The sequence below is a fragment of the Tachyglossus aculeatus genome, chromosome 26, assembly GCF_015852505.1.
Source record: "Tachyglossus aculeatus isolate mTacAcu1 chromosome 26, mTacAcu1.pri, whole genome shotgun sequence".
Lineage (NCBI taxonomy): Eukaryota > Metazoa > Chordata > Mammalia > Monotremata > Tachyglossidae > Tachyglossus > Tachyglossus aculeatus.
This window is the reverse complement of record NC_052091.1, coordinates 3,124,312-3,266,014: the sequence shown is the minus strand read 5'-3', so window position 1 is coordinate 3,266,014 and position 141,703 is coordinate 3,124,312. Positions and strand designations below refer to the sequence as shown.

The window sequence follows — 141,703 nt, the reverse complement described above, 5'->3', positions numbered from 1 at the left end:
AACAAGTCAATATATTCTATACTTTCCAAGTGCTTAATATAATGCATTCACCCTGGAGGAACTCAAATGCTACTACTGGTATCGTCTCTATATGTTGCCATCTTGAACTTCCCAAGCGCTTAGTACAGTGCTCTGCACACAGTAAGCGCTCAATAAATACGATTGAATGAATGAATGAATGAGGTCTCCTTATAATAATAATAATAATAAATATGGTATTTGTTAAGCGTTTACTATGTGCCAGGCACTGTACTAAGCGCTAGGGTGAATACAAGCAAATCGGGCGGGACACAGTTCCTGTACCCCCTGGGACTCACAGCCTTAATCCCCATTTTACAGATAAGGTAACTGAGGCACAGGAAAGTGAAGCGACGTGTCCAAGGTCACACAGCGGACAAGGGTGGCTCAGTGGAAAGAGCCCGGGCTTTGGAGTCAGAGGTCATGGGTTCAAATCCCGGCTCCGCCAATTGTCAGCTGTGTAACTTCGGGCAAGTCACTTAATAATAATAATAACTCTGTGCCTCGGTTCCCTTATCTGTAAAATGGGGATGAAGGCTGTGAGCCCCACATGGGACAACCTGATCACCTTGTATCCCCCCACCAGTGCTTAGAACAGTGCTTTGCACATAGTAAGCGCCTAACAAATACCATCATTATTATTATTATTAAGTGGCAGAGTCAGAATTAGAACCCAGGACCTTCTGACTCCCACTAGGCCACGCTCCTCTCTCCCAACCCCACCCCACGGCCTTCCCTTCCTACCTCTGAACCTGGAGCTCCTGGCCACTGCCTCCGGGAAGCCCCCCCATGCTCTCGTTATCACGCTAGAGAAGCAGCGTGGATCAGTGGAAAGAGCCCGGGCTTTGGAGTCAGAGGTCAAGGGTTCAAATTCCGGCTCCGCCACTTGTCAGCTGGGTGATTTTGGGGAAGTCACTTCACTTCTCTGGGCCTCAGTTACCTCATCTGTAAAATGGGGATGAAGACTGTGAGCCCCCTGTGGGACAACCTGATCTACTTGCAATTTCCCTAGCGCTTAGAACAGTGCTTTGCACATAATAAGCGCTTAATAAATGCCATTATTATTATTATTATTATTATGCTTTTCCGCCCTTTCGGGGGGTGTCTATGGGAAGGTCCCGGGGGCTCGGGTCGCCCGGACCCGCGGGGAAGGAGTTTGACCACGCGGGGGCGCCAGAGCAGCACACATCGCCATCCTTTGGCTCCACTGGGCTCAGGGCATAATAATAATAATAATAATAATAATAATAATAATAATAATAATAATAATTGTGGTATTTGTTAATAATAATAATAATGATGGCATTGTTAAGCGCTTACTATGTGCAAAGCACTGTTCAAAGCGCTGGGGGGGATACAAGGTGATCAGGTTGTCCCTCATGGGGCTCACAGTCTTCACCCCCATTTTCCAGATGAGGTCACTGAGGCCCAGAGAAGTAAAGTAATGATAATAATAATAGTAGTATTTGTTAAGCGCTTACTATGTGCAAAACACTGTTCAAAGCGCTGGGGGGGGATACAAGGTCATCAGGTTGTCCCTCATGGGGCTCATAGTCTTCACCCCCATTTTCCAGATGAGGTCACTGAGGCCCAGAGAAGTGAAGTAATGATAACAATAATAGTAGTATTTGTTAAGTGCTTACTATGTGCAAAATACTGTTCAAAGCGCTGGGGGGGATACAAGGTGATCAGGTTGTCCCTCATGGGGCTCACAGTCTTCACCCCCATTTTCCAGATGAGGTCACTGAGGCCCAGAGAAGTGAAGTAATGATAATAATAATAGTAGTATTTGTTAAGCACTTACTATGTGCAAAACACTGTTCAAAGCGCTGCGGGGGGATACAAGGTCATCAGGTTGTCCCACGTGGGGCTCACAGTCTTCACCCCCATTTTCCAGATGAGGTCACTGAGGCCCAGAGAAGTGAAGTAATGATAATAATAATAGTAGTATTTGTTAAGTGCTTACTATGTGCAAAACACTGTTCAAAGCGCTGGGGGGATACAAGGTGATCAGGTTGTCCCACGTGGGGCTCACAGTCCTCACCCCCGTTTTCCAGATGAGGTCACTGAGGCCCAGAGAAGTGAAGTAATGATAATAATAATAGTAGTATTTGTTAAGTGCTTACTATGTGCAAAGCACTGTTCAAAGCGCTGGGGGGGGATACAAGGTGATCAGGTTGTCCCACGTGGGGCTCACAGTTCTTACCCCCATTTTCCAGATGAGGTCACTGAGGCCCAGTGAAGTAGTAATAACAATAATAATGATAGTACTATTTGTTAAGCGCTTACTATGTGCAAAACACTGTTCAAAGCGCTGGGGGGGATACTAGGTGATCAGGTTGTCCCACGTGGGGCTCACAGTCTTCACCCCCATTTTCCAGATGAGGTCACTGAGGCCCAGAGAAGTGAAGTAATGATAATAATAATAGTAATAATAATAACAATAATAATAGCATTTATTAAGCACTATGTGCAAAGCACTGTTCTAAGCACTGGAGAGGTTACAAGGTGATCAGGTTGTCCCACGTGGGGCTCACAGTCTTGATCCCCATTTTACAGATGTGGTAACTGAGGCCCAGAGAAGTGAAGTGACTTGCCCAAAGTCCCACAACTGGCAATTGGCAGAGCCGGGATTGAAACCCATGACCTCTGACTCCAAAGCCCGGGCTCTTTCCACTGAGCCACGCTGCTTCTCGATAGTATTTGTTAAGCGCTTACTATGTGCAAAACACTGTTTAAGCTCTGGGGGGGGATACAAGGTGATCAGGTTGTCCCTCGTGGGGCTCACAGTCGTAACCCCCATTTTCCAGATGAGGTCACTGAGGCTCAGAGAAGTTAAGCGACTTCCCTAAGGTCACCCAGCAGACATGTGGCGGAGCTGGGATTAGAACCCGTGACCTTCCGACTCCCACTAGGCCACGCTCCTCTCTCCCAACCTCATCCCACGACCTTCCCATCCTACCTCTGAACCTGGAGCTGCAGGCCACTGCCGGCCTCCCAAGCCCGGGCTCTTTCCACTGAGCCACACTGCTTCTCTGAGCGCTTACTATGCACTAAGCACTGGGGCGGATACAAGCAAATCGGTTTGGACACAGTCCATATTCCACGTGGGGCTCACAGTCTCAATCAAACTCCAGAAGGCCTTCCCAGACTGAGCCCCCTTTTTCCTCTCCTCCTCCTCATCGCCCCCCCCTTCTGCCCTACTTCCTTCCCTGTCGTCATCATCATCATCATCAATCATATGTATTGAGCGCTTACTGTGTGCAGAACACTGTACTAAGCGCTTGGGAAGTACAAGTTGGCAACATATAGAGACAGTCCCTACCCAAAAGTGGGCTCACAGTCTAGAAGGGGGAGACAGAGAACAAAACCAAACATACTTACAAAATAAAATAAATAGAATAGATATGTACAAGTAAAATAAATAGAGTAATAAATATGTACAAGCATATATACATATATACAGGCTGTCCCACAGCACTTGTATATATTTGTACAGATTTATTACTTTATTTTACTTGTACATATTTACTACTCTATTTTATTAATGATGTGCATCTATAATAATAATAGTGATGGCATTTATTAAGCGCTTACTATGTGCAAAGCACTGTTCTAAGCGCTGGGGAGGTTACAAGGTGCTCAGGTGATGCTGCTTCTCTTTATTTATTTATTTATTTATAGAGAAGCAGCGTGGCTCAGTGGAAAGAGCACAGGCTTTGGAGTCAGAGGTCCTGGGTTTGAATCTCGGCTCCACCACATGTCTGCTGTGTGACCTTGGGCAAGTCACTTAACTTCTCTGAGCCTCAGTTACCTCATCTGTAAAATGGGGATTAAGACTGTGAGCCCCATGCAGGACAACTTGATCCCATTGTATTCCCCCCCCACCCCACACGGCTTAGAACAGTGCTTTGCACATAGTAAGTGCTTAACAAATGCCATTATTATTATAATTATTATCATTATTTATTTATAAAGCTTTATTCTAGGTTTATTTCTGTTTAGTCTGATGACACCAGTCTACATGTTTTGTTTTGTTGTCTGTCTCCCCCCTTCTAACCTGTGAGCCCGTTGCTGGATAGGGACCATCTCTATCTGTTGCCGACTTGTACTTCCCAAGAGCTTAGTCCAGTGCTCTGCACACGGTAAGCGCTCAATAAATACGATTGAATGAATGAATGAATCCCCATTTTACAGAGGAGGTAATTGAGAAGTGAAGTGATTTGCCCAAGGTCACACAGCAGACAAGTGGCAGAGCTAGGATTAGAACCCATGACCTTCTGACTCCAGGCCCGTGCTCTTTCCACTGAGTCACGTTGCTTCTCATTCATTCATTCAATAGTATTTATTGAACGCCTACAGTGTGCAGAGCACTGTACTAAGCACTTGTGAGAGTACAATACAACAATATAACTGACACATTCCCTGCCCACAACAAGCCTCCTCCAGCCTCCTCCTCCTCCTTGGAGAAGTAGCGTGGCTCAGTGGAAAAAGCCTGGGCTTTGGAGTCAGAAATCATGGGTTCAAATCCCGGCTCTGCCAACTGTCAGCTGTGTGACTTTGGACAAGTCACTTCACTTCTCTGTGCCTCAGTTACCTCATCCGTGAAATGGGGATTAAAACTGTGAGCCCCCTGTGGGACAACATGATCACCTTGTAACCTCCCCCAGCGCTTAGAACAGTGTTTTGCACATAGTAAGCGCTTAACAAATGCCATCATCATCAGTCAGTCAATCATATTTATTGAGCGCTTACTGTGTGCAGAGTACTGTACTAAGCACTTGGGAAGTCCAAGTTGGCAACATATAGAGACGGTACCTACCCAACAGTGGGCTCACAGTCTATCAATCAATCAATCAATCGTATTTATTGAGCGCTTACTATGTGCAGAGCACTGTACTAAGCGCTTGGGAAGTACAAATTGGCATCACATAGAGACAGTCCCTACCCAACAGTGGGCTCACAGTCTAAAAGTCTAGATGGGGGAGACCACCTCCTCATCCTCCCTCTTCTCTTCTTCCTCCTCCCTCCTCTCTTCTTCCTCCTCATCCCCCCTCTTCCCCCTGGCCCAGGGTCTCAAGCAGCAAGTCCTGAAGATACCCCAGGGAAAGGGGTCCAAGCCCCCGGCCCCCAGCCCCCAATGGCAGAGGGAGAACCGAGGCACTTCTCACCCAGGACCCCAACATCCCCAAGGGTCCCCGCCACCTTCTCCACCATGTGAGTCTCTTTGACGCCATCTCACCCACCAGCCCAAGCCTCGGATAAGGCTGGAAATCTGCGGGGCGAGGAGGGGAGGGGGTGGTCGGCAGGTTGGTGGGGGCTCAAGACAAGCCTTCTGCCCCCCACCCTGCTCCCTCATCTCGGGGCACCTACCCTCGACCCCCGTTCCTGACCCCTCTACCCATCCGCCAAGCTAGCTCTCTTCCTCCCTTCAAGGCCCTGCTGAGAGCCCACCTCCTCCAGGAGGCCTTCCCAGACTGAGCCCCTTCCCTCCTCTCCCCCTCGTCCCCCTCTCCATCCCCCCATCTTACCTCCTTCCCTTCCCCACAGCACCTGTATACATGTATATATGGTTGTACATATTTATTACTCTATTTATTTATTTATTTATTTATTTTACTTGTACATTTCTATCCTATTTATTTTATTTTGTTGCTATGTTTGGTTCTGTTCTCTGTCTCCCCCTTTTAGACTGTGAGCCCACTGTTGGGTAGGGACTGTCTCTATGTGTTGCCAATTTGTACTTCCCAAGCGCTTAGTACAGTGCTCTGCACATAGTAAGCGCTCAATAAATACGATTGATTGATTGATTGATTGATTGATTGACCCCCAGCCTCCAGAGAGGTTAACCATGGAGAAACAGGCCTAACTCAAGGGTATGGGTGTGTTGGGGTGGAGGGACTCTTGAGTCTGCCTTCAGCCCTGTTGCCTGGGGATGAACTCCAACATAGTGGCCCCCTCCCCACTCCAATTGAAATCAGATCGGAGGAGCCCCCAGCCCCCGGCCTACTCTCCCGATTCCAGCGTCCACTGATCTGTTCTCCCCCCACCCGCCAGTCCCCTCCTGCGTGCCTGCATTCGTGGGAGGGGGCAGGCAGCTCCTTTGTAACGGGGGATTAGTTCTGGGGGGAAGGGGGGCGCTCCCTAGGCTCCCCGCCAGCTCCTCGTCATTGTCCCGGTTCTGACAGGTGGATAATTGCATGATTAATGGGGCTGCTTTAGCCTTCGATTGAACCAGCAGCCTGGGCCCCCCGCCCATCTGTTTGGGGAACCCAGTGCCCAGCAGCCGGAGGTTGGGGAGGGGGTGGCGCCTGAGGGGCCCAGACACAGAACGCCCAAATTGCCCCCAGCCTCCCCCCTAAAGATGGCCAACGTGGCCAACAGGTCAAACTGGCCATCCCCCTGCCTTTCCCTTTCCCTTCCCTGACCCCTGCAATCTCCCCCTATATTCAATCGTATTTATTGAGCGCTTACCGTGTGCAAAGCACTGTACTAAGCACTTGGGAGAGGACACTACAACCACAGACACATTCCCTGCCCACAGTGAGCCAACAGTCTAGAGGACTGTATTACAACCTTACCCCAAGGGACAGTTCTGCTACCTAACCTACCTGAGTCCCCTCCTTCCTCTCCCCCTCGCCCCCCTCCCCATCCCCCCGCCTTACCTCCTTCCCCTCTCCACAGCACCTGTATATATGTATATATGTTTGTATGTATTTATTACTCTATTTTATTTGTACATATTTATTCTATTTATTTTATTTTGTTAATATGTTTTGTTTTGTTCTCTGTCTCCCCCTTCTAGACTGTGAGCCCACTGCTGGGTAGGGACCATCTCTATATGTTGCCAACTTGGACTTCCCAAGCGCTTAGTCCAGCTCTCTGCACCCAGTAAGCGCTCAATAAATACAATCGAATGAATGAATGAATGAATAATCCAAGTCTTCCCTTCTTCGGGACCTCAAGTCCATCCCAGGCTCCAGTCTCATCCCCCTGCCCCCGCTCCACTTCCCTGGTCCTCACCCGGCCCCCGCAGGTGGAGGGGAGGCTGAGGATGCTGTGGGGACCTTTGACCCCTCTTGGCCACCCAGCCCGGTCCCTATTTGTCTCAAGTTGGCCTTGAGAGAGAAAGGTTGGGAGTGAGGCCTAAGAGAGGGGATGGAGGAGATCCCAGGGGAAGGGAGGGAGAGGGAGAGTGCACACGGGCACACAAGAGACTAAACCAGACCCCGGATCGCCCCTCAGCACAGGCCATGATGGGCAGCTGTCAGTGGATGATAGATTAATTTTCTAAGGGACCATCCCACCGCCCCACCCCCAGTCCTCCCCACTCTCCTTCCGCCTCCCCCCAGCCTTCCGGGCCCCCAATCCTACCCAGCTTGGGGCCAGGCTGGGTTCATCCATCACTGTGGTGACAGGGACCGCCCAAGGGCAGTGTGCCCGCCCGGACCCCAAAATAGATCTCTATGGGCCATCCTGCAGTTCCTCACTCCTACAGTCAGCCCCAAGCTCCCACGCTCCCCTCCGTACTCTTACATTCACCCCAACATTCCCACACTCCCCCCCATACTCTGACATTCAGCCCTGCACTCATCCTCCTCCTACTCCCACCCCTCAAGCATCCCACCCTCCTCTTTCCCCTGAGAGGTAGGAGGGAAGAGGTCCGTCCCATCCGTCCCACCCCCTGCCCTCTCGGTGCAAGACTGGCTTGGTTCCCTTGTTTCCCGCCAGTCTGGCAGGGTGAGACTGGACTGGATCCAGGATGCCTGGGTCTCCCTCCACGAGGCTTATATCTCCCAAAGACCGCGGGTTGGGGGTGAGGGATGTAGGGGAAGGGGGAGCTAGGAGGGAAGGCGGGGCTTGGAGGACGTACAGAATAATAATTATTATTATTATGGCATTTATTAAGCGCTTACTATGTGCAAAGCACTGTTCTAAGTGCTGGGGAGGTTCCAAGGTGATCAGGTTGTCCCACGTGGGGTTCACAGTCTTCATCCCCATTTTACAGAGGAGGTCACTGAGGCCCAGAGAAGTTAAGTGACTTGCCCAAAGTCACACAGATGACAATTGGCAGAGCCGGGGTTTGAACCCATGACCTCTGACTCCAAAGCCCGGGCTCTTTCCACGGAGTCACGCTACTTCTCATACACCCGACACGTCAACCACGTCCCTTTCACCCCATGTTCCCCCACAAAAGCAGCAGCAAGGAAGGGGCAGGGCTGGGCCGTTCAGGGCCTTTGATCCCAGCCCTTAGAACAGTGCTTGGCACATAGTAAGTGCTTAATAAATACCATTACTATCTCCAACACAGGAGCACGTTGGGAGTTCAGGGGGTGGGGAAAGGGGTCTGGAGAGTTCTGGAGCACAACCAGGTTTGGGGGTCATGACGCCCCCCGCCCCCCAGCCCAAAAACAAAGAAGCATGAAGAAACAACATGGCCTAATGGTTAGAGCACGGGTTTGGGAGTTAGAGGACCTGCCTGGATTCTAATCCCTGCTCTGCCGCTTGTCTGCTGTGTGATCCTGGACAAGTCACTTCACTTCTCTGTGCCTCAGTTACCTCATCTGTAAACTGGGAATTAAGACCGTGTGCCCCATGTAGGACCGGGACTGTGTCCCACCTGATTACTTTGTAGCTACCCTAGCGCTTAGAACACACAGTACGCACTTAACGAATACCATAATTATTTTTATTATTATTCTGAGACACGGCTCCTCTCTTCGGGGGTGGGGGCAAGGTGGACCCACCAGCTGGAAAAGATCCTTCTTTGGCAAAGTGCGGGTCACAGCTCCTGCAGTTCCCCACCCCCGGCAGACCCCTCCATCCTGGCCCCTCCTCCCGCCCTGCAATCAAGACCAGCTGGGGAAAGGAGCCTGCGTGGGACAGGGCCCCATAGAAAGTCAAAATCCAGCCCCAGGACTGCTTCCCCTGGGAAGCCTTCTCAGATCTGCCAGGAGGCCCTGCCAGGGTCTCTGCTGGGGGCATCACTGAGGTCTCTGCAAGGGGCATTGCTGGGGGCTCTGCCAGGGATCTCTGCCAGGGGCACTCAGGCTAGATCCCAGCTCAGATCTGGCCCTGCCAGAGGAAAGACTTAAGTATTTAGTATAACGCCCTCCGCAGAGTAAGCACTCTGTTGTGTGACCTTGTGCAAATCACTTCACTTCTCTGGGCCTCAGCTGCCTCATCTGTAAAATGGGGATTAAGACTGTGAGCCCAGTGAGAGACAGGGATTGTGTCCAACCCGATAATCTTCTATCTATCTACCCCAGTGCTTGAAACAGTGCCTGGCACACATTAAGTGCTTAACAAATCCCATTAATATAAATACCACAGGTGACCCAAGATGAGCGAATTTGCAGGGTATCCTTTTATCCTCTTCCCCATTTCTCTCCTCTGCACCCCCACCTGAGCCTTCGAAGGACCTGGAGTCTGTAAGCCACGCCTATTCCCATAGGGAAGGATATCAAATGTTACGTGGAAGGTTATGTGCAAATAAGCATTATCCTTGACTGTTCCCTTGATTTCAACCCCTATAATCCAGTCAGTCACCAACTCCTGATGGTTCTTCCTCCTCTAAGGTGGACCACTTTCTCTCCATCCAAACTACCACCAGCCTAGTCCAAGCACTTCTCCTAGCCTGCCTTGATTACTGCATCAGTCTCTTAGCTGACCTCCCCACCTCCTGTCTCTCCCCTCTCCAGTCCAAACTTCCCTCCGCTGCCCGGATCACTTTTCTAAAACATCATTTTGCACATGTCTCTCCCTCCGTGCCTTAAAAACCTCCAATGAAGTTCCTTCTGACTCCCATTCCCCTCTGCATCAACCAGAATTCATTCAATTGTATTTATTGAGCGCTTACTGTGTGCAGAGCCTACAGTAAACACTCAAACACGATTGACTGATTGATTGACACTCAATCAGCTCCTTCCTCCCCCTTCAATTCCTTTTGTTCCTCTTTCCTTTATACATTTGTTAAGTGCTCACTTTGTGCCGGGCACTGTACTAAGCACTGAGGTAGATACAAGATAATCATGTTGGTCACAGTCCATGTCCCACGTGGGCCTCCCAGTCTTAATCCCCAATTTGCAGATGAGGTAACTGAGGCACAGAGAAGTTAAGTACTTGACCGAGGTCACACAGCAGACCACTAGCAGAGACGGGAATAGAACACAGGTCCTTCTGACTCCGAGGCCCGTGCTCTAACCACTACATCATGTTGCTTCTCCCACTCCACCTTATTTTGCACGCTTTGCCCTTCTCAAGCCAACCGACTCACTGTACCTCATTCTTGTCTCTTGCTGCCAACCTCTTTCTAATGCCCTTCCTCCTGCCTGGAATTCCTTCCCCCCACACATCCGGCAGATCACTGCTCTCCCCATCTTCAAAGTCCTTCTGAAATCATCCCCGATTCATTTCTCAACTGCCCACTCTCCCCCCTTACTGTCACCTCAAAACATCCCCACCTCAACCCCTACTTAATAATAATAATAGTGGTATTTTTTTCTATACATCTGTTAAGCGCTTACTTTGTGCCAGGCACCGTACTAAGCGCTGGGGTAGATACAAGCAAGTAAGGTTGGGCACAGTCCATCCCACATGGGGTTTACGGTCTCAACCCCCATTTTACAGATCAGGGAACTGAGGCCCGGAGAAGCGACTTGCCCGAGGTCACAAAGCAGACATGTGGCAGATCTGGGATTAGAATCCATGACCTTCTTACTCCCAGGGCCATGCTCTATCCATTACTCCATGCTGCTTTTGTACACGTCTTTCAGCTTTATGAGAGTCAGCGTGGCTCAGTGGAAAGAGCATGGGCTTTGGAGTCAGAGGTTATGGGTTCAAATCCCAGCTCCGCCAACTGTCAGCTGTGTGACTTTGGGCAAGTCACTTAACTTCTCTGTGCCTCAGTTCCCTCATCTGTAAAATGGGGATTAAGACTGTGAGCCCCCCATGGGACAACCTGATCACCTTGTAACCTCCCCAGTGCTTAGAAGTGTTTTGCACATAGTAAGCGCTTAATAAATGCCATCATTACTTCAACTCAATTGCTTCCCTGTAACTGTAATGTATCTTAATGTCTGTCTCCCCTGCTAAGATTATAAACTCTTTAAGGGCAGCGATCAAGTCTATTAACTCTGCCATACTCTCTGAAAGCATTTAGTACAGTGCTCTCCACGCAGTGGGTGCTCAACAGATACTACTGATTGATTAAAATAAATGTCGACCTCCCCCCACTTTGTATTCCTGAATGCAGCCCTTTGCGTAGACACACACAATAACGTACAGACACACACGGCGTCTGACACAGCCAAATACACGCAGTCGGAATCAAACATTACCTATAAAATGCACACAAACACACACAGTCTGACCAACCATCCACACAGTCAGAAACATCCATCACCCATACAACTCCCACGGGTACAGTTTCACACCCACACACACACAATCAGATGCAGACAGTGAGACGCAAACTTATGTACACACACACTTCTCTGAGTCTTTTCGCGAACCTTGCAATCGGAAAATCGACCTCCTCTAAATGATCACCGGGTGGGTGTTTTGAGGTTTTTTTTATCATAAAAATCGAGACTGACCGAAACGAGCCCCAGAAAAGAGCAAAGAAATCGCCCCCTCCTCCAGCCAGCCACCGTCTCTCCAGTCCCTTTCCGACCCCCCTGCCCACCCGGGGCGGAGACCGGGGCTCGGCCAGCTCATCTGTCCTGCGTGTCCCTCTGTCCTTCCAAGTAGCCGCTGCCTGGGCCTGGGCAGGGGCAGCTCTGTCCGGAGGCTGGGGAATGGCCGGGATGACCCCCAGGGCCTGATCGCTGAGCCGCGTTTCTCTCCGAGGGTGGGCCCGCCTGCCCAGCCACTCTCTCTCCTTAGTGATCGTGAGACCGTGGGAGTCTTTCTCGCCCCGCCGGGCGTTCCCGCCCGGCCCCGGCCCCCAAAGATTTCTCCTCCAAGGTTTCCGGCCGTCTGAACGAGGCTGGGGGGCCAGTGAGTGGCAGGGGTCACAGGTCGCAGCTCAGTGCTCTGGGGTCAGCCGAGGAGGTAGGCGAGGAAGGTGGGGGGTCCACGGGACAGCGGATGAGGCCGGCCGGGGGAGCGGACCCTAGTTGGGGGAAGGAGGGGGGTCCCGGACCGTCGTCCCCATGGTTCCTGGAGCCTGCTGAGAGCCTGCACTATAGGAGGAAGGAGGGAGAGACACAATTAGAGCTCCCCCTCCACCCAGGGCGCACTGTCCCCACTGGACAGAGGGGACAGCCCCTCCCCAGAGGTAGCAGCAGCGCACGGATGGGCCAAAGAAAGAGAGAGAGAGGGAGGTCAGGCCAGGACAGAAGGTCTATGGGCCCCTGGGAGATAATAATAATAATGATGGTGGCTGTTAAGTGCTTACTATGTGCAAAGCACTGTTCTAAGTGCCGGGGAGGATACAAGGTAATCAGGTTGTCCCACATGGGGCTCACAGTCTTAATCCCCATTTTCCAGATGAGGGAACTGAGGCCCAGAGAAGTGAAGTGACTTGCCCAAAGTCACACAGCTGACAGTTGGCGGAGCCGGAATTTGAACCCATGACCTCTGACTCCAAAGCCCATGCTCTTTCCACTGAGCCATGCTGCTTCTGGAATTTATCATCATTCATTTATTTACTTATTTCTATTAATGTCCGTCTCCCCCTCTAGACTGGAAGCAGAGTGGCTCCGTGGACGGAGCACGAGCTTTGGAGTCAGAGGTCGTGGGCTCGAATCCCGGCTTCGCCACATGTCTGCTGTGTGACCTTGGACAAGTCACTTAATTTCTCGGAGTCTCGGTTCCCTCATCTGTAAAATGGGGATGATGACTGTGAGCCCCACGCGGGACAACCTGATCACCTTGTATCCCCCCAGTGCTTAGAACAGTGTTTTGCACATAGTAAGCGCTTAACAAATGCCATTATTATTATTATTATTATTATTCTCTCTCTCCCCCTTTTAGACTGTGAGCCCACTGTTGGGTAGGGACTGTCTCTATATGTCGCCAATTTGTACTTCCCAAGCGCTTAGTACAGTGCTCTGCACATAGTAAGCGCTCAATAAATACGATTGATGATGATGATGATGATGATGATTATTATTTTTAAGCTCACTGTGGGCAGGGAACGTGTCATCATTTAGTGTTCTCCCCCCAAGCGCTTAGCACACGGTGCTTTGCACACACGATTGAATGAATGAATGAATGAAACGTCCTCGGCCCACTCCAACCCTATAGGCCACAGAGAGACAGAGATGGAGAGAGGGGGATGAGCCAGCGGGGACGTCGGGGAGAGAAATAGGGTGGAGAGTGGGGGGGATGTAAGCGAAAATTGTGTTGCCAATTTGTACTTCCCAAGCGCTTAGTACAGTGCTCTGCACATAGTAAGCGCTCAATAAATACGATTGATGATGATGAAAGGAGAAGCGGCAAATGGGGCCGAGGGGAGGGGGGATTGGAGGATCCGGTGGGCTGGGGGGAGAAGGGGGAGAGGGCTCGGGGGGCTCCCCTCCCGACAGCCCTGGATGCTCTAACCCCAGGCCGGGCCGGGGTCTGAACAGTCACAGCGATTGGCCACGGCGCCGCTGAGTGGCCCCCTCCCCTGCCTCCCATTCACCGCCGGATTTTCTCCCTCTTCACGGTCCTTAGCACGGCTCCAGGGAACGAAGAGGGAGGGAAGGAAGCCCGGCCCCCGGCCTCCAGCTCCTCCCTCACCCCTCTCCCCCACCCCAGGTTACTCCGAGGGCGGGCAGAGAGCGACATTTTAAGGGCCGACATCTAAGCCATCCTGCTGCCCCGTCTCCCATCCATCTCCCCTCCCGTGCAGCTGCTTCTGGGGAGGGGCGAGCCGGCCTTTCCTGGGCCCAGGCCTTCCCACCCTCCCAGCACTTACCGTCCCCAACGTCAAGGTGCCGGCTACATGTAATGCCACTGTCCTTCCATGCCCATGCCACCCATCGCTCCTAGAAGGGACAGAGACAGTAAGGCCCATCCGCTAGCCCGATTCCCCCCCCCCCCCCCCCCCAGAATCTTAACCTCTAAAGCCCCACTGGGCCTTTAAGGGGTGAGTCCACCCTCGGGGGCCACGACATCCAACCCAAAGCCCCTCGTTGCGGGGGCCCGGTGTGGGACCATCCCTCTGCTAACAGGGGTTGGGAAATAGTCCCCGGGCACGGTTGGGTCTGGGGTCCGAGGGCTGGCACCAGTGAGGGGATGTGCAGGATGCATTTCCTCTCTAATGATGCCCACGGTGGTCGCGGGCCCCTCATCGGGTACTACACACACACACACACACACACACACACCCACTCACAAACACACACACCGGCAGGGGACTGACCTGGCGGGCGGGTGGCCATGTGTTGTTGGGTGTCCATAACGTACCCCGCCATTGGGGGACCCTCGGGGCTGTACACACCTCCTTGTCCTGTTCGGCGGGGAGGGGGGCAGCGGATTGAGGCTGGCTCTACCCTCCGGACTCCACCTCCACCCCCACCCCGCTCCAGCCTGGCACATAGTCAGCGCTTAAATAACAATAATAATAACAATAATGATTGTATTTATTAAGCGCTTACTGCAAGGCACCGCTCTAAGCGCCGGGGAGGTTACAAGGTGATCAGGCTGTCCCACGGGGGGCTCACAGTCTTCATCCCCATTTTGCAGATGAGGTCACTGAGGCCCAGAGAAGTGAAGTGACTTGCCCAAAGTCACACAGCTGACAATTGGCGGAGTCGGGATTTGAACCCATGACCTCTGACTCCAAAGGCCGGGCTCTTTCCACTGAGCCACGCTGCTTCTCTATAATGATTATTATTCTTTGTTAAGCGCTAAGTGCCAGGCACTTGAACGCGCTGGGGTGGATACGAGCTAATCGGGTTGAACGCAGTCCCTGTCCCACTTGGGGCTCACGGTCTCGAGCCCCATTTTACAGATGAGGCCGCTGAGGCCTAGAGAAGTGAAGTGATCTGCCCGAGGTCACGCAGCAGACGAGTGTCAGAGTCGGGATTCGAACCCATGACCTTCTCACTCCCAGGCCGGGGCATACACCGTGCAATCGCTATTATTTGAGACTGTGAGCCCCACATGGGGCAGGGACTGTGTCCAACCCGATTTGCTGGTATCCACCCCAGGGCTTAGTACAGTGCCTGGCACATAGGAAGAGTTTAACAAATGCCACCACCATTATCATCATCATTATTATTATTATTATTATTATCGTTACTATTATTACCTGTGCGGTTCGACTGGTCGATCATGGGCTGCACGATCCGACGCCGGGCGTTAATGAACCTGCAGGAGCCGGAGCGGCTGTGACCTACTGAGAGCTCACCTCCTCCAAGAGGCCTTCCCAGACTGAGCCCCCTTTTTCCTCTCCTCCTCCCCATCCTCCCCCCGCCCTACCTCCTTCCCCTCCCCACAGCACCTGTATATATGTTTGTACAGATTTATCACTCTATTTTACTTGTACACCTTTACCATTCTATTGACTTAATGATGTGCATCTAGCTTTAATTCTATTTGTTCTGACGACTTGACACCTGTCCACCTGTTTTGTTTTGCTGTCCGTCTCCCCCTTCTAGACTGGGAGCCCGTCGTTGGGTAGGGATGGACTTCCCAAGCGCTTAGTCCAGTGCTCTGCACACAGTAAGCGCTCAATAAATACGAGTGAATGAATGAATGACCCCCCAGGGCAGCGGAGGTTGGGGGGCTGGGGGGGGGGAGAGGGAGGACGAGGCCGGGGGGTGCAGCTGAGGAGAGAGACAGAGACAGGGGGACGAGATTCAGGGCCTCCCTTCTCTGCCCGCTGCCCACCCAGTTTCTTACCAATTGTTGACTTGGAGGATGGTGAGGCCCGTGTCCTGAGCCAGCTGCTTCTTCTGCTCCTCTGAGGGGTACGGGTGCTGAGTGCGAAAGGCGCGGGCATCACCTGCCATAGCCTCCATCCTGGGAGATGCCAGAAGGCTCCCCACCCCCCCTGCAGTTCCCCGCCCCCACCTTGGTCCACGCTGACCCCCAAGGGACATCGCCCCCCTCCAGTATTGCCCCCGGCCCCCCGCCTCGGGCCACAGCCCCCTCCCCCCATCCTGAGCCCTAGCAGATGGCGAAAGAACACACAGCCCCTTGTTTCTCCAGGCCGGGGGGGGGGGGGGGAGAGGGGAGGGGGGCTGGAGGCAGGGCAGCCCAGTGATAAAAGGCCTGCGAGGGCTCTCCGGCCCCCGCCACGCTGTTCATCCTCCCTCCTCGGAACCCCACCCGCCCCCGGGCCGCGGAGCTTGACAGGCCCCATGATGGATGAGCTGAGACCCTTCTCCCGCCCCCTCCCCTCCCCTGGCTCCCTCCATCAAACGAGGAGGGGCGGGGGGGGAGGGGCGCCCCCAGCTGCTGCCATGGCAACGGGATCCGCCATTCAGGCCGGGCCTCGACCAGAGGTCACAGGGGTCATAGGATCGGGATCAGAGGTGGGGGTGGGCAAGCCGGGCACTGCCAGCTTTGGGCCCCAGGCTGCATGGGGGTGGGCAGGGTGGGGGATGGCAGAGACGCCTCCAGGGCGGGAGATTTGGGAAACTGGACTATCACCTCTCCACCCTCAAGGATGTTGACATTTCCATGCTGTCCCCTCACCCTCCAGCCCCAGACACCCCCCCACCCCCGGCCCCAACGTCCCCCCAACTACAGGATTCTGCCCAAAGGTAGCCACCTGCATCAGGGTGCCAAGACACCTAGTCTGGGGCTCAGGGTGAGCCCGTCGGCCTACATGGGCCTCTGTTGCTGTGTACGTGGGTCTCTGGGCTTTGTACGTGTGGCTCTGTCTCCGTGTCTGCCTGTGTGTCCGTCTCCGGATGGAATTGTAATTCGGCTTGTGTCTATAGCTGAGCCCGTTGTTGGGTAGGGACCGTCTCTATATGCTGCCAACTTGTACTTCCCAAGCGCTTAGTACAGTGCTCTGCACACAGTAAGCACTCAATAAATACGATTGAATGAATGAATGTAAAGGATCGGTGTGTTCATGTCTGTACATTTTTCCTTGTCTCTCTGATTGAGGTGGGGTGGCGGTGTTTGTGGGATGTGTGTATGCCTGTCTTTTGGACCACAAGTTTTTCCTTGTCTCTTAGGGGGGGAAAGGATTCTGTGTACACGTGTGTGTGTGTGTACCACTCTGTGTTCAGTCTCTCCTGCCCCTGTCTGTATGAATTGTTGTGCCTGGGTGTGCATTTGGGTGTCTCTGTGCCTCGTGTGTTTCACTCCCTGTGTCAGTGCCTGGCACCGAGTAAGTGCTCCACAAATACCATTTTTCTTTTTAAAAAGTAATTTAATCTCTCTGGGGCCTGTTTCCCTGATAATTAAGGGGTGTAAAAATCTGTTCCCCTTCCTATTTGTCCTCTCCCAAGCGCTAAGTACAGTGCTCTGCACACAGCAAGCACTCCATAAATACCAGCGTGGCTCAGTGGAAAAAAAGAGCCCGGGCTTTGGAGTCAGAGGTCGTGGGTTCAAATCACGGCTCTGGCACTTGCCAGCTGTGTGCAAGTCACTTCACTTCTCTGTGCTTCAGTTCCCTCATCTGTAAAATGGGGATGAAGACTGTGAGCCCCCCCGTAGGACAACCGGATCACCTTGTAACCTCCTCAGCGCTTAGAACAGTGCTTTGCACATAGTAAGCGCTTAATAAATGCCATTATTATTATTATTATTATTATTATTATTATTGAATACCAGTGATGGATGGATTGTGAGCGTGCCCGTGTGTCTTGTCAGTCTGTGGGTAGGACTCCCTGTGTCTGTGTGAGTGTGGGTCTCCATGTCAGTGGGCTTGTGGCTCCGTATGTTAGCACGAGTGTCTGTGTGTGTCAGCACGTGTCTCTGTGTGTGTGTGTGTGTGTGTGTGTGTGTGTGTATGGGGGGGGGCGCTGGGGCGGGTGTCGCTGGCAGTGACTGTGCGGTTAGTCAAGCCGGGGCGTCTGGGTTCAGGGTAATTGCCTCGGATGGATTACCCTCGCCAGCCCTTAATAGGTTTATAGCTCCTTCAATTAGTCCCTAATTGGTCAGCGTTCATTAACTCGGCTTTGTGTAACTAACCGGGGAGCGGGCGGGCGGTGGCGGCCAAGGCCTCCAGCCCGTCAGGCCCGGGACTCGAACCCGTAGCTCGGCTCGGCGCGGGGGTCTCCCCCCGGCCCCCCACCTCTGCCTCTTCAGACCCTTCAAGTAATAATAAAAACGTTGGTATTTGTTAAGCGCTTACTACGTGCCAAGCACTGTCCTAAGCGCTGGGGTGGGTACAAGGTAATCAGGTTATCCCACGTGGGACTCACAGTCTTCACCCCCATTTTACAGATGAGGGAACTGAGGCCCAGAGAAGAGAAGCAGTGTGGTTCAGTGGAAAGAGCACGGGCTGGGGAGTCAGAGGACATGGGTTCTAATCCCCACTCCACCACTTGTCAGCTGTGTGACTTCGGGCAAGTCACTTAACTTCTCTGTGCCTCAGTTCAATCATCTGCAAAATGGGGATTAAGACTGTGAGCCCCACGTGGGGCAACCTTGATTACCTTGCATCTCCTCCAGCACTTAGACCAGCGCTTGGCACATAGTAAGCGCTTAACAAATACCAACATTATTATTAAGTGACTCGTCCAAGGTCACACAGATGACAGGTGGCAGAACCGAGGTTAGGACCCACGACCCCTGGCTCCCCAGTCCGGGTTCTTAACACTGAGCCACGCTAATAATAATGGCATTTGTTAAGCGCTTACTATGTGCAAAGCACTGTTCTAAACGCTGGACTGCTTCTCTACCTCTGCCTGCCTGTCTGTCGGAGATCCCCCCACGCCCTCTTCCTCTCCGTGGGGTTGGGGGGCTTGGGGGGCTGCGACCCCTCACCGAGAGATGCTGGAAGAGCCAGGCCCGCATGATGTTGGTGGCCACCTTGGGGAAGATGCCGCGCTTCTTGTTCCGCTTGCGGTCCCGGTCTAGTTCATCATCCTCCCCGGTGCTGGGCGAGGCCACGCTGGGCTCCAGGCAGTCACCTGGGGGAGGGCCGGAGGGGGAAGGGGTCGTCACCGGGAGCCCCCCGAGAGCCTCCGGGTGAACTGGGGAGCGGGGGGGGGGGGGAGGGGCAAGACCGGCGTCAGTCCGCTGGACCACCCCAGCCCTCCAGCCCCTGACCAGAATTCGCCCCCAAATAATCATCATCATCATCAATCGTATTTATTGAGCGCTTACTGTGTGCAGAGCACTGGACTAAGCGCTTGGGAAGTACAAGTTGGTAACATATAGAGACAGTCCCTACGCAGCAGTGGGCTCACAGCCTAAAAGGGGGAGACAGAGAACAAAACCAAACATACTAACAAAATAAAATAACCCCGGTGGGGTGGGTAGGGACCGTCTCTATATGTTGCCAACTTGTACTTCCCAAGCGCTTAGTCCAGTGCTCTGCACACATTAAGCGCTCAATAAATACGATCGAATGAATGAATGAATGGTCGAGCGGAATCCTTTCATCACCCGACCTGCTCTGGCTTTTAAAGAAAAGTTCCGTCTTACTTAAAAATAGAGAGTAACTTTCCTGCTCGCGTGAAGGGGGGCGGGCGGGGGGCTCCCCCGACTCTCCCTCCCCTCCTCCCTAGGGACTGTCTCTATATGTTGCCAACTTGTACTTCCCAAGCGCTTAGTACAGTGCTCTGCACACAGCAAGCGCTCAATAAATACGATTGATTGATTGGGGTCTGGTTGTGACTTGGGGAGATGGGGAAGGGGAGGCCAATTAACAACTGAGCCCGGGGAGACGAGGGAAGGGACAGAGACCGTCAGAGACGGAGTGCCGCCCAGAGACAGACAGAAAGGGCCCGGAAGGAGAGAGAAGGGCAGGGACCGGAGAGACACCCGGAAAGAGAGGCAGGGGCTCCCGCTGGGCCGGGGCCAAAGACTGGAACGAGACATTCATTCCTTCAATCGTATTTATTGAGTGCTTACTGTGTGCAGAGCACTGGACTAAGCGCTTGGGAAGTCCAAGTTGGCAACATATAGAGACGGTCCCTATCCAACAACGGGCTCACAGCCGGGAGCAGTAGGGCCGCACCCCGGGAGGCCATGCCCACCAGCCCCAACGGCCTAATAATAATAATAATAATAATGGTATTTGTTAAGCGCTTACTATGTGCAAAGCACTGTTCTAAGCGCTGTAACCTCCCCTGCGCCTAGAACAGTGCATTGCACATAGTAAAATGTGCAAATGTGCATAGAGGCAGAGGATGGGATGGGGGCTGGGGCAGATAGATGAAGCCTGGGGGCGGTTGGATGGGGACTGGGTGAGGCAGGAGGCGCCGGGTTGAGGGGTCTCGGGAAGGAGGGATGGTGAGGGGGGCGAGGAGGAGGAATGGGTTCCGTTGGCGCCAGGGGCGCCTCCCACCCGAGCCTCGTCCCCTGGGCCGTGGTCTCCGCGTCCGGCCGGGAACTCCCTGCCCCGGCCCGGCGGAGGGGCCGGGGGTCCGGGACACAAAGCCGCTGTGTTCCTGGTTGCCCGGGGAAGGGCGGGGGGGCGCGACCCTTGACCCAGACGAACGGCAATTAGCTGGAGCCAGGAGCTGGGAGGAGGGGGAAGTGGGGCGGGGGGGGGGGAAGAGGGGTCAGGCCGGGCCCGTTATTGGGTAGGGACCGTCTCTATGCGTTACCGACTTGCACTTCCCTAACGCTTAGTACAGTGCTCTGCCCACAGTAAGGGCTCCATAAATACGACTGAATGAACGAATGGACTCCAGGGAAGGGTAGCAGCCAGGTGTTTACTACTAACCCTGCCACCGCCAAGCGACCGGGAGCGACCATCTGCCCTGACGGACCCCTACGGGATCCCAGGGGGCGAGGGCCTCCAGAGGTCATCGCGTCCATCCCCCTGCCTCCCCCTCCCACCGGTCCCAGCCGGGGGAAGCTGGCCCGGGGAGGCAGAAGCCAGATGCGGGGGGACTCCAGGGTCCTCCCGGGGCCTAACGCTCCTCCTCCCCGGTGGGATATTCTACCGCAGGGTCATTGCCCCCACCCCCTGCCCCTTCCAGCTCCGGCCACCTCCCCCATCCCTTTCCCAGCCGCTTCCCCCATCCCTTTCCCAGCCGCTTCCCCCGACCTTGCTCGCTGGAGTTATCCCCGCTCTGGGAGACGAAGCCGCCGCTGGAAGGCCCCGGGGTCGCCGAGAGAGAGAGCGCGGAGCAGGCCTCGTCCTGCTCGGGCATCCACGAACTAGACTGGGGACGGGGCAGGGGGAGATAATAACAATGATAATAATAATAATGACATTTATTCATCATCATCAATCGTATTTATTGAGCGCTTACTTGGTGCAGAGCACTGTACTAAGCGCTTGGGAAGTACAAATTGGCAACATAGAGAGACAGTCCCTACCCAACAGTGGGCTCACAGTCTAAAAGGGGGAGACAGGGAACAAAACCAAACATACTAACAAAATAAAATAAATAGAATAGATAGGTACAAATAAAATAAATAGAGTAATAAATATGTACAAACATATATACATATATACAGGTGCTGTGGGGAAGGGAAGGAGGTAAGATGGGGAGATGGAGAGGGGGACGAGGGGGAGAGGAAGGAAGGGGCTCAGTCTGAGCGCTTGAGCGCATACTCTGTGCAAAACACTGTTCTAAGCGCTGGAGAGGTTACAAGGTTACAAGGTGATGAGGCTGTCCCACGGGGGGCTCACGGTCTACAGATGAGGTCACAGAGAAGTGAAGTGACTCGCTCAAAGGCACACGGCTGACAGTTGGCGGAGCCTTGGATTTGAACCCACGACTCCCGACTCCCAAGCCCGTGTTCTTTCCACTAAGCCACGCTGCTTCCGACTGAGATGGTCAGTCTTGGCCGGTCCCAGGACGGGGCAGGGGGAGATGGCCGGTTTTGGCCGGTCCCAGCCCGGGGGGAGGCTCCGGCGGAGGCCGCAGCAGGCCGGAGACCTGGGTTCGAATCCCTTCGCAGGGATGATCCCAGGGCTCCGGCCCGGCCTGACCGCTCCGAATGTCCCTGGGGTTTCGCGGGAAAGGATCAAAGCCGAAAGAGCCGGCTCTTGGCCTCCCGCCTCATCCTGGGGGGGCCCCAGGCTCTTTCCCCTTCCCCGACCCCCCGAAATCCCAGTTCAAAGGCGGCCCGGCTCCTGGGAACAATTAAGCCGCAGGGGCTGCGGCTCGGATTGCTCTCCCGCCGCAGCCCCGCGACCCCCACCCCCCGGGTCTCCGAGGGCCGCCCCCCGGCCCCTCTGATTAACCCAGAGGCACAGCCCCCTCCCCACCCCCAACCCCGCAGCCCGGGGTGGAAGGGGTTAGGAAGGTGGAGCGGGGGTGAAAGAGAAAGGGGAGGGGGTGAAAGAGAAAGGGGAGAGGGTCGGCATTTGCCCCCATTCGTGCAGGAATGGGTTAAAAGGACTGGGCGGGTGAGAGGCCCCTTTGGGGGAGGCTGGGAGGCAGCCCGGCGCCTGGCTTCTAGGCCCCTTCCCCAAGCAGCAGGGGATCCGGGGGTGAAGAGAGGGGCCTCGCTGGGGGCCTTTTTAAAAAAGGTGGGGGCCGGCATAGAGAAGCAGCGTGGCTCAGTGGAAAGAGCACGGGCTTTGGAGTCAGGGGTCATGGGTTCGAATCCCGGCTCTGCCCACTGTCAGCTGTGTGACTTTGGGCAGGCCACCTCATTTCTTTGGGCCTCAGCTCCCTCATCTGTAAAATGGGGATGAAGACTGGGAGCCCCCCGTGGGACAACCTGACCTACCTGCAATCTCCCTAGCGCTTAGAACAGTGATTTGCGCTTAGTAAATGCCATTATTATTATTATTCAAACCAGCAAGGTTTGGGGGTGGCCAGGAGAGGTAAAGCTCCGCTCTCCCCCCAAAAGGGGACCATCTCTATATGTTGCCGATTTGTACTTCCCAAGCGCTTAGTACAGTGCTCTGCACACAGTAAGCGCTCAGTAAAGATGATTGACACACACACACACGCTTACAACTTCACTCATACAAAAAGGTGGAGGTGGAATGTGCTTCTATCATTGACACACACACACAAACTTACAACTTCACTCACACAAAAAGGTGGAGGTGGAATGTGGGTGCTTCTATCATTGGGTGCCAGAGTGTGTACATGTGGGTGTGGGCCTTTCGTCTGAAACTGTGTCTTCGGTCAGGACGCACGTGTACTGGTGTGTCTGTGAGGGTTGATGTGTGTTTATCTGCTTATCAATAAATACGATTGATGATGATACAGGTATGTATATATACATGTATATATACAGGGTCGCGGGGTTAAGCCTTTTCCTTCTTTCATTCATTCAGTCGTATTTATTTATTTATTTGTTTATTATTTATTTATTTTACTTGTACATATCTATTCTGTTTATTTTATTTTGTTAGCATGTTTGGTTTTGTTCTCCGTCTCCCCCTTTTAGACTGTGAGCCCCCTGTTGGGTGGGGACTGTCTCTAGATGTTGCCGATTTGTGCTTCCCAAGCACTTAGCACCGTGCTCTGCACACAGTAAGCGCTCAATAAATACGATTGATGATGATGATCTGTCTGTTTGTGTGCTTGTCTGCGTCGTTTAAGGGTGTCTGTGTGTATCTGGGCTTGTCTGCGTGGGTGTTTATAGGTGTGTGTGGGTGTGTATATGGGGGCCTGACTGTATTGGCATATGTATGTATCTGTGTGCCCAAGGCCGCGCTCTCTCCTGCCCACTGCCTCCTGCCCACTCCCCGCTCTGCCCCCCTCGGTAAGGGTCTCCCTCCCCCCGCCCCCTGCACCCCCGCCCGCCGCACCTGGTCTGCCAGGCTGGGACAGGATCCCGGGAAATCCTCCAGGTCCGACTTGGCGACACCGTCGCGGTCGTCAATCACCAGGTCGATGGGCATTTTCCCTTTGAGGCAGGTGATGTAGCGGTGGCAGAAGTTGTCGCAGAGGTCGTGCACCTGTGGGCACCGCCAGGGGGCGCCGTGGCCGGAGAGCCGCCAGGGGGCGCCGCCAGGGGGCGCCGGCGGGAGGGGGTGGGCACTGCCATCATCATCAATCGTATTTATTGAGCGCTTACTACGTGCAGAGCACTGTACTAAGCGCCAGGCGGCAGGGGTCCCGAGGACCAGGGAAAGGGGCCCGTGGCACCGTCCAATAGTGCAGGGGCAGAGGGAGACCCGAGGCCTACAGCTGGAGGGGGTGGAAGAGGGGATGGAAGAGGGGCAGTTGTTCTTCCAAGGCTTTGGAGAGGAGATCCTGGTGGGGCAGGAGGCGGGGGAGAGCAGAGGAGACACACTGGCGAGAGCAGAAGGGGGAGGCAGGGTGAAGGACAGGGGACACTCACCTTTTCCAGCTCCAACAGATGAAACCGCAGCACCTGGATGGCCTGGATCATCTGGGGGGGTGGGGGGGGCGACACAGCCGGAGAGAGGCCCGGCAACGTCAGAGACCCCACCCACTTTCTACAAACGCGTTCAGTCCAGATTTCCCACTCCTCAAGACCCTCCAGTGGTTGCCCATCCACCTCCCTGACAAACAGAAACTCCTCACCATGGACTTTAAAGCAGTCACTCACTTTGCTCCCTCCTACCTCACCTCGCTACTCTTCTACTCCAATCCAACCCGCACACTTCGCTCCTCTAATGCCAATCTTCTCACTGGACCTCCATCTCTCTATCTCGCCCCTGACCTCTTGCCCAATTCCAGTCTCTGGCCTGGAACGACCTCCCTCGTCTAACCGACAATAAATCTCCCCCCATTCATCATCATCATCATCATCATCAATCATATTTATTGAGCGCTTACTGTGTGCAGAGCACTGTACTAAGTGCTTGGGAAATACAAGTTGGCAACATATAGAGACAGTCCCTACCCAACAGTGGGCTCACAGTCTAAAATTCCAAGTCTCACCGAAGGCCCACCTCCTCCAAGAAGCCTTCCCTGACTAAGCCCTCCTTTCCTCTTCTCCCACTCCCTTCTGCTTCACCCTGACTTACTCTCTTTGCTCTTCCCTTCTCCCAGCCACCCACCACTTATGTCCATATCTGTCATTTATTTATTTCTATTCATGGCCATCTCCCCCACCTCCCGACTGTAAACTCGCTGTGGGCAGGGAATGCGTCTGTTTATTGTTGTATTGTCTTCTCCCAAGCTCCCAAGCGCTTAGGACAGTGCTCTGCACCCAGTAAGAGCTCATTAAATACGACTGACTGACTGACTGGCCCGACGCAGCCAGAGAGCTGGCATTCATTCATTCATTCATTCATTCAATCGTATTTATTGAGCGCTTACTGTGTGCAGAGCACTGTACTAAACACTTGGGAAGTACAAGTTGGCAACATATAGAGACAGTCCCTACCCAACAGTGGGCTCACAGTCTAGAAGGGGGAGACAGACAGAGGCCCCGCACTGCCAGGGATCCAGCAGCATAAGAGATCCCAGTAGTCGTGGGTTCTAATCCCGCCTCCACCACTTGTCTGCTGGGTGACTTTCATTCATTCATTCATTTCAATTCAATCGTATTTATTGAGCGCTTACTGTGTGCAGAGCACTGTTACCTCATCTGTAAAAACGGGGATTAAGACTGTGAGCCCTCCGTGGGACGACAACCTGATCACCTTGTAACCTCCCCAGTGCTTCGAACACTGTTTTGCACATAGTAAGCGCTTAATAAATGCTATCATTATTTATTATTATTACTAAGCGCTTGGGAAGTCCAAGTTGGCAACACATAGAGACGGTCCTTACCCAACAACGGGCTCACCGTCTAGAAGGGGGAGACAGACAACAAAACAAAGCATGGGGACAGGTGTCAAGTCGTCAGAACAAATCGAATTAAAGCTAAAAGCACATCATTAACAAAATCAGTGCAAGTCACTTAAGTCCTCTGTGCCTCAGTTCCCTCATCTGTAAAATGAGGGTGAAGACTGTGAGCCCCACGTGGGGCCACCTGATGACCTTGTATCCCCCGCAGCGTTTGGGACGGTGCTCGGCACATAGTGAGCGCTTAACAGATACCATCATCATCATCATCACCAGAGACCGGGCAGCGACAGAGACCCGGCAGTCGCAGAAACAGCGAGAAAGAGGGCGACCCTCCGTGAGGAGTCCCTCTGAGCCCACTCTTTTAGACTGTGAGCCCACTGTTGGGTAGGGACTGTCTCTATGTGTTGCCAACTTGGACTTCCCAAGCGCTTAGTCCAGTGCTCTGCACACAGTAAGCGCTCAATAAATACGATTGAGGATGATGCTGGCCCCCGACCCGTTCAGTCCCCCTCCCCTAATCCCCACCCCCCGGGGCCCAAATCCTCACCAAGTTATCCAGCTCCGGGTTGGAGGAAAAAAGGGGCTTCTCCGTGCGAACCTGGGCGCGGGAGAGGACAGAGAGACCCCGATTACCGTCTAGGGCCCCCCACCCCCAGGGCTCCCAAGGCCTGGACCCCCAGAGACCCTTAGTGTGCTCCCCCGCACGTCTGGGGGAGCGGGAATGCGCGTGGAGGGTCCCGGGGGGTCAATCAATTGCATTTATTGAGCGCTTACTGTGTGCAGAGCACTGTACTAAGCGCTTACTAAGGCCGCGGCGGTTCACCTGCTTGGAGAAGACGGCGATGTCCTCGTTGAAGGAGTCCGAGGAGCAGACGTCGCCGCCGGGGTAGGCCCCGGAGCCGTCTCGGGGGGAGCAGGTGGCTAGTTCGCACTTCTCGAAGACCAAGGCCAGCAGTGGAAACAGCGGGTGCCTGGGGGGGGGGGGGGGGGAGGGGGCCGGGGGGCAGCCGGGGTCAGGCCCGGGCCTGTCCCGGGGGTCGGCGTCCTCCCCTCCCACCCCCCATCCCACCTGGGCTGAAGGCGACTAAGGATTCGTGGCCCAAGGAGAGCCGCACTCACAGGTAATGCTAATGATGGTATTCGTTAAGCGCTTACTGCGTGCCAAACACTGTTCTAAACGCCGGGGTAATAATAATAATAATAATAATAATAATAATGGCATTTGTTAAGCGCTTACTGCGTGCCAAGCACTGTTCTAAGCGCCGGGGTAATAATCATAATAATAATAATAATGGCATTTGTTAAGCGCTTACTGCGTGCCACGCACTGTTCTAAGCGCCGGGGTAATAATAATAATAATAATAATGGCATTTGTTAAGCGCTTACTGCGTGCCACGCACTGTTCTAAGCGCCGGGGTAATGATAATAATAATAATAATGGCATTTGTTAAGTGCTTACTGCGTGCCACGCACTGTTCTAAGCGCCGGGGTAATAATAATAATAATAATGGGGTTTGTTAAGCGCTTACCGTGTGCCAAGCACTGTTCTAAACGCCGGGGTAATAATAATAATAATAATAATAATAATAATGGCATTTGTTAAGCGCTTACTGCGTGCCAAGCACTGTTCTAAGCGCCGGGGTAATAATAATAATAATAATGGCATTTGTTAAGTCCTTACTGCCTGCCAAGCACTGATCTAAGCGCCGGGGTAATAATAATAATAATAATAATAATAATAATAATGGCGTTTGTTAAGCGCTTACTGCGTACTGCCAAGCACTGTTCTAAGCGCCGGGGTAATAATAATAATAATGGTATTTGTTAAGCGCTTACTGCGTGCCAAGCACCGCTTTAAGCGCCGGGGTAATAATAATGATAATAAGGCATTTGTTAAGCGCTTATTATGTGCAACGCACTGTTCTAAGCAGCGCTGGGGGGGATACAAGGTGATCAGGTTGTCTCACGTGGGGCTCACAGTCTTCATCCCCATTTTACAGATGAGGCCCAGAAAATAATAATAATGATGGCATTTATTAAGCGCTTGCTATGTGCAAAGCACTGTTCTAAGCGCTGGGGAGGGTACAAGGTGATCGGGTTGTCCCACGTGGGGCTCACAGTCTTCATCCCCATTTTACAGGTGAGGCCCAGAGAATAATAGTAATGATGGCATTTATTAAGCGCTTACTATGTGCAAAGCACTGTTCTAAGCTCTGGGGAGGATACAAGGTGATCAGGTTGTCTCACGCGGGGCTTACAGTCTTCATCCCCATTTTACAGATGGGGGAACTGAGGCCCAGAGAATAATAATAATGATGGCATTTATTAAGCGCTTACTATGTGCAAAGCACCGTTCTAAGCGCTGGGGAGGGTACAAGGTGATCAGGTTGTCTCACGTGGGGCTCACAGTCTTCATCCCCATTTTACAGATGAGGGAACTGAGGCCCAGAGAAGTGAAGTGACTTGCCCAAAGTCACACAGCTGACAAGCGGCAGAGCCGGGCTAGGAACCCGTGACTTCCGACTCCCAAGCCCGGGCTCTTTCCACCGAGCCACGCTGCTTCTCATACAAGGTCATCGCTTTGTCCCACTTGGGGCTCGCAATCTTAATCCCCGTTTTACAGATGAGGGAACTGAGGCCCAGAGAAGTGAAGCGATTTGCCCAAGGTCACACAGCAGACAAGTGGCGGAGCCGGGATTTGAACCCACGGGTAGAGACACACCCGTGTCCGCGCGTACATGTACAGCCCACTGTTGGGTAGGGACTGTCTCTATATGTTGCCAATTTGTACTTCCCAAGCGCTTAGTACAGTGCTCTGCACATAGTAAGCGCTCAATAAATACGATTGATGATGATGATGATGAGGTAATGGGGTCTGATTTGACCAAGGGGGCCCCGCTCCACCCCATCCCCTGGAAAGGTAGCAGTGTGGCCTAGTGGCTAAAGCCCGGGCCTGGAGTCTGAAGGATCTGAGTTCAAATCCTGGGCTCGGTTTCCTCGTCTGTTGCGTGACTATGGGCTTCTCTTGTGTTTCGGTTCCCTCATCTGTAATATGGGGATCAGGTGAACCCCAAGTGGGATAGAGACTGTGTCCAACCTGAATAGCCTGTATCTACCGCAGCGCTTAGTATAGTGTCTACAACAAAGTCAGCTTTTAAAAAATAATAATAATAGTATTTGTTAAGAGCTGGCTATGTGCCAGGCACTGTACTAAGCGCTGATAATTACGGTTCTTGGTAAGCGCTTACTATGTGCCAGGCACCATACTAAGCGCTGATAATTATGGTATTTGGTAAGCGCTTACTTTGTGCCAGGCACTGTCCTAAATGCTAATAATTATGAGTAATTGTTAAGCGCTTATTATGGGCCAAGTACTGTTCTAGACTGTTTTAGACTGTGAGCCCACTGTTGGGTAGGGACTGTCTCTATATGTTGCCAACTTGTACTTCCCAAGAGCTTAGTACAGTGCTCTGCACACAGTAAGCGCTCAATAAATACGATTGATTGATTGATTCTAAGCGCTGAGGTAGATACAAGTTAATCAGGTTGGACGCGGTGCCTGTCCCACATAGGGGCTCGCAGTCTTCACCCCCATTTTCCAGACGAGGGAACTGACGCCCAGAGAGGTGAAGTGACTTGCCCAAAGTCACACAGCTGACAAGCGGCAGAGCCGAGATATGAACCCGTGACTTCTGACCCAGAAGGTCCAGGCCCAGAGAGGTGAAGTGATTTCCCCAAGGTCCCACAGCAGACATGCGGCGGAGCCGGGATATAATAATAATAATAATAATAATGACATTTGTTAAGTGCTTACTATGTGCAGAGCACTGTTCTAAGCGCTGGGGGGTGGATACAAGGTGATCAAGTTGTCCCACGTGGGGCTAACAGTCTTAATCCCCATTTTACAGATGAGGGAATTGAGGCTCAGAGAAGTTAAGTGACCTGCCCCAGGCCACACAGCAGACATGTAGCAGTCGGGATTCGAACCCATGACCTCTGACTCCAAAGCCCGTGCTCTTTCCACTGGGCCACGCTGCTTCCCAACCCATGACTTCTGACCCAGAAGGTCCAGGCCCAGAGAGGTGAAGTGAATTCCCCAAGGTCCCACAGCAGACATGCGGTGGAGCCGGGATATGAACCCGTGACTTCTGACCCAAAAGGTCCAGGCCCAGAGAGGTGAAGTGACTTCCCCAAGGTCCCACAGCAGACATGCGGTGGAGCCGGGATATGAACCCATGACTTTTGACCCAGAAGGTCCAGGCCCAGAGAGGTGAAGTGACTTCCCCAAGGTCCCACAGCAGACATGCGACAGATTAGAGAAGCAGCGTGACTCAGTGGAAAGAGCACGGGCTTTGGAGTCAGAGGTCAAGGGTTCGAATCCCGGCTCCACCACAAGTCTGCTGTGTGACCTTGGGCAAGTCACTTAACTTCTCTGAGCCTCAGTTCCCTCATCTGTAAAAATGGGGATTAAGACTGTGAGCCCTACGTGGGACAACTTGATCACACTGCATCACCCCAGCGCTTAGAACAGTGCTTGGCACATAGTAAGCGCTTAACAAATGCCATCATCATTATTATTATTAGAACCCACGACTCCCAGATGGGACGAATCGGGCTGCTTTAAGGGGGCCTCGATGTCTTTAGCAAAATGACTGTTGCCTGGTGTTTCCCGAGCCGAGGGTTTGGCGTGGGAAAACGTTTCGCACATAACGGCGTCTCCTAAGTGAATCCTGCTTCCAGAGAGACACACCGTACTTCCGAAAAGACCTTCTAGACTGTGAGCCCGTCGTTGGCTAGGGACCGTCCCTATATGTTCCCAACTTGGACTTCCCAAGCGCTTAGTCCAGTGCTCTGCACACAGTAAGCGCTCAATAAATGCGATTGAATGAATCAGCGAGGTCGTTGTTGCCAACTTGTACTCCCCAAGCGCTTAGTCCAGTGTCCTGCACCCAGTAAGCGCTCAATAAATACGATTTTAGACTGTGAACCCACTGTTGGGTAGGGACTGTCTCTATATGTTGCCAATTTGTACTTCCCAAGGGCTTAGTACGGTGCTCTGCACATAGTAAGCCCTCAATGAATACGATTGAATGAATCAGCGAGGTCGTTGTTGCCAACTTGTACTCCCCAGGCGCTTAGTCCAGTGCCCTGCACACAGCAAGCACTCAATAAGTACGATTTTAGACTGTGAGCCCACTGTTGGGTAGGGACTGTCTCTATATGTTGCCGATTTGTACTTCCCAAGGGCTTAATACAGTGCTCTGCACATAGTAAGCGCTCAATAAATAATCAATCAATCAATCAATCGTATTTATTGAGCGCTTACTATGTGCAGAGCACTGTACTAAGCGCTTGGGAAGTACAAATTGGCAATACATAGAGACAGTCCCTACCCAACAGTGGGCTCACAGTCTAAAAGGGGGAGACAGAGAACAAAACCAAACATACCAACAAAATAAAATAAATAGGATAGAAATGTACAAGCAAAATAAATAGAGTAATAAATATGTACAACCATATATACATATATACAGGTGCTGTGGGGAAGGGAAGGAGGTAAGATGGGGGGATGGAGAGGGGGACGAGGAGGAGAGGAAGGAAGGGGCTCAGTCTGGGAAGGCCTCCTGGAGGAGGTGAGCGCTCAGTAGGGCCTTGAAGGGAGGAAGAGATGATGATGATGATTGAATGAATGAATGACTAGCATTTCCAAAAAGGCTAAAAAAAACCAAAAGGATCCGACCTCCCCTCCTCCCCCCGGAGCCCCTCACCCATATATGTCGTCCTTGTCTCTCTTCAGGGCGTCGCCGCCCCCCAGGCCCGGGGGCAGAGCCGAGCGCTGCGGGGTCCCGGGGGCTCCGTAGGATGATGGGGCGGGGGCTGGGGGGCGCTCCCCAAAACCGGCCCGGGCCACACCGTCCAGGCCCGGGTAGTACACCAACTCATCGTACTGTCGAGGGACAGGGCCCGGAGGGACACGGTCAGCGGCCTCCGGACCAGAAGGAGGAAGAAGAAGAGGAGGAGAGGGAGGAGGAGCAGCAGCAGCAGCCGCCCCGGCTCCCCCGACCCCATTAATCTATTTATTTATTCATTTTACTTGTCCGTATCTATTCTATTTATTTTATTTTGTTAGTATGTTTGGTTTTGTCTCCCCCTTTTAGACTGTGAGCCCGCTGTTGGGTAGGGACTGTCTCTATATGTTGCCAACTTGGACTTTCCAGGCGCTTAGTACAGTGCTCTGCACACAGTAAGCGCTCAATAAATACGATTGATGATGATGATCCCGCGACCCCCGGCCGTCCGGGGGCCGCTCCACGATTTTCCCCCGGGAAGAAGCTGGAAGTTTCCCGGTTATTTGGTTTGCCCATTATCTTAGACTGTGAGCCCACTCACTGTTGGGTAGGGACCGTCTCTGTATGTTGCCAACTTGGACTTCCCAAGCGCTTAGCACAGCGCTGTGCACACAGTAAGCGCTCAATAAATACGATTGATTGATTGATTGATTGATTGGTCTTAGACTGTGAGCCCACTCACTGTTGGGTAGGGACCGTCTCTATATGTTGCCAACTTGGACTTCCCAAGAGCTTAGTACAGTGCTCCGCACACAGTAAGTGCTCAATAAATACGATTGATTGATTGATTGATCTTAGACTGTGAACCCACTCACTGTTGGGTAGGGACCGTCTCTATATGTTGCCAACTTGGACTTCCCAAGTGCTAGTACAGCGCTCTGCACACAGTAAGCGCTCAATAAATACGATTGATTGATTGATTGAACAGTATTTGGCACATAATTATGTTGTCTGTCTCCCCCTTCTAGACTGTGAGCCCGCTGTCGGGTAGGGACCGTCTCTATATGTTGCCGACTTGTTCTTCCCAAGCGCTTAGTCCAGTGCTCCGCATATAGTAAGCGCTCAATAAATATGATTGAATGAATGAATTTGTTAGGCGCTTACTATGTGCCAAGCACTGTAAGCGCCTAACAAATGCCAGCATTATTATCATTGCCCTTCTCCCGCCCTGAGCCGGCCGGCCGAGCCAAGACGAGTTTCTTTAAACTCCTGAGCACTTCTCTCCCCTCCGCAGACACACACAAACACACACGCGCTCCCACACGCACAACTCTCTCTGCCTCAGTCTCTCCGTCTTTCTCCCCCTCGGGACTCCGGCCCCGTCTGTACATATTTATTACTCTATTTATTTATTTATTTTAATTGTACATATCTATTCTATTTATTTTATTTTGTTAGTAGGTTTGGTTTTGTTCTCTGTCTCCCCCTTTTAGACTGTGAGCCCACTGTTGGGTAGGGACTGTCTCTATATGTTGCCAACTTGTACTTCCCAAGCGCTTAGTACAGTGCTCTGCACACAGTAAGCGCTCAATAAATACGATTGATTGATTGATTGATTGATTGATTGGCCTCGGCATCTTGGATCCGGGCCTTGTCCGCGAGGAAGAGGAGGGAGTTGGCGTGTGGGAGGGGAAAGGTCCTGACACGGGAATTGGAGCGGGAGAAATGGAAATGTGCTTCGCTGGAAAGGTTTCCACTTCTTGGTCAGAGGTTATTTTCGAACATGAGAGTGGGTGGGGGGTATTCGGTCATTCATTCAATCGTATTGATTGAGCGCCTACTGTGTGCAGAGCACCGAACTAAGCGCTTGGAAAGTACAATTCGGCAACAGATAGAAGCAATCCCTACCCAACAACGGGCTGTGTGTCTGTGTGTGTCTGTGTGTGTAAGGGGTTGCGGCTTTGCTGGTCTATTTACTGTCCCCTTCCGCCTACCCCATTGTAGCGCGGAAGGGAGAAAACCACAGATCCGCGTTATAGTGGGAGGGGGGAATCTTCCCAGGCCCGACCAGGGGAGAAAGCGAGGCTGAGACCGGAGGCCCGGGAGGAAGCCCCCTTCCCCTCCCCACAGCTCTTGTATATATTTGTACAGATTTATTACTCCATTTATTTTACTTGTACATATTTACCACTCTATTTTGTTAATGATGCGCATCGAGCTATAATTCCATTAATTCTGACGGTTCTGACACCTGTCTACATGTTTTGTTTTGTTGTCTGTCTCCCCCTTCTAGACTGTGAGCCCAGTGTTGGGTAGGGACCATCTCTATATGTTGCCGACTTGGACTTCCCAAGCGCTTAGTCCAGCGCTTTGCACACAATAAGCGCTCAATGAATACGATTGAATGAATGAAGCCCTGGCCCTCGCCCCCCGCCCCGGGGTCTACTCCCCGGTTTCAGGCATTTATCCATCTTCACCCCCAAACTGCGACCGACCCTCCGCCCTCCCGCCCGTTCATCATCATTCATCCTTCGATCTTCCCGGCCAGGCCGGGCTGCTCCTCCGCAGGAGTCGTGGAGGGGGAAAGGGAGGGAGGGAGAGAGACCGGGACGATGCGGGGGATGCGGGATTCCCGCTCGATCCGGAAAAAAAATAATAATGATGGTATTTGTTAAGCGCTTACTACGTGCAAGGCTCTGCTCTAAGCGCTGGGGGTAGATACAAGGCGATCAGGTTGTCCCACGTGGGGCTCACAATCTGAATCCCCATTTTACAGACGAGGGAACTGAGGCCCAGAGAAGCGAAGTGACTTGCCCAAAGTCACACAGCCGGTAAGTGGCGGAGCCGGGATTAATTTGCTATTATTAAATAATAAACCCGAGGAGCGGTTCCGATTCTGAAACTCGGAGGCCAGCTCTGGAGGATGCGGTGGACCCGTCACACACCACAAACACACATACGCACTCCCAGGGGCACCCCGACACACGCTTGAACACACGTAGGTACACCCAGTCACACATACACCCCTGACATACGGACACATGTGTGCAGACGCACAGGTCCAACCGGGGACACCGAATCCAGAGACCCATCTGAGAAGCCCCCCACATCCAACCGTGAGACCCGGGCTGTCTCTCCTCCGACACACACACAACACACACACACACACACACACACACACACACACACACATACACACACACACACACACAAAGGGCAGCCGGGTGGAGCAGGATAAACGAGGGAGTCGGGGAGTGTGAAGCGACACCAATCAATCAATCAATCGTATTTATTGAGCGCTTCCTGTGTGCAGAGCACAGTACTAAGCGCTTGGGAAGTCCAAGTTGGCAACCTATAGAGACAGTCCCTACCCAGCAGTGGGCTCACAGTGTAAAAAAGTGGGCTCACAGTCTAAAAGACACCAGGGGAGGGAACACACCCAGGAGGCCGAACTGAGTGGGTTGTGCCGGTTTCTGGGGTTCGCACGTGGGTTGGCGTGGGCGTGTACCACAGGGACAGCAGAGACCTGTACAGTCGGTGTGCCCGGGTGTGTGCTCGAACATCGGAAGGGGTGTCACATACGCACCCCTCTCCGCAGACCCACATCTCGGCCCACCAGCATCAGCCTGCTTCCCCCCACACCAACCCACTGTCGTTCGCTCCCACCCAAACCCACTCCTGCACGCACACGATGTCCCGCACACCCTTGCACACGGACTCCCACCAACGCACGCGGGGTCCCACACTCTTGCACACACCCTTGCACCCTCCCCCGTCCTCTCCCAATCCCCCCGCGTTGGTCAAGCGCTTAATACAGTGCTTGGTACATCAATCAATCAATCGATCGTATTTATTGAGCGCTTACTGTGTGCAGAGCGCTGGACTAAGCGCTTGGGAAGTCCAAGTTGGCAACATCTAGAGACAGTCCCTACCCAACGGTGGGCTCACAGTCTAAAAGGGGGAGACAGAGAACAAAACCAAACATACTAACAAAATAAAATGAATAGAATAGATATGTACAAGTAAAATAAATAGAGTAACAAATATGTACAAACATATATACATATATACAGGTGCTGTGGGGAAGGGAAGGAGGTAAGATGGGGGGATGGAGATGGGGACGGGGGGGGAGAGGAAGGAAGGGGCTCAGTCTGGGAATCAGACAATCAGTCTCAGTCAATCAATCAATCAATCGTATTTATTGAGCGCTTACTGCGTGCAGAGCACTGGACTAAGCGCTTGGGAAGTCCAAGTTGGCAACATCTAGAGACAGTCCCTACCCAACAGTGGGCTCACAGTCTAAAAGGGGGAGACAGAGAACAAAACCAAACATACTAACAAAATAAAATGAATAGAATAGATATATGTACAAGTAAAATAGAGTAATAAATATGTACAAACATCTGTACATATATACAGGTGCTGTGAGGAAGGGAAGGAGGTAAGATGGGGGGGATGGAGAGGGGGACGAGGGGGAGAGCAAGCGCTTAACAAATACCGCAAGTATCCTTTGCAAACTTGGGGCCTGAGCTTCTGGCCGTGCCGCCCCCCATCCTCTCTCCCATCTCGGCCCCCCGGGAAAGGGAGGGAGGGGCATCCCTGAGCCCCCCCCCGCCCCTCCGCCGCCGCCGGGAGATGGAAAGCCAACCGGAGGGTGAGGGATCTTTTGCGACCCCTCTAAATAAACAGATAATTTATCTATTATCTATTTATAATAGATAAATATTTATCTGTTTATTTTACTTGTCCATACCTATTCTATTTTGTGAGTATGTTTGGTTTTGTTCTCTGTCTCCCCCTTCTAGACTGTGAGCCCACCGTTGGGTAGGGCCCGTCTCTAGATGTTGCCAACTTGGACTTCCCAAGCGCTTAGCCCAGTGCTCCGCACACAGTAAGCGCTCAATAAATAGGATCGACGAGGAGGATGATCCGCCGTCCCCACGGGGCCGGGTTGGCGCGGGTCAAACCGCCTCCCTTCCCTGCCGGCCTCTCCGGCGGTGGGGCCGGAGGGCGGAGAGGGGCCCGCCAAAGGGGGCCGGGGGGCCGGGGGGCCGGGGAGGGGGAGGGCCAACTCACCCGCTGGGCCATGGGCCGCCTGGAGCTCGTCTCGGCCCGGCCGGGGTGGGCAGGCTCCCCCCGGGCTCCGGGGTGCGGCGGGGGGCGTGGGGAGGGGAGCGGCCTGGCCCCCGGACCCTCGCCCCCTCGGCCCTCAGCGGCTGGGACCGGCCGGGCCGGGGGGGCATCAGCTGGCAGCCCCCCGGAGAGCCCATCCACGGAGCCGGCGGGGGCGGGGAGGGGAAGGGGTGGGAAGGAAGGGGGGAGGGGGGAGAGGGAGGAGAGGGGGCAGAGGGGGGAGAGGGAGGAATCCCCCCCACCCCCACCCCCCGGTCCCCGGCCGCCCCTCCGGCTCCGGCTCCCGGCCCGGCTCCGGGTCACCAGGCCGGCATGTCCGCGGGGCAGCCGCCCCCGGGCCCGGTCCGGCCCGGAAGGGAGCAGGAAAGAGAGAAGGCGAGAGCCCCGCGGGGGGCAGGAGGGGCTCCGGCCCCCGCTGGGAGGGGGCTGGGGGAGGGTCCGGCCCAGCCCCGGGGCCCGCCCCCGCCCCCCCGCCCCCCGTGCGTCTCGGCAGCCCGGGGGAGAGCGGCTGGCCCTCCGGGGGGCCGGCCCGGCCTGCGCCTCCGTCCGGCTGCCTGTGCCCCGGTGTGGGCGCGGGGGTCCTCCGGGCCCGGCCGTGCCCCCGTCCCCAGCAATGAGCACATCCGGAAGTGGCAGCCTCTTCCCTCGTTAACCCGCTGTCCGCCGGCCAGGGCCGGGCCGGGCCGGGCCGGGCCGGGGGGTTCCGGCCCGTGAGCCCCCTCCCCCGACACGGACCCCGGGCCCCGGCTCCCCGGGCCCCGGGCCCCAGACCCCCGCCCCTCCTCTCTCTCCCTCCTCCCTCCCCCGCTGGGGCCTGCTGGGTCCCCCTCCCCTCCCCCGGCCCCCCACCGCCCTGCATCTTTCCCTTCTCCCCCCCTCCCTCCTCTCCTTCTCCCCCCTCCTCCCCCCTCCCTCTTCTCCTTCTCCCCCTCCTCGCCTCCTTCCCTCCCTCCTCTCCTTCTCCCCCTCCTCACCCCCTCCCTCTCCTCCTTCTCCGCCTCCTCGCCTCCTTCCCTCCCTTCGCTCCTTCTTCCCCTCCTCGCCCCCTCCCTCTTCTTCTTCTCCCCCTCCTCACGACCCCTCCTCGCCCTCCTCCCTCCTGTCCTTTTCCCCCTCCTCGCCTCCTTCCCTCCTCTCCTTCTCCCCCTCCTCGCCCCCTCCTCGCCCCTCCCTCCTCTCCTGTACCTCCTCGCCTCCTTCCCTCCCTCGTCTCCTTCTCCCCCTCCTCTTCTTCTCCCCCTCCTCGCCTCCTTCCCTCCCTCGTCTCCTTCTCCCCCTCCTCACTCCTTCCCTCCCTCCTCTTCTTCTCCCCCTCCTCGTCTCCTTCCCTCCCTCCTCTTCTCCCCCTCCTCGTCTCCTTCCCTCCCTCCTCTTCTTCTCCCCCTCCTCGCCTCCTTCCCTCCCTCCTCTCCTTCTCCCCCTCCTCACTCCTTCCCTCCCTCCTCAGCCCTTCCCTCCCTCCTTTCCTTCTCCCCCTCCTCGTCCCCTCCCTCCTTGTCCCCACCCTCCTCTCCTCCCCCTCTTCGCCTCCTTCCCTCCCTCCCCTCCTTCTCCCCCTCCTCGCCTCCTTCTCTCTCTCTTCTCCTTCTCCCCCTCCTCGCCCCCTTCCCTCCCTCCCCCCATCCTCGCCGGGGCCCCTGGGTGGCCGCAGAGACGGGATCGGAGCACAGAAGGCTGGGGAAAAGAGAAAGGGAGGGAGGGAAGGAGCCCACAGATTCCCTCCTGGGGTCCAGCCTGGAATGAGGGGAGAGACCTCCGGAGGAAGTTGAGAGAGAGACAGAGAGAGAGAGAGACCTTAGGAGAGAAAGAGACAGAGAGACTCAGACCCCGAGGCAGAGAGATGCTTAGAGACACAGAGACACTTGAAGAGGGACAGGGAGAGAGACCCAGAGTTACAGAGGCAGAAGGAAGAACTCAGAGACAGAGAGACAGAGACCAAGAGTCCTGCGGCCTGGCGTCTGGGGAAGGTAGGGAGAGAGGGCTGAAAGGGAGAGAAATCGGGGAGCAGAAAGAGGCTGAAAGTGAGGAGGAGGCTGAGGGGAGAGATAAGGCTTGGCCGAGGTGGGAGGCGAAGAGAGAAGGAGGGAGCCGGAAGGGGTGGGATGGGAGGAGGGAGACGATGGACCGAGAAACAGAGACTAGGGACGGAGGTCATCTGAGAAAGGAACAGAGATTAGGGACAGAAACGGACTGCGAGACAGAGATTAAGGACAGAGACAGTCAGAGAGAGACGAGGGGCAGAATCAGTCTGAGAGACCATCAGCCGATCAATTAATCGATGGCATTCATTGAGAGTTTATTGGGTGCTGAGCGCCGTACTGAGAGTTTGGGCGAGAACAGGACAAAAGAGTTGGTAGACACAATCCCTGCCCTCCAAGGAGTTGACAGACCACAGGGGGAAATCAAACATTAACATACATTCTACCTAGGGACAATTGAAGAGTATAAGGGTATGTGCTAAGCGTTGTGGGTGCTGAGGGTGTGGTGAGAATTAAAACGTGGGGACTAAAGACCGAGTCAGAGACAGAGAATCTCTGAGAGAGAGACAAAGACAGTTTGATAAACAGAATCTCTGAGAGAATCAGAGACTAGGAATAGAGACAGTCTGAGACAGGATGAGAGGGAGAGATAGAGGTTCTGAGCGAGAAAAAGAGGATGAGGGAGACAGACTTTTATCTGGTTTTTCTCTGTTCTCTGGGTCTCGAGACCTCTCTCCCAGCCTGTACTCCCTTCCCCCAGCCCTCCTGCACCCGCAAACTCACACATAGCTATACACATATACAAACTCATTCATACATAGACACACATACACACAAACACACATCACAAACACATGAACCCTCCCATACACATAACACACAAAAACACACAAACACCTGCAGACACACACACACACACACTCACAAACCCATACAGACACATAAACCTACATGCGCGTGCAAACACACACAAACACACAAAGACATACACACACCCTCCTTTTTCCTGCAAACTCACCTCCCACTTGTCTGGGGCCATCAGCCCCTCTTATTCATTAAATCGTATTTATTGAGCGCTTACTGTGTGCAGAGCACTGTACTAGGCGCTTTGGAAGTACAAGTTGGCAACACATAGAGACGGTCCCTACCCAACAATGGGCTCGCAGTCTAGAAGACTTACCCCAGAGGCTCCATCTTGGGGCGATTTCCCCCTTCCCCCAGCCCCGCCAGACCCTCTAGACTGTAAACTTGCAAACTCGGTTCCCTCCTGTTGTGTAACTGGGGGCTTAGAGAGTGGTGGGGAGCCCAGTCTGGGTTCTTGCCCCCCCCACACACTTTCTCTTCCACAGGCTGAGTCCCCGACCCTGACTCTTTCAACTCTCACCCTCCTTAGTTCTCTCTTTGGTTCACAGTCCCCAACACCTGGCAAGAAGAAGATGGTGAATGATGGTTTTTTGAAGCATTTACTATGTGCCAAGCACTCTGCTTAACACACACACACAAGGTAGTCCCGTCGGACGATGGTCTCTGTTCCACACGGACTCGCAGTCTAAAAAGGAGGGGGAACAGGGATTGAATCCCAATTTCTCAGGTGAGGACACTGAGGCAGGGAGAAAGTGAAGTGACTCACCCAAGGGCCGAGAGTAGCAGGGAAGTGACAGAGCCGGGATTAGAATTTTGGAGCACTTTGGAGCACTTCAGAGTGCTTTGGAGCACTTGATCACCTTGTCCCCTCCTACCTCACCTCACTACTCTCCTACTCCAACCCTGCCCACACAGTTCGTTCCTCTAACATCAACCTTCTTACTGGACCTCCATCTTGCCTGTCTCGCCATCAACCTTTCGCCCATGTCCTGCCTCTGATGTGAAACGCCCTCCCTCCTCATATCTGACAATGACTCTCTCCTCCTTCAAAGCCTTATTGAAGGCCCATCTCCTCCAAGAGGCCTTCCCAGACTAAGTCTTCTTTTCCTCTTCTCCCACTCCCTTCTGCATCGCCCTGACTTTCTCCCTTTATTCTTCCCCCCGCCTAGCCCCACAACACTGAGGCACAAAGTTATCATTTATTTATTTGTACTGATGTCTGTCTCTTCCCCGCCCCCCAAGACTGTAAACTCGATGTGGGCAGGGAAAGTGTCTGTTTCTAATAATAATAATAATAATAATGATGGTATTTGTTAAGCGCTTACTATGTGCAAAGCACTGTTCTAAGCGCTGGGGGGGATACAAGGTGATCAGGTTGTCCCATGCGGGGCTCACAATCTTAATCCCCATTTTACAGGTGAGGTAACTGAGGCCCAGAGAAGTGAAGTGACTTGCCCAAAGTCACACAGCTGACAATTGGTGGAGTTGGGATTTGAACTCATGAACTCTGACTCCAAAGCCCGGGCCCTTTCCTCTGAGCCTGTTTATTGTTGTATTGTACTCTCCCACGCACTTAATCCAGTGCTCTGCACACAGTAAGTGCTCAATAAATACAACTGATGAACTGGCTGACCGAATAAGCTCTTAGTACAGTGCTCTGCACACAGTGAGCGCTCAATAAATATGATTGAATAAATTGAATGAATTGACTGAATCATCCACACTACTTCTCTTCCGGGCACTTGGCCACAGCCCGAGGAGACCCTTACTCCTTCATAGGCAGTTGTGTTGGGGGGCAAGGGGGGTCAGGGAGGAGGGGGAGAGAAGAGAAGAGGGAAAAGTCCAGGGCTCTGCACATAGAAAGTGCTCGATAAAGACCACTGATTGATTGAGGGTGTAGGAGGGGCTCTGGAGGGTGGACCAGAGGGAGAACGAGGCGGGCACTGCAGCAGGAGAGAAGGAGGGGAGACTCCAGGAGGACTGGAGCAAGGGAAACCTGAGGTCACCTCTTCCCTGAGGTGAGCGGCTGGGAATCAATCTTGTTTATTATTAATTTTATAAATAATAATCATTGTGGTGTTTGGAAAGCGCTTCCTATGTGCCAAGCACAACAGAAGCGTGGCAGGGCCGAGAGTTGAGTGACAGGGAGGAGTCGAGGGTGACACCAAGGTTACAGTTTCTGGGGCAGGGAGGACTGTGTTGGTATTGCCAGAGATGGGAAAGTTCGGACGAAGCGGGGAACGCGGTTGGGTAGGTTTGAGCGGGGAGGGCAGACTCCAGGGGTTTGAGTTGGGGCGAGTCGAGAGCGAGGTTAGGTCAGGAGGTGAGTTTGGCAGGAGCAAGGAGTGCGAGCTAGGGAGCAGTGGGAGAGAGAGCAGAGAGGGAAGAGGGTGAGAGCTAGCGCAGAGTCTCGAACAACAATAATAATAATGGCATTTGTTAAGCACTTACTGCCCTTCTGATTCCCAGGCCCCTGCTCTATCGACTAAGCCACGCTGCTGTTTGTGCGGAGAAGCTGAGGGCGGTGTGAATAAAGGGTGCAAATCTAAGTGAGAGGTCAACACGGAAGGGGAAATAATAGGAGAAATGAGGGCTTAGTTGGGGAAGGCCTCTTGGAGGAGATGAGATTTTAAAAAGGTTTTCAAGAAGGTTTTCTGTCATATATGAACCCTCCCTCCCCACATCCGCCAAGCTAGCTCTCTTCCTCCCTTCAAGGCCCTACTGAGAGTTCACCTCCTCCAGGAGGCCTTCCCAGACTGAGCCCCCTCCTTCCTCTCCCCCTCCTCCCCCTCTCCATCCCCCCTGCCTTACCTCCTTCCCTTCCCCACAGCACCTGTATATATGTATATATGTTTGTACGGATTTATTACTCTATTTTTTTATTTATCTTACTTGTACATATCTATTCTATTTATTTTATTTTGTTAAGATGTTTGGTTTTGTTCTCTGTCTCCCCCTTCTAGACTGTGAGCCCACTGTTGGGTAGGGACCATCTCTATATGTTGCCAACTTGTACTTCCCAAGTGCTTAGTACAGTGCTCTGCACACAGTAAGCGCTCAATAAATACGATTGATTGATTGATTGATTGTGGGGAGGGAAGACATCTGCTAATTCTGATCTGTTGTACTGTTCGTTCAGTGGTATTTATGGAGCATTTACTGTGTGCGGAGCACTGTACTTAGCACTTGGGAGAGTACAATATAACAATAAGCAGACAATCCCTTCCCACAACGAGCCCAGTGCTCTGCACATAGTAAGCGTTCAAAAAATACCATTGATTGGAGAAGGGGAAGATAATTCCTGGTCAGAGGGAGGAGGTAGGGGAGAGGTCGGCTGTGAGATAGACGAATTCGAGCCCCAGTGGGTTGGTTCGCATTAGAGGAGCCAAGCGAATGTGTGTGCGTTGTAGTGGGAAATCAGGGAGATGGGGTCCCCTTGATGGTTTCGAGGTACCCTACCCAGGGAGCAGGGAGGGAATTGGGCAGGAAGACTTTAAGCCCGTTGCTACAGAAGCAGTGCGGCCTAGTGGATAGAGCCCAAGCCTGGGACTCAGAAGGACCTGGTTCTAATCCCAGATCCTCCACTTGTCTGCTGTGGGACCTTGGGCAAGTTATTTCACTTCTCTGGGCCTCAGTTACCTCATCTGTAAAATGGGGATTAAGACGGTGAGCCCCATGTGGGACAGGGACAGTGTCCAATAATAATAATAATAATAATAATAATGGCATTTATTAAGCGCTTACTATATGCAAAGCACTGTCCAATCTGACTTGTATCTACCTCAGTGCTTAGAATAGTGCTTGGCACATAATAAGCGCTCAATAAGTACCGTAAGAATACTGAAGTTGTGGTCAGGGAATGTGTCTGTTGTATATAGTTCTATTGTACTTTCCCAAGCACTTAGTACAGTGCTCTGCACACAGTAAGTGTTCAATAAATACCACTGAAAGAATACATTCAGAACTTTTCCTGTTCCTTCTAGTGGAAAGTTCCACCCCAGCCCATCATTACTCAGGCAGGCGGCCTCCCTGCTCCCTGATCTAGCACTAATAATAATAATAACGTTATTTGTTAAGCGCTCAATAAGTACTAGGATACTGTACTAAGGGCTGGGGAGAATCAGCCCGGCATAAAGGATAGAGCATGGGAGTCAGAAGGTCATGGGTTCTAATTCCAGATCCACCACTTGTGTGCTGTGTGTCCTTGGACAAGTCATATCACTTCTCTGGGCCTCAGTTCCCTCATCTGTAAAATGGGTATTGAGACTGTGAGCCCCACATGGGATAGGGACTGTGTCCAACCTGATTTGCTTGTATCCACCCTAGCGCTCAGTACAGTGCCTGGCACATAGTAAGCACTTAACAGATACCATAATTACTATTATCATTATCATTATTATACAAGCAAATTGGGTTGGACACAATCCCTGTCCCAAATGGGGCTCACAGTCTCGATCCCCATTTTACAGATAAGGGAACAATAATAATAAATTGTGGTTTTTGTTAAGCACTTACTATGTGCCAGGCACTGTACTGAGCGCTAGGGTGGATACAAGCAAGTCAGGTTGGACACAGTCCCTATCCCTTGTGGGGCTCACAGTCTCAATCCCCATTTTACAGATGAGGTAACTGAGGCACAGAGAAGTGAAATGACCTGCCCGAGGCCACACAGAAGACAAGTGGCAGAGCCGGGATTAGAACCCAGGTCCTTCTGACTCCCCAGGCCCAGGCTGTAGCCACTAGACCACGTTGCTTCCCAAATAGTCCAATTATCGCCCTTGAGTGGAGTCTTAAATCCCTCCAAACCCTTTCTCTCCTCCCTCATTCATTCATTCATCATTCAATCGTATTTATTAAGTACTGTGTCCAGAGCACTGTGCTAACCACTTGGGAAATCAATCAATCAATCAATCAATCAATCGCATTTATTGAGCACTTACTGCGTGTAGAGCACTGTTACTAAGCGCTTGGGAAGTACAAGTTGGCAACATATAGAGACGGTCCCTACCCAACAGCGGGCTCACAGTCTAGAAGGGGGAGACAGACCACAAGACAAAACACATTAACAAAATAAAATAAATAGAATAGATAGGTACAAGTAAAAGAAATAAATAAATAGAGTAATGAAAGTACACTACCACAATAAAGAGTGATAATCCCGGCCCGCAGCGAGCTCACAGTCTAGAGGAGACTTCAGAGAAATGGGAAGTGGTAAAAACCCCGGCTGGTTTCCGAGGGGCTGTGGATATGTTGCTGATTTGCAAACGTAAATACAGATGCATGTACACAGACGTATATCCAGAGACATATGCAGCTTGCAAGCACGCATCCACACAAGCTCAGCCAGCTAGACAAGCACAAAGAGGCATGAAGGTAGGCAGGAGGGCTCTGTTAAGAATATGTCGTTGGCCTTCAGCCTTCAGACAGGCTTCTGCAGGTAGAGAGGCCCAGGACACAAGTCCCCCGATACCTGGGGACCCATCCTATTTATTTATTTATCTTACTTGTACATTTCTATCCTATTTATTTTATTTTGTTGGTATGTTTGGTTCTGTTCTCTGTCTCCCCCTTTTAGACTGTGAGCCCACTGTTGGGTAGGGACTGTCTCTATGTGTTGCCAATTTGTACTTCCCAAGCGCTTAGTACAGTGCTCTGCACATAGTAAGCACTCAATAAATACGATTGATTGATTGATTGATTGATTGATCCTACCTGCATTCATCCCAACATATTTATTACCCTATTTATTTTACTTGTACATATCTATCCTATTTATTTTATTTTGTTAGTATGTTTGGTTTTGTTCTCTGTCTCCCCCTTTTAGACTGTGAGCCCACTGTTGGGTAGGGACTGTCTCTATATGTTGCCAGTTTGTACTTCCCAAGCGCTTAGTCCAGTGCTCTGCACATAGTAAGCGCTCAATAAATACGATTGATGATGATGATGATTCATCCCCAGAACACACACACAACACACACACCCCACTGTCCTCTCCCTTCACCTTGCCACAGGAATATTCACTACATATAATAATAATAATGATGGCATTTGTTAAGTGCTTACTATGTGCAAAGCACTGTTCTAAGCGCTGGGGGGATACAAGGTGATCAGGTTGTCCCACGGGGGGCTCACAGTCTTCATCCCCATTTTACGGATGAGGGAACTGAGGCTCTGAGAAGTTAAGTGACTTGCCCCAGGTCACACAGCAGACATGTGGTGGAGCCGGGATTCGAACCCATGACCTCTGACTCCAAAGCCCGGGCTCTTTCCACTGAGCCAAGCTGCTTCCTACAATAATAATGATGGCATTTGTTAAGCGCTTACTATGTGCAAAGCACTGTTCTAAGCGCTGGGGGGGATACAATGGGATCAAGTTGTCCCACGTGGGGCTCACAGTCTTAATCCTCATTTTACAGATAAGGTAACTGAGGCTCAGAGAATCAATCAATCAATCGTATTTATTGAGCGCTTACTGTGTGCAGAGCACTGTACTAAGCACTTGGGAAGTACAAGTTGGCAACATATAGAGACAGTCCCTACCCAACAGTGGGCTCACAGTCTAAAAGGACTGAGGACTAAGAGAAGTTAAGTGACTTGCCCAAGGTCACACAGCAGACATGTGGCGGAGCCGTGATTCGAACCCATGACCTCTGACTCCAAAGCCCGGGCTCTTTCCACTGAGCCACGCTGCTTCTCTACATTTGTAGTGAATCAAGTGAGAGTGTTTTGTTTTGTTGTCTGTCTCCCCCTTCTAGACTGCGAGCCCGTTGTTGGGTAGGGACCGTCTCTATATGTTGCCTACCTGTACTTCCCAAGCGCTTAGTCCAGTGCTCTGCACACAGTAAGCACTCAATAAATACGAGTGAATGAATGAATGATTTGTACTTCCCAAGTGCTTAGTCCAGTGCCCTGCACACAGTAAGCACTCAATAAATACGATTGAATGAATGAATGAAAACCTTGTGGGGGAAAGGCAGAGGGAAAAGTGGGTTCGAGTTGGGGTGCTCTCTCCTCTCTCCTCTCAGGGCCCCCCTCCCCACCATTTCAACTCCGGGGGGCAGAGAAATCTCCTACCTCCCCAGACCTGGAGGGCCTTTGAGAGATCATCCCATCCATCCCCCTACCTCCACCCCATCGAGTTGGACACAGTCCCTTCCCACATGGGACTCACAGTCTCAGTCCCCATTTTACAGATGAGGTAACTGAGAAGTGAAGTGACTTGCTCCAGGTCCACAGCAGACAAGTGGCGGAGCAGGGATTTCCTCCCTTCAAAGCCCTACTGAGAGCTCACCTCCTCCAGGAGGCCTTCCCAGGCTGAGCCCTCTCTTTCCTCTCCCCCTCCCCATCCCCCCCTCCTTACCTCCTTCCCCTCCCCACAGCACCTGTATATATGTTTGTACAGATTTATTACTCTATTTATTTTACTTGTACATATTTACTATTCTATTTATTTTATTTTGTTAATATGTTTTGTTTTGTTGTCTGTCTCCCCCTTCTAGACTGTGAGCCCACTGTTGGGTAGGGACCGTCTCTATATTTTGCCAACTTGGACTTCCCAAGCGCTTAGTACAGTGCTCTGCACACAGTAAGTGCTCAATAAATACGATTGAATGAATGAATGAATGAACCCATGACCTTCTGACTCCTAGGCCCGTGTTCAATCCACTACGCGTTCATTCATCCAATCGTATTTATTGAGCGCTTACTGTGTGCAGAGCACTGGACTAAACGCTCGGGAAGGAGGCGGGCTTGGCCCATACCCGGGCCCGGAGAGGGAATACCCTCCCTCCAAATATCTGCCAAACTAGCTCTCTTCCTCCCTTCAAAGCCCTACCGAGAGCTCACCTCCTCCAGGAAGCCTTCCCAGACTGAGCCCCCTTTTTCCCCTCCTCCTCCCCATCCCCCCTGCCCTACCTCCTTCCCCTCCCCACAGCACTTGTATATATTTGTACAGATTTATTACTCTATTTTACTTGTACATATTTACTATTCTATTAATTTTGTTAATGACGTGCATTTTATTTTGTTAATATGTTTTGTTTTGTTGTCTGTCTCCCCCTTCTAGCCTGTGAGCCCGTTGTTGGGTAGGGACCGTCTCTATATGTTGCCGACTTGTACTTCCCAAGCGCTTAGTCCAGTGCTCTGCACACAGTAAGCGTTCAATAAATACGATTGAATGAATGAATGAATGAATCTAGCTTTATTTCTATTTATTCTGATTACTTGACACCAGTCCACATGTTTTGTTTCGTCATCTGTCTTCCGCCTTCTAGACAGTGAGCCTGTTGTTGGGATGGACCGTCTCTATATGTTGCCAACTTGTACTTCCCAAGCGCTTAGTCCAGTGCTCTGCACACAGTAAGCGCTCAATAAATACGATTGAATGAATGAATGAATGACTCTACCTTTATTTCTATTTATTCTGATTAATTGACACCTGTCCACATGTTTTGTTTTGTCATCCATCTCCCCCTTCTAGACTGTGAGCCCGTTGTTGGGTAGGGACCGTCTCTATATGTCGCCAACTTGTACTTCCCAAGCGCTTAGTCCAGTGCTCTGCATACAGTAAGCGCTCAGTAAATACGATTGAATGAATGAATGAATGAATCTAGCTTTATTTCTATTTATCCTGATTACTTGACACCTGTCCACACGTTTTGTTTTGTCGTCCGTCTCCCCCTTCTAGACTGTGAGCCCGTTGTTGGGATGGACCGTCTCTAGATGTTGCCAACTTGGACTTCCCAAGCGCTTAGTACAGTGCTGTGCACACTGTAAGCGCTCAATAAATACGATTGAATGAATGAATGAATGACTTGATCAGCCAAGGGACGGTCACCTTTGCGGGGGCAGCAGCCTGGACGCCCGGAAGAACTCCAAGGGGACGGGCGTTAAATCGGGGTGTGAAGCCGGGAGACCAAAAAGAGACCCAAAAGAGACAGAGAAAGCAGCCGGGATTGAGAGGATGGGAGAGAAAGTGAGGAGGGAAGGGGCGGGGCGGGAGAAAATGAGCGGCAATCAATTAATCTATCAATCGTATTTATTGAGCGCTTACTGTGTGCAGAGCACTGGACTAAGCGCTTGTAAGCTCTACTAAGCAATGAGCCCGGGTTTGCGAGTCAGAAGTCGTGGGTTCTAATCCCGGCTCCGCCACTTGTCTGCTGTGTGACTTGGGGCAAGTCACTTCCATCAATCAATCAATCAATCGTATTTATTGAGCGCTTACTGTGTGCAGAGCACTGGACTAAGCGCTTGGGAAGTCCAAGTTGGCAACATATAGAGACAGTCCCTACCAACAGTGGGCTCACAGTGTAGCAGGGGGAGACAGAGAACAAAACCAAACATACTAACAAAATAAAATAAATAGAATAGATATGTACAAATAAAATAAATAAATAGAGTAATAAATATGTACAAACATATATACATATATACAGGTGCTGTGGGGAAGGGAAGGAGGTAAGACGGGGGGGGGGATGGAGATGGGGACGAGGGGGAGAGGAAGGAGGGGGCTTATCTGGGCCTCAGTTCCCTCATCTGGAAAATGGGGATGAAGACTGTGAGCCCCACGTGGGACAACCTCGTTACCTTGCATCTACCCCAGCGTTTAGAACAGTGCTGGGCACATAGCAAGCGCTTAATAATAATAATAATGGCATTTGTTAAGCGCTTACTATGGGCAAAGCACTGTTCTAAGCGCTTAACAAACACCAGCATTATTTTCCAGGGCTTAGAACAGTGCTTGGCACATAGTAAGCGTTTAACAAATATCATCATCATCGTCATTGGCGTCCCGCGCCGGTGATCGGGGGCAGGGGGTTAGGAAACGTTTGAATTTCGGAGATCCCAGCTCTGCACACAGTAAGCGCTCAATAAATACGATTGATTGATTGATTGATTGAAAAGGAGAGGCGCGTGGGGATGGAGGGGGAGTTGAGGGGGGTCTACTGCGCCAGAGGGGGGGGAATCCCCTCCCCCGCTCCCCCGACTCCGGTTATTTATCTCCCGAGTGAGAAGGGCGAGTGGCGAGGCCATGAATCATCATCATCATCATCATCATCATCAATCGTATTTATTGAGCGCTTACTGTGTGCAGAGCACTGTCCTAAGCGCTTGGGAAGTCCAAGTTGGCAACATATAGAGACGGTCCCTACCCAAAAACGGACTCACAGTCTAGAAGGGGGAGACAAACGACAAAACAAAACATGTGGACAGGTGTCAAGTAATCAGAATAAATAGAAATAAAGCTAGATTCATTCATTCATTCATTCAATCGTATTTATTGAGCGCTTACTGTGTGCAGAGCACTGTCCTAAGCGCTTGGGAAGTCCAAGTTGGCAACATCTAGAGACAGTCCCTACCCAACAGTGGGCTCCCAGTCTAAAAGGGGGAGACAGAGAACGAAACCAAACGTACTAACAAAATAAAATAAACAGAATAGATATGTACAAGTAAAATAAATAAATAAATAAATAAATAGAGTAATAAATATGTACATACATATATACAGGTGCTGTGGGGATGGGAAGGAGGTAAGATGGGGGGGGGGGGGGGGAATCTCCAGAAGGTTGACAGGTCATTTAGTGTCTCTCCGACTAGGCCCGTCCCGGCCGGCTGGGCAGTGCAGAAACCTTTATCTTGCCCCCCACCCACCCACCCGCGACCCTCCCCCCGGCTCCGGGTTTACCACCTCTGATCCATCACCGCCTCTCTCTCCGCAGCCCCCGAGCCCTCGTCCCAGCTCCAAATAATCCGATTTTTATTCCCGGATCATCCGCTTGCTCTCCGCCTTCCGGGGACGGGGGATCCAGCGCTCCCCCCATTCATTCATTCATCCAATCGTATTTATTGAGCGCTTACTGTGTGCAGAGCACTGTACTGAGCGCTTGGGAAGTCCAAGTTGGCAACATAGAGAGACGGTCCCTACCCAACAGCGGGCTCGGGTGGGGGTCGCTTTTTAGCCCCCCCCATGGATTAGAACTCATGATCTTGGGGGAGGGTGGTCAGAGCCTACTGGAGGGGAGGGGTGGAGAAGCAGCGTGGTTCAGTGGAAAGAGCCCGGGCTTGTGAGTCAGAGGTCATGGGTTCTAATCCCGGCTCCGCCAACTGTCAGCTGTGTGACTTTGGGCCAGTCTCAGTTCCCTCATCTGTAAAATGGGGATTAAGACTGTGAGCCCCACGTGGGACAATCTGATCACCTTGTATCCCCCCAGCGCTTAGAACAGTGCTTTGCACATAGCAAGCGCTTAACAAATGTCATTATTATTATTATTATTATTTTCTAGACTGTGAGCCCACTGTTGGGTAGTGACCGTCTCTATATGTTGCCAAGTTGTACTTCCCAAGCTCTTAGTACAGTGCTCTGCACACAGTAAGCGCTCAATAAATACGATTGATTGATTGATTGATTGTACTTCCCAAGCGCTCAGTACAGTGCTCTGCACACAGTAAGGGCTCAATAAATACGATTGATTGATTGATTGATTGTACTTCCCAAGCGCTTAGTACAGTGCTCTGCACACAGTAAGCGCTCAATAAATACGATTGATTGATTGATTGATCCTCTCTCCAAAGGGGGAGAGGGAGAGATCCAGAGAGAGGAAGAGACCTTAGTTGCGGAGAGACACCTACAGAGAGACAGAGAGCTAGAGAGACAGAGGGGGGGAGAGACAGAAGGACGAGCGGGGAGACGCAGAGAAACGAAGCGGAGAGACACCTACAGAGAGACAGAGAGCTAGAGAGACAGAGGGGGGAGAGACAGAAGGACGAGTGGGGAGACGTAGAGAAAGGAAGAGGAGAGACACCTACAGAGAGACAGAGAGCTAGAGAGACAGAGGGGGGGAGAGACAGAAGGACGAGCGGGGAGACGCAGAGAAAGGAAGCGGAGAGACACCTACAGAGAGACAGAGAGCTAGAGAGACGGGGGGGGAGAGACAGAAGGACGAGCGGGGAGACGCAGAGAAACGAAGCGGAGAGACACCTACAGAGAGACAGAGAGCTAGAGAGACAGGGGGGGGGAGAGACAGAAGGACGAGCGGGGAGACGCAGAGAAAGGAAGCGGAGAGACACAGGCGAGCCAAAGAGATGAGCGGAAAGGAGAGAGGGATGAGGTGGAGGGACCCAGAGAGACAAGGGGAGAGACGCGAGAGACTTAGAGAGACGGGCGTTGTCCGAGCTGAGGAATTGTCCCCTCCGAGTCAGGGCAGGTCAGACTTTCCCCCGACCTAAGCGGCCCCCTCCCAACCAGGCCTTGAGGAAAGTCCACCGTCCACTCCGCCCCACCTCCCTCCCCCTGTCTGCTGTCCACCCCGCCCCCTGGTCACCATCCACCCCACCCACAGTCCAGCCCTCTGGCCACCGTCCAACCTTGTCCCCCCTCCATCCACCAGCCGCCGTCCATCCCGTCCCACCCCCTGACCACCATCCACTCTGTCCCTTGTCCACTTCACCGGGCACTGCCCACCCCCATTCCCACTCCCTTCCACCCTCCGCTTCGACGACCCCGATTTGCTTGTATCCACCCCAACGCTTAGTACAGTGCCTGGCACATAGTAACCCCACACTCTCCCCTCCTCGGGTTGGAGTCCACCTTGCAGGGATGAGGGTGTCATCACCCATTCCTTCCCCCGCCTCCGTTTCCTAGCTCTTTTCTCTGAGGGATTTAGATTGCGCCCCCCTAATAATAATAATGATAGCATTTGCTAAGCGCTTACTATGTGCAAAGCATTATTCTAAGCGCTGGGGGGATACAAGATGATCAGGTTGCCCCACGTGGCGCTCACGGTCTTCACCCCATTTTACAGATGAGGTAACTGAGGCACAGAGAAGTTAAGTGATTGACCCAAGGTCACCCAGCAGACATGTGGGGGAGGTTACAAGGTGATCTGGTTGCCCCACGTGGCGCTCACAGTCTTCACCCCATTTTACAGATGAGGTAGCTGAGGCACAGAGAAGTTAAGTGACTTACCCAAGGTCACACAGCAGACATGTGGCGGAGCGGGATTAGAACCCACGACCTCTGACTGCCAAGCCCGGGCTCTTTCCACTGAGCCACGCTGCTCCTCTGCGCTTCCCAAGCGCTTAGTACAGTGCTTTGCACACAGTAGGCGCTCAATAAATACGATTGAACGAATGAATTAGATCTCCCAGGGAAGAGTCGTGGCTTAGTGGATAGAGCACGGGCCTGAGAGTCAGAAGGTCATGGGTTCTAGTCCCAGCTCTGCCGACTGCCCTCTGTGTGGCCTTGGGCAAGTCACTTAGAGAAGCAGCGTGGCTCAGTGGAAAGAGCAGGGGCTTTGGAGTCAGAGGTCGTGAGTTCAAATCCCGACTCCGCCAGTTGTCAACCGTGTGACTTTGGGCAAGTCACTTAACTTCTCTGTGCCTCAGTTACCTCATCTGTAAAATGGGGATGAAGACTGTGAGCCCCCCGTGGGACCACCTGATCACCTTGCAACCTCCCCAGCACTTAGAACAGCGCTTTGCACATAGTAAGCGCTTAATAAATGCCATCGTTATTATTATTTATTACTTTATTTATTTATTTATTTTACTTGTACATTTCTATCCTATTTATTTTATTTTGTTGGTATGTTTGGTTCTGTTCTCTGTCTCCCCCTTTTAGACTGTGAGCCCACTGTTGGGTAGGGACTGTCTCTATGTGTTGCCAATTTCTACTTCCCAAGCGCTTAGTACAGTGCTCTGCACATAGTAAGCGCTCAATAAATACGATTGATTGATTGATTATTATTACTTTTCTTCTCTGGGCCTCAGTTACCTCATCTGTAAAATGGGGATTGAGACAGTGAGCCCCACGTGGGACAGGGACTGTGTCCTACCCGATTTGCTTGTACCTACCCCAATGCTTAGTACAGTGCCTGGCACATAGTAAGCGCCTAAAAACCCACATTTATTCATTATTATTATTATTATTATTATTAAGCGGTATTCTCCACCGCCCGCCGGAAGACCTTCCTGAAACTTCCCCGACCCTCGTCTTTCCGCAGTGGAGACGAGCCCCGAGAGGGGCCGGGGATTTGGGGCGGGGGCTCGGGGGCTGAGGGGGGGGGGGCGACTCTGAGCTCTGGCCGGTTACATATCTATTCTATTTATTTTATTTTGTTAGGATGTTTGGTTTTATTCTCCGTCTCCCCCTATTAGACTGTGAGCCCACTGTTGGGTAGGGACTGTCTCTATATGTTGCCAACTTTGACTTCCCAAGCGCTTAGTACAGTGCTCTGCACACAGTAAGCGCTCAATAAATACGATTGATTGATTGATAATAGGGGGCCCTACCTCCTTCCCCTCCCCACTGCACGTGTATATATTTGTACAGATTCATTACTCTATTTATTTTACTCTTACATATTTACTATTCTATTTACTCTTTTAATGATGCGCATATAGCTTTAATTCTATTTGTTCTGACGATTTTGACACCTGTCTCCATGTTTTGTTTCGTTGTCCCTCTCCCCCTTCTAGACTCCGAGCCCGTTGTTGGGTAGGGACCGTCTCCAAACGTCGCCGACTTGGACTTCCCAAGCGCTTAGTCCAGTGCTCTGCACGCAGTCAGCGCTCAAGAAATACGATTGAATGAATGAATGAATAGTAGGGGCATTGGCTGGGGAGCGGAGGGGCCGGCGCCTTTCCCAGGTTCACTCATTCAATTGTACTTTTTGAGTGCTTGATAATAATAATAATGATGGCATTTGTCAAGCGCTTACCATGTGCAAAGCACTGTTCTAAGCCCTGGGGAGGATACAAGGTGATCAGGTTGTCTCACAGTCTGCACATAGTAAGCGCTTAATAAATGCCATTATTATTATTATTATTATTAATCCCCATTTGACAGATGAGGGAACTGAGGCACAGAGAAGTGAAGTGACTTGCCCAAAGTCACACAGCTGACAATTGGCACAGCCGGGATTCCCCTTCAGCCCCTCCGGGGGCCTACTCGCTGCCTCGCCCAGCCCTCCACCCTACAGCTTCTTCAACTCCTCCAGGTTATCACAATCCTCTTGGCTCCCCGGGTCCCTTGCGCCCCCGCCCCCCCCCCCCCCCACTCCGGCCGAGCTTCTCAGATGGTAGGGGGGCTGTAATTCTGTAATTCTATTTATAGTGATGCCTGTTTATTAGTATTGATGTCTGCCTCTCCCACCCCCCACCTCTTTTGACTGTGAGCTCGTTATGGGCAGGGATTGTCTCTCTTTACTGCTGTATTGCATTTTTCCAAGCGCTTAGTCCAGTGCTCCGCACACAGGAAGCGCTCAATAAATACGACTGACTGACTGAATTCTGCCTCCGTCTCAGGCTGAGCCCCTCGGCAGCCCCACCGTCTTGTCTTTGGGTGGGAGAGGCCGTTGGGGGGAAGGCCGGCCCTCTGTACTGGCCCCACCTATTCCGCCCACCTCCCCAGGGATGTCTCAGGGCCCTACATCACTGAGACCCCCTCCCCACGCCCACCCCCCGCGCCCCCCCATTCATTCATTCATTCAATCGTATTTATCGAGCGCTTACTGGGTGCAGAGCACTGGACTAAGCGCTTGGGAAGTACAAGTTGGCACTTGGCACGTGTTGACTTCCAAAGGTTTATGGCAACTTTTACAGGAATCACATTTCAAGAGACAGAGAGCTCCCTGCTGGGGCGGCCGGGGTTTCGGGTGCGGGGGGAGACCGGAGCACATCACGACAAGAGGGAGACTAAAAGAGCCACGGGAGGCGGGGATGGGTGTCTTAGAGACCCGACCGCCCACCCACTCGAGCAGTACCCCCCCTCCCCCCCCAATCCCCCCCTCCCCGGACTCGACACCCCAGGCCCAGGGCGGAAGCCCGTTTAGAAAACTCCGGGGCTGCCTCTGAGATTAAAAACGCGAGACCCCCCACCCCTTCCTTGATGCGGAGCCGGGGAAGGTTGCTGGCTTGAAGTTGGTCCTTGTATGTTGGGGGGCCGCGGGCCCCTCCCCTCCTGGTCCCCCCCATGCTGGCTCCCGGGGATGGGGGTAGCCGGGTGGGTCATTCTCTGCCACCCCTCCCCCACTTCCCCAGCCTTCGGGGGTCGCTGGGCCAGCTAGGGGGGAAATTCAAAGTTAGGGTTTGACCCTCAACCCGCCCCTCCTCCCCTTTCCCCCCCTCCCAAAACATGCACCCCCGCAAACGCTGTGCCCCTTCCCCTGTTTGACACACACACACACACACATACACACTTGCACGCACACTCAGGCACGCACTCCCCCCCGCCCCCCCGCCCCGTCCCCCCTTTTCCCTCGCGGCCCCTTCCCCTGCCAGGTGGCACTTTCTCCCCGAGGTAGTGATACGGGCCCTGGGAGGCTGGCAGGTAGCAGGGCGGCTGGAATGTCAGAAGTTGCAGATACAAACGAGTCGTCTCTCCGCCCCGCCCCGGTGGGCCGGGGGTGGGTCCTGGATTTGGGGTCTACTCTTCGAGATCCCCCCGCTTCCTCCTCTGACCTTTCCCCAGAGAGCCAAACGCCCCCTCTCCCCCTCCTTGGGCTCTCCCCCTCTTATAGGACCCCCCTAACCTTCCCCCACCGGCGCCCTTCATCCCACCCCCAAGCCTCCGACAGACCCCCACCCCAGTGAGGTTGAGTGAGGAGGGGGCAGAAACTCACAACTCCCGGCCTCTTCCCATTTTTCCCTACCTCCCCACCCTGGGGCTCCCCAGCTGGGGGCCAGAAGCCAATGACCCGCATCCCGGGGTCTTCCCGGGCTGGGCTGCGGCTCCCTGAGGTGGGGGGAGAGAAGTAAAAGAAGGGTCAGGGGTCTTAGGGCCGGCCAGGACCATCTCCCTGGGGCAGGGGGAGGCTGGGGGGAGGGGCGGAGGGGGGGCGAGAGAGTGGGCCTCAAAACCCCTTGATGTGGCAGTAAGCTTCCAGGCTGGCGAAGAGGATGTAGAGAAACCAGAGGCCCAGGAAGAGGCCGGTGGTGAGGAGCTTGGGGCCCCGGGGCCCGCCCAACTCCCCGCCGATGTGCGGCTGGCGCCGGTACATGAGAACGCTGATGCCCACGAAGGCGAAGATGGTGAACAGGGTGACGGAGAAGGCCAGGGTGCCCGTCTGCACTTCGAAGTCCTTGCCCTGCACGGCCCAGTAGATGGCCGCCACAGACCAGGCCACCCCGATGCCCAGGAACACGTTGACCGCGTTGCTGCCCGTCACGTTGCCGATGGAGGCGTCGGCGCACTGGTCTTGGAGGGCGGCCACCTTGCTGGCGAAGGTGTCTGACCCGGGGCCGGAGGGAGAGAGAAGGGGCGTCCTCACCATTGGCTTTAAAGTAGCCCACCACCTTGCCCCCTCCTACCTCACCTCACTTCTCTCCTGCTATACGGCAGCCCGCGCACTCCGCTCCTCTAGTACCGACCTTCTCACTGGGCCTCCATCTCCTCTACCTCCCTCACATCCTGCCTCTGGCCTGGAACCTCCTTCCTTCCTCAAATCCCACAGAGGATGACCTCTCCCCCACTTCAGAGCCTTCTCTCCTCCAAGAGGCCTTCCCAGACTAAGCCCCACCTTTCCTCATCTCCCCCCCCACTTCTGCGTCGCCCTGATTTGTTCCCTTCGCTCTTCCCCCTCCCAGGTCCACAGCACTTGTGTCCACATCTGCCATTTTATTTATTTGTACTCATGTCTGTCTCCCCACCTCTAGACTGTAAGCTCATCGTGGGCATGGAATGCGTCTCTTTATTGTTGTATTGTACTCACCCAAGCACATAGTACAGCGCTCTGCAGGCAGTAAGCGCTCGATAAATACGATTGCATGAATGAATGACAGGGAGGAAGCTCTTTGGCCTCCCACTTCGGCTCTGACCTTGCTCGGCTCAACATCCCACCCCTCAACTCCAGGTGGGCGGTCTTACTCCCACAGCCCGCATTCCCCTCTCTTCCCCTTCACCACTCTCCAACCGATGGTGAGTTCCTGGCTCTGCCTCTATTCCTCCCGTCCTTTTCCAGGACCAATTTGTTCAATCACCCACCTATTCACCTTCAGTCCACCCGCCCACCCATCCATCCAACCACCCGCCTATTCATCCATCCACCCAACCACCGATCCTTCCATCCACCCACTCATTCTTCCATCCATCTCACCACGCATCCATCCATCCCTCCACCCTTGTCCTGTCCCTGTCTTTCACTTCACTTTCCTATTTGCTGGGATTATCCCTCCCCTTCCACTCTTTGCCACAATTCCCCATCCTCCCACCCCCCGCCACCATCCCAGGTCCCTCCCCAAGCTCTGCCCTTTGACTCTCTCCTCCCACCCCCGTCTCTCCCAGCCTCTGCCCGGGGGGGACCCCTCTCTCCCGTACCTGGGATGGAGGTGCCCAGGGCCACGAAGACCACGGCGTTGACCGAGTCCTTGAGCCCCACGGTGCAGCCGAAGTGGGAGGCGAGGTCGCCGATGAGGGCCGTCAGGAGCCCGATGACTAGGATGGAGACGCTGAAACAGGCCCAGCCGTTACAGTACTCGGTGGGGGGCACGCAGGCGAACAGAACCTTCCAGAACACCGTCAGGAAATGCATCACGTAGTCGAAGCAGGACGGCAGCTTGTCCTCCCGCCCATCCTCATCTTCTTCGTCATCGCCTGGGCCCCCGGACAAGAGGGAGGCCGAGAGGGGGACGAGGACAATCAATTCTGTCATTTTATTTATTTGAATCGATGTCTGTCTCCCCTCCTCTGATAATAATAATAATGTCTGTCTCCCCTCCTCTAAGAATAGTAATAATAATAATGGCATTTATTAAGCGCTTACTATGTGCAAAGCACTCTTCTAAGCGCTGGGGAGGTTACAAGGTGATCAGGTTGCCCCACGGTGGGCTCAGAGTTTTAATCCCCATTTGACAGATGAGGTCACTGAGGCTCAGAGAAGTGAAGTGGTTTGCCCAAAGTCACACAACTGACAATTGGCAGAGCCAGGATTTGAACCCATGACCTCTGACTCCAAAGCCCGGGCTCTTGCCACTGAGCCGCGCCGCCTCTAGACCGTGAGCTCCTTGTGGGCTGGGAATGCCACTGCTTACCGTTGTATCGTACTTCAGTGCTTTGCACATAGTAAGCGCTTAATAAATACCATCATTATTATTTCCCAGGCGCTTAGTCCAGTGCTCTGCCCACAGTGAGCGCTTAATAAATATGATTGAATGAATGAATGAAAAGGAGGGCAGTCCAGACTTGCAGAGAGCTCCTAGCCCACTCGCCAGGGAGCTGTCTCAGCTCCACACACACCATCCCCCCGACACCCCTCCCACTCAACCCCTTCCTCCACTGAACCCACGGTCCCGGGGAACCCTCCTCTGAGAGGAGCCACTTTTAGGTGGACAGTCGTCTGATTTCTTGTAGATACTGCTGCCTGGTTTCTTTTCGGTCTCGTCTGTATAATAATGATGGCATTGATTAAGCGCTTACTATGTGCAAAGCACTGTTCTAAGCGCCCAACAGTGGCGGGGGCGGGGGAGAGAAAGGAAAGGATCGTGGGGAGATAGACTACAGACTCGGTAGAAACCCAAATGCATCGGTTTGTACTCGTACTTACGATTTGTACTTCCCAGGCGCTCAGTACAGTGCTCTGCACACCGTAAGCGCTCAATAAATACGACTGAGTGAATGAATCGGTTTTCCCCGGCCTCAGGGGGGCTGTGCCCGCTGTCGTTCGAGGCTGGGAGACCAGGAAGCCTGCGGTCATCATCATCATCATCATCAATCGTATTTATTGAGCGCTTACTATGTGCAGAGCACTGTACTAAGCGCTTGGGAAGTACAAACTGGCAACACATAGAGACACCTAGCAACAGTCTCCCAGGAGATGGGATGCTTCTCCAGGGGGGCTAAGCAGTAGGTGGAGGGAAGCGGGGGGCACCAGAGAAGAGGTTTTGGCCGGGACGAGGAGGCCATCAAAGTCCCAGGGGTCTCTCAGCAGCTCGGCCCCGGCTCCGACTGTCCTGGGAGGGGTCGGGTGAGGAGGGAGGGGTCCCTCCTGTTGAAAAAGTCCCCCTTTTTCAGGCTGCCCACCCCGGCCCACCTGAGCTGCATTTGCAGCAGGAGGGATGGGAGGTAGATCTGAAGCGGGACTTCCCAATCTTCGAGGCCAAGGGGAAGAATTCTATTTATTTTATTTTGTCGGTATGTTCGCTTTTGTCCTCTGTCTCCCCCTTCCAGACTGTGAGCCCGCTGTTGGGTAGGGACTGTCTCTATGTGTTGCCGACTTGTACTTCCCAAGCGCTTAGTACAGTGCTCTGCACACAGTAAGCGCTCAATAAATACGATCGATTGATTGATTGGGATTGATTGAAGAGCCGGTCCTAACCCTCTAAACTGTCAGCTCGTTGTGGCCAGGGAATGTGTCCGTTGTTTTGTTATACAGTCCCCTCCCAAGCGCTTAGTACAGTCCCCAGTAAGCGCTCAATGGAATACGATGGACTGACAGGCTCTCCCGAGTCCTGGGAGGCAGGGACTTTTAGACTGTGAGCCCACTGTTGGGTAGGGACTGTCTCTATGTGTTGCCAACTTGTACTTCCCAAGCGCTTAGTCCAGTGCTCTGCACACAGTAAGCGCTCAATAAATACGATTGATATTGATTGATTGATTGAATCCGGAGATGGGGGCGCGGAGGGAGGCTTTGGCGTCAAGCCCGGCGCTTACCCGCGCTGACCGTGATGGCTTCCAGGAATTGTTCGCGCCACGAGTGGGTGCCAATCACCAGGGCCAGGTTGGTCTTCTTGATGAGCTTGTCCACTGTGTTCTGCCCGGGATGGGGCAGGGCAAGGGGGACACGAGGGAAGAAGGTGGCTGTTACCCCTTAGGGAGTCCCGGGACCCACAAACCAGGCCGGAGTCGGGGGGCAGATCAAAGCTGTTTTGATGTCTATCTCCCCCCTTCTAGACTGTGAGCCCATTGTGGGCAGGGACTGTCTTTGTCGTTGAATTGCGCCTCCTCCCCCTCGTCCCCCTCCCCATCCCCCCCATCTTACCTCCTTCCCTTCCCCACAGCACCTGTATATATGTATATATGTTTGTACAGATTTATTACTCTATTTATTTATTTATTTTACTTGTACATATCTATTCTATTTATTTTATTTTGTTAGTATGTTTGGTTTTTTTTTTTTTCTCTGTCTCCCCCTTTTAGACTGTGAGCCCAATGTTGGGTAGGGACTGTCTCTATATGTTGCCAATTTGTACTTCCCAAGCGCTTAGTACAGTGCTCTGCACATAGTAAGCGCTCAATAAATATGATTGATTGATTGATTGATTGATAGTACAGTGCTCTGCACACAATAAGCGCTCAATAAATACGATTGAATGAATGAAATCACGGAATGATTAAAAGCTCACCTCCTCCAGGAGGCCTTCCCAGACTGATCCTCCCTTGTCCTCTGCTCCTCCTTCCCTCCCCATTGCCCCCACTCCCTCCCTCTGCTCTTTGTGCATTTTTGTACATATTTATTATTTATTACTCTATTTATTTTATTAATTATGTGCATAATTAATACGCATAATACAAGGCCCTACTGAGAGCTCACCTCCTCCAGGAGGCCTTCCCAGACTGAGCCCCTTCCTTCCTCTCCCCCTCGTCCCCCTCTCCATCCCCCCATCTTACCTCCTTCCTTTCCCCACAGCACCTGTATATATGTATATATGTTTGTACAGATTTATTACTCTATTTACTTATTTATTTATTTATTTTGCGTGTACATATCTATTCTATTTATTTTAGTTTGTTAGTATGTTTGGTTTTTTCTCTGTCTCCCCCTTTTAGACTGTGAGCCCACTGTTGGGTAGGGACTGTCTCTATATGTTGCCAACTTGTACTTCCCAAGCGCTTAGTACAGTGCTCTGCACACAGTAAGTGCTCAATAAATACGATTGATTGATTGATTGATTGTATATATCTATAATTCCATTGATTTACATTGATGCTACTGATGCCAGTCCACTTGTTCTGCTTAGTTGTGTTGTCTGCTCCCCTCTTCTAGACTGTGAGCCCGTTGGGTCGGGATTGTCTCTATCTGTTGCTGCATTGTACTTTCCAAGCGCTTAGTACAGTGTTCTGCATATAGTAAGCGCTCAATAAATACGATCGATTGAATGAATGAATGAATGAGTCCTAATTTCCCACCTATCCGTCCTGGTGCCGGGAGAGCCGGGCGGAGGCCCCCCTCTAGATTGTGAACCTGTTGTGAATGTTTCTTATTGTTCTATTTTACTCTCCCAAGCGCCTAGTACAGTGCTCTGCACACAGTAAGCGCTCAGTAAATATGAATGAATGGATGGAAGCAGGGAGGAGGGGAGTGACCGTGAGCTGTCCAGGGTGGTGAACGGAGCGCCCTGGGACTGGGGTCAGGGGTCAGAGGGGTCAAAGGTTGGGGCCGGACAGAAGGGTCAAGAGGAGAGGCCTGGGCCCGGCGTCCGTCCAAAGCCAAGTGTGCCGGACTGTGGATTCAGCAGGGGCCCGTCCCCCCTTATATGTATATATATTTGTTATATGTATATATGTTTGTACATATTTATTACTCTGCTTATTTATTTTACTTGTACATATTTATTCTATTTATTTTATTTGGTTTATATGTTTAGTTTTGTTGTCTGTCTCCCCCTTCTAGACTGTGAGCCCGCTGTTGGGTAGGGACCATCTCTAGATGTTGCCAACTAGTACTTCCCAAGCGCTTAGCACAGTGCTCTGCACACAGTAAGCGCTCAATAAATACAATTGATTGATTGTACATATTTATCACTCTATTTATTTTACTTGTACATATTTATTCTATTTATTTTATTTGGTTTATATGTTTAGTTTGGTTGTCTGTCTCCCCCTTCTAGACTGTGAGCCCGCTGTTGGGTAGGGACCATCTCTAGATGTTGCCAACTAGTACTTCCCAAGCGCTTAGTACAGTGCTCTGCACACAGTAAGCGCTCAATAAATATGATTGATTGATTGACTGATTGTACATATTTATTACTCTATTTATTTTACTTGTACACATTTATTCTATTTATTTTATTTGGTTTATATGTTTGGTTGTCTGTCACCCCCTTCTAGACTGGGAGCCCGCTGTTGGGTAGGGACCGTCTCTAGATGTTGCCAACTTGTACTTCCCAAGCGCTTAGTCCAGTGCTCTGCATTCATTCATTCATTCGTTCAATCGTATTTATTGAGCGCTTACTGTGTGCAGAGCACTGGACTAAGCGCTTAGGAAGTACAAGTTGGCAACATATAGAGACGGTCCCTACCCAACAGGGGGCTCACAGCACACAGTAAGCGCTCAATAAATACGATTGAATGAATGAATGAATGAGTGAATTGGGGTCCCCTCTGCTTGGGAGTGGGGGTGGGGGGGTCAAAGGCCCAGACATGGCCCCGCTCCACCCACTCCTGCACTGATGACACCAGGAGGAGACTCCCAGGTGGGTGAGGGGGCAGGACAGGGGGGGCTTCTGGTGCCCAGGCCAACTGGAGCCCCAAGCCCTGAGCCAAGGGGGGGCCGGGGTGGGTCAGGCCCGGTGGGGGGGCTCACTTTAAAGTCGTAGGACTCCTCAATGATAACTTCCAGGCGGCGGTTCTCCCCCAGCACCGGCTTGCCCATCTCCGCTATCCTCCGGGCCTCCTCCTCCTCTGCGGTCAGCTTCCGATCCCCGTCGGCTGGACAAAGGAGGGGCGGGAAGAAGGGGTAAGTGGGGGTGCCGAGGCTCCTTCCAGACCCAAAAGGGACGGGAAGAGAACGGCTTTCTTGTCTGCAGTAAGAGAGATGGCTGTTAGACTTCTCCCCCTTCTAGACTGTGAGCCCGCTGTTGGGTAGAGACCGTCTCTATATGTCACCGACTTGGACTTCCCAAGCGCTTAGTACAGTGCTCTGCACACAGTAAGCGCTCAATAAATACGATTGAATGAATGAATGGAAGGGAGGACTTTCGGACATCAAGGGACGGGGGAGACTGGACTTTGCCTTCCTGGTGGCCTGCTTCACAAGGGGGATTCCCAAAACCCCCTTGGCCCTGCGACCCTAGAATGTGGTCTGAATCCTCTCCACTCTCAGCTCGCTGTGGGCAGGGAATGTGTCTGTTCTGTTGTACTCTCCCAAGCGCTTGGTACAGTGCTCTGCACACAGCAAGCATTCAGTAAATAGGACTGACTGACCCGGCTCGGGTCAGGGGGCATTGGGATGGGTGGAATGACCACTGTACCTCTTTCTCGCCTGTCCCACCGTCGACCCCCGGCCCACGTCCTCCCCCTGGCCCGGAATGCCCTCCCTCCACACATCCGCCAAGCTAGCTCTCCTCCTCCCTTCAAAGCCCTACTGAGAGCTCACCTCCTCCAGGAGGCCTTCCCACACTCAGCCCCCTTTTTCCTCTCCTCCTCCCCATCCCCCCCGCCCTACGTCCTTCCCCTCCCCACAGCACCTGTATGTATCTCTGTACAGATTTATTACTCCATTTTACTTGTACATATTTACTATTCTATTTATTTTGTTAATGATGTGCATCTAGCTTTCATTCTATTTGTTCTGACGACTTGACACCTGTCCACGTGTTTTGTTGCTTGTCTCCCCCTTCTAGACGGTAAGCCTGCTGTTGGGTAGGGACCGTCTCTATATGTTGCCAACTTGGACTTCCCAAACGCTTAGTACAGTGCTCTGCACACAGTAAGCGCTCAATAAATACGATTGAACGGATGAATGAACGAATGATGGGAGTCGCCCATGGCCTGGAACCCAGCTCCTCTTCGGGGCTGCGTCACCACCAGGGTTTGACCCTCGGCGGGGAACAGCCCCTGCCCTCAATCCTCTCACCCATCAGGGGTCTGCCCGGGATCTGGGCCGGCTTATATTGGAGAGCACGTGCGGGGGTGGGGCGAGATTGGAGTTGGGGGGGCCGGGGTCCTAGGCCAAGGGCAGGGAAACTTGGTATTTGGGCTCCCGAGGGGGTGGGTGGAGAGAATAGAAAGGGTTAGGTTAGGCCTGCAGCAGGAGGGATAAGGATTAGATTAAAGGAAGGACTCTGACTGGAGGGCCTGGGAGAGTGAGGGAAAAAAATCTCCTGCGGAAAATGGGATGGAAGGCCGGCAAGTCTGCTCTCAGCCCTGGTCATGCCCTCAGGACCCTCACTGGGAGGAGGGCAGAGGGGAGACTGGTGAGTCTGAGAGGGCAGAACGAGGGAACTGGGGAGAGGAAGGAGAGGAGGAGAGAGCGGAGATCTGAGCAACTAAAAGAAGAGAAGGAAATAGAGCTGGGACAGAGGTCGGAAGCGGGGCCGGATTAATCACAGGCAGAGACCCCATGGGTGGAAAAAAACCCCAGTGTCCAATTTGGGTCTCCCTCTGCCCGCCCTAGCAGCAGAGGTAGAATGAACAATAGAGAAGGACAGTGACAGAGAAACAGAGTGTGACAGCGAGAAACGGAGACGGGGAGAGACACAGAAAGGCAGGGGCTCAGAGAGAATGACAAAGAAACAGCCTGGCTGGATCAAGGTGGGATAGGAGGAGCCTGGAGGCAGAGGGATGGATTATATAACCTCCAGAAGACCAAGTGGCCGAGAGGAATATATATATATATATATATATTCAGAGAGAGAGAAAGAAGCAGCAAGGCCTGATGAATAGAGGACGAGCTGGGGAGTCAGAAGGTCCTGGGTTTTAATCCCCACTCTGCCACTCGTCTGCTGTGTGACCTGGGGCAAGTCACTTCGCTTTTCTGTGCCTCAATTACCTGATCAGTAAAATGGACATCATTAAAGATCGTGAGCCCTAAGTGGGACAGGGCCTGTGTCCAACCTGATTGGTTTGTCTCTACCCCAGCGGGTCTGGGTCATATGTTCATAGCTACGTGTGTGCTTGTGTGTGGTTGTGTGGGCATGCGAATGCGTGATGTGTGTGTGCCTAGCTCAGGCTGCAGAGGAAGCGAAGTGGCCGGGATCCTCTCTCTGAGCCAGCCTCACCCCCCGGGACTCCTCGGAGGGGGGCGGGGGCTGGTGCCAGAGTCGGCCTGGAGTTCGGACGGTGGTCGGGGAGAGGGTGGGCTTGCAGGAGAGCTGGGGTGGAGTGGGGTCGGGGGTCAACTCTCGTTCTTACCTTGGTTGAGCAGAAGAGCTGCAGAGAAACAAGAGACAGAAACCGCGTGTCCCCCAGCAGCCTCTGTGGGGGAGAGGCCACCCCCCTCCCTCCCCGTCCCCAGCCCAGAATTAGCTTGGTCCTCCCGCCGGGGCTGCCTTCCCTTGATGGGGGGTCCCCCCCCCCCCTCCCCCGGGCCAGCTCCCCGACTCCGGGGGCGGAGGGAAGGATGGGTCGGGGCCCGGCCTCGCCCGCACCTGAAATGCCCCTCTTGAGCCACTGGGGCTGGCCCAGCTCGATGAAGAAGTTGTCCTTCTTTTCGTACTCCTCGTCGTCCACAATCTTCACCTGCAGCGTCTTCCTGCGGGGGAGGGGAGACCGAGTCAGATGGGGGGGGGGAACCACCATGACCCCCCTCCCCCGTAGCCAGGGATCATTCAGGCCTCAGTTAGGCCAGGATCCAAGGCCCGGGCCCTGCTCCCGCCCCCTTAGGCCGGTGCCCCAGGCTTATCTACCTTTCCCACCTCCCCCGACCCCTCCATCTCGTATCCTCAGCACTCCCCCCAACCCTCTGTCCTCTCCCAGACGGGGCCCTGCAGCCTCCCGCCCCCTCGTCTTGCGGGATTTCCCCTTCTCCTGCCTCCCCAGTTGGCCCTCCCTCCCCCCAGCTGCAGGGTGGGAATTGGACCCTAATTGATTCTTCAGCATCCGTGAGAGGTATCTCCATCGCCATGACAACCGGCCTCACGGGCATAGAGATAAATTGGGGAGGGGGGCGGCCAACCAGCTCCCCCCCCCCCAGGTCTATACCTCCCTCCTCCTCCTCCCCTCAGCCTCTGGCACCGGACCTGGAGCAGGGGACCATTCGCACACATGACCCCAGACACACATCACACGCACACACGGAGTCCTAGTTCCCACAGACGTCCACAAAGGCACCCGCGGACCCAGAGAAACACGGCTGCAAACAACCGGGGGGACTACATAAGCACCCTCCTTCCTTCCTCAAGGCCCTACTGAGAGCTCACCTCCTCCAGGAGGCCTTCCCAGACTGAGCCCCCTCCTTCCTCTCCCCCTCGTCCCCCTCTCCATCCCCGCCGTCTTACCTCCTTCCCTTCCCCACAGCACCTGTATATATGTATATATGTTTGTACAGATTTATTACTCTATTATTTTACTTGTACATATCTATTCAATTTATTTCATTTTGTTAATGTGTTTGGTTTTGTTCTCTGTCTTTCCCTTCTAGACTGTGAGCCCACTGTTGGGTAGGGACTGTCTCTATATGTTGCCAACTTGTACTTCCCAAGCGCCTAGTACAGTGCTCTGCACACAGTAAGCTCTCAATAAATACGACTGATTGATTGATTGATTGCCCTCTCCCCACAAATCTATCCCCAAGATGAAACGGCAGAGGAGTGGAAAGGAGAGAGCCAGCGTGGGCGGAGCTGGGAGGGGGGCGGCGGGCGGCATCGCAGCAAATAATAATAATAATGATGGCATTTGTTAAGCGCTTACTATGTGCAGAGCACTGTTCTAAGCGCTGGGGGGGATACAAGGTGATCAAGTTATCCCACGTGGGGCTCACAGTCTTAATCCCCATTTTACAGATGAGGTCACTAAGGCACAGAGAAGTTAAGTGACTTGCCCAAGATCACACAGCAGGCATGTGGTGGAGCCGGGATTCGAACCCATGACCTCTGATTCCAAAGCCCATGCTCTTTCCACTGAGCCATGCAGCAAATGCCTGGGGGAGCTGGGAAGCCAGCAAGGGGGTAGCCCCCTGCTTTTGGGGAGGGGAATACGTGACCTGTATACATGTATATATGTTTGTACATATTTATTACTCTATTTATTTATTTATTTTATTTGTACATGTTTATTCTATTTATTTTATTTTGTTAATATGTTATGTTTTGTTCTCTGTCTCCCCCTTCTAGACTGTGAGCCCACTGTTGGGTAGGGACCGTCTCTAGATGTTGCCAACTTGGACTTCCCAAGCGCTTAGTACAGTGCTCTGCACACAGTAAGCGCTCAATAAATACGATTGAATTCATTCATTCATTCAATCGTATTGAATGATGGAATCGTATTGAAGCAGCATGGCTCAGTGGAAAGAGCGTGGGCTTTGGAGTCAGAGGTCATGGGTTCAAATCTCGGCTCCGCCAATTGTCAGCTGGATGACTTTAGGCAAGCCACTTCACTTCTCTGTGCCTCAGTTCCCTCATCTGGAAAATGGAGATGAAGACTGTGAGCCCCCCGTGGAACAACCTGATTACCTTGTAACCTCCCCAGCGCTTAGAACAGTGCTTTGCACATAGTAAGCGCTTAATAAATGCCATTATTATTATTATTATTGAATCGGATTGAATGAATGAATGAATAGGGACCGTCTCTATATGTGGCCAACTTGTACTTCCCAAGCGCTTAGTCCAGTGCTCTGCACACAGTAAGCGCTCAATAAATACGATTGAATGAATGAATGAATGAATGAATGAATGAATGACCCCGGGAGGACCAACTAAAGCCCCAGTGCTTCCAAACCCAGTCCGGCCCCTCCCCTCTCCGTGGTGCTGAACCTCTTCTAGATGCCTCGCTCTCTGAGTGTGTGTTGTTGGTGTGTCTCTTTTCCTAAGGCATTTATTAAGAGCTTACTAGGTGCCAAGCACTGTTCTAAGCGCCGGGGTACAGTGCTAAGCTCCTATTACAGCGCTAAGCGCTTAGTTCAGTGCTCTGCGCCCGGCAAGCGCTCGAGATATACGATTGAACGAATGGAGGAAAGCTAATCAGGTTGGACGCGGGCCCTGTCCCACTTGGGGCTCACCATTCATTCATTCAATCGTATTTATTGAGCGCTTACTGTGTGCAGAGCACTGGACTAAGCGCTGGAGCACTGGACTAAGCTCTAGTCTTAATCCCATTTTCCAGTTGAGGCCCTACTGAGACCTCACCTCCTCCAGGAGGCCTTCCCACATTGAGCCCCCTCCTTCCTCCCCCTCTCCATCCCCCCCACCTTACCTCCTTCCCTTCCCCACAGCACCTGTATATATGTATATATGTTTGTACGTATTTATTACTCTGTTTATTTATTTATTTTACTTGTACATATCTATTCTATTTTATTTTGTTAATATATTTTGTTTTGTTCTCTGTCTCCCCCTTCTAGACTGTGAGCCCACTGTTGGGTAGGGACCGTCTCTATATGTTGCCAATTGGGACTTCCCAAGCGCTTAGTACAGTGCTCTACACACAGTAAGCGCTCAATAAATACGATGGATTGATTGATCGATTGATTGATTGATTGAAATTGAGGCCCAGAGAAGTCGAGCGACCCGCTCCAAGTCACCCAGCAGACAAATGGGAGCGTCGGGATGAGAACCCAGGTTCTTCTGATTCCCAGGCCTGTGCTCTATCCACTAGGCCAGGCTAATAATAATAATGGCATTTATTAAGCGCTTACTATGTGCAAAGCACTGTTCTAAGCACTGGGGAGGTTACAAGGTGATCAGGTCGACCCACAGGGGGCTCACAGTTTTAATCCCCCTTTTACAGTTGAGGTAACTGAGGCCAGAGAAGTGAAGTGACTTGCCCAAAGTCACACAGCTGACAATTGGTGGAGTCAGGATTTGAACCCATGACCTCTGACTCCAAAGCCCAGGCTCTTTCCACTGAGCCACGCTGAGCTCTTAGCTTTTTGGGGGGGAGGACCTGGGGGAGCTGGGGGCGGGGGCTGCATCTTATTCGGGGAGGAGAGTCCGGGGAGGGGGCACCCCAGGCCACATATGTTGCCAACTTGTCCTTCCCAAGCGCTTAGTACAGTGCCCTGCACACAGTAAGCGCTCAATAAATACGATTGAATGAATGAACGAATAACTCCCCCTGGGGGAATCCTGTGGAGGAGAGAGGGGTGGCTGGGTGACCTCGGTCGAGTCACTTCACTTCTTTGTGGCTCAGTTCCCTCATCTGGAAAATGGGGATTGAGACTGCGAGCCCGGCGTGGGACGGGGACTGTGTCCAACTCGATTTGCTCACCCCATCGTCATCAATCGTATTTATTGAGCGCTTACTGTGTGCAGAGCACTGTACTAACCGCTTGGGAAGTCCAAGTTGGCAACATATAGAGACAGTCCCTACCCAACAGTGGGCTCACAGTCTAAAAGGGGGAGACAGAGAACAAAACCAAACGTACTAACAAAATAAAATAAATGGAATAGATATGTACAAGTAAAATAAATAGAGTAATAAATATGCACAAACATATATACATATATACAGGTGCTGTGGGGAAGGGAAGGAGGTAAGATGTGGGGGATGGAGAGGGGGACGAGGGGAAGAGGAAGGAAGGGGCTCAGTCTGGGAATCAGACAATCAGTCTCAGTCAATCAATCAATCAATCGTATTTATTGAGCGCTTACTGTGTGCAGAGCACTGGACTAAGCGCTTGGGAAGTACAAGTTGGCAACATATAGAGACGGTCCCTACCCAATAGTGGGCTCAGCGCTTAGCCCGGTGCCTGGCACAGACTCAGTGCTTTACATATGCCACTATTACTATTATTATTATTATCATCGTGGCATTTGTAAAACGCTGACTATGTGCCAGGCACTGTACTAAGCTCTGGATTATTATTATTACAGCAAGACGAGTGTGGGGCTCCTTCACGAAAGGACGGTGGAGGGGAGGTGGAGGAGGGGGGTGGTTTCCTTGCCATGGGAAGTCTCTGCGGAGGGCGGAGACAGAGGGATGGATGCGATGACAGCGGAGCCCCCCGCCGCCCCCCAAATGGGCAGGACGGTCTGGATGCCCTGGGCCTCCAAGCTGCCAGTCCTCCACCCCCAGCCTGGCAATGCCAGAACTGGCGTGGGCGTGGGCCCCGGGGCCCGCTCACACAGTGCCACGGGCGAGTCTGTCTCCACAGCAACCAGCGCGCTGGGACTGGAGAATGCCAGCAAGCCCGGGCGCTGAAGACAGACAGACAGACAGACGGAGAAACTGAGGCAGGCTGGCAGAGAAGAAGCGTGGAGAAGCGGCGTGGCTCGGTGGAAAGAGCCCGGGCTTTGGAGTCAAATCCCGGCTCCTCCAATCGTCAGCTGTGTGACTTTGGGCCAGTCACTTCACTTCTCTGTTCCCTTCTGTTGCCAACTTGTACTTCCCAAGCGCTTAGTACAGGGCTCTGCACACAGTAAGCGCTCAATAAATACGATTGATTGATTGATTCTCTGGGCCTCGGTTACCTCATCTGTAAAATGGGGACGAAGACTGTGAGCCCCCGTGGGACAACCTGATCACCTTGTAACCTCCCCAGCGCTTAGAACAGTGCTTGGCACATAGTAAGCTCACGGGTTCAAATCCCGACTCCGCCAATTGTCAGCTGTGTGACTTTGGGCAAGTCACTTAACTTCTCTGGGCCTCAGTTACCTCAACTGGAAAATGGGGATTAAAACTGTGATTCCCCTGTGTGTGAACCTGACACCTTGTAACCTCCCCAGCGCTTAGAACAGTGCTTTGCACATAGTAAGCGCTTAATAAATGCCATTATTATTATTATTATTATTATTATCATTATTATTATGAGAAGCAGCGTGGCTCAGTGGAAAGAGCACGGGCTTTGGAGTCTGAGGTCATCGGTTCAAATCCCAACTCTGCCACTTGTCAGCTGTGTGACTTTGGGCAAGTCACTTCACTTCTCTGTGCCTCCGTTACCTCATCTGTAAAATGGGGATTAAGACTGTGAGCTCCCTGTGGGACAACCTGATCACCTCGTACCCCCCAGTGCTTAGAACAGTGTTTAGAGAAGCAGCCTGGCTCAGTGGAAAGAGCTCGGGCTTTGGCGTCAGAGGTCACGGATTCGAATCCCGGCTCCACCACATGTCTGCTGTGTGACCTTGGGCGAGTCACTTCACTTCTCTGAACCTCAGTTCCCTCATCTGTAAAATGGGGATTGAGAATGTGAGCCCCACGTGGGGCCACCTGATCACCTTGTAACCTCCCCCAGCGCTTAGTACAGTGCTTTGCACATAGTAGGCGCTTTACAAATGCCATTATTATTATTATTATTATTATTATTATTATTATTATTTATTCTTATAAGAAAGGCTCGCCCCCCACCGAGGGCGGCTTCATCCCGCAGCAGGGCCGAGCTGGTCTCTGCCCGCTGTCCTTGAGACCTCCGGCTGGGGCTGGTGGGGTCTAAGACAGCAAGGGGCACAGGGGAGGAGTAGGGGGGTCGTTGCGGAGGAGGACCAGTCCCTGCCCCAGCCCCTTGTAATAATAATAATAATGATGGCATTTATTAAGCCCTTACTATGCGCAAAGCACTGTTCTAAGCTCTGGGGAGGATACAAGGTCACCAGGTTGTCCCACGTGGGGCTCACAGTCTTAATCCCCATTTTACAGATGAGGGAACTGAGGCACAGAGAAGTTAAGTGACTTGCCCAAGTCACACAGCTGACAGACAAGTGGCGGAGTCAGGGCAAGCAGAGAGAGCAGCAGAGACTCGTCACGTTGAGCTCAAATAATGATAATAATGATAGCGTTTATTAAGCCCTTGCTATGTGCCAAACACTGCTCTAAGCGCTGGGGAGGTTGCAAGGTGAACAGGTTGTCCCACAGGGGGACAGTCTTCATCCCCATTTTCCAGATGAGGGAACTGAGGCCCAGAGAAGTGAAGTGACTTCCCCAAAGTCACCCAGCTGACAATGGGCAGAGCCGGGATTCGAACCCATGACCCCTGACTGCAAAGCCCATGCTCTTTCCACTGAGCCACGCTGCTTCTCTGTGGCTGGGGGGAGACCAGAGGAGGGAGAGGGAGAGCCAACCGCGCTTGACGGCAGCCGGCCCCGTCCGCTGGGGCCTCCTCGGCTCCCACGCGGCGGCTCAGTGGAAAGAGCCCGGGCTTTGGAGTCAGAGGTCATGGGTTCAAATCCCGCCCCCTGCCAGTTGTCAGCTGGGTGACTTTGGGCAAGTCACTTCATTTCTCTGTGCCTCAGTTCCCTCATCTGTAAAATGGGGATGAAGACTGTCCCCCTGTGGGACAACCTGCTCACCTTGTAACCTCCCCAGCGCTTAGAACAGTGTTTGGCACATAGTAAGCGCTTAATAAATGCTATCATTATTATAGCTCAACGTGCCGAGTCTCTGCTGCTTGTCTGTCTGCTGTGTGACTTGGGCAAGTCACTTAACTTCTCTGGGCCTCAGTTCCCTCATCTGTAAAATGGGGATTCAGACTGGGAGCCCCACGTGGGACAACCTGGTGACCTTGTATCCTCCCCAGAGCCTAGAACAGTGCTTTGCGCACAGTAAGCGCTTAATAAATGCCATCATCATTATTATTATTATTATAGCTCAACGTGCCGAGTCTCCGCTTGCCCTGCTCCGTCCCCTCCTGCCCTTTCCCCACCCACCCAGTTTACCCCTTTCCCGAAGCTGGGGGAGAGCTGGGCGCCCGGTTGGGGAGGGGATACGGCGGTCGATCGTATTTATCTCCCAAGCGCTCAGTACAGTGCTCTGCACACAGTAAGCGCTCAATAAATACGATTGAATGGATGAATGAATGAATTTATCGGGCGCTTACTACAGCGGAGCACTGGGTATCATCATCATCAATCGTATTTATTGAGCGCTTACTGTGTGCAGAGCACTGTACTAAGCGCTTGGGAAGTACAAATTGGCAACATACAGAGACAGTCCCTACCCAACAGTGGGCTCACAGTCTAAAAGGGGGAGACAGAGAACAAAACCAAACATACTAGCAAAATAAAATAAATAGAATAGATATGTGCAAATAAAATAAATAAATAAATGGAGTAATAAATATGTACAAACATATATACATATATATGTTTATGTATATATGGGGATGTAGGAAGGGGCACTCATGTGCCCTTATGTTGCCAATTTATACTTCCCAAGCGCTTAGTACAGTGCTCTGCACATAGTAGGCGCTCAATAAATACGATTGATGATGATGATGATGATGATGTGCCCCCCCATCCTGCAGGATTGTGGGAGAGGAGTGCCAGAAACGTTCAAGAGAACTGGACACCTTCCATTGAACAGCCGGGAGAATCTGAAATCCAGACACATTCCCCTTAACTCCCTCCTCCGATCTGTGAGTTATTTTGAGGGAAGCAGCGTGGCCTGGGGGATGGAGTGTGGGCCTAGAGGTCAGAGGGCCTGGGTTCTAATCCCGGCCCCGCCACCTGCCTGCTGTGTGACCTTGGGAAAGTCGCTTCGCATCTCTAGGCCTCAGTCGACCTCATCCGTAAAATGGGGATTAAACACTCGTGCTCCCTTCTGCTTCGACTGTGAGCCCCATGTGGGACAGGGACCGTCGTCTCCCTCCTTCTAGACTGTGAGCCCGCTGATGGGTAGGGACAGTCTCTAGATGTTGCCAACTTGGACTTCCCAAGCGTTTAGTACAGTGCTCTGCACACAATAATAATAATAATGTTGGTATTTGTTAGGCGCTTACTATGCGCAAAGCACTGTTCTAAGCGCTAGGGGGAATACAAGGAGATGCCGTTGTCCCATGTGGGGCTCACAGTCTTAATCCCCATTTTCCAGATGAGGGAACTGAGGCCCAGAGAAGTGAAGTGACTTGCCCGAGGTCACACAGCAGGCATGTGGGGGAGGCGGGATTCGAACCCATGACCTCTGACTCCCAAGCCCATGCTCTTTCCACTGAGCCATGCTGCTTCTCGTGCCATGGGTAGGGACTCAATAAATACGCTCAATAAATACGATTGAATGAATGAATGGGTCCAACTTGAATCAGCGCTTAGACCACTGCTTGACACCTAGTAAGCCCTTAACAAGTACTATTATTGTTATTATTATTGATAATAATTATTGATATTAGTAATAGCAACAATAGGGTTGCTATTAGTCTAATAATAGCCTAATGCTATTATTGTTATACTGAACTCTCCCAAGCGCTTAGTACAGTGTTTTGCACCCAGTAAGCGCTCAATAAAGGCGAATAAATGAATGAAAGGAGGGGTTTGCTAAAGAGTTTAAACACTCACACTAGCACCGTTGCGCAAAAAGGTCGTGCGTTCACACAGACAGAGTTAACTCCGACAGATACACACCCTACTCTGGGCACACGGCTGAGGAAACGGAGCGTTTCGCACACACTCACAGGATTGCGCGTGAGGAAGACCTCCAAGGGAGGAGGGGAGGTCGGACCTCCCCCGGCCCCCAACCCTCCCGCCTCCCCCACATGCCTGCTGTGTGACCTTGGGCAAGTCACTTCACTTCTCTGGGCCTCAGTTCCCTCATCTGGAAAATGGGGATCAAGACTGTGAGCCCCACATGGGACAACCCTCCCGCCTCTCCCCTTAGTCCAGTGCTCTGCACACAGTAAGCGCTCAATAAATACGATTGATTGATGATTGATTGATTGTGTCCCTGCCCACCCCAAAGCCTAACCTCCTTCCCCCTAATGACCAGACCACCGACTCGGCTTCCGGCTCCCAGGGCCTGGCCCTCTGAAGCCCAGAGTCCCAGCCCGTGGAAGGGTCCGAGATTTGGGCTGCAGGGTGGGCTGGACTGGGCCCCCCGGGGGGGTGGGGGTGGGGATGGGGGTGGCTCTCCTCTGCACGCCCCCTGTTGCTCGGGGAACCAGGACCCAGGGCCTTCCCCCCGGCCTCAGTTTCCCCAGGCTGGCCCGCCCCCAGCCTCCGCGCCTCGCCCGCTGTCCGCCGGCTCTCTCCTCCGCGGGACTGGCTTTTGAAGTCAGGGTAGTCCCGGACCCCCGGGAGGAGCCGCCGGGAGATGGTCACTGACTCCGACCCCCCTTCCTCCTCTTCCTCCTCCTTTTCCTCTCTTCCTCCTCTTCTTCCTTCTCCTCCTCTTCTCCTCTTTTTTCCTCCTCCTCCTCCTCTTCTTCCTCTCCTTCCCCCTCTCCTCCTCCTCCTCTTCCTCCTCCTCCTTCTCCTCTTCCACCTCCTCCTTCTCCTCCTCCTCCTCCTCCTTCTCCCCCTCCTCTCCCTTCTCCCCCTTCCTCCTCCTCCTCCTCTTCCTCCTCCTCTTCCTCCTCCTCCTCCTTCTCCTCTTCCTCCTCCTCTTCCTCCTCCTCCTTCTCCCCTTCCTCTCCCTTCTCCCCCTTCTCTTCCTCCTCCTCCTTCTCCCCTCCTCCTCCTCCTCCTCCTTCTCCTCCTCCTTCCCTTCCTCCTCCTCCTCCTTCTCCCCTCCTCCTTCTCCCCCTCCTTCCCTTCTTCCTCCTCCTCCTTCTCCCCTCCTCCTTCTCCCCTCCTCTCTTCCTCCTCCTCCTTCTCCTCCTCCTCCCCTTCTTCCTCCTCCTCCTTCTCCCCTTCCTCTTCCTCCTCCTTCTCCCCTCCTCTTCCTCCTCCTCCTTCCCCCTTCCTCTTCCTCCTCCTCCTCCTTCTCTTCCTCCTCCTCCTCCTCCTCCTCCTCCTCTTTGTCCTCCTCCTTCTCCTCTTCCTCCTCCTCCTTCTCTTCCTCCTCCTTCTCCTCCTCCTCTTCCTCTCCCTCCTTTTCCTCCCCCTTCCCCCTCCTCCTCCCCTCCCTCCTCCCCGTCCTCTACCTCCCCCTTCCCCCTCCTCCCCCCCCCGCCCCCCTCCGCCCTCCTCCGCCCCCCCGCCCCGCCCCCGGCCCTCACATGGTCTCGTCGTCGCCGAACTCCAGCTCCCCGCAGGCGTCCTCGTAGTGGACGCCCCCGCCGCGGGCGGAGCCGTCGACGGTGCGGTAGGGCAGGCGGACGGTGCCGCGGGCGCCGGAGCCGCGGACCACGCGGACCTCCACGGCGCCGGCGCACTCGCTGACCCGCAGCCGGCGGTCGGCGAAGGCGAAGATGCCGGCGTGGTCGTCGTCCAGGATGGTGACGGTGGCCACCAGCGGGGCCACCAGGCGGCCCTTGGGGCGGCCGCCGGCGTCGGGCTCGAACATGCCCTCGGCGTCGCCCACGCGCAGGTTGAGGAGCCGCACGAAGAAGTGCTCGTCCTCCTCGAAGATGTCGTCGTCGATGATGCCGATGCGCAGCTCCTTCAGGGCCTCGCCGGGCTTGAACACCAGGGTGCCCTCGCTGTACTCGTAGTCCGAGCCGGCCCGCGCCGACCCGTCCTCGGTGCGGTAGTCCACGTAGAAGGTGCTGCGGCCCTCGCCCCCGCGGCAGGCCACGGCCAGCAGCACCGACCCGCAGCTCTCCAGGCAGTGGTAGGCCCCGGGCTCGAAGCTGATGCGGCTGGCGGCCGCCGGCTCGTCGCCGTCGTCGTCTCCGCCGTCGCCGCCGTCGCCGCCCTCCTCCCCCGGGCCCCGGTCGCCGCCCCAGCCCCCGTCGCCGGGCCGCCGGGCCGCCTCGGCCACGTGGCGACGGAGCACGTTGCCCGCGCCCGTCAGCAGCCGCGTGGCCTGGATGCGGTAGAAGGCGCGGCTCTTCTGCTGGTGCAGCAGCGCGTAGTAGTTGGCCAGCTCCACCAGCTGCGCCGCCTCCTTGTCCGGGTGCTTCTGCTTCAGCTCCTTCAGGATCTGGATCACCTCGCGGCGGCTCTCGGCCAGCTCCCGGTCCTCGGGCCCCGCGCGCCCGGGGCCCGCCGGACCCGCCTCGCCCGCGCCGGCCCGCGGAGGGGACGCCCCCGCGCCCCCGAAGGACGCCTCGGCCGGGGCGCCTCCCGGGGGAGGCGGGGGCGCGGCCCCCGGGTACGGGGAGGATGCTGCCCCTGGATACGGGGAGGAGGCGCTCCCTGGATACGGGGAGGAGGCTGCCCCTGGATACGGGGAGGATGCTGCCCCTGGATACGGAGGGGATGCGGGCCCTGGATACGGGGAGGAGGAGGCCCCTGGATACGGAGGGGATGCGGGCCCTGGATACGGGGAGGAGGCGGCCCCTGGATACGGGTTGGATGCGGTCCCTGGATACGGGGAGGATGCTCCCCCTGGATACGGGGAGGATGCTCCCCCTGGATACGGGGAGGATGCTCCCCCTGGATACGAGGAGGATGCGCCCCCCGGATACGGGTTGGATGCCCCCCCTGGATAAGGGGAGGCCAGGTCTCCCGGGAAGGACGAGGCCACGCCCCCTTGGTGGGAGGGGACCACGCCCCCCGGGAAGGGCGAGGCCCCGCCCCCTGGGTAGGGGGAGGCCCCGCCCCCGGGGAGGCCGTCGTCCCCGCCCCCCAGGAGGGCCCCGGCCCCCAGGAAGGCCCCGTCCATCTCGATGTCCTTGGGCCCGCGGCCCTCGCTGCCCACGATGAGGCCGCTGCGCGGGTCGGCGCGGTAGCGCTTGTACACGTACTTGTAGAAGAGCAGCCTCTTGTCGGCCACCCAGGCGAAGACGACGCACACGGGGAAGAAGACGAGCGTGAGCAGGGCCTCCCACACCCGCACGACGCCCGGGGAGATGACCGCCAGGATCAGGTAGAGCCACACGTAGGCGAACACGCTCCAGGCCGCCGTGACGAAGAAGACCCGCAGGTGCTTGATGCGGCGGCTCTCCCCGGCCGGGATGACGTAGACGCACACGGCGATGACCACGAACATGTTGAAGGCCGCGCTGCCCACGATGGTGCCGGGGCCCAGCTCGCCCGCCTGGAAGTTGTGCCCGCACACCTCGATGACCGACAGCAGGATCTCGGGCGCCGACGAGCCCAGGGCCATGAGCGTCAGGTTGGACACGGTCTCGTTCCAGATGCGCACGGTGCCCACGCTGGTCTCGCCGCCGGCGCGCGTGATGGTGATCTGCTTCTCCTTGGACGTGATGACCTCGATGGACGCCATGAAGCGGTCGGCGATGATGGACACGCCCAGGAACAGGTAGACCATGGCCACGAAGTAGACGATGGCGCGGGCCGCCTTGTCGCCCAGGGAGGGGTCGTCGGGCTGCCACACGGGGAGCAGGACCCCCGGTTGGCACCGCGTGGAGCCGGCGCAGGCGTCGGGCGGCGAGGCGTTGGCCGGAGGGTCCGGCGGGGGAGCGGGGGTGGCGCCCGCCGGCTCCAGGAGCAGGACGGCCCAGAGCAGCAGGGTCCCCGAGACGGGGCGCGGGGCGAGGCGGGAGGCCATCGGGCCCGGCGGGGCGGCTGGCCTGCGGGAGACACGCGGCGGGGGCGAGGGGCAAGGGTCAGGAGACCCTTTCCCTCCACCGGCCCGCGTTGGACGGCCTGGAGGCCGCCCACCGGTCGGGAACGTATTTCCGCCCCACTCCTCGACCCCCCGACACTTATTATTATAAGTAGAAGAACGACGGTGGTATCTGCGGAGCGCTTCCTACGTGCCAAGCACTCTTCCCAAAGCTGGGGGAATCAGGCTGTCCCCCGTGGGGCTCACGGCCTTGACGAGGTCACAGAGCAGTCAAGTGACCGGCCCAAGGTCACGCAGCAGACGAGTGGAGGAGCTGGGATTAGAACCCGTGACCGCCCCACTCTGCGATGCTATCGATGCCTGGCTACTTGTTTTGTTTTGTTGTCCGTCTCCCCCTTCTAGAAGGCGAGCCCATCGTTGGGTAGGGATTGTCTTTATCTGTTGCCCAATTGTCCTTTCCAAGGGCTTAGTACAGTGCTCCGCACACGGTAAGCGCTCCATAAATATGATTGAATGAATGAATACCAGATCTGTGCTCTATCCACTAGGCCATGGCGCTTCTCAAAGTCATATTTCCGCCATCTACAAAGAGATGGAATGCTAGGAATTCTGTTTGTTTTGTTAATATGTTTTGTTTTGTTGTCTGTCTCCCTCTTCTAGACTGTGAGCCCGCTGTTGGGTAGGGACCGTCTCTATGTGTTGCCGACTTGTATTTCCCAAGTGCTTGGTCCAGTGCTCTGCACACAGTGGGCGCTCAATAAATACGACTGAATGAATGAATATGTTTGTACATTTTTTTACTCTTTATTTTACTTGTACATATTTGTTCTACTTATTTTGTTTTGTTAATATGTTTTGTTGTCTGTCTCCCCCTTCTAGACTGTGAGCCCGCTGTTGGGTAGGGACCGTCTCTATATGTTGCCGACTTGTACTTTCCAAGCGCTTAGTACAGTGCTCTGCACACAGTAAGCGCTCAATAAATACGACTGAATGAATGAATGAATAAGAACAGCACTTGCAACTCTTCCGCAAAGTGCCAGACAAGTGGCCGTGAAGGGACCGTCCGTCTCTCTATGTTGCCGACTTGGACTTCCCAAGCGCTTAGTCCGGTGCTCCGCACACAGTAAGTGCTCAATAAATACGATTGAATGAATGAATGAATCTAATGAGAAGCAGCATGGCGGAGTGGATAGAGCCCGGGCTTGGGAGTCAGAAGGTCATGGGTTCTAATCCCGGCTCCACCTCTCTGCCCTTCTGCGTGACCTTGAGAAGTCACTGTGCTCCTCCGGGCCTCAGTTCCTTCATCTGTAAAATGGGGACTGTGAGCCCCACGTGGGACAGGGATTGGGTCCAACCTGATTTGCTTGTGATTATCCCGGCGCTTAGTACAGTGCCTTGCGCATGGTAAGCGCTTAACAAATACCATCCCTGTTATTTGTGTCTATTGATAGTAAAGTCCGTCTCCCCTTCTGGACCATCAGCTCGTCATGGGCAGGGAACTGGTCTACCCACTCTATTAGCGTGTCCAATCCCAAGCGCTTAGTACGATGCTCCCCCCTCCTTTTCTCTTCTCTCACTCCCTTCCGCGTCGCCCTGACTTGCTCCCTTTTTCCATCCTCCCTCCCAGCCCCACACCGCTAACGTCCATCTCCGTCTATAATTTCCATTCATGTCTGTCTCCCCTCGAGACTGTCAGCTCCTTGTGGGCAGGGAATGCGTCTCTTTATTGTTCTAGTGTACTCTCCCAAGCGCTTAGTACAGTGCTTTGCGTAGGGTAAGCGCTCAGTAAATTCGATGGACTGACAGGAAAGCGCTCAGTGAATACGACTGATTGATGGATTGGTTGACACCCCTTCACACACACCAAATTATCCTGCTCCGCACTACTAAAGTTCATTTGGGAGATGCTCGATCTGAGCCATTTCTCTCCCCATTCAGCCCCAACCTGCCCAATTTTACCCCTCCTCCTCCTGTTGACCCTCCCTTGCTCCGGCCTGCGACCCCTCAGCCCCCTTCACATCCCTTTCTTCGACGCCCATCTCCTCCGGGAAGCCTTCCCTGATGAATCTCTCAATTCCCCACCCCAGTAACCCTTATTGTACACCGCGTTGCGGCTCCAGACCTGCAGTGTGTTTTCCTGTCCGTCTCCCCAGCTAGACTGTAAGCTCCCTGAAGGCAGGAATCGTGCTTACTACCTCTGGTGTATTCTTCCAAACACTAAGGGTGTTTTGGGCATCTGCTATTTCCCCCTCTAGACCCTTAAGCTCATTGTGGGCAGGGAATGTGTCCTTTTATTGTTACATCATACTCTCCCAAGCGTACTCTGCACACAGTAAGCGCTCGATAAATAGATCGAATGAATGAATGTCCCACTCTCAACCCCACAGCACTTATATCTTTAAATTATAAACTATAAAGTATTTATTATTATTAATATCTTTCTCCCTCTGTAGGATGTAAGCTCGTTGTGGGCAGGGAACGTGTCTGCCAACTCTGCTGTATTGTTCTCTCCTAAGCGCTGCATACAGTGCTCTGCACAGAATGCGCATTTCAGAAATATCATCAATTGATTGACTAGGGGCACAATAAATATTGTTGATTGATTGATTGATTGATTGATTATTTGATTGATTCTCTCCCTGGCTGTAAATTCCCCGTCCCTCCCGCATCCTGGGCCTTTGTCCCACTCCGTTTCCTGGGGAACTGCTGCCTCAGTTGCCTCTGCCCTCCAGGACCCATCCCATCCATCCCCCTGCCTCTATCCCCCGGTTGAGGGGAAGAAGGAGGGGGGTGTCTGTGCTCCGTGGAGAGGTGCTGGCTTGAGCCAGAACCTCCTCTCTCTCTCTCCCCCTTTCTGGGAAATCCTGGGTTCTAATCCCGGCTCTGCCACTTGTCCGCTGCATGACCTTGGGCAAAGTCACTTGACTTCTCTGGGCCTCAGTTTTCCTCGTCTGTAAAATGGGGATCGAGGCTGTGAGCCCCACGCGGGACAAGGACCGCGTCCAAACTGATTTGCTTGTACCCACCCCAGCGCTTAGTACAGTGCCTGGCACATAGTAAGCGCTAAACAAATACCCTAATCATCAGGCCTACACATCAGGCCCCCGGGGTACCATCTGCCTGAAGGAAATGAGACATCGGGTCTCCACGAAATCAGGTTGCTGTCAGGAATCCGACACACTCTTCCCCTTTCTCTCCCCCTTCCCCTTTTCGACTGGGGTCTAGAGGGAGGAGAGGGAGGGGCTGCAAACTCTTCTGAATCCATCCGACTTGCTCCCTTTATAATAATAATAATATCGGTATTTGTTAAGCGCTTACTATGTGCCAAGCACTGTTCTAAGCGCTGCACACACCCCCACACCCTTACAGCACTTCTGCCTATCTCCGTCATTTATTTATTTATTTCTATTTATGTCTGTCTCCCCCTCTAGACCGTAAGCTAGTTGTGGACAGGGAATGTGTCTGTTATACTGTTAAATGGCCCTCTCCCAAGCGCTTAGACCAGTGTGAAAGCGCTCAGTAAATATGATGGACTGACTGATCTTCTTCAGCCTCTCCCCACCCCCCGGCCACCAAGTCCTCTCTTGAGACTGTGAGCTCGTTGTGGGCAGGAAATGTGTCAGTTTATTATTGTATTGTACTCTCTCAAGGGCTTAGTACAGTGCTCTGCATGCAGTAAATCCTCAAAAAATACGATTGAATGAATTACTGTGTATATGTGTGTCTGGGGGCATAATGATAGTGGTATTTGTTAAGTGCTTACTATGTGCCAAGCACTGTACTAAGCGCTGGGGTGGATACATGCAAATGGGGTTGGACACAGTCTCCGTCCCATGTGGGGCTCGCAGTCTCAATCCCTATTTTCCAGCTGAGGGAACTGAGGCCCAGAGAAAAGTGAAGGGACTTGCCCAAGGTCACCCAGCAGACAAGTGGTGGAGCCGGGATTAGAACCTAGGACCTTCTGATTCCCAGACCCGGGCTCTACCCACTATACCACACTGCTTCTCGCTGTTGTAGTGTACCCTCCCAGGCGCTTAGTACGGTGCTCTGCACACATTAGGCGCTCAATAAATATTGAATGAGTGAATGAATGAACGAGGGCCTATGCGTGTGTTTGTGTGTGTCCGGGGATAGACGCCTGGCAGTGTGGCGACTGAATCGGTGTGACTGTGCGCTCTGAGCGGTTCTAAGGTGAGAACAAGACACTGACCCTAATAAACCTGCGCTCCCAATCAGAGGCAGCGTGGTGTGTACGTGTGGTTTGTGTGTCCGAGGAGGGTCGGTGGGTGTGTGTCTCTGCATTTGCGTGTCGCCAGGCTCCTGCGTGTGTCTGGGTCTGCAGCCCTACTGTGTCTGGGGCAGTCTGTCTCTCCTAGTGGGCATGTCTCTGTCTCTCTGCTGCGCGTGGGTCTCTGTCTCTGCCTCAGCCCCGCCTCAAGGGGTGACGACCGCCGGAGACCTGGAGGCGGGGTGGGGGTGGGGAGGGGGTCTCCTGTCCCCCATGTAAGTCGACCCCCCCCCCCAAGCAGGGGGATCCACTTTCCCTCCCCGCTCCACCCCCGAGCATCTTCTCCGGCCTCCTCCTCCATCCCCCAGAGCCACGCCCCCCGTCGCCATGGAAACCCATCACCGTGGCAGAGGCTATAAAAAGCTGGGGGGGGGGGATGCGGAGGCTGGAGGGGGGAGGGGCTGGAGGTTGGGGGGGGGCAGAGAAATTCTCCCCTGCCTCTCCCCTCCCTTTCCAGATCTCCGGCCTGCCACCCCAAAGCGACCAGGTCCTCCTGGGTGGGGGGTCATCCCGTCCAGCCCCCTGCCTTCACCCCCCCCCAATCCCCCGGGGGCGGGGGTCTTCTCGGAGAGCGCTTCAGGGAGGGAGGGATGCCCCCCGGGGCCCCGTTGCCCCCCTCCCCGCTCCCCCCTTGCCCTCACCTGGGATCCCGACCTCCGCCACCCTCAGACGGGGTTGATGATGACCGGGCCACGCGGGGAAGAAACCTCGGCGGAGCCTGCAGCGGGAGGGGTGGAGGTTAGACTCAGGAAAGCCCCCGCGGGGAATCCCCCTCTGGAGCTCCGAGCTCCGGCAGAGACGACCCTGGTGTCTCCTGACGAGCCCCCTCCCCTCCTCCCTCCCTCGGCAGACCGTAATGATACGGTCTGGGATGCCTAATTAGCAGCTGCGAATGAATGATTTAGGGGAATTACAAACCCCGCGAGGGCCCCCTCCCCGCCGCCCCCCGGGGGGTCGCCCTTGGTGGGGGGGCAGGTGGGTCCCTGACTCTCTTCCCTGGGACCCGAGCCTCTCTTGGGCCTTCTCTCTCATCATCATCATCATCATCAATCGTATTTATTGAGCGCTTACTATGTGCAGAGCACTGGACTAAGCGCTTGGGAAGTACAAATTGGCAACATATAGAGACAGTCCCTACCCAACAGTGGGCTCACAGCCTTCCCTTGCCCTCCCCTCGCCGGGAAGTCTAACCCCCATCCCTCTCGCTGCTACCCCAGCCGGTTTGTTACTGGTGGGTCTTGAGGGAGGTTGGACCCGCTCCGGTCTCCTCCTCCGGTCCATCACCCAGCAGAGACCCCCCCCCCCAACACACACACACACACACACACACAAACACACACACACTCACATAGACCTCCCACCCCCCAACTTGTCTTCCAGAGGCTGGGCCGCCCCCTCCAGTCCAGGCCTCCCCCAGGGACCGGTTTGGAGGGAGGGGGAGGGCCGAGATGACCCCTCCAGTCCCTTCCCATCCCGGGAATGGGGGGGGGGGGGGAGAGTCGTGATTCCAGGATCTCAGGCTGGGAGCCATCTGCTTCCGGCTCCCGGGGTCCTGTCCAAGGAAACCCAGGGCGCAGCTGGCTCCGACATATGCACATTCACACACACCCCCACACACCACACATCCATGCACACAGACACCCCCACCCACACTGACACACCATCCACACCCACCCACCGATCCATAATAATAATGATGGCACTTATTAAGCGCTTACTCTGTGCAAAGCGCGGTTCTAAGCACTGGGAAGGTTACAAGGTGATCAGGTTGTCCCACGGGGGGCTCGCAGTCTTCATCCCCATTTTTCCAGATGAGGTCCCTGAGGCCCAGAGGAGTGAAGCGACTTGCCCGAGGTCACACAGCTGACAACTGGCGGAGCCGGGGTTTGAACCCGTGACCTCTGACTCCAAAGCCCGGGCTCTTTCCACTGAGCCACGCTGCTTCTCTGAACATAAGGATATAGGGCTGTCGACAAGACCACCAGGATCAGCCCGTCAGGGGGTCCGGCCGCCCCCCACCTCCTCCTCCTCTCCTCTGCCCCGAGGCCCAGTGCCCATCTCCACCCCGGTGCCCATCTGCCGTGTGAGCCCGTTTTTGGGAAGGGACCGTCTCTCTATGTTGCCAACTTGTACTTCCCAAGCGCTTAGTACAGTGCTCTGCACACAGTAAACGCTCAATAAATACGATTGAATGAATGGATCCGAACCCGCCACCCCTCGCCCTGCTGGGGGCAGGGATTTGATGAAGAGCGGAGGCCGGGAGGCCTAGTGGGAAGGAACGTGGGCCCCGGGATTTGGGAGATCCGGGTTCCGTTTCCAGATCCACCACTTGCCACTGAGCCCATTGTTGGGTAGGGACCGTCTCTTTATGTTGCCAATTTGGACTTCCCAAGCGCTTAGTCATTCATTCATTCATTCAATCGCATTTATTGAGCACTTACTGTGTGCAGAGCACTGGACTAAGCGCTTGGATAATAATAATGGCATTTATTAAGCGCTTGCTATGTGCAAAGCACCGTTCTAAGCGCTAAGGAGATCAGGTTGTCCCACGGGGGGCTCACAGTCTTCATCCCCATTTTCCAGATGAGGGAACTGAGGCCCAGAGAAGTGAAGCGACTTGCCCAAAGTCACCCAGCTGACAGTGGGTAGAGCCGGAATTCGAACCCATGACCCCTGACTCCAAAGCCCGGGCTCTTTCCACTGAGCGTCCAGTGCTCTGCACACAGTAAGCGCTCAATAAATACGATCGAATGAATGAATGAATTCGACCCCTTGACCCCTGACTCCAAAGCCCGGGCTCTTTCCACTGAGCGTCCAGTGCTCTGCACACAGTAAGTGCTCAATAAATATGATTGAATGAATGAATGAGCTTGGGCATGGCCTCCTCCTTGCCTCAGTTGCCACAGCGGTAAAATGGGGGGGTTCTTCGACCAGGTGGGACGGCTCTGATCAGTGCGGTCTCCTTTCTAGCCCAGAGAAAAGGCTTCACAGATACCGCAAGTGTTAGCCTCGTGGTTTCTAACCACTTGCGTCGTGTCAAACCCATCACACGCCCCGACGGACACTCGCCCACGTCCGCTGGCACATCCAGACTCACACAAGCATCCATGATCCACTCCCACTGCCACCCGTACACACGGACGAGCCCACGCGCCGGCCAGAACCGACATACGTGGACTCCGCACATACTACCACCCACCCTCTCACCTACCTCCACCCTAACAGCCACACACCTGTTGGTTCCCGCGGGGGATTTTCACACCTACTGTCACACGCCCAGCATCTCTCTGCCTCTTCTCCCTGGGGTGGCTTCAGGTTGAGTCGGCGGGTGGGAGATCTTGCGGGGGAGGCCTGGACTCCTGGTTCTGGGCCCGGGACTCCTGGTTGTGCGGAGGGGGTGGGCAAGCACCGGTTCTCACCGCCTCCTCGAATCCCCCTATAGATCCCATAGGCGCCCCCCAATCTTCCCCTTTCTCCTCCATCGACCATCCCCCTCCGTCCCACCCTTCCCAGCCAGGGGGGCAGGGACCCACCCCCTTCACATCCCTACAGGACGAACAGGGATGCTCCAGGTAGGAAGGTGCAACGGGAGGGATGGAGGTCAGACTCAAACTAGGATCCCGGCCCAAGAGAAGAGCAGAGCCAAGGGAGACCCTGATCCTGGGGGGATGGACCCCCCCAACTCTGCTCGAAGACAGGGGGAGGCTGAGGTGACGGATGGAGAGTCTTGGGGGTCCCCTTGACGCCTCTGGGATTTCAGCTTGAGTCTGCCCCCCGATTATTTGGGGGTGCTGGGGTCGGAGAGGAGGTGGGAGAGGGGACCTGACCCTGCCTCTGTAGCAGAGGGACTGCAGCGAGAGGGATGCAGGTGGGAGAAGAGAGGGGTAACTTCTTGAGATTCGCCCCCCATCCCCCCGTCCCCGGGAGGTATTAATTATGGGTTAAGCGCTTACTACGTGCCGTGCACTGTTCTAAGCGCTGGAAGGTGGGAACTGAGGGAGTCCCCAGCCCCTTTCGGAGCGTGGCCCGGTCACCCGGGGCGGGGGCAAGCGACGGACGGACGGATGACTCCAACCCCGATGCCCGAGGCGTCCGTGCCCCCGCCCCAGCCCGGCTCTCCCCCACCCGCCAAACCTCGGAAGGGTCTGCTGCAGTGGGAAGGATGGAGGGTAGACTTGGGGAGGGGGGAAAGAAGGGGCGCTGGAGGTCCGCCCTCCCCTACCTTTTTTTAGGGGGAGGTTCTGATTATCCCAGAGACGGAGAGAGATGCGAGATGAAATGAGGAGCCCACTGTTGGGGAGGGACTGTCTCTAGATGTTGCCAATTTGTACTTCCCAAGCGCTTAGTCCAGTGCTCTGCACATAGTAAGCGCTCAATAAATCCGATTGATGATGATGATGATGATGAGGGCCATCCCCCCCCCCCCTTCCCGGTTCTGCTGTCGCTGTCACCGCTGCTGGTGGCGATGGGGGACCTCCCCCCTGCCTCATTGTCCCCGGCAGGGAATAGGGTGGGGAGGGGGGGTCTCTGCCCCCCAGGAATGAATGCAGCCGGTTGGGTCAATCCGGGGGTCGCCCCCGTCCCCCCTTTCCAGCCCCTACCTGCGGCGCTGCCCTCTGCTCTTACTGGCCCTCCATGCCACCCAAGGCCGGCTCTGCCACCGGCGGGGAAGGACCGAGCAGGGTCCTGCCCACCGGCCCACGGACCCGGGGACGGGAGGAGGAGGGTGGGAGGAGCGGGAGAGAGGGAGGGAGGGACGGACGAGGGAGGAAGGGAGGGGGGGAAGAGAGAGCAATCAATCCACCGTATTTCTTCAGCGCTTGCTGGGTGCAGAGCACTGGGCGAAGCGCTTGGGAGAGGTAGAGTGGGAGGAGGAAAAGGAGGGAGAGGAAAGGTGGGAGGGAGGAGGCACGCCGGCTCCCCCCGGGGAGCTCTGTAAAGTAGGGCGAGGGGCGGGGGGCGTCCCCTCCGGCTCCAGGGGTCTCCTCTGCTGTCGGACGGCAGCCCCCGCCCGACTGCGGCAGCCCTGGAGGAAAGCGGGACTGAGTCCAGAGAGGTTGCGCGCCTTGCCCAGCACGGCCCAGCGCCCGGGGCGAGGGCGGGATGAGCGGCCGGTTTGGGGGGCGGGGACCCCTCTAAGCCCGACCTCCCCCGGGGGTGGGGGGTCCTGGGGCCCAGCCCGACAACCTCGCGGAGGGCGGCGACCCCCGGATCCGGAGGGGCACCTGCCCCCGAAGGGGACGGGGTTTATTGAGGGGGGGCACGTTGGAGCCAGGATTAAAACGGGGAGAGGGGGAGTTATGGAGGGGCGGGCCATTTAGGACGGGAGAGGCTGGAGGGGATTTCTCTCCAGCCTTGTCCGGTGGCAAAAAACCACCCACGCACCCTCTCCCCACCCCTCAACAAGCACACATCCATCCCACAAACACCTACAAATGTCAGGCCCACGACCAACAGACCACCTGACCATCCACATGCCCAACACACACTCTCTCTTCCCCCCATCACTGCCAAGCGATGCAAACCCAAGCCCCTGTTAATCTTAGAAACTCTTTATCTGCTGGGTACTGAGCCCCCAGGGCCCAGAGAGCCCACCCCAACTCCCTGCCAGGGCTCTAACCCTCCTCTCCCATGGGCTGGGCCCCCCCAGGAGCCTGTGGGCAGGCGAGGTGGGCCCCTGGGGAGGGTGGCGGGGACAAGGCCCGGCTGCCATTCCCACGCCCAGGGTCACAGCGGCGGTCAGGGCCGGGTCGACGGGGCGGCCTATGAAGCCGGACAGGGGCCAGGTTGAGCTCGGGGGGCCGGGGGACCCCCCACAGGGGCAGCGGTCAGCCCAGTGGGGACGTGAGATGGGCACAGTGCTGGACGGGGAGAAATGAGCCTCCCGTTGTACTTCCCAAGCACTTAGTACAGTGCTCTGCACACAGTAAGCACTCAATAAATACGATTGAATGAACGAATCTGGAGCCTGGGGTGCGGGGGTGGATAGGAGATACCCACCCCCAAGCCAACATCTTGAGGAGCAGCCACCTCCAAACTGTTTCCTGCCAGCAGCGCCTCCAATGAGGGGCCGGGGAGAGAGATGGGGGGCCGGGAGAATGAGAGGGGACAAGGAGATGGGGATGGGAGGAGGGACGTGAGGGGCCTGGGGGAATAAGGAGAGAGGAGAGGGGTGAGTTGCCGGGGAGAGAGGGGTTTGGGATGGGGGGGACGAGTGACCAGGCTGAAGGCTGAGTGGCCCGGTGCCCCCTGCGAGGCAGCAGGCTGGTCCGCCCAGCCGCCCGCCCCCCGCTCTCCTGGCAGGCTCCACTCATTCTGTCTTCTTCCTCTTGGGGAGGAGAGGCTGTTTTTTCTCGCTGTCTCCCGCCCACGGAGGGCCGGGACGGCTCGCTCCAGCTCCGGGGGTGGGGGACGACGGCAGTGGGGAACGGTGGGAGAGGGTGGGGGAGGATGGAGGAGGACAGAGACTGCTGCAGAGAAGGGGGAGCAGCCCCCCCGTCTCCTTCTCCCCCCCCGCCCCCCAACACCGAGCTCCTGCCTCTCTATTGGCCCGACAGACACCCAGGCAGATGGTGGGCTAGACGGGGCCCGGGCTGGTTGTGGGGGCGGGGGTGGGGGGGGTCCCAGGGTCTCGAAGCAGCTGAATAAATAGGTCTGCAGATCCCTGGGCAGGGTCCACACTTGGAAGGGTCCCCACAGGCCTGTTGGGAGCCAGGGGTCTGCGGGTAACCCATCAAGCCAGCTGCAGCAAAGCCCAGTGGGAAACTGAGACTCCGGCCCCAGCCTCTGCTGGAGAGCGGGAGGGGAAGAGGAAAGAGGGTGGTGGGGGGGGGGGGGGAATCTAGTCCTGGGGAGCGCCCAGGGGCGGGGTGTTGCTCGGCTCTGCCTTCTGCTGCCTCCGTCGCTCCACTTGCTCCCGGAGCCGCTGCAGTACCCGGGCTGCCGTCTGGGTCAGACTGTGCTGTGGGGGGTGGGATGGGAGAGGGAGGCGTGAGGGAAGAGACGGTGAGGGAGAAGCAGTCGGGGAAAAGGTGACGGAGAAGAGGGTGGGGGAGAAGGAGGGGAGAAGACAGGATGGAGGTAAGGGGGAGAAGAAGAGGAGGAGAAGCGGCAGTCCAGGTTCACCCCCACCCAGGGGCTGAGGGGTGGGGATTGGTCAGGAAGTGATTCTGGGAGTGCCTCGGTGTCTTGGTCCGGCCGGAGACGGTGGTTGACATACCGGCAGGATGCGCAGGCCTTTGAGGGAGACCACGGGGAGAGACAGGGGATTGGCCGCACTGACCCCGGAGGTGGGGCCTACCCGCAGGATGTGCAGGCCATTGAGGGAGACGATGGGGAGAGACAGGGGATTGACCGCACTGACCCCGGGGATGGGGCCTACCTGCAGGATGTGCAGACCTTTGAGGGAGACGATGAGGAGAGACAGGGGATTGGCCGCACTGACCCCGGGGATGGGGCCTACCTGCAGGATGTGCAGGCCTTTGAGGGAGACGACGGCCAGCTCCCGGAGGCCATCTCCGGTCAGGTCCAGGTGCTCCATGGCCAGGAGGGGGCTGGGAAAGCTCCTCTGCCACAGCAGCCGGAAGCCCCCCGCCGGGTCCCCCGGACCCTCCAGCTCCTTGTAGCACAGCAGCTCCTGGGCGGGGCGGGGGGACAAGGGGCAAGCACATGGGAGAGATGTCCTCATGGAAGAGAGCCCGAGGCAGAGGGCAGACGTGCAGGACGCTGCCTCTGAGGTAGTCCCAGCCGCCCTCTGGTCCTCCCCCGCTCCCCTCCCGCCCGCCCCACGCTCCCCAACCTGCCCGTAGGTGCCCAGCAGGATCTCGGGGCGGCCGTCGAAGTCCACATCGGTGACCAGCCCGCACAGGACGCTGTCAAACTGGTCGCTGTCGGGCAGCAGCACCTGGTCGCTGAGGCCCTTCTGCAGCACATTCCTGGACAGGAGAGGTGACCGGTGGGATGAGCTGGGACTGGCAGGTCGAGGGGCGGCCAGAGAAGTGGCCGGGGGGGGGTGGGTGAGGGGCGGCTGGCAGTGGTGACCAGTGGCCAGCGGGGATTCACTCCGCTCCTCCGTCACCCTCCTCCACCACTCCCACCTTCCCCATCCCCTAATAATGATGGTACTTATAAATAATAATAATAATGGCATTTGTTAAGCGCTTACTATGTGCAAAGCATTGTTCTAAGCGCTGGGGAGGTTACAAGGTGATCAGGTTGTCCCATGGGGGGGCTCACAGTCTTCATCCCCATTTTATAATAGTAATAATAATGGTATTAAGCACTTACTATGTGCAAAGCACTGTTCTAAGTGCTGGGGAGGTTACAAGGTGATCAGGTTGTCCCACGGGGCGGGGTGGGGGGGGGCTCACAGTCTTCATCCCCATTTTACAGATGAGGGAACTGAGGCCCAGAGAAAGGAAGCGACTTACCCAAAGTCACGCAGCTGACAAGTGGCAGAGTAGGGATTAAGCGCTCACTATGCGCCAAGCACCTTTCTAAGTGCTGGGGGTTGATACAAACCAATCAGGTTGGACCCAGTCCCTGTCCCACATGGGGCTCAAACTCTTCCCCCCCCCCATTTTCCAGATGAGGGAACTGAGGCCCAGAGAAGCGACTTGCCCAAGGTCACACAGCAGACGTGTGGCGGACCCGGGATTAGAACCCAAGTCCTTCTGACTCCCAGGGCCGAGGTCTATTCGCTAAGCCACTCTGTTTCTCTAAACCAGCACCCACACCCTGTATACCGTCACCCCCTTTTCTTCCCCCAAGCCCCACCTCTCTGCCCCCTCACCCCTCTTCTCTGCCCCCCGTCTCACCGGTAAACCACAGACAGCTCAATCATGCTGGCCACCAGCACGCTGTACTCTCCGGGGGGCTTCGGCTCCTCACCTTCATCTGGTGGCAGGAGGAGGGGGCATTCTGCGATTGGAAAGGAGTACGGGGGTCCCGATCTCGTCCCCCTCATTCATTAATAATAATAATAATAATAATAATGGCATTTATTAAGCGCTTACTATGTGCAAAGCACTGTTCTAAGCGCTGGGGAGGTTACAAGGGGGTCAGGTTGTCCCACGGTGGGCTCACAGTCTCAATCCCCACTTTACAGATGAGGTAGCTGAGGCCCAGAGAAGTGACTTGCTCAAAGTCACACAGCCGACAGTTGGCAGAGGCGGGATTTGAACCCATGACCTCTGACTCCAAAGCCCGGGCTCTTCAATCGTATTTATTGAGCGCTTACTGTGTGCAGGGCACTGGACTACGCGCTTGGGAAGTCCAAGTCGGCAACATATAGAGACGGTCCCTACCCAACAACGGGCTCACAGTCTAGAAGGGGGAGGCGGACAACAAAACAGAACAGGTGGATGGGTTTCAAGTCGTCAGAATAAATAGAAATAAAGCTAGATGCACATCATTAACAAAATAAATAGAATAGTAGATATGTACAAGTCAAATAGAGTAATAAATCTGTACAAACATCTATACAGGTGCTGTGGGGAGGGGAAGGAGGTAGGGCAGGGGGTGATGGGGAGGGAGAGAGGAAAAAGGGGGGTCGGCAACATCTAGAGACGGTCCCTACCCAACAACGGACTCACAGTCTAGAAGGGGGAGACGGACAACAAAACAGAACAGGTGGACGCGTTTCAAGTCGTCAGAATAAATAGAAATAAAGCTAGATGCACATCATTAACAAAATAAATAGAATAGTAGATATGTACAAGTCAAATAGAGTAACAAATCTGTACAAACATCTATACAGGTGCTGTGGGGAGGGGAAGGAGGTAGGGCGGGGGGTGATGGGGAGGGAGAGAGGAAAAAGGGGGGTCGGCAACATCTAGAGACGGTCCCTACCCAACAACGGGCTCACAGTCTAGAAGGAGGAGACGGACAACAAAACAGAACAGGTGGACGGGTTTCAAGTCGTCAGAATAAATAGAAATAAAGCTAGATGCACATCATTAACAAAATAAATAGAATAGTAGATATGTACAAGTCAGAGTAATAAATCTGTACAAACATCTATACAGGTGCTGTGGGGAGGGGAAGGAGGTAGGGCGGGGGGTGATGGGGAGGGAGAGAGGAAAAAGGGGGCTCGGTTTGCCCACATCTGGGAGTTTCCTGGTATGTTTGGTTCGGTTCTCTGTCTCCCCCTTTAAGACTGTGAGCCCACTGTTGGGTAGGGACTGTCTCTATGTGATGCCAATTTGTACTTCCCAAGCGCTTAGTACAGTGCTCTGCACATAGTAAGCGCTCAATAAATACGATTGATTGATTGATTGATTGATTGATTGATTTCCTACCGGGCTGGGCGGCGGTAACAGCTGGGGGGCTGGGGTCGGCGGCAGCCACGGCCTGGGGGTCGGCTGGGGGGTGGTCCTCAGCAGGGCGGGGGGACGGGCCGAAGACTAGGACGCGGGAGATGGGGCCGTCCTGTTGGATGCTCCAGGAGCACAGCACGGCTGGGGGCGGCAGGGGACGGACACCCACCGGACTCTGTTTTACTGTCTGGGCGGCGGGGAGGGGACCCCCGGGGACAGCAGCGTGGGATTGGGGCCAGTCAAAGGAAAGTCCGTCCCCCACCCCACCCCAGCCTCTTCCCACCCGCGGCCCTCGGCCTCTCACCTCTGCTGGCCTGGTCCACCCAGGCCACCTGGACGAAGCCGCTCTGGCAGCCGAAGGCCGTGATCCTCTGCGCCGACCCCGGGAGGTTGCGAACGTCCAGCCACAGCACGCTGGGATTCATTCGTTCATAATAATGATGGCGTTTGTTAAGCGCTTACTAAGTGCAAAGCACTGTTCTAAGCGCCACTGAGCCACGTTGCTTCTCTATGCGGTATTTGTTAAGCGCTTACTACGTGCCAGGCACTGCACTAAGCGCTGAGGTGGACACAAGCAGATCGGGTTGGACGCAGTCCCTGTCCCACGTGGGGCTCACGGTCTCCACCCCCATTTTACGGTTGAGCCCGTTGTTGGGTAGGGACCGTCTCTGTATGCTACCGACTTGTACTTCCCAAGCGCTTAGTCCAGTGCCCTGCACGCAGTAAGCGCTCAATAAATACGACTGAATGAATGAATCATCATCACCATCATCAATCGTATTTATTGAGCGCTTACTGTGTGCAGAGCACTGGACTAAGCGCTTGGGAAGTACAAGTTGGCAACATATAGTTCTCTGTCTCCCCCTTTTAGACTGTGAGCCCACTGTTGGGTAGGAACTGTCTCTATATGTTGCCAATTTGTACTTCCCTAGCACTTAGTACAGTAATAATAATAATAATAATAATTTTGGTATTTGTTAAGCGCTTACTATGTGCAAAGCACTGTTCTAAGCACTGAGGAGGATACAAGGTGATCAGGTTGCCCCCTGTGGGGCTCACAATCTTAATCCCCATTTTATAGATGAGGTAACTGAGGCACAGAGAAGTTAAATGACTTGCCCCAAGTCACACAGCTGACAAGCGGTGGAGCTGGGATTAGAACCCATGAACTCTGACTCCCAAGCCTGTGCTCTTTCCATTGAGCCACGCTGCTTCTATTACAGTGCTTCTAGTACAGTGCTCTGCACATAGTAAGCGCTCAATAAATACGATTGATGATGATGTAGAGACAGTCCCTACCCAACAGTGGGCTCACAGTCTAAATGAATGAGGTAACTGAGGCACAGAGAAGTGAAGTGACTTCCCCAAGGCCATACAGCATTGTGAGCTCATAGTGAGCAGGGAATGGGGCTGTTTATTGTTGTATTGCACTCTTCCCCAGCGCTTAGTCCAATGCTCTGCCCACGGTAAGTGCTCAATAAATACGACTGAATGAATCGATGATTGAGGGCTGGAAGGGGCAGGAGAGGGTGGGATCCAAAGCGGGAGGAAGGCAGGGGTCTTCCCCTTCTGCCCGATCCCTCCCCGGGCCCCAGAGCGCCCGATCGCCAGGCCACCCGGTGATGTGAGCCCACTGTTGGGTAGGGACCGTCTCTATATGTTGCCAACTTGGACTTCCCAAGCGCTTAGTACAGTGCTCTGCACACAGTAAGCGCTCAATAAATACGATTGAATGAATGAATGAGTGACCAGGAGGTTGAGGACGGACGAGCTCTCTCTGCCCCTGGTCCTGCAACCTGGGGGTCTCCAGGAGGGTCCCGGGGTCGGGTCGGGTTGGGGGGACTGTCTCCTACCTGCTGTTCAGCTCCCTGAGCTCAGGAAACAGATTCTCCACCGGCTGCTCCTCGAACTGGTGCAGACCCTCGTCCTGCGCAAGACCCCCGCCCGACCCCGTTCAGTCCGTCAATCTCATTTATCGATCAATCAATCAATCGTATTTATTGAGCGCTTACTGTGTACACAGCACTGGACTAAGCGCTTGAGAAGTACAAGTTGGCAACATATAGAGAGAAGCAGCGTGGCTCAGTGGAAAGAGCCCGGGCTTTGGAGTCAGAGGTCAGGGGTTCGAATCCCGGCTCCGCCACATGTCTGCTGTGTGACCTTGGGCAAGTCACTTAACTTCTCTGAGCCTCAGTTACCTCATCTGGAAAATGAGGATTAAGACTGTGAGCCCCACGGGGGACAACTTGATCCCACTGTACCCCCCCAGTGCTTAGAACAGTGCTTTGCCCATAGTAAGCGCTTAGCAAATGCCATCATTATTATTATATAGAGACGGTCCCTACCCAACGGCGGGCTCACAGTCTAGAAGGGGGTGACAGGGAACCAAACCAAACATATTAACAAAATAAAATAAATAGAATGGATATGTACAAGTAAAATAGAGTAATAAATCTGTACAAATACATATACAGGTGCTGTGGGGAAGGGAAGGAGGTAAGACGGTGGGGGGATGGAGAGGGGGAGAGGAAGGCTCTGCGTTCAGAGCCCCGTACTAAGTGCTTGGGAGGGGACGGTAGAACAATAAGCAGACAGATTCCCCACCTACAGCGAGCTTACAGTCTAGAGGCGAGCTAGGGCCTGCGCCGGCCCTCGTCCTGGAAGGAACCGCCGCCATCGCCGGTGGCCCCCCGGGCACCACCGCTCAACAGATGCCAGCCGGGCTCACCTCCTTGTAAAGGTGGATCGCGGGGTCGTTGCCGCTCAGCAGAAACACCGTCTCCAGCCGCTCCCCGACCTGCACCCTGGGACGGACGGGGAGGTGGTCCGGCCCCCGCGCTGAGACCCCGAGGCCTCCCCCGGCCCCCGAGATGCTCAACCTCCTCCCTCTCCCTGCTGCAATCTTCGGGTATCAGGCGTCGGGAGGGCCTCAGGGTGACCCGTCCGTTCCCTGCGGAAGTCCGGCGGACAGTGGACACGCCGGAGCAGAGGACCAATCGCCCCCCTCGGGGACCCCCACCTGCGAGGCCCCGGGAAGGGGGCTCCCGGGAGGACTTACTCAGCGTGGCTCAGTTGGAACGGAGTGAACTGCAGCTCCAGGTTCAGGCAGCTCTCTGAAGGGGATCAAAGGGCAGGGAATCAGATTTATGGAGCGCTTACTGTGTGCAGAGCACTGGACTAAGTGCTGGGGAGGGGTATCTATTTACTTACTTAGTCGTATTATTTGTCTCCCCCTCTGTAAGCTCGTTGTGAGCGGCAAACGAGTCCGTTTACTGTTGTATCGTACTCTCCCGAGCGCTTTGTACGGTCCTTTGCGCACAGTGAGCGCTCAATCAATCAATCAATCGTATTTATGGAGCGCTTACTGTGTGCAGAGCACTGGACTAAGCGCTTGGGAAGTCCAAGTTGGCAACATACAGAGACGGTCCCTACCCAACAGTGGGCTCACAGTCTAGAGGGGGAGACAGAGAACAAAACAAAACATATTAACAAAATCAAATAAATAGAATAGATATGTGCAAGTAAAATAGAGTAATAAATACGTACAAACATTCATTCAATCGTATTTATTGAGCGCTTACTGTGTGCAGAGCACTGTACTAAGCGCTTGGGAAGTCCAAGCTGGCAACATATAGAGACGGTCCCTACCCAACAGTGGGCTCACAGTCTAGAAGGGGGAGACAGACAACAAAACAAAACATATTAACAAAATAAAATAAATAGAATAGACATGTGCAAGTAAAATAGAGTAATAAATACGTACAAACATATATATATATATATATATAATTGAACGAATGAATATAATTCAATCGTCAGGCACATTCCCTGCTCACCGTGAGCGTATGGTCTAGAGAGGGAGACAGACATTACTAGAAATAAATAAATGACAGAGAGGGACACAAGTGCTGTGGGGCTGGGAGGGGGGATGAATAAAGGGAGCGAATCAGGGTGACACGGAAGGGAGCGGGAGAAGAGGAAAGGAGGGCGCAGTCAGGGAAGGCCTCCCGGAGAAGATGGGCTTTCAATAAGGCTTTGAGTTGGGGAGAGTCATTGTCTGACTGGGGGGCTGCCCTCTCTTCCCTCCCATCACCGGACACCCGCCGCCATTCATTCAATCGTATTTATTAATAATAATAATAATAATAATGATAGCATTTATTAAGCGCTTACTATGTGCAAAGCACTGTTCTAAGCGCTGGGGGGGGGATACAAGGTGATCAGGTTGTCCCACGTGGGGCTTACAGTCTTCATCCCCATTTTCCAGATGAGGTAACTGAGGCCCAGAGAAGTGAAGTGATTTGCCTAAAGTCACACAGCTGGCAATGGGCAGAGCCGGGATTTGAACCCAGGACCTCTGGCTCCAAAGCCCAGGCTCTTTCCACTGAGCCACGCCGTACTAAGCGCTTGGGAAGTCCAAGTTGACAACATATAGAGACGGTCCCTACCCAACAGCGGGCTCACAGTCTGGAAGGGGGAGACGGACAACAAAACGTAGACAGGCGTCAAAATCATCCAAATAGAGTTCGCTTGGGAAGTCCAAGTTGACACCATACAGAGACGGTCCCTACCCAACACTGGGCTCACAGTCTAGAAGGGGGAGACAGGGAACAAAACGTAGACAGGCATCAAAACCGTCCAAATAGAAGCCAACTCAGAAGGAGTCGGGGTGACGACGTGAAGAGGACCCCAGGCCCGGCCGAAATGGCCACACTGCCGGTGGTTAGTCCCCGAAAGCTGGCCATCTGTAACCCAGGGAAGCTGAGGGGCTGGGAAGGCTGCCTGGAGGAGGCGGACTGGCTCTGAGGGCGGAGCGCGGCTCTCGGGCTGGCGTGGCCACCCCCCGGGGCACGGCTGGGCACACACTCACGGGCAATGGAGTCCAGGTTGTACTCGGATCCGGGCTCGTAGTCGCAGTAGATGTTCAGGAACGGGCTGGCTTTGTCCCCGGAGTCCTCGGAAACCGAGAAAGCAGGTGAGACGGAGGCAGGGGACAATCAATCAATCAATCAATCAATCGATCGTATTTATTGAGCGAGGCCGGGCCAAGTTGGGACGGAGCGGGTCGGGCCTCGGGGTGGGCAAAGCGGGAGAGGACGACGTCTTGGGGAGGACGGGTGGGGGTGTCAGTCGCCCCATGGGCAGGGTGGTGGAGGTTCTCGTATTTCTTAAGCGCTTCCTATGCGCCGTGCACTGCCACATGTCTGCTGCGTGACCTTGGGCAAGTCACCTAACTGCTCTGAGCCTCAGTGACCTCATCTGTAAAATGGGGATTAAGACTGTGAGCCCCACGTGGGACAACCTGATCACCTTGTATCCCCCCAGTGCTTAGAACAGTGCTTTGCACATAGTAAGCACTTAACAAATGCCATCATCATTACTATTATTATTATTACTAAGCGCTGGGGTAATAATAATAATAATACTTATGGTATTTATTAAGGGCTTACTATGTGCCAGGCACTTTTCTAAGCCCTGGGGTCGATACGAGATAATCGGGTCGGAAACAGTCCCTGTCCCACATAGCGCTGGAAAGAGCCCGGGCTTCGGAGTCAGGGGTCATGGGTTCAAATCCCGGTTCCGCCAATTGTCAGCTGGGTGACTTTGGGGAAGTCACTTCACTTCTCAGTTGCCTCAAATGGGGATTGACTGGGAGCCCCCCGTGGGACAACCTGATCACCTTGTAACCTCCCCAGCGCTTAGGACAGTGCTTTGCACATAGTAAGCGCTTAATAAATGCCATCGTTATTAATACTACTATTATTATTAATTCCCATTTTACAGATGAGGGAACTGAGGCACAGAGATAATAATCATCATAATGATGGCATTTGTTAAGCGCTTACTATGTGCAAAGCACTGTTCTAAGTGCTGGGGGGACGCAAGGTGATCAGGTTGCCCATGTGGGGCTCACAGTCTTCATCCCCATTTTACAGATGAGGTCACTGAGGCCCAGAGATGTGAAGTGACGTGCTCCAAGTCTCACAGCAGACAAGTGGCAGAGCCAGGATTAGAACCCGTGAGCGTCTGACTCTCGGGTCCGTGCTCTGTCTACCTGGCCACACTGCTTTAATTTTTTTTTTTGATGGCATTTATTAAGCGCTTACTATGTGCAAAGCACTGTTCTAAGCGCTGGAGATATTACAAGGTGATCGGGTTGTCCCACGTGGGACTCACCGTCTTCATCCCCGTTTTTACAGATGACGTAAATGAGGCCCAGAGAAGTGAAGTGACTTGCCCAGAGTCACACAGCTGACAACTGGCAGAGCCGGGATTTGAACCCATGACCTCTGACTCCAAAGCCCGGGCTCTTTCCACTGAGGCACGTTGCTTTCCAGGGGATGGGTGGGATGACCTTTGGGGGACCCTGCCTCATCGGTACTGACATTGGGGGGTGGGCTGGGCCCCAGACGGGGGGTGCTGTACCTTGATGAACGTGATGCCGACCACCAGGCCCCGCTTGGGCGGTGACTTGTTGAAAGTGTCTATGGAGACGATCTCGGCATCCACTGGGGAAGAGGGGGCACAGGATTAACGACCCTCGGCCCCCTAAACCCCCCCCCCCCAGAGTCCTTTATTATTATCATTACTATTATTATTAATAATAATTGTGGTACTTATTAAGCACTGACAATAAGCGGCGTGGCTCACTGGAAAGGGAATGGGCTTTGGAGTCATTCATTCATTCAATCGTATTTATTGAGCGCTTACTGTGTGCAGAGCACTGGACTAAGCGCTTGGGAAATCCAAGTTGGCAATATATAGATGATGGTCCCTACCCAACAGTGGGCTCACAGTCTAGAAGGGGGAGACAGACCACAAAACAAAACATATTAACAAAATAAAATAAATAGAATAAATATGTACAAGTAAAATAGAGTAAAAAATCTGTACAAACATATTCATCCAATCGTATTTATTGAGCGCTTACTGTGTGCAGGGCACTTGGGAAGTACAAGTTGGCAATATATAGAGACGGTCCCTACCCAACAGTGGGCTCACAGTCTAGAAGGGGGAGGCAGACCACAAAACAAAGCATATTAACAAAATAAAATAAATAGAATAAATATGTACAAGTAAAATAGAGTAAAAAATCTGTACAAACATATTCATTCATTCAATCGTATTGATTGAGCTCTTACTGTGTGCAGAGCACTGGACTAAGCGCTTGGGAAGTACAAGTTGGCAACATATAGAGACGGTCCCTACCCAACAGCGGGCTCACAGTCTAGAAGGGGGAGACAGACAACAAAACATATTAACAAAATAAAATAAATAGAATAAATATGTACAAGATATAGAGTAAAAAATATGTACAAACATTCATTCATTCATTCATTCCTATTTATTGAGCGCTTACTGTGTGCAGAGCACTGGACTAAACGCTTGGGAAGTCCAAGTTGGCAACATCTAGAGACGGTCCCTACCCAACAGTGGGCTCACAGTCTAGAAGAGGGAGACAGACAACAAAACAAATTAACAAAATAAAATAAATAGAATAAATTTGTACAAGTAAAATAGAGTAATAAATATGTACAAACGTATATACATATATACAGGTGCTGTGGGGAGGGAAGTAAGTAAGGCGAGGGGGAGGGGGAGGAGGGGGAGAGGAAGGAGGGAAAGGGGGGCTTGTGCAGGATTTGAACCCAGGACTTCTCGCACCCTAAGTGAGAATCATACCCCTAGACCAATGAGCCAGTGTTGCGCTTATACTAACACTGTCCTAAGTGCTGGGATAGATACAAGATAAGCAGGTTGGACACAGTTCCTGTCCCATGAGGGGCTTCCAGTCTTCATCCCCATTTTCCAGATGAGGGAACTGAGGCCCAGAGAAGGGATTTGCCCACAGCAGACAAGTGGCAGAGCCGGGATTAGAACCCAGATCCTTCTCTCTCCCAGGACCATGGTGTACCCATTAGACCACAGGGCTTCTCAGAGTCCATCCCTGAGCAGCCCCCAGCACCCTTTAATAATAATAATGATGGTGTTTGTTCAGTGCTTACTATGTGCCAAGCACTGTTCTAAGCGCTGGGGGGGATTTAAGGTGATCAGGTTGTCCTCCGTGGGGCTCACAGTCTTCATCCCCATTTTCCAGACGAGGGAACTGAGGCACAGAGAAGTAATAACAATAATAATAATAATGGTAGTATTTGTTAAGCGCTTACTATGTGCCAAGCACTGTTCTAAGTGCTGGGGGGATACAAGGTGATCAGGTTGCCCCACGTGGGGCTCCCAGTCTTCATCCCCATTTTCCAGATGAGGGAACTGAGGCACAGAGAAGTAGTAATAATAATAATAATAATGGTAGTATTTGTTAAGTGCTTACTATGTGCCAAGCACTGTTCTAAACGCTGGGGGGGGGGGGGGGGGTGATACAAGGTGATCAGGTTGCCCCACGTGGGGCTCACAGTCTTCATCCCCATTTTCCAGATGAGGGAACTGATGCACAGAGAAGTAATAATAATAATAATGGTAGTATTTGTTAAGCGCTTACTATATGCCAAGCACAGTTCTAAGCGCTGGGGGAGGAATATAGGGTGATCAGGTCACGTGGGGCTCCCAGTCTTCATCCCCATTTTCCAGATGAGGTCACTGAGGCCCAGAGAAGTGAGGTGACTTGCCCAAAGTCACCCAGCTGACGAGTGGCAGAGCCGGAATTAATAATAATATGTTGGTATTTGTTAATAATAATAATAATAGTAACAGTAATAATACTGTTGGTATTTGTTAGGCGCTTACTATGTGCCAAGCACAGTTCTAAGCATCACCCAGCTGACGAGTGGCGGAGCCGGAATTAATAACAACAACAACGTTGGTATTTGCTAATAATAATAATAACAGTAGTAATACTGTTGGTATTTGTTAAGCGCTTACTATGTGCCAAGCACAGTTCTAAGCATCACCCAGCTGATGAGTGGTGGAGCCGGAATTAATAATAATACCAATGTTGGTATTTGTTAGTAATAACAACAACAGTAATAATACTGTTGGTATTTGTTAAGCGCTAACTGTATGCCAAGTACTGTTCTAAGCATCACCCAGCTGACGAGTGGCGGAGTCGGAATTAATAATAATAACAATATGTCGGTACTTGTTAGTAATAATAACAGTAATAATACTGTTGGTATTCTCCCCCGTGAGTCGCGGGGCGGGGCCGGTGTGTGTGTGTGTGTGTGTGTGTGTGTGTGTGTGTGTGTGTGTGTGTGTGTGTGTGTGTGTGTGTGTGTGTGTGTGTGTGTGTGTGTGTCCCTCGCCCCCTGGCGTCCGGGGGTGGTGTGAGCCCGTTTCTATTTGGTGCCGCCAAGCGCTTAATACAGTGCCCTGCACACAGTAAGCGCTCAATAAATATGAATGAATGAATGCCCACTGTTGGGTAGGGACCATCTCGTCTCTCCCCCTTTTAGACTGTGAGCCCACTGTTGGGTAGGGACTGTCTCTATCTGTTGCCAATTTGTACTGCCCAAGCGCTTAGTACAGTGCTCTGCACACAGTAAGCGCTCAATAAATACGATTGATGATGATGATGATGATATTCTATTTATTTTGTTAGTATGTTTGGTTTTGTTGTCTGTCTCCCCCTTCTAGACTATGACCCCGCTGTTGGGTAGGGACTGCCTCTATATGTTGCCAACTTGGAATTCCCAAGCGCTTAGTACAGTGCTCTGCACGTAGTAAGCGCTCAATAAACACGATTGATGATGATGATGGACCAAGTGTACTACAGTAAGTGTACTATAGTAAGCGCTCAATAAATACGATTGAGTGAATGAATATATGTACGTATTTATTAGTCGATTTGTACGTATTCTATTTATTTTATTTTGCTAATTGTTTTGTTTTGTTGTCTGTCTCCCCCTTCTAGGCTGTGAGCCCGCTGTCGGGTGGGGACCGTCTCTAGATGTTGCCAACTTGGACTTCCCCAGCGCTTAGTCCAGTGCTCTGCACACAGTAAGCGCTCAATAAACACGATTGATTGACTGATTGATTAAGCGCTTACTATGTGCCAAGCACTGTTCTAAGCGCTGAATGATCTCTGAATGACCGCTAATCTCCTCACTGTGCCTCGTTCTCGCCTGTCCCGCCGTCGACCCCCGGCCCACGTCATCCCCTGGGCCCGGAATGCCCCCAATCCCTCTGCCCCTCCGCCAAGCTCGCTCTCTTCCTCCCTCCAAGGCCCTGCTGAGAGCTCACCTCCTCCAGGAGGCCTTCCCACACTGAGCCCCCTCCTTCCTCTCCCCCTCGTCCCCCTCTCCATCCCCCCATCTTTACCTCCTTCCCTTCCCCACAGCACCTGTATAGATGTATATATGGTTGTACATATTTATTACTCTATTTATTTATTTATTTATTTATTTTACTTGTACATTTCTATCCTATTTATTTTATTTTGTTGGTATGTTTGGTTCTGTTCTCTGTCTCCCCCTTTTAGACTGTGAGCCCACTGTTGGGTAGGGACTGTCTCTATGTGTTGCCAATTTGTACTTCCCAAGCGCTTAGTACAGTGCTCTGCACATAGTAAGCGCTCAATAAATACGATTGATTGATTGATTGATTGATGAGAAGGCAGCCCCTCTTTCTAATGAGCCCCGGCCGGCTGCCCTTTGACCCCGCCCCCCCGCCGCGCGCATGCGCGCTCCCCACCGGGCGGAGGAGGGCCCCTCGCGGCCGCCGAGCGCCCTCACCCGGGATGTAGTTGAACTGCAGCTCCTTGGCGACGGGCCGTATTTTCTGTCGGAGGTCCTGGTAGCGGAAGCCGAGCACCTTCCCTTTAAGGGTGGCGGCCAGCAGGTCCCCGCGGCCCCCGGCCCCGCCCGACAGCCCGTACACGTTGCTCTGCGACGAGAACCGCGTAAAGCTGTCCTCCCCCAGCGGGCACGGGCCCGGACCCCTCACGGCGGCCGCCTCCATCCAGCAGGCACCGCGGCGGGCAGCCCCGGCCAGGCAGGGAGGGAGCGAGGACCCCCTTCCGGCCTCCCGACGCAGAGCGTGATGACGTAACAACGCCGCGCGTGGGGACGCCCCCCCCGACCACGTGACCTCCATCCCTCGGAGCCCCCGCCCCTCCCGCGCCCTCTAGAGGAGAAGCATCGGGATTGCAGCGGGAGGGATTTGCGTTAGACTTCTAGGCTGTGAGCCCGTTGTCATCATCATCATCAATCGTATTGATTGAGCGCTTACTGTGTGCAGAGCACTGTACTAAGCGCTTGGGAAGTACAAATTGGCAACACATAGAGACAGTCCCTACCCCACAGTGGGCTCCCAGTCTAAAAGGGGGAGACAGAGAACAGAACCAAACATACCAGCAAAATAAAATAAATAGGATAGATATGGACAAGCAAAATAAATAAATAGAGTAATAAATATGTCGGGGAGGGACTATTCATTCATTCATTCAGTCGTATTTATTGAGCGCTTCCTGTGTGCGGAGCACTGGACTAAGCGCTTGGGAAGGACAGAAGTTGGCAACATAGTGGGCTCTCACGGTCTGCGCTTAGGCCAGTGCTCTGCACACAGGAAGCGCTCAATAAATACGAATGAATGAATGAATGAATTCAAGCACTCAATAAGTACGATGGAATGAATGAATGAATTCAAGCGCTCAATAAATACGATTGAATGAATGAATGAATCCAAGCGCTCAATAAATACGATTGAATGAATGAATGAATGAATTTAAGCGCTCAATAAATACGATTGGATGAATGAATGAATTCAAGCACTCAATAAGTACGATTGAATGAATGAATGAATTCAAGCACTCAATAAATACGATGGAATGAATGAATGAATTCAAGCGCTCAATACATGTGATTGAATGAATGAATTCAATCACTCAATAAGTACGATTGAATGAATGAATGAATTCAAGCGCTCAATAAATACTATTGGATGAATGAATGAATTCAAGCACTCAGTAAATACAATTGAATGAATGAATGAATGAATTCAAGCGCTCAATAAATATGATTGAATGAATGAATGAATGAATTCAAGTGCTCAATAAGTACGATTGAATGAATGAATGAATTCAAGCACTCAATAAATACGATTGAATGAATGAATTCAAGTGCTCAATAAATACAATTGATTGAATTCATTCATTCGTATTTATTGAGCGCTTCCTGTGTTGCTTGAATTCATTCATTCATTCAATCGTATTTATTGAGCACTTCCTGTGTTGCTTGAATTCATTCATTCAATCGTATTTATTGAGCGCTTCCTGTGTTGCTTGAATTCATTCATTCATTCAATTGAATTTATTGAGCGCTTCCTGTGTTGAATTCATTCATTCAATGGTATTTATTGAACACTTCCTGTGTTGCTTGAATTCATTCATTCAATCATATTTATTGAACACTTCCTGTGTTGCTTGAATTCATTCAATCAATCATATTTATTGAGCGCTTCCTGTGCGCAGAGCACCGGACTAAGCGCTTGGGAAGTCCAACTTGGCAACACCTAGGGACGGTCCCTATCCAACAACGGGCTCACGGTCTAGAAGGGGGAGACAGACAACAAAACAAAATATGTGGACAGGTGTCAAGTTGTCAGAATGAATAGAATTAAAGCTAAATGCACATCAATAACAAAATAAACAGCATAGTAATAATAATAATAATGGCATTTGTTAAGTGCTTACTATGTGCAGAGCACTGTTCTAAGCACTGGGGGGGATACAAGGTGATCAAGTTGTCCCACGTGGGGCTCACAGTCTTAGTCCCCATTTTACAGATAAGGCAACTTGTACATAGTAAATATGTACAAGTAAAATAGAGTAATAAATCTGTACAAACATATGCCCACTGTTGGGTAGGGACTGTCTCTATATGTTGCCAATTTGTACTTCCCAAGCGCTTAGTACAGTGCTCTGCACATAGTAAGCACTCAATAAATACGATTGATGATGACTGTCTCTATATATTGCCGACTTGGACTTTCCAAGTGCTTAGTACATTTCTCTGCACCCAGTAAGCGCTCAATACGTTTGAATGACTCTATATGTTGACGAATTGTATTTTCCAAGCGCTTAGTACAGTGCTCTGCACCCAGTAAGTGCTTAATACGTTTGAATGAATGACTCCACATGTTGCCAAATTGTACTTCCCAAGCGCTTAGTACAGTGTTCTGCACCCAATAAGCCTCAATAAATACGTTTGAATGACTGTCTCTATATGTTGCCGAACTGTAGTTTCCATTCATTCATTCATTCAATCGTATTGAGCGCTTATTGGGTGCAGAGCACTGTACTAAGCGCTTGGGATGTACAAGTCGGCAACGTATAGAGACGGTCCCTACCCAACAGCGGGCTCACAGTCTAGAAGGCGGCTTAGTCCAGTGCTCTGCACTCATTCAATCATATTTATTGACCACTGTGTGCAGAGCACTGTACTAAGCGCTTGGGAAGAACAATCAATCGTATTTATTGAGCGCTTACTGTGTGCAGAGCACTGTACTAAGCGCTTGGGAAGTACAAGTTGGCAACATATAGAGACGGCCCCTACCCAACAGCGGGCTCACAGTCTAGAAGCGCTTACTGCTAAGCGCTTACTATGTGCCAAGCGCTGTTCTAAGCGCTGGGGAGGTTACAAGGTGATCAGGTTGTCCCACGGGGGGCTCACGGTTTTAACCCCCATTTTACAGATGAGGTAACAGGCCCAGAGAAGTGATGTGACTTGCCCAAAGTCACCCAGCTGACGGAGCCGGGATTTGAACCCATGACCTCTGACTCCGAAGCCCGGGCTCTTCCCACTGAGCCCCGTGTGGCCTTGGGCAAGTCACTCCTCTGAGCCACAGCTCCCTCATCTGTAAAATGGGGATTAAGAGTGTGAGCCCCATGTGGGCCAGGGACTGTGTCCAACCCAATTTGCTTGTATTCACCCCAGTGCTTAGTACGTAGTAAGCGCTTAACAAAGACTACAATTTAGTATTGTTCTCTCCCAAACACAGTGCAATGCTTCGCACACAGTAGGCGCTCAAAAAATATGATTGACTAGAGGGGGAAGCAGGAGGGGAGGGCTGGGTCTCAGGCAGCCCTATAAAATGGTGGGGGGTCCCCTCTGTACTAGACCCCCCCTGTCTACACCCCAATCTCCTCTCCAGTGGGCTGCCTTCCGCTTCTCCGTGGAACACACACACTTCAGGCCCCCTTCTAGACTGTGAGCCCACCGTTGGGTAGGGACCGTCTCTATATGTTGCCAACTTGTACTTCCCAAGCGCTTAGTACAGTGCTCTGCACACAGTAAGCGCTCAATAAATAGGATTGATTGATTGCCTCTCTTTAGAAGCAGCGTGGCTCAGTGGAAAGAGCCCGGGCTTTGGAGTCGGAGGTCATGGGTTCAAATCCCAGCTCCGCCAACTGTCAGCTGGGTGACTTTGGCAAGTCGCTTGACTTCTCTGGGCCTCAGTTCCCTCATCTGGAAAATGGGGGTGAAGACTGTGAGCCCCCCGTGGGACAACCCGATCACCCTGTAAACTCCCCAGTGCTTAGAACAGTGCTCTGCACATACTATGTGCTTAATAAATGCCATTATTATTATTAATGAGAAGCATTGTGGCTCAATGGAAAGAGCCCGGGCTTTGGAGTCGGAGGTCATGGGTTCAAATCCCGGCTCCGCCAACTGTCAGCTGGGTGACTTTGGCAAGTCACTTGACTTCTCTGGGCCTCAGTTCCCTCATCTGGAGAATGGGGGTGAAGACTGTGAGCCCCCCGTGGGACAACCCCATCACCTTGTAAACTCCCCAGTGCTTTGCACATAGTAAGCGCTTAATAAATGCCATTATTATTATTAATGAGAAGCAGCGTGGCTCAATGGAAAGAGCCCGGGCTTTGGAGTCGGAGGTCGTGGGTTCAAATCCCAGCTCCGCCAACTGTCAGCTGGGTGACTTTGGCAAGTCACTTGACTTCTCTGGGCCTCAGTTCCCTCATCTGTAAGACGGGGATTAAGACTGTGAGCCCCCCGTGGGACAACCCCATCACCTTGTAAACTCCCCAGTGCTTTGCACACAGTAAGCATTTAATAAATGCCATTATTATTATTAATGAGAAGCAGCGTGGCTCAATGGAAAGAGCCCGGGCTTTGGAGTCAGAGGTCATGGGTTCAAATTCTGGCTCCGCCAACTGTCAGCTGGGTGACTTTGGCAAGTCACTTGACTTCTCTGGGCCCCAGTTCCCTCACCTGGAGAATGGGGGTGAAGACTGTGAGCCCCCCATGGGACAACCCGATCACCTTGTAAACTCCCCAGTGCTTGGCACATAGTAAGCGCTTAATAAATGCCAGTATTATTATTATTATTAATGAGAAGCAGCATGGCTCAATGGAAAGAGCCCGGGCTTTGGAGTCAGAGGTCATGGGTTCAAATCCCAGCTCTGCCGACAGCTGGGTGACTTTGGACAAGTCACTTGACTTCTCTGGGCCTCAGTTCCCTCACCTGGAAAATGGGGGTGAAGACTGTGAGCCCCCCGTGGGATAACCCGATCACCTTGTAAACTCCCCAGTGCTTTGCACATAGTAGGCACTTAATAAATGCCATTATTATTATTAATGAGAAGCAGCATGGCTCAATGGAAACAGCCCGGGCTTTGGAGTCGGAGGTCGTGGGTTCAAATCCCAGCTCCGCCAACTGTCAGCTGGGTGACTTTGGCAAGTCACTTGACTTCTCTGGGCCTCAGTTCCCTCATCTGGAGAATGGGGGGTGAAGACTGTGAGCCCCCCGTGGGACAACCCGATCACCTTCGGCAGCAGGGCCGGGGGGGATAGCCAAGGAGCCAGGGCCCCGGGGAGGGAGAGGAGCAGAGTCGGAGCGGGAGGCGGTGGCGACAGGCTCCGTTTTTCCAAAGATGCCGTCCGCCTCAACTCTTTGCTCCAGGCTGCTGCTGCCATATGGCCCCGGCGGGCCCATCTGGTCCGCCCCAGCGCCGTGCCAGGCGCCCTTCCCCTCCCCTCACCGCCATTCCGGGCCTGGTGGCTCTGGCCTAGACTCTCCTCGGGCCGCCCGCCTCCTCCAGGTCCCCCGGGGTTAACCAGCCGGAGTCCGCTGCTAAAGCGAGGTGGGTGGAGTGGGTGAGAAAAGGGATTGAATCATTCAATCGTATTTATTGAGCGCTCACTGTGTGCAGAGCACCGTACTGAGCGCTTGGGAAGTCCAAGTTGGCAACATATAGAGGCGGTCCCTACCCAACAGTGGGCTCACAGTCTAGAAGGGGAAACGAAACCCCTGCGTTGGCCGGGATTGATGATGGCATTTATTAAGCTCTTACTATGTGCAAAGCACTGTTCGAAGCGCTGGGGAGGTTACAAGGTGATCGGGTTGTCCCACGGGGGGCTCACAGTCTTCATCCCCATTTGCCAGATGAGGTCACTGAGAGGAGTGACTTGCCCAAAGTCACGCAGCTGACCAGTGGTGGAGCCGGGATTTGAACCCATGACCTCTGACTCCAAAGCCCAGGCTCTTTCCACTGAGCCACGCTGCTTCTAGATCTATTAAGCGCTTACTCTGTGCAAAGCACTGTTCTAAGCGCTGGGGAGGATACAAGGTGATCAGGTTGTCCCACGGGGGGCTCGCGGTCTTAATCCCCATTTTCCAGATGAGGGAACTGAGGCGCAGAGAAGTGGAGTGACTCGCCCAAAGTCACACGGCTGACAATCGGCAGAGCCGGGATTTGAACCCATGACGAATTGTGGATTGTGGGACCCGGGGGCGACCGGGGCCTTCTCCCTGTGGGCCAGGCCTGCCTTTTCCAGGTTCACCCAGGGCCCTCCTCTTGGCAGGAGGAGGACGGGAGCTCGCCAAGCGTCAGGGAAAAAAAACAACTGACCAGAAACGGGCAAGGCCCCTCGTCATTCGTGCCAAATTTTTAATCCCTTTTTTTGGAGCAGGCGTCCGCCCAAGCCTGGCGGGGGGATGCGGCCATGGGATCGGGTGAGGCATGCGGCAGGGAGCTCCGGACACCGAGCCCGAGGGGGACGGTGGCATTGTCCTCTCCGTAGGCCCCCCGGCCCCTCCGCTCTTCGAGAAGGGAGCGGGGTGGAAGAGGGGCAAGGGGGTATGGCAGGGGGCCGGGGGGAAGGGTTGGGAACAGGCCCATGTACCAAATAACTGGGACCGGGCCTCGGGTGCCTGTTCCATGCCCTCGGGCAGCTGGGGAAGAGTTGGGGGCACTTAGGCAAGGAGACCCCTTTCCTTCTTCCGCGGCGGGGGGCACAGCACACACCCACGCCCCGGACCCCCCAGGCTTTAAATAGGGAGGGGGTGGAAGAGGAAGGATTCCACTTGAGAGAAGTGTCAATACTGAACCCTGTCCTTCCCCCAAATGCTAAGTTTTTTTAACCTATCATTGCATTTAAAAAGCAGCTTTTTTGGGGGGGGGGGGGCGGTGAGAAAAAGGGTTAAAAGGTCTCAAATCTCCACTCCACGTCCTCCCCCCGCCCCACCCTCCACCCCCCAGGGAAAATGAGCTGGGCACGCCGTGGTGGGAGGATGCCCCAAGGGGAGAGGGGGCTAACGCAGGTCCTCCTCCTCGCCCTGGATGGTCTTCTTGATCCGCAGGAGCATGGTGGTCAGCCACTGGTCCAGCCGCGAGATCGAGTCGTACTCCTTCACCTGGGCGGGTAGAGTGGAGGTGGGGCCGCTCCCGGGTCTGCGGACTGCGCCGGGTGCCCTGGGGGCAGCTCTCGACCCCCCCGCCCCTTCCCATCCGGGGCAACCTGATCACCTTGTAAACTCCCCAGCGCTTAGAACAGGGCTTTGCACATACTAAGCGCTTAATAAATGCCATTATTATTATTATTATCATCCTTCCGCCGGCCGTCTCCCCCCGGATGCCTTCCCCGACTCACCGAATCGGTGTAGCTGTCGACGTTCTGCTCTTCGTGGGCGTCGAGCAGTTTCTGGGGGAGAACCGCCACCGTCGTGTTGGTGCCGCGCGGCCTCCCTCCCAAAGCCCCGTGTCGGATCATCGGCTTGACCCCCATTCCCATTTTACAGGGGCGGAAACTGGGGGCCGGAGAGAGATGCTATGGTTGGCCTCAAGTCACGGAGCGGCTGGGATCAATCGATCGTATTTATCGAGCGCTTACTGTGTGCAGGGCACTGTGCTAAGCGCTTGGGAAGTACAAGTTGGCAACACGGCAAGTCGGGATTAGCACCCGGGTCTCCCGCCGGCCCGGCCCGTGCTCTTTCCACTGAGGCCCTGCTGCCTCGTGAGAGGAGGGAAGGATGGAGAGTCCTGGAGTCGATTATTCTATTTATTTTACTTGTACATATCTATTCTATTTATTTTATTTTAATACGTTTGGTTTTGTTCTCTGTCTCCCCCTTCTAGACTGTGAGCCCACTGTTGGGTAGGGACCGTCTATGTTGCCAACTTGGACTTCCCAAGCGCTTAGTACAGTGCTCTGCACACAGTAAGCGCTCAATAAATACGACTGATTGATTGATTGGAGTCAGAGACCCCTCGCCCCCGACAAGAAGGGTGAGGGGGACCACCCTTTTAGACCAGGCTAGCCTACAAAACCGGGCACCCAGGCTGGTCTCAGAAGGTGTTATGTTCATTCATTCATTCATTCAATCGTACTTATTGAGCGCTTATTTATTGCGCTCCGTACTCTGTACTGTATTTATTGAGTGCAGTACAGTGCTCTGCACATAGTAAGCGCTCAATAAATACGATTGATGATGATGATGAGTGCGTATTTATTGAGAATGGTACTAAGTGCTTGGGAAGTACAAGTTGGCAACATATAGGGATGGTCCCTACCCAACAGTGGCCTCACAGGCTAGAAGCGGGAGACAGAGAACAAAACATATTAACAAAAGAAAATAAATAGAATAAATGTGTACAAATAAAATAGAGTAATAAATAGGTACAAACATATATACATATATACAGGTGCTGTGGGGAGGGGAAGGAGGTAAGGCGGGGGGGATGGGGAGGAGGGGGAAGTCGGACCCTGCCTGCGATGGCGATGCTGGGAGTTTTGTGTGGGTGGTGTGGTGTTGTGTCGTGTTGTGTGGGGAGCAAAACGGCACTCCAGGATTCTGCTTTCCCAGCAAACTGACTGAGTCCCGCTCTAGTGCCGGGTGCGGAGTGGGGCCTAAGACGGAAGGACTCTGTCCACCTGGTCCACTGACTTTATTGGCCCCGCAAGGAGGGATGGGCTAGCTAGCCAAGTCTCCGGAGGGTTGTTTCCCCGAGGCCGGTGAGAAGCTGTTGACCGGTAGTATTGCAGAGGCCAGGGTGGGACAAGAAGTGGGGTGGGCTGCGGCGGGGAGGGGTTGGAGTTTGGGTACCGGGCAGAACTGGGGGACTGCAGCGCGGCGGGGCCACCGGGCCGGCGGGCAGCTGAGGGACGGGGGCGGCCTTCAAACCTTAGAGCCGGTCCCATCTGTCGGGACGGGTTGGGCGGCATCTGGCCTCGAGGCAGGGGGCTGGATGGAGTGGCCGAACGAGGTTCTACCTCATAACCATGGGGGAAGAGGAAGAGCGGGAGACCCGGCTTTGCGCTGGGTTTTTAAAGGGGCAGTCGCTTGGCTGGGCAGGGGGTAGTCTGCGCCGGGGAGACCGAGGGCAGCGACTGCTCTCCGCCCCCGGGCTTGACCCCCCCGGGGCCGGCCGGGATGCGGCGGCTCCCCGACTCGCTCACCTTCACCAGTTTGCATTCCCTGGAGTCGGAGAAGGCGGGGAACAGCTCCTCGTATTTCTGGATGGCCAGCTGGATGTCCAAAAGAGAAGGCGCTTTAAATGAGGCCCGGGTCGCCGGGGCCGCGCGGCATCCAAGGTTGGGATTTCGGCCCCAGTCCGATCCGGGACCGGCCCTCCCTCTATTGGCTCCCCCGGCACCGCTGACGAATGCAGGGGAGTTTGGGGGGTGTCTCTCGCCCGGCCGGCCTTCCCCGCCGGACCCGAGGTGCCCACCGCTCACCTTGGCGTTCAGCATGTCGATGCAGAAGTGGCAGAGGGCGGCCTTGAAGAAGTACTCCTTGGCGCTGTACTTGAGGAGGGGGCTGTCCATCGCGTTGGTGCCCACCTAAATGCCCCCGCGGAGACAGGGCCGTGAGGACCTGCGGCCGGGGCCCCGCCCGGCGTCCCCCGGCCCCCCGGGGTGGGAAGCCGGTCCTGGCTGTTGAGGGGGGGGTGGGTTCTTGGCTCTGGTTCTGGGATGCCAGCTCGTTGTGGGTGGGGAACGTGTCTGCTGATTGTTGTATTTCCCCAAGCGCTTAGTACAGTGCTCTGCACTCAGTAAGCACTCAATCAATCGTATTTATTGAGCGCTTACCGTGTGCAGAGCACTGGACTAAGCGCTTGGGAATTACAAGCTGGCAACATCTAGAGACAGTCCCTACCCAACAGTGGGCTCACAGTCTAGGAGGGGGAGACAGAGAACAAAACCAAACATACTAACAAAATCAAATAAATAGGATATGTACAAGTAAAATAGAGTAATAAATATGTACAAACATATATGCATATCTACAGGTGCTGTGGGGAAGGGAAGGAGGTAAGGTGGGGGGGATGGAGAGGGAGAGAAAGGAGGGGGCTCAGTCTGGGAAGGCCTCCTGGAGGAGATGAGCTCTCAGTAGGGCTCGATAAATACGATTTATCACTCGATAAATACGACTCAAGGCCCTGCTGAGAGCTCACCTCCTCCAGGAGGCCTTCCCAGACTGAGCCCCTTCTTTCCTCTCCCCCTCGTCCCCCTCTCCATCCCCCCGTCTTACCTCCTTCCCTTCCCTACAGCACCTGTATATATGTATATATGGTTGTACATATTTATTACTCTATTTATTTATTTATTTATTTTACTTGTACATTTCTATCCTACTTATTTTATTTTGTTGGTATGTTTGGTTCTGTTCTCTGTCTCCCCCTTTTAGACTGTGAGCCCACTGTTGGGTAGGGACTGTCTCTATGTGATGCCAATTTGTACTTCCCAAGCGCTTAGTACAGTGCTCTGCACATAGTAAGCGCTCAATAAATACGATTGACTGATTGATTGATTGACTGAAAGAACGACTGGATGACCAGACAGACAACAAGGGGCGTTAGCTAGTCACCCGCCATTCGCCCCTGGGGAGCAGACTTTTACTCTCAGGGGCGGCTGACAATTCTAGGTGGCAGGGGGCTGGCCCGGATGACCTCTCATAGGGACATCCCCACCCCTTCCCACCTGGAGCTGGGACTGGGCAAGACCCCCCCGGGGTTGGAGTGAACCCCCCAGGGGTGGGGCGGGTCCCCCCCCAGTCCAGCTTCTCGCTCTCCAGAGCCTGCGGGCAGAGGCCTTCTCCTCGGCCGCTGCCAGGGCGTCCCCCCCAACCTGCAGCTCTCACCCCTCTCCCCTCACCCCGCCCTGGGCTCTCCCAGCAGCTGGGGAAACTGAGGGAGCGGAACCTCCGCCGAGGGGAGGCGGCGGGGGCGAGTAGTGACCACCCGCCCCTCCCGCGGCAGATGGCCGGCCCCTCTAGGAAGCTCTCCGGGCCGGGAGGTTCGTACTGGGAGGGGAAGGGAAGCCCTCCGAGGCCGGGCCCGGGCGCAGACCTGCTCGTAGATCTCAATGGCCTTCTGGTACTGCTCCAGCTGGGCGGCGTAACCGGCCACTTTGAGCAAACACTTGTTGGCGGAGCTGAGGAGAGAGGGGCAGGGCAAGGCCGGCGGGGAGCTCAGCAGCCGGCTCCGCCCGGGCACTGTGGGAGACTCCCCTGTAGCCAGAACCCAGCGAGACCACATGGAAGCGGGGGCGGCGCGGGGGCGAGGCAAGGGGCGCCGGGCCAGGGCCGGGCAGATGGCAGCCCGGTGAGCGGGCCGGTGAAACCCGCCCCGCTGCCCCCGCGGCTGCGGAGGTTCCCGCCATTTCTGGCTTCGGGCCTACGCCGACGTCGCCGAGCGGTCAGCACAGAGCCCACGGCTCACAGAGTACGTGCCCAGGGTAGGGGCAGATTGGCCTCAGTGAGGGACTGCGATGGGGGAGGGATAACTCAGTCCCACCTCCAGCTACTGTGAGTCCCCCATTGACTCAAGAGGGTGGCCAATACACTGCCTCGCTGGGGTTGGCCCCCTTCCCTTTCCCCCAGGGACCGAATCACCGGCAGACAGGGCCGAGCCCGGCAGGGAGGAGGGGTACGGGGCTGGGAAAGGGGACTGGTCTGGACGGCTTTGCTGGCTTGGAGGCGGGGGGCGGGGGGGGTTACCTGTTGGACTCTTCCCCTTTGTAGTAGTCTGCCGACTGCTCGTAGTGGGCAATGGCCTAGGTATTTGAGAGTGGGGCGGGGGGAGAGGAAGGGAGAGAGGGAGGAAAAGAGGGAGAAAGGAAGAGAAAACGTGAGCCAAGATTATTCATTTTGCCTAATAATAACGTTGGTATTTGCTAAGCGCTTACTATGTGCCAAGCACTGTTCTAAGCGCTGGGGTAGATACAAGGTAATCAGGTTGCCCCACGTGCGGTTCACAGTCTTCATCCCCGTTTTCCAGATGAGGGAACTGAGGCCCAGAGAAGTGAAGTGACTTGCCTAAGGTCACCCAGCTGACAAGTGGCGGAGCTGGGATTAGAACCCATGACCTCTGGCTTCCCAAGCCCGGGCTCTTTCCACTGAGCCACGCTGCTTCTAGGCAGGGGTAACGTGGCTACCAGCTCATCAGCCCCTGGAAAGCTCAAAGCCCCCCGGGCCCTCACAGCCCAGAGAGAGCCGGCCGGGTCCTCGGGGGTCTCCGAAGGCCTTGGCCCCCGGCTCCTAATGATGGCATTTATGAAGCGCTTACTATGTGCAAAGCACCGTTCTAAGCGCTGGGGAGGTCGTCCCACGGCGGGCTCATAGTCTTAATCCCCATTTTACAGATGAGGCAACTGAGGCCCAGAGAGGTGAAGTGACTTGCCCAAAGTCCCACAGCTGGCGGAGCTGGGATTTGAACCCCTGACCTCTGACTCCAAAGCCCGGGCTCTTTCCCCTGAGCCACGCTGCTTCTCCTAGCCACGATTCATTTCATTCATTCATTCAATCGTATTTATTGAGCGCTGTGTGCAAAGCACTGTACTAAGCGCTTGGGAAGTATAAGTTGGCAACATATAGAGACGGTCCCTACCCAACAGTGGGCTCACAGATTCCTCTGCGCCAGTGCCAAAAACATGCCCTGCAACTAGAATCCCCCCCAAATACTTACTACTACTGCTCTGGGGGGAGACGAGTAATCTCTGTGCCAGATTAGATCCCGGCCGGAGAGGGGAACCTTGGCCGTGGTGACGGGGGTTGCCGGGAAACTGGGGTCCGAGTCCTGGCCTCGGCCTCCGGGGAAGCCCCCTCCCGTCCCCGGAAGTCCCCCCGACCTTTCCCAGATTCCTCTTCAGCCCCCGCCGCCACCGACCTTGTCAATGTCCACCAGCTCGGCCTCGTAGATCTCCGCTATGGATATGTGGTGCTTGGCGGCAATGGTGAAGCGGCCCTGGGAGAGACGCGGGTGGGGAACGGGCAGCTTTTCAATCAATCAATCAATCAATCAATCGTATTTATTGAGCGCTTACTATGTGCAGAGCACTGTACTAAGCGCTGGGGAAGTACAAATTGGCAACATATAGAGACAGTCCCTACCCAACAGTGGGCTCACAGTCTAGAAGGCTCAGAAGACCGGTGGAAGGCCATCTTGGCAATCCCCCTGCCTCCCGCAGACAGTGCCAGCTGGACAGTCTCCACTCTGGGACAACACCACTCGGGCCCAAGGCCGAGAATAACAACAATAACGACGGCATTTGTCACGCGCTTCCCACGCGCAAAGCACTGTTCCAAGCGCTGGGGAGGATACAAGGTGATTAAGTTGTCCCACGGGGCGCTCGCAGTCTTCACCCCTGTTTTACAGATGAGGTCACTGAGGCCCAGAGAAGTGAAGTGACTTGCCCCAAGTCACACAGCTGACAAGTGGCGGAGTCGGGATTTGAACCCACGACCTCCTGCTCCCAAGCCCGGGTTCTTTCCGCTGGGCCACGCTGCTTCTCAAGTCTGACCGTCTCCGCCTCTTGGCCCAGAGATCCTTTTTACCGATCAATCGATCGCATTTATTGGGTGCTTACTGCGCGCAGGGCATTGTATTAAGCGCTTGGGACAACATTACAACGGACACATTCGCCGCCCACGATGAATTTACAATCTCGGGGGTGAGACAGGCAACATAACGGTGCTCTGCACACAGTAAGCGCTCAATAAATACGACTGAATGGATATAAATTACAGGTATTTTATGTCACGTCACCGCTCCCACAGTGGTGGTTGGTTGGGCAGTCAAATTTATTCAATCGTATTTATTGAGCGCTTATTGCGTGCAGAGCACTGTACTGAGAGTTTGGGAGAGTCCAATATAGCAATAAACACACACATATAGGAGGGAGGGGACACACACCTTCAGGGCATCTCTATGTGGCTGTCCCGCCGACGCTTCAAATTTAAAATGCCCAAAACGGAACCCCTTATCTTCCCCTGCTCCCCAAACCCCTGCCCTCCCCATTATTCATTTATTCAATCGTATTTATTGAGTCTGTGTGCAGAGCACTGTACTGAGCGCTTGGGAAGTACAAGCCGGCAACATATAGAGGCGGTCCCGACCCAACAATAGTAGACAACACCACTATTGTCCCCGTCAACCTTATCCACACCCCCTGAGATGGCAATTAATCCAGAGTTCGCTTGCCCCTTGCGGGGGTCCTCAGGGCAGACAGAGCCCCCCGACCCCGAGGAAGGGGTGGCTAACACATAGGCCCCCAGCCGCCCCGGCCCCCTGAGCCGCGACTCACCATGTCTGTGTAGATTTCGATGGCTCTCATCAGACAGTTAATGGCTTCTGTGGAGAGGGAGAAGTGGAGGCATTTTAGCATTTAGAAGGGGGAGGCATTTAGAGAAGCGGCGTGGCTCAGTGGAAAGAGCCCGGGCTTTGGAGTCCGAGGCCATGGGTTCAAATCCCGGCTCCACCAACTGTCAGCTGTGCGACCTTGGGCAAGTCACTTAACTTCTCTGGGCCTCATACCTCATCTTGTTGTCTGCCTCCCCCTTCTAGACTGCGAGCCCACTGCTGGGTAGGGACTGTCTCTATATGTTGCCAACTTGGACTTCCCAAGCGCTTAGTACAGTGCTCTGCACACAGTATCGCTCAATAAATACGATTGATTGATCTGTAAAATGGGAATTAAGACTGTGAGCCCCCCGTGGGACAACCTGATCACCCTGTATCTCCCTCCAGCGCTTAGAACAGTGCTTTGCACATAGTAAGCGCTTAACAAATGCCATCATTATTCTTCTTATTATTAGAACAGTGCTTTGTACATAGTAAGCGATTAATAAACGCCATCATTATTGTTATTATTTAGCGGTTTAGGAGACACTCCTCCACCCCGGCCCCGCCTGAGACGGACTGGGTGTCCACGAACCTTCCCCGCAGGGGTTTGGAAGGAGTCTTCAATGAGGGCCCTGGGCAGTCGGTCGGTCAATCGTATTTATTGAGCGCTTATTGTGTGCAGCGCACTGTACTAAGCACTTGGGAGAGTAAAATTTAACGATAAACAGACCACTGCAATGTGGAGAAACAGCGTGGTCTAATGGATACAGCATGGGCCCGGGAATCAGGAGGACCTGGGTTCTAATCCCAGTTCCGCTCCTTATCTGCTTTGCGAGCCTGGGCAAGTCCCTTCACTTCTTTGGGCCTCAGTTACCTCATTTGTAAAATGGGGACTAGGACTGTGAGCCCCATGTGGGACAGGGGCTGTGTCCAACATGATTATCTTCTATCTACCTCAGCACTTAGTAGAGTGCTTGGCACATAGTAAGCGCTTACCTGATCACCTTGCATCCCCCCCAGCACTTAGAACAGTGCTTTGCACATAGTAAGCGCTTAACACACACCATCATTAATGTTATTATTATTATTTATTACTCTATTTATTTATTTATTTTACTTGTACATATCTATTCTATTTATTTTATTTTGTTAGTATGATTGGTTTTGTTCTCCGTCTCCCCCTTTTAGACTGTGAGCCCACTATTGGGTAGGGACCGTCTCTATATGTTGCCAACTTGGACTTCCCAAGCGCTTAGTACAGTGCTCTGCACACAGTAAGTGCTCAATAAATACGATTGATGATGATGACGATTATTACCACCAAATACAATAAAAAACGAAAAACAAAAACCCGACTCTGGGACTGGTGAGATGCAAGGGGAAAGGAAGAAAGTGGCTTATTTGAGGGCCCCACTCCAGCCACCCACTAAAAACAGTACTTTTAATATCTATTCTATTACATATCTATTCTATTTATTTTATTTTGTTAGTATGTTTGGTTTTGTTCTCTGTCTCCCCCTTTTAGACTCTGTTGGGTAGGGACTGTCTCTATATGTTGCCAACTTGGACTTCCCAAGCGCTTAGTACAGTGCTCTGCACATAGTAAGCCCTCAATAAATATGATTGATTGATTGATTTTAATAATAAAACAATAACAGTAATACAATAACTGTTACAATACAATAACAGCAAAACAATAATAATATAACAATAAAACAATAATAAAATAATAACAGTGCTTTTAGACTGTGAGCCCACTGTTGGGTAGGGACTGTCTCTATATGTTGCCAATTTGTACTTCCCAAGCGCTTAGTACAGTGCTCTGCACATAGTAAGCGCTCAATAAATACGATTGATGAATAATAATAATAATAATAATAATAATAATGGCATTTATTAAGCGCTTACTATGTGCAAAGCACTGTTCTAAGCACTGAACAGGTCTATAGAACATAGCTGTTCTATGTTTTTCACATAGTAAGTGCTTAATAAATGTCATTATTATTATTATTAGAGGCCGGCTCCAGTGACGGCGGGGATCATCATCATCATCATCAATCGTATTTATTGAGCGCTTCCTATGTGCAGAGCACTGTCCTAAGCGCTTGGGAAGTCCAAATTGGCAACATCTAGAGACAGTCCCTACCCAACAGTGGGCTCACAGTCTAAAAGGGGGAGGCAGAGAACAAAACCAAACATACTAACAAAATAAAATAGAGTAGATATGGACAAGTAAAATAAATAAAGAAATAAATAGAGTAATATCTAGGGGATCTCTTTCAAGGCAACAAGACCAAACATACTAACAAAATAAAATAAATAGAATAGATATGTACAAGTAAAATAAATAAATAAATAAATAAATAGAGTAATATCTAGGGGATCTCTTTCAAGGCAACAAGACCAAACATACTAACAAAATAAAATAAATAGAATAGATACGTACGAGTAAAATAAATAAATAAATAAATAGAGTAATATCTAGGGGATCTCTTTCAAGGCTCGAGAGGGCGAGAGGAGGGAGGTGAGGGGCTTGGGGCTCCCGAGGTCGCGGGGTGAGAAAGAGCCCAGCCACCCTCCCGGCCCCCCGGCCCGGCCCCCGGCCCGCCTCACCTTGGGGGTCGGCTTTCTTGAAGGCGTTCCCGGCGTCCACGAAGCTGGTGGCCGCGTCGTGCTTGCTCTGCAGCTGGAGGTGCAGCTGGGCGGCCTGGCAGAAGGCGTTGCCGGCCGCTGGCAGACACAGACACACACAAACACGGGCGCGGAGACACACAGATGGACGCCGATCCACGCGGATGGACAGACCCACGGACGGGCCCAGAGAGAAACCCAGACGGAGACACGCAGGCAGGGAGATACGTGCGGGTTTGCCCACCACCACGCCGCTCCTCCCGGGGCGGCCAGGACGCCCTCGACAACCGCAGCTCCACTTACCGCTCCAGTTCTTGGCCATCTTGAACATGTTGGCCGCTCTGGCGTAGGTCTCGCACGCTTCCTCCATCTTGGACGAACCCCTGGGCAGAGGGAAGACCAAGAAGACGGGGGGCACGTGATGCACCCTGCTCGGAGGAGGCACCAACCCCCACGTCGGGCACCCTACTCCCCCCATTCCAGACTTCAGGTCGACCCCATTCAACTCACCCTCGCCTGTTATCACGCTGCCCCTATTTTATGGTAGTTGTGAAGCGCTTACTATGGTCCAGGCACTGTGCTAAGCGCTGGGGTAGATCCAAGCTAATCAGGTTGGACACGGTCCCAGTCCCGCTTGGGGCTCACCGTCTTAACCCTCATTTTACAGATCAGGTAATTCAGGCACGGAGAAGTGAAGTGCCTTGCCCAAGGTCACACAACAGACAAGCGGTGGCACCGGGATTAGAACTCAGGTCCTTTCGGCTCCCAGCCTTGTGCTCTATCCATCGGGCCCCCCTGCTTCTCTTCCCTTTGGCAGGACGGCGAAGCAGCGTGGCAGAGCGGACAGAGCCCGGGAATCAGAGTCGTGGGTTTTAATCCCGGCTCCTGTGAGACTTTGGGCGAATCACTCCACTTCTCTGGGCCTCGGTTGTCTCATCTATAAAATGGGGATTCATTTGTTCATTCATTCAATCGCATTTATTGAGCGCTTACTGTGTGCAGAGCGCTGTACTAAGCGCTTGGGAAGTACAAGTCAGCAACATAAAGAGACGGTCCCTACCCAACAACGGGCTCACAGTCTAGAAGAGGGAGACGGACAACAAATCAAAATAAGTAAACAGGTGTCAATACCATCAGAATAAATGGAATTATAGCTATGTATGCATCATTAATAAAATAAATAGAGTAATAAGTATGTACACCCAAACAAAATAAGTAAACAGGTGTCAATAATAATAATAATAATGGCATTTATTAAGCACTTATTATGTGCAAAGCACTGTTCTAAGCGCTGGGGAGGTTACAAGGTGATCAGGTTGTCCTATGTGGGGCTCACAGTCTTAACCCCCATTTTACAGATGAGGTAACAGAGGCCCAGAGAAGTGAAGTGACTTGCCCAAAGTCACACAGCTGACAATTCATTCATTCAATTGTATTTATTGAGCGCTTACTGTGTGCAGAGCACTGTACTAAGCGCTTGGGGAGTACAAGTTGGCAACATATAGGGACAGTCCCTACCAAACAGCGGGCTCACAGTCTAGGAGGGGGAGACAGACAACAAAACAAAACATATTAACAAAATAAAATAAAAAGAAAAGAAAATACGTACAAGTAAAATAGAGTAATAAATCTGTCCAAACATATATACAGGTGCTGTGGGGAGGGGAAGGAGGTAAGGCGGGGGGGATGGCTGGGATCTGAACCCATGAACTCTGACTCCAAAGCCCGTGCTCTTTCCACCGAGCCACGCTGCTTCTCCATCAGAATAAATAGAATTATGCCTATATACACAGCATTAATAAAACAAATAGAGTAATAAGTATGTACGAATATACACAAGTGCTGTGGGGAGGGGAAGGGGGTAGGACAGAGGGAGGGGGAGGTGATGGGAAGGAGAGGAAAAAAGTGGGGGCTCAGTCTGGGGTTGAGATTGAGTCCCACATGGAACAGGGACTGTAGCCAACTCCATTTGCTTATATCCACCCCAGCGCTTAGCACAGTGCCTGGCACATAGTAGGCGCTTAACAAATACCATCATTATTATCCTTCTAGACTGTGAGCCCACTGTTGGGTAGGGCCCGTCTCTATATCAATCAATCAATCAATCAATCGTATTTATTGAGCGCTTACTGTGTGCAGAGCACTGTACTAAGCGCTTGGGAAGTCCAAGTTGGCAACATATAGAGGCAGTCCCTACCCAACAGTGGGCTCACAGTCTAGAAGGGGGAGACAGACAACAAAACCAAACATATTAACAAAATAAAATAAATAGAATAGATATGTACAAGTAAAATAGAGTAATAAATATGTACAAACATATATACATATATATGTTGCCAACTTGTACTTCCCAAGCGCTTAGTCCAGTGCTCTGCACACAGTAAGCGCTCAATAAATACGACTGCATGAATGACTGAAATACCATCATTATTATTATTATTTCTCCACCCTTATTAAGCCCACGCCAGCCGTTTTCACCCTCCCAACTCGCTCCTCGAAACCCAATTCTCCCACCTCCCCCATCTCTGGCCCCTAAAGACCCGGCCCCCTGGTTGATCAGCGTGGCTCAGTGGAAAGAGCCCGGGCTTTGGAGTCAGAGGTCATGGGTTCGAATCCCGGCTCCGCCACATGTCTGCTGTGTGACCTTGGGCAAGTCACTTCACTTCTCTGAGCCTCAGTTACCTCATCTGTAAAATGGGGATTAAGACTGCGAGCCCCACGTGGGACAACCTGATCACTTTGTATCCCCCAAGCTCTTAGAACAGTGCTTTGCACATAGTAAGAGCTTAACAAATGCCAACATTATTATTATTATTATTATTATCAAAAAACCAGTTCATTCATTCAATCGTATTTCTTGAGCCTCACCCTGGGCTTCAAGGCTCTCCATCACCTCACCCCCTCCTACCTCACCTCCCTTCTCTCCTTCTCCAGCCCAGCCCGCACCCTCCGCTCCTCCACCACTAATCTCCTCACTGTCCCTCGCTCTCGCCTGTCCCGCCATCGACCCCCGGCCCACGTCCTCCCCCGGGCCTGGAATGCCCCCAATCCCTCTGCCCATCCGCCAAGCTCGCTCTCTTCCTCCCTTCAAGGCCCTGCTGAGAGCTCACCTCCTCCAGGAGGCCTTCCCAGACTGAGCCCCTTCTTTCCTCTCCCCCTCGTCCCCCTCTCCATCCCCCCGTCTTACCTACTTCCCTTCCCCACAGCACCTGTATATATGTATATATAGTTGTACATATTTATTACTCTATTTATTTATTTATTTTACTTGTACATTTCTATCCTACTTATTTTATTTTGTTGGTATGTTTGGTTCTGTTCTCTGTCTCCCCCTTTTAGACTGTGAGCCCACTGTTGGGTAGGGACTGTCTCTATGTGATGCCAATTTGTACTTCCCAAGCGCTTAGTACAGTGCTCTGCACCTAGTAAGCGCTCAATAAATACGATTGATTGATTGATTGATTGATTGAGCGCTTACTGCGTACAGGGCACTGGACTAAGCGCTTGGGAAGTCCAAGTCGGCAACATATGGAGCCGGTCCCTACTTAAAAACGGGCTCACAGTCTCGAAGGGGGAGACAGGGAACAGTTGAATTCGGCAGCCCGGATCTCCCTAAAATCTCCCCTCCTTCGCTCCAGTCCCTTCCTCCTCTACTTTCTCAGCCTTCCCAGCACAATCTCAAAATATTTCCCACCTCCTCTGGATCTTCCCCCTCCTCCCGCCCCTCCAACCCCATCTGTTCACGCTGCGTTAAACACTTGGGCCCCCTCCCTGCCCACCATGAGAAGCAGCGTGGCCTAGTAGCAAGAACACGGGCTCGGGATTCAGGGGACGTGGGTTCTAATCCCGGCTCCGCCACTTGTCTGTCCGTTCGTTCATGCATTCCATCGTATTTATTGAGCGCTTCCTGTGCGCGGAGCACTGGACTAAGCGCTTGGGAAGTCCCAGATGGCAACGTATAGAGACGGTCCCTACCCAACGGCGGGCTCACAGTCTGGAAGGGGGAGACAGAGAACAAAACATATTCACAAAATAAAATAAATAGAATAAACACGTAAACATGAGAAGCAGTGTGGCTCAGTGGAGAAGAGCCCGGGCTTTGGAGTCGGAGGTCATGGGTTCAAATCCCGGCTCCGCCACATGGCAGCTGTGTGACTCTGGGCAAGTCACTTCACTTCTCTGGGCCTCAGTTGCCTCATCTGGAAAATGGGGATGAAGACTGTGAGCCCCCTGTGGGACAACCTGATCACCTTGTAACCTCCCCAGTGCTTAGAACAGTGCTTTGCATATAGTAAGCGCTTAATAAATGCCATTATTATTTATTATTATTATTATTATGTACAAATAAAGTAGAGTAATAAATCCGTACAAACATATATACATATATACAGGTGCTGTGGGGAGGGGAAGGAGGTAAGGTGGGGGGGGAGGGGGAGACCTTGGGCAAGCCACTTCACTTCTCTGGGCCTCAGTTACCTCATCTGTAAAATGGGGATTAAGACTGTGAGCCCCACGGGGGACAACCCGATTACCGTGTATCTACCCCAGCGCTAGAACAGTGCTTGGCACATAGTAAGCGCTTAACAAATACGATTGTTATTATTATTATTATTCTCTGGGCCTCAGTTCCCTCATCTGTAAAACGGGGATGAAGACTGTGAGCCTCACATGGGACAGCCTGATTACCCTTTATCCACCCCAGTGCTTAGAAGAGCGGAGCAGCGTGGCTCAGAGGAAAGAGCCCGGGCTTTGGAGTCAGAGGTTATGGGTTCAAATCCCAGCTCCGATAATTGTCGGCTGTGTGACTTTGGGCAAGTCACTTCACTTCTCTGGGCCTCAGTTCCCTCGTCTGTAAAATGAGGATTGAGACTGTGAGCCCCCCGTGGGACAACCTAAACACCTTGTAACCTCCTCAGCGTGTAGAACAGTGCTTTGCATATAGTACGTGCTTAGTAAATGCCATCGTTATTATTATTATTATTATTATTATCATTATTATTCAACCACTAGCTCTCCAATTGCTTCCTCCCCCATTGCTTTCAAACATGCCCGTGTCTCTCCTACCCTAAAAAAACCCCTGCCTTGATTCCAGGGCCCCCTCCAGTTATCGCCCCATCTCCCTCCTACCCTTCCTCTCTAAACTCCTTGAGCGAGTCATCTACACCCGCTGCCTCAACTTCCCCTCCTCCATTTCTCTCCTTGACCCCCTCCAATCTGGCTTCCGGCCCTTTCACTCCACGGAAAGGGCCCTCTCAAAGATCACCGACGATCGCCATCTCGCCAAATCCGACAGCCTCTATCAGTCAATCAATCAATCGTACTTATTGGGCGCTTACTGTGTGCAGAGCACTGGACTAAGCGCTTGGGAAGTCCAAGTTGGCAACATCTAGAGACGGTCCCTAATAACAATAATAATAATAATAACAATGATGGTATTTATTAAGCGCTCACTATGTGCAAAGCACTGTTCTAAGCGCTGGGGGGATACAAGGTGATGAGGTTGTCCCACGGGGGGCTCACAGTCTTAATCCCCATTTTCCAGATGAGATAACCGAGGCCCAGAGAAGTGAAGTGACTTGCCCAAAGTCACACAGCTGACAGTTGGAGGAGCCGGGATTTGAACCCATGACCTCGGACTCCAAAGCCCGGGCTCTTTCCACTGAGCCACGCTGCTTCTTAATACAGTTCTCATATGAAAGAGGGGAGGGGGTGGGAATAGGGGAAGGGGGTGGGGGGAGGAATTGCCTCTCTTTATTGCTGAATTATACTTCCCAAGCGCTTAGTACAGTGCTCCGCACACAGTAAACCCGTCCTTTAGACTGTGAGCCCGTTGTTGGGTAGGGACCGTCTCTATATGTTGCCAACCTGCACTTCCCAAGCGTCCAGTACAGTGCTCTGCACACAGTAAGCGCTCAATACGATTGAATGAATGAATATGTTGGTACAGATTGATTACTCTATTTTATTTGTACACATTTATTCTATTTATTTTATTTTGTTAATATGTTTTGTTTTGTTCTGTCTCCCCCTTCTAGACTGTGAGCCCGCTGTTGGGCAGGGACCGTCTCTATGTTGCCAACTTGGACTTCCCAAGCGCTTAGTCCAGTGCTCTGCAAACAGTAAGCGCTCAATAAATACGATTGAAGGAATGAATGAATGGCGCTGCTGACCACCCCCTACTCCTGGAAACCTCATCCAACCTTGGCTTCGCTGACTCTGTCCCCTCCTGGTTCCCCTCTCGCCTTTTTCTCCGGCTCCTCCTCTGCCTCCCACCCATTAAACGTGGGGGGTCCTTCAACTAATCAGCTCTGTGCGGATGATACCCAAATCTCCCTCTCTAGTCCTGACCTCTGCTCTTCTCGGCAATCTCGCATTTCTTCCTTCTTTCTGGACATCACCACATGGATGATGACATTTGTTAAGCGCTTATTACGTGCCAAGCACTGTTCTAAGCGCTGGGGTAGATACAAGATACACGGATACCTCACTGACAACTCAAACTTAACGCATCCGAAGCCGAACGCCACATCTTTCCACCCAAACCCTCTCCGCACCCCAACTTTCCAATCCCTGTAAACACCACCACCATCTCCTCTGCCTCACAAGCCTATAACCTCGGCGTTAACGGCTCGCTCTCACTCGGCCCCCATACTCAGTCTATCTTCACTACACCTCTAGAATCCACCCCTTCCTCTCCAAACTGCTACCGTGCTAATCCAGGCAGCAGTCATGAACCCACTGTTGGGTAGGGACCGTCTCTATATGCTGCCAACTTGGACTTCCCAAGCGCTTAGTACAGTGCTCTGCACACAGTAAGCGCTCAATAAATACGATTGATTGATTGATTGCCCCACAACATGGTGTGGTGGATAGAGCATCGCCTTGGGAGTCAGAACTCGTGGGTTCTAATCCCTGCTCTACCGCCTGTCGACTGTGTGGCCTTGGGTGAGTCATTTCACTTCTCTGTGCCTCAGTTCCCTCATCGTTAAATGGGATTACGCCTGTGAGCCCCATGTGGGACAAGGAACGTGACCCACCCGATTTGCCTGTATCCACCCCTGTGGTTAATAATAATAATAATAATAATAATAATAATAATAATGGCATTTATTAAGCACTTACTATGTGCAAAGCACTGTTCTAAGCGCTGGGGAGGTTACAAGGCGATCAGGTTGTCCCACGGGGGGCTCACAGTCTTAATCCCCATTTTACAGATGAGGTAACTGAGGCACAGAGAAGGGAAGTGACTTGCCCAAAGTCACACAGCTGACTACTGGCGGAGCCGGAACTTGAACCCATGACCTCTGACTCCAAAGCCCGTGCTCTTTCCACTGAGCCACGTTGCTTCTTAATACAGTTCCTGGCATGTAGTAAGGACTTAACCAATACCACGGTTATTATTATTATTATTATTATTATTATATATGGTTATTATTACTCAGTTGGTCTCCTTGCCGATCACCCTGCCTTAATTCTCGCCACTCCCCTCTATGCCTGGATAATTTTTCTACAAATAACATTCTGCACGTCTCCCCGCTCTTCAAACACTTCCAATGGTTGCCATTCATTCATTCATATTTACTGAGCGCTTACTGTGTGCAGAGCACTGTACTAAGCGCTCGGGAAGTACAAGTCGGCAACACATCCATTTTATTTTGTTAGTATGTTTGGTTCTGTTCTCTGTCTCCCCCTTTTAGACTGCGAGCCCACTGTTGGGTAGGGACCGTCTCTAGATGTTGCCAACTTGGACTTCCCAGGCGCTTAGTCCAGTGCTCTGCACACAGTAAGCGCTCAATAAATACGATTGATGATGATACAGAGATTCCATCTCTACTTCCAACAAATTCATCATCATCAACCGTATTTATTGAGCGCTTACTGTGTGCAGAGCACTGGACTAAGCGCTTGGGAAGTACAAATTGGCAACACATAGAGACAGTCCCTACCCCACAGTGGGCTCGCAGTCTAAAAGGGGGAGACAGAGAACAAAACCAAAAAACAAAAATTCCTCACCACTGACCCGGCGGGGGGGGGGGGACTTAAAAGGCTCTCCCCCTCCTACTTCGCCGTCTCATCTCCCCCTACAACCCCGTCCGCACGCTCCTCTCCCGTCACGCCGGCCGGCTCGCTGTGCCCCCATCTTGTTTCCTCGCACCCGGGACAAGGGGGGGGAAGAATAACAACCGCCTTCTTGATCGCTCCGTTTTCGAGCCCCGCCGGTGAGGCTGTTTGGTTAGAGAATCACGGGCATCGTCGTTGATCGGAGCTACATGGATCTGGCAACAGAGCAAGGACTACGGTGCCCAGATTGATGCCCACCCAGAAAATCTTTCCAAAGCTGCCCGGCCAAGCAAGGCTCTTTTCTGCCACCGCTTCCCCCGTCATCCGCCACCACCAAGCCATTAGTCATGCCACTCCCACTGCCCAAAATGCCCTCCTTCCCCCTTATTATTTTGCAAAAGTCATGCCAGGATAACCACCCCCGCCCCCAAACCCACCCCTGCCAGCCGGGGCTCTAGATTAACCCTCGAATGTCCAGGAACGTCCCCGCTCTCTGCTCTGAAAGCTGCAAGCTCCTTAGGAGGCAGGGATTACATGATACTTTCCCAAGCGCTTAGTATAGTGCGCTGTATCATCATCATCAATCGTATTTATTGAGCGCTTACTATGTGCAGGGCACTGTACTAAGCGCTTGGGAAGTACAAATTGGCAACATCTAGAGACGGTCCCTACCCAACAGTGGGCTCACGGTCTAAAAGGGGGAGACGGAGAACAAAACCAAACATACTAACAAAATAAAATAAATAGCACACAAGCAGCACTTGATAAATACCACCGACTGACTGTCGCTCGGCCATACGGGATGCGCCTGCCTCCCCACTAAGACTGGGGGCTCCCTGAGGACAAGGGACCGTGCCTTTAATAATAATAATAATAATAATGATGATGGCATTTATTAAGCACTTACTATGTGCAAAGCACTGTTTTAAGCGCTGGGGAGATCCAAGGTGATCAGGTTGTCCCACGGGGGGGCTCACAGTCAACCCCCATTTTACAGACGAGGGAACTGAGGCCCAGAGAAGTGAAGTGACTTGCCCAAGGTCACACGGATGACAACTGGCGGAGCCGGGATTTGAACCCAGGACCACTGACTCCAAAGCCCGGGCTCTTTCCACTGAGCCACGCTGCTTCTCTTTGTCTTTTTGGGGGGGCACTCCCCTGGTAGCATTGGGCTTTGCACACAGTGAGTGCTCGGAACAGATCCGGATTGGGTAGGGACCATCTCCATATGTTGCCAGTTTGTACTTCCCAAAGCGCTTAGTACAGTGCTCTGCACACAGTAAGTGCTCAATAAATATGATTGAATGAATGAATGAATCGGGGGAGCGCGTGTGGGCAACAAAGGGAGCCTCTGACCTGGAATGCCCTCCCTCCCCCTTTACATAATAATAATAATAATGGCATTTATTAAGCGCTTACTATGTGCCAAGCACTGCTCTAAGCACTGGGGAGGTTACAAGGTGATCAGGTTGTCCCACGGCGGGGCTCGCAGTCTTAATCCCCATTTGACGGATGAGGGAACTGAGGCTTACAAGGTGATCGGGTTGTCCCCTGGGGGGCTCGCAGTCTTCGGCCAGCAGCGTGGCTCAGTGGAAAGAGCCCGGGCTTTGGAGTCAGAGGTCACGGGTTCAAATCCTGACTCCGCCACTTGTCAGCTGTGTGACTTCGGGCAAGTCACTTAACTTCTCTGGGCCTCAGTTCCCTCATCTGTAAAATGGGGATTAAGACTGTGAGCCCCCCCGTGGGACAACCTGATCACCTTGTAACCTCCCCAGTGCTTAAAACAGTGCTTTGCACATAGTAAGTGCTTAATAAATGCCATCACTGTTATTATTATTATTCATCCCCATCTGACGGATGAGGGAGCTGAGGCGCAGAGAAGTGAAGTGACTTGCCCAAAGTCACCCAGCTGACACTCGGCGGAGCCGGGATTTGAACCCCTGACCTCTGACTCCAAAGCCCGGGCTCTTTCCACCGAGCCATGCTGCTTCTCTTACATCCGAAAATCTGGAAAATGGGGATTAAGATTGTGAGCCCCACATGGGACAACCTGATCACCTTGTATCCTCCCCAACGCTTAGAACAGTGCTTTGTCCATAGTAAGCGCTTAACAAATGCCATTATTATTATTATTATTATTATCCGACGGACGCTCGCTCACCCCACCTTCAAAGCTTTATTGAGGGCACACCTCCTCCAAGAGGCCTTCCCTGACTAAGCCCTCATTTCCTCTTCTCCTCCTTCCTGCAACGCCTGGATTTGCTTCCCTCCCTCCGCCCCACAGCATCGATGTCCATATCCGTCATTTATTTATTGCTATTAATGTGTCTCCCCCTCCAGACTGTAATCGATCAATCGTATTTATTGAGCGCTTACTGTGTGCAGAGCACTGTACTAAGCGCTTGGGAAGTATAAGTTGGCAACATATAAACTCGTCGTGTGCAGGGAATGTGTCTACCGACTAGTATTTTGTACTCTCCCAATAAATACAACTGATCGATGGAGGCCTGCCACAGAGCAGCACGGCCTAATAATAATAATAATAATAGTGGTATTTGTTAAGCGCTTACTATGTGCAAAGCACTGTTCTAAGCACTGAGGGGGATACAAGGTGATTAGGCTGTCCCACAAGGGGCTCACAGTCTTAATCCCCATTTTACAGATGAGATAACTAAGGCCCAGAGAAGTGAAGTGACTTGCCCAAAGTCACACAGCAAACAAGTGGCGGAGCCGGGATTAGAACCCATGACCTCTGGCTCCCATCCCAAGCCTGGGCTCTTTCCACTGAGCCACACTGGCCTACTGGATAAAGCACAGGCCCTGGAGTCAGAAGGATCTGGGTTCATTCATTCATTCAATCGTATTTATTGAGCGCTTACTGTGTGCAGAGCACTGTACTAAGCGCTCGGGAAGTCCAAGTTGGCAACACATAGAGACGGTCCCTACCCAACAGCGGTTTTGTTTTCTGCACACAGTAAGTGCTTAATAAATTCGAATGAACTCGATTTGCTTGTTTCCACCCAGCGCTTAGCACACAGTAAGCGCTTAACAAATACCACCATTATTAGTGAGTAGTAGCGTGGCTCAGTGGAAAGAGCCCAGGCTTGGGAGCCCGAGGTCATGGGTTCGAATCCCGGCTCTGCCAATTGTCAGCTGAGTGACTTTGGGCAAGTAACTTCACTTCTCTGGGCTTCAGTTCCCTCATCTGTAAAATGGGGATTAAGACTGTGAGCCCCACGTGGGACAACCTGATCACCTTATATCCCCCCAGCTTAGAATGGTGCTTTGCACAAAGTAAGCGCTTAACAAATACCACCATTATTATTAGTAGTAACAAATACCAAAGTTATTATTATTGTTGCTATTATAATAATAATAAATGTGGTTGCTTGACTGACAGGCACGCAGTGGGCCTGCGGCTGTGTGGCTCAGTGGAAAGAGCCCGGGCTTGGGAGCCAGAGGTCCTGGGTTCTAATCCCGGCTCCGCCACTTGTCTGCTGTGTGACCTTGGTCAAGTCACTTCACTTCTCTGGGCCTCAGTTCCCTCATCTGTAAAATGGGGATGAAGACTGTGAGCCTCCCGTGGGACAACCTGATCACCTTGGATCCTCCCCAGCGCTTAGAACAGTGCTTTGCACATAGTAAGCGCTTAACAAATACCATTATCATCATTGTTTGGGCAAGTCACTTCACCTCTCTGTGCCTCAGTCCCCTCATCTGTAAAACGGGGATGAATACTGTGAGTCCCCCGTGGGACAACCTCATCACCTTGTATCCTCCCCAGCGCTTAGAACGGTGCTTTGCACATAGTAAGCGCTTAACAAATGCCATCATTATTATTATTATTATTTGGGCAAGTCACTTCACCTCTCTGTGCCTCAGTTCCCCCACCTGTAAAACGGGGATGAAGACTGTGAGTCCCCCGTGGGACAACCTGATCACCTTGTAACCTCCCCAGTGCTTAGAACGGTGCTTTGCACATAGTAAGCGCTTAACAAATACCACCTTTATTATTATTAGGGCAAGTCACTTCAGCTCTCTGTGCCTCAGTCCCCTCATCTGTAAAACGGGGATGAAGACTGTGAGCCCCCCGTGGGACAACCTGATCCCCTTGGATCCTCCCCAGCGCTTAGAACGGTGCTTTGCACAGAGTAAGCGCTTAACAAATGCCATTATTATTATTATTTGGTGAAGTCACTTCACCTGTGCCTCAGTTCCCTCATCTGTAAAATGGGGATGAAGACTGTGAGCCCCCCGTGGGACAACCTGATCCCCTTGGATCCTCCCCAGCGCTTAGAACGGTGCTTAGCACATAGTAAGCGCTTAACAAAAACCACCCTTATTATTATTTGGTCAAGTCACTTCACCTCTCTGGGCCTCAGTTCCCTCATCTGTAAAATGGGGATGAAGACTGTGAGCCCCCCGTGGGACAACCTGACCACCTGGTATCCCCCCCAGAACGGTGCTTCGCACATAGTAAGCGCTTAACAAATACCATCATCATTATTATTATTATTATTTGGGCAAGTCACTTCACCTCTCTGTGCCTCGGTTACCTCATCTGTACAATGGGGATCAATCAATCGTATTTATTGAGCGCTTACTGTGTGCACAGCACTGGACTAGGCGCTTGGGAAGTCCAAGTCGACAATACAGAGAGACGGTCCCTACCCAACAGTGGGCTCACAGTCTAGAAGCGTAGTAAGCGCTGAACAAATACCACCATTATTATTATTATTATTATTATTGTTGTTCTCCTCCCCGGTGTCCGCCGGGCACTGACCCGAAGAGTCCGGAGAAGAAGGACTGCGAGTTCTTCACTTTGCGATCGGCCTCGGCCAGCAGCGCCATTGCCTCCGCCTCCTTCCCGGAGTTGTCCATGGCGACGGCCCGACCCTCTCCCCACAGCCGCTGAGGTAAAACCTGAGGGAAGCTGAGGGGGAGGCGACAAGCCGGAAGAGAAGCCCGCCACGTGATCCGCCCCGCCCAATCAGCGCCCGCCCTGCTCGCTCCACCGTCACGTGCCGCGGGCGCGCCAATCGCCCCCTCGCCCGCTGCCTCCAATCCGCGCCCGCCCCCTGTGTCACGTGGCTGGGCCCCGCTCGTTCCACTGCCACGTGATGCGGGCGCGCCAATCAGCGCCCGCTCCCCGTATCACGTGACGGGGGGCGGGGCCTGCAGCGGGTGACTCAGTGGGACCCGCCCCCTCGTTCATGCAATCGTATTTATTGAGCGCTTACTGTGTGCAGAGCACTGTACTAAGCGCTTGGGAAGTACAAGGTGGCGACATGTAGAGACGGTCCCTACCCAACAGTGGGCTCACAGGCTAATTTGTACTTCCCAAGCGCTTAGTACAGTGCTCTGCACCTAGTAAGCGCTTAATAAATACGATTGATGATGATAGAAGGGGGAGACAGCAAAACAAAACATGTGGACGGGTGTCAAGTCGTCAGAACAAGTAGAATTAAAGCTAAATCAATCAATCAATCGGATTTGTTGAGCGCTTACTGTGTGCAGAGCACTGGACTAAGCGCTTGGGAAGTCCAAGGTGGCGACATATAGAGACGGTCCCTACCCAACAGCGAGCTCACAGGCTAATTTGTACTTCCCAATTTGTACTTCCCAAGCGCTTAGTACAGTGCTCTGCACCTAGTAAGCGCTCAATAAATACGATTGATGATGATGATAGAAGGGGGAGACAGACAACAAAACAAAACGTGGATGGGTGTCAAGTCGTCAGAACAAGTAGAATTAAAGCTAAATCAATCAATCAATCGGATTTGTTGAGCGCTTACTGTGTGCGGAGCACTGGACTAAGCGCTTGGGAAGTACAGGTTGGCGACATATAGAGACGGTCCCTACCCAACAGCGAGCTCACAGGCTAATTTGTACTTCCCAATTTGTACTTGCCAATTTGTCCTTCCCAAGCGCTTAGTACAGTGCTCTGCACCTCGTAAGCGCTCAATAAATACGATTGATGATGATAGAAGGGGGAGACAGACAGCAAAACAAAACATGTGGACGGGTGTCAAGTCGTCAGAACAAGTAGAATTAAAGCTAAATCAATCAATCAATCAGATTTGTTGAGCGCTTACTGTGTGCGGAGCACTGGACTAAGCGCTTGGGAAGTACAGGTTGGCGACATATAGAGACGGTCCCTACCCAACAGCGAGCTCACAGGCTAATTTGTACTTCCCAATTTGTACTTGCCAATTTGTCCTTCCCAAGCGCTTAGTACAGTGCTCTGCACCTAGTAAGCGCTCAATAAATACGATTGATGATGATGATAGAAGGGGGAGACAGACAACAAAACAAAACGTGGATGGGTGTCAAGTCGTCAGAACAAGTAGAATTAAAGCTAAATCAATCAATCGGATTTGTTGAGCGCTTATTGTGTGCGGAGCACTGGACTAAGCGCTTGGGAAGTACAGGTTGGCGACATATAGAGACGGTCCCTACCCAACAGCGAGCTCACAGGCTAATTTGTACTTCCCAATTTGTACTTGCCAATTTGTCCTTCCCAAGCGCTTAGTACAGTGCTCTGCACCTAGTAAGCGCTCAATAAATACGATTGATGATGATGATAGAAGGGGGAGACAGACAACAAAACAAAACATGTGGACGGGTGTCAAGTCGTCAGAACAAGTAGAATTAAAGCTAAATCAATCAATCAATTGGATTTGTTGAGCGCTTACTGTGTGCAGAGCACTGGACTAAACGCTTGGGAAGTACAAGATGGCAACATCTAGAGACAGTCCCTACCCAACAGTGGGCTCACAGTCTAGAAGGGGGGGACATGCACATCACATCACATCAATAACAAAATAAGTGTTACTTACCCTGAGAAGCAGCGTGGTGTTCTGGACAAGCGCTTAGTCAATCAATCAATCGTATTTATTGAGCAATTACTGTGTGCAGAGCACTGGACTAAGCGCTTGGGAAGTACAAGAGGCAACATATAGAGACAGTCCCTACCCAACAGTGGGCTCACAGTCTAGAAGGGGGAGACATGCACATCACATCACATCAATGCGCATCAATAGCAAAATAAGTGCTACTTGCCCTGAGAAGCAGCGTGGTGTTCTGGACAAGCGCTTAGTCAATCAATCAATCAATCAATCAATCGTATTTATTGAGCGCTTACTGTGTGCAGAGCACTGGACTAAGCGCTTGGGAAGTACAAGATGGCAACATATACAGTCCCTACCCAACAGTGGGTTCACAGTCTAGAAGGGGGAGACATGCACATGCACATCACATCAACACACATCAATAACAAAATAAGTGCTACTTGCCCTGAGAAGCAGCGTGGTGTTCTGGACAAGCGCTTAGTACAGTGCTCTGAAGTACAAGTTGGCGACATATAGAGACAGTCCCTACCCAACAGGGAGCTCACAGGCTAGAAGGGGGAGACAGACAACAAAACAAAACATCAGATGTCAGGTCATCAGAACAAGTAGAATTAAAGCTAAATCAATCAATCAATCAATCGTATTTATTGAGCGCTTGGGAAGTACAAGATGACAACATATAGAGACAGTCCCTACCCAACAGTGGCTTACAGTCTAGAATGGGGAGACATGCACATCACATCACATCAATCAATCAGTCGTATTTATTGAGCGCTTACTGTGTGCAGAGCACTGTACTAAGCGCTTGGGAAGTACAAGTTGGCAACATATAGAAACAGTCCCTACCAAACAGTGGGCTCACAGTCTAAAAGGGGGAGACAGAGAACAAAACCAAACATGCTAACAAAATAAAATAAATAGAATAGATATGTACAAGTAAAATAAACAAATAAATAGAGTAATAAATATGTACAAACATATATACAGGTGCTGTGGGGAAGGGAAAGAGGTAAGGCAGGGGGGATGGAGAGGGGGACGAGGGGGAGATACACATCAATAACAAAATAAGTGCTACTTACCCTGAGAAGCAGCGTGGTGTTCTGGACAAGCGCTTAGTCCAGTGCTCTGCACACAGTAAGCGCTCAATAAATATGACTGAATGAATGAATGAATGGATAAAGCACGGGCCTGGGATTCAGAAGGTCATAGGTTAATCATCATCCTAATAATAATGTTGGTATTTGTTAAGCGCTTACTATGAGCCAAGCACTGTTCTAAGCGCTGGGGTAGATACAGGGTCATCAAGGTTGTCCCACGTGGGGCTCACAGTCTTCATCCCCATTTTCCAGAAGAGGGAACTGAGGCACAGAGGAGTGAAGTGACTTGCCCAAAGTCACACAGCTGGCAGGTGGTGGAGTGGGATTTGAACCCATGATCTCTGACTCCCAAACCCGGGCTTTAGCCACTGAGCCGCGCTGCTTCTCCTCATCTAATCATCATCATCATTAGCGCTTAGAACAGTGCTCAGTGCTTTGCACATAGTAAGCACTTAATAAATGCTATTATTATTATTATCATCATCATTCATTCAATCGTATTTCTTGAGCGCTTACTGTGTGCAGAGCACTGGACTAAGCGCTTGGGAAGTCCAAGTTGGCAACATCTAGAGACGGCCCCTACCCAACAGCGGGCTCACGGTCTAGAAGGGGGAGACAGAGAACAAAACAAAACCTATTAACAAAATAAAATAAATAGAATAAATATGTACAAATAAAATAAATAAATAAATAGAGTAATAAATACGTACAAACATATATACATGACAAGGAACAAGGGGAGGAATAATAATGATGGTATTTGTTTCCCCACAGCACCTGTATATATGTATATATGTTTGTACATATTTATTACTCTATTTATTTTACTTGTACATATCTATTCTATTTATTTTATTTTGTTAGTATTTTTGGTTTTGTTCTCTGTCTCCCCCTTTTAGACTGTGAGCCCACTGTTGGGTAGGGACCGTCTCTATATGTTGCCAGTTTGTACTTTCCAAGCGCTTAGTACAGTGTTCTGCACATAGTAAGCGCTCAATAAATATGATTGATGATGATGATGATGATGATTTGTTAAGCGCTTATTATGTGCAAAGCACTGTTCTAAGTGCTGGGGGAGATACAAGGTAACTAGGTTGTCCCATGGGGGGCTCCCAGTCTTAATCCCCATTTTACAGATGAGATAACTGAGGCCCAGAGAAGTGAAGTGACTTGCCCAAAGTCACGCAGCTGATCCCAAGCCCGGGCTCTTTACACTGATCCACGCTGCTTCTCCAGGAAGTGGAGAAGGGGAAGAGAAAGGGGGAAAAAAGGGGCGCAGGAGGATCATAATTAATAATAATAGAGTATGTGGTAAGCGCTTACTATGTGCCAAGCACTGTTCTAAGCGCTGGGGTACATACAAGGTGATCAGGTCATCCCACGTGGGGCTCACAGTCTTCCTCTCCATTTTACAGATGAGGGAACTGAGGCCCAGACGAGTTAAGTGACTTTTCCAGGGTCACACAGCTGATGTTTTACTTGTACATATCTATTCTATTTAATAGTAATAATAATAATGATGGCATTTGTTAAGCGCTTACTATGTGCAGAGCACTGTTCTAAGCGCTGGGGGTGGATACAAGGTGATCAGGTTGTCCCACGGGGGGCTCACAGTCTTAATCCCCATTTTACAGATGAGGGAACTGAGGCTCAGAGAAGTTAAGTGACTTGCCCAAGGTCACACAGCAGACATGTGGTGGAGCCGGGATTTGAACCCATGACCTCTGACTCCAAAGCCCGTGCTCTTCTCCACTGAGCCACGCTGCTCCCCTATTTATTTTATTTTGTTACTATTTTTGGTTTTGTTCTCTGTCTCCCCCTTTTAGACTGTGAGCCCACTGTTGGGTAGGGACCGTCTTTAGATGTTGCCAACTTGGACTTCCCAAGCGCTTAGTACAGTGCTCTGCACACAGTAAGCGCTCAATAAATACGATTGATGATGATGATGATGATCAGTGGAAGAGCCGGCATTAGAACCCACGACCTCTGACTCCTAAACCCACTAAGCCGACTCCGCCACGTTCAGTCGATCGTATTTATTGAGTGCTTACTGTGTGCAGAGCACTGTACTGAGCGCTTGGAAAGTCGAATTCAGCAGCAGAGACAATCCCTGCCCACAACGGGCTCACAGCTGTGTGACCTTGGGCGAGTCATTTCTCTGTGCCTCAGTTTCCTTAGTACAGTGCTAAGCGCTTAGTACAGTGCTCTGCACATAGTAAGCGCTCAATAAATACGATTGATTGATTGATTGATTCCTCATGTCAAAAGGGAATTGAGTCTGTGAGTCCCATGTGGAACAGAGATTGCGTCCAACCCGATTTCCTTGTATCCCCCCCAAGCGCTTAGTACAGTGCTTGGCACATAGTAAGTGCTTAACCAATACCACAATTACTATTATTATACCATTATCGAATTATATTTTTTAAGGGATTACTACGTGCTGGGCACTGTATTACTATGACTTTTTATAAATGATATTTTTTAAGGGATTACTATATTTTTACTGTTTTAACTGGAGAAGAGACAAGATAATCAGGTTGGACACAGTCCACGGAGGGTTCACAGGCTTCATCCCCGTTTTGCAGATGAAGAAACTGAGGCCCAGAGAAATGAAGTGAGTTGCCCGAGGTCACCCGGCAGATGAGGTGAAGCTGACATTAGAAGCAACGTGGCTTAGTGGAAAGAACACAGGCTTGGGAGTCAGAGGTCGTGGGTTCTAATCCCGGCTCTGCCACTGATTCATTCATTCATTCAATCGTATTTATTGAGCGCTTACGATGTGCAGAGCACTGTACTAAGCGCTTGGGAAGTCCAACTTGACAACATCTAGAGATGGTCCCTACCCAACAGCGGGCTCACAGTCTAGAAGGGGAAGACAGAGAACAAAACATATTGACAAAATAAAATAAATAAAATAAATATGTACAAATAAATTCATTCATTCATTCAATCGTATTTATTGAGCGCTTACTGTGTGCAGAGCACTGATCAGCTGTGTGACTTTGGACAAGCCATTTAACTTCTCTGGGCCTCAGTTCCCTCATCTGTAAAATGGGGATGAAGACTGTGAGCCCCACCTGGGACAACCTGATGACCTTGTATCTACCTCAGCGCTTAGAACAGTGCTCAGCACATATTAAGTGCTTAACAAATACCATGGCTCAGTGGAAAGGCCACGGGCTTTGGAGTCAGGGGTCATGGGTTCGAATCCCAGCTCTGCCAATTGTCAGCTGTGTGACTTTGGGCAAGTCAGTTCACTTCCTCAGTTCCCTCATCTGTAAAATGGGGATGAAGACTGTGAGCCCCCCGTGGGACAATCTGATCACCTTGGAACCTTCCCAGCGCTTATAACAGTGCTTTGCACATAGTAAGCGCTTAATAAATGCCATTATTATTATTATTATTATTATAGAGACGGTCCCTACCCAACAACGGGCTCACAGTCTAGAAATAAATACAACAGTACAATTCAGCAACAGAGACAATCCCTACCCAATAATGGGCTCATAGTCGAGAAGGGGTGGGGGCCAGACAACAAAACAAGTAGACAGGCTTTGGAGTCAGAGGTTATGGATTCGAATCCCGGCTCTGCCAATTGTCAGCTGTGTGACTTTGGGCGAGTCCACTTCTCTGGGCCCCAGTTCCCTCATCTGTAAAATGGGGATTGAGACTGCGAGCCCCCCGTGGGACAACCTGATAGTAATAATAATAATAATAATAATGTTGGTATTTGTTAAGCGCTTACTATGTGCAAAGCACTGTTCTAAGCGCTGGGGTAGATACAAGGTAATCAGGTTGTCCCACGAGGGGCTCGCAGTCTTCATCCCCATTTTACAGGTGAGGGAACCGAGGCCCAGAGAAGTGAAGTGACTTGCCCAAAGTCACACAGCTGACAAGTGGTGGAGCCGGGATTTGAACCCATGACCTCTGACTCCAAAGCACGGGTTCTTTCCACTGAGCCACGCTGCTTCCCCAGACACTGATTACTTTGTAACCTCCCTAGCGCTTAGAACAGTGCTTTGCACATAGTAAGCGCTTAATAAATGCTGTTATTATTATTATTATTATTATTATTATTATTATTATTATTATATTCTGGTTCCCAGGCCCCAGTCTTTCCAGTAGGCTGCGCTGCTTCTCCACTGTGTTGCTAAACTAATATTCTGTATTTTCAAGTTTTATAAGTCCGTGGGAAAGAGCGTGGCCAAGTGGAAAAAAGCCAGGAGAAGGAGTCGGAGGACCTGGCTTTCCTTCACTCACTCATTCATTCAATCGTACTTATTGAGCGCTTACTGTGTGCAGAGCACTGTACTAAGCGCTTGGGATAGTACATACAGTCGAATACATCAGAATTAGCAGATACCTTCCCTGCCCATACCGAGCTTACAGCCTAGTGGGGCAGATAGACATTATTACTGTTAACAGGATAGATCTGGATGGAGCAAGTGTTTTATAGGGAACAAGCGGTTAGTACAGTGCTCTGCACACAGTAAGTGCTCAATAAATACAATTGAATGAATAAGAGCTGCAAACATTGAACAATAGATGAGAAGCAGCATGACCTGATATCTATCAATCGTATTTATTGAGCGCTTACTATGTGCAGATAGATAGGTAGAACCTAGAAGCATAATGGCTTAGTGGAGAACAGTGCTTTGCACATCGTAAGCGCTTAATAAATGCCATCATTATTAAAGAGCACGGACTTGGGAGAGGTCATGGGTTCATCATCATCATCATCATCATCAATCGTATTTATTGAGCGCTTACTGTGTGCAGAGCACTGTACTAAGCACTTGGGAAGTACAAATTGGCAACATCTAGAGACAGTCCCTACCCAACAGTGGGCTCACAGTCTAAAAGGGGGAGACAGAGAACAAAACCAAACATACTAACAAAATAAAATAAATAGAATAGATATGTACAAGTAAAATAGAGTAATCATCATCATCATCATCAATCGTATTTATTGAGCGCTTACTATGTGCAGAGTAATAAATATGTACAAACATATATACATATATAC

The 141,703-nt window shown here is 52.7% G+C and overlaps 4 protein-coding genes across 6 annotated transcripts; all 4 read right to left on the bottom strand.

Annotated features, from left to right (window-relative positions):
- Positions 1-11,589: 11,589 nt before the first annotated feature.
- On the bottom strand, positions 11,590-36,723 carry MEIS3 (Meis homeobox 3). Of its 2 annotated transcripts, none has more exons than XM_038767104.1 (13): positions 36,638-36,723; positions 31,541-31,719; positions 26,596-26,743; positions 26,320-26,370; positions 24,352-24,402; positions 23,816-23,965; positions 21,140-21,257; positions 18,904-19,049; positions 15,856-15,932; positions 15,263-15,321; positions 14,372-14,458; positions 13,925-13,994; positions 11,590-12,203 (listed from the first exon to the last, which is right to left on the bottom strand). In XM_038767104.1, the coding sequence occupies exons 1-12, from the start codon at positions 36,647-36,649 to the stop codon at positions 13,948-13,950; spliced, it is 1,125 nt and encodes a 374-aa protein (XP_038623032.1). In that variant the 5' UTR covers positions 36,650-36,723; the 3' UTR covers positions 11,590-12,203; positions 13,925-13,947. The 2 variants fall into 2 exon arrangements, with proteins under 2 accessions (XP_038623032.1, XP_038623033.1); XM_038767105.1 differs by having other exon boundaries at positions 11,590-12,198.
- Positions 36,724-56,086: 19,363 nt separating this feature from the next.
- Positions 56,087-87,659, bottom strand: SLC8A2 (solute carrier family 8 member A2). The gene is made up of 11 exons (XM_038767434.1): positions 87,512-87,659; positions 86,144-86,290; positions 83,552-83,628; positions 77,725-78,626; positions 76,206-77,154; positions 65,839-65,942; positions 65,603-65,620; positions 63,054-63,178; positions 60,182-60,281; positions 57,851-58,126; positions 56,087-56,764 (listed from the first exon to the last, which is right to left on the bottom strand). Exons 4-11 carry the CDS (start codon positions 78,602-78,604, stop codon positions 56,388-56,390), a joined length of 2,829 nt encoding a protein of 942 aa, XP_038623362.1. The 5' UTR covers positions 78,605-78,626; positions 83,552-83,628; positions 86,144-86,290; positions 87,512-87,659; the 3' UTR covers positions 56,087-56,387.
- Positions 87,660-89,043: 1,384 nt separating this feature from the next.
- Positions 89,044-104,181, bottom strand: KPTN (kaptin, actin binding protein). Of its 2 annotated transcripts, XM_038767207.1 has the most exons (12): positions 103,912-104,181; positions 99,653-99,735; positions 98,097-98,181; positions 96,285-96,339; positions 95,955-96,030; positions 95,080-95,153; positions 93,531-93,640; positions 93,209-93,367; positions 91,727-91,829; positions 90,709-90,844; positions 90,373-90,546; positions 89,044-89,871 (listed from the first exon to the last, which is right to left on the bottom strand). In XM_038767207.1, the coding sequence occupies exons 1-12, from the start codon at positions 104,135-104,137 to the stop codon at positions 89,752-89,754; spliced, it is 1,401 nt and encodes a 466-aa protein (XP_038623135.1). In that variant the 5' UTR covers positions 104,138-104,181; the 3' UTR covers positions 89,044-89,751. The 2 variants fall into 2 exon arrangements, with proteins under 2 accessions (XP_038623135.1, XP_038623136.1); XM_038767208.1 differs by lacking the exon at positions 93,209-93,367.
- A 5,886-nt stretch (positions 104,182-110,067) lies between these two features.
- Positions 110,068-133,663, bottom strand: NAPA (NSF attachment protein alpha). Its single transcript, XM_038767074.1, has 11 exons — positions 133,513-133,663; positions 120,972-121,051; positions 120,651-120,767; positions 118,000-118,046; positions 116,583-116,660; positions 115,415-115,470; positions 114,765-114,849; positions 113,152-113,256; positions 112,873-112,941; positions 111,067-111,117; positions 110,068-110,830 (listed from the first exon to the last, which is right to left on the bottom strand). The coding sequence occupies exons 1-11, from the start codon at positions 133,608-133,610 to the stop codon at positions 110,729-110,731; spliced, it is 888 nt and encodes a 295-aa protein (XP_038623002.1). The 5' UTR covers positions 133,611-133,663; the 3' UTR covers positions 110,068-110,728.
- Between the last annotated feature and the right edge of the window lie 8,040 nt (positions 133,664-141,703).

What these genes read in the sequence shown, in the direction of transcription:
- NAPA (XM_038767074.1), bottom strand. Translation starts at nt 133,610, where the DNA reads ATGGACAACTCCGGGAAGGAGGCGGAGGCAATGGCGCTGCTGGCCGAG. An exon ending in GGGAATGCAAACTGGTGAAG is followed by an intron (nt 111,118 to 112,872) that starts GTGAGCGAGTCG and finishes GTTCTCCCCCAG; the next exon opens with AAACTGCTCGACGCCCACGA. An exon ending in TCGACAGCTACACCGATTCG is followed by an intron (nt 110,831 to 111,066) that starts GTGAGTCGGGGA and finishes CTACCCGCCCAG; the next exon opens with GTGAAGGAGTACGACTCGAT.
- MEIS3 (XM_038767104.1), bottom strand. An exon ending in ATCTGTTGGAGCTGGAAAAG is followed by an intron (nt 23,966 to 24,351) that starts GTGAGTGTCCCC and finishes CGGTGCCCACAG; the next exon opens with GTGCACGACCTCTGCGACAA. An exon ending in CGACCAGTCGAACCGCACAG is followed by an intron (nt 14,459 to 15,262) that starts GTAATAATAGTA and finishes CCCGCCGAACAG; the next exon opens with GACAAGGAGGTGTGTACAGC.
- SLC8A2 (XM_038767434.1), bottom strand. Translation starts at nt 78,604, where the DNA reads ATGGCCTCCCGCCTCGCCCCGCGCCCCGTCTCGGGGACCCTGCTGCTC. An exon ending in CTTCCTGGGGGCCGGGGCCC is followed by an intron (nt 77,155 to 77,724) that starts TCCTGGGGGGCG and finishes CGCGGGCCGGCG; the next exon opens with CGGGCGAGGCGGGTCCGGCG. An exon ending in AGCCATCACGGTCAGCGCGG is followed by an intron (nt 58,127 to 60,181) that starts GTAAGCGCCGGG and finishes CCGGGGGCCCAG; the next exon opens with GCGATGACGAAGAAGATGAG.
- KPTN (XM_038767207.1), bottom strand. Translation starts at nt 104,137, where the DNA reads ATGGAGGCGGCCGCCGTGAGGGGTCCGGGCCCGTGCCCGCTGGGGGAG. An exon ending in TTCCAACTGAGCCACGCTGA is followed by an intron (nt 96,031 to 96,284) that starts GTAAGTCCTCCC and finishes CGTCCGTCCCAG; the next exon opens with GGTGCAGGTCGGGGAGCGGC. An exon ending in GAGCTGTCTGTGGTTTACCG is followed by an intron (nt 90,845 to 91,726) that starts GTGAGACGGGGG and finishes TCTCCTGTCCAG; the next exon opens with GAATGTGCTGCAGAAGGGCC.